The 126,470-nt window shown below is 43.4% G+C and overlaps 2 protein-coding genes across 2 annotated transcripts; both read left to right on the top strand.

The window, feature by feature from the left end:
* The first annotated feature begins 6,471 nt into the window (after nt 1-6,471).
* On the top strand, nt 6,472-23,267 carry guf1 (GTP binding elongation factor GUF1). The gene is made up of 17 exons (XM_083652414.1): nt 6,472-6,814; nt 11,233-11,344; nt 11,677-11,825; nt 12,865-12,945; nt 13,031-13,108; nt 13,201-13,284; nt 13,382-13,446; nt 13,537-13,740; nt 16,879-17,018; nt 17,541-17,664; nt 18,137-18,269; nt 19,575-19,718; nt 20,125-20,258; nt 20,632-20,733; nt 22,556-22,675; nt 22,903-22,939; nt 23,049-23,267. Exons 1-17 carry the CDS (start codon nt 6,629-6,631, stop codon nt 23,181-23,183), a joined length of 2,028 nt encoding a protein of 675 aa, XP_083508540.1. The 5' UTR covers nt 6,472-6,628; the 3' UTR covers nt 23,184-23,267.
* Nucleotides 23,268-25,435: 2,168 nt separating this feature from the next.
* pigg (phosphatidylinositol glycan anchor biosynthesis class G (EMM blood group)) lies at nt 25,436-122,726 on the top strand. The gene is made up of 13 exons (XM_083652451.1): nt 25,436-25,571; nt 26,035-26,240; nt 41,534-41,743; nt 47,351-47,539; nt 52,979-53,117; nt 57,368-57,580; nt 64,331-64,548; nt 67,184-67,468; nt 86,722-87,113; nt 91,157-91,348; nt 105,338-105,647; nt 114,655-114,818; nt 121,775-122,726. The coding sequence occupies exons 2-13, from the start codon at nt 26,091-26,093 to the stop codon at nt 121,998-122,000; spliced, it is 2,688 nt and encodes an 895-aa protein (XP_083508577.1). The 5' UTR covers nt 25,436-25,571; nt 26,035-26,090; the 3' UTR covers nt 122,001-122,726.
* The last annotated feature ends 3,744 nt before the right edge of the window (nt 122,727-126,470 follow it).

The raw sequence follows: 126,470 nt of genomic DNA, 5'->3' as shown, positions 1-126,470 counted from the left end.
TTCAACATTTTTCTTCAAAGAATCTTAAAACATTCCAGACAAAATGATTTTTTCAGAAAGTGTATGCTTGATTCAGTACACACTCTTTCTAATAAAACAGATCGTTCCAATTCTTCAGATCTAGTTTGTGCATCTTTTGGGTGGTAATGATGGCAACCACTTCCAGTTAATGCAATATTTGACTTTGATTATATATACATTTAAATGTCTGTATCATCACAAGAGTTCCTTCAACAGCAAGCACCACCATGGGCAACCCCAGTTGGCGAATCAGCAGTGGTGTCACTTGTTTTCCTTCGGTAGGCTCAGAAATCATTTTAATAACACATATATGCATGTAGACTGGAGAACTGAAGAAAAAAGTCAGTTTGATAGGTCCTTTTCACAATGGCTGTTCTCACCATCTCACCAAAAAGCCAACTTTCTCTCACCCATACAGTAACTCTGTCTGTGATGACTTTGTCTTGGTATAACACAATACAGATGTGTTTGTGTGTGTGTGTGTTGTCGTCACTGACTTTCTTCTGTTGTCAGATGATGACTGTGTTTGAGGGTCACAAAATACTAACTGGCTAACCAGGGCTAATACTAATTTCTGTACCGTTAGCATTTTGTGACCCTCGATCAAAACACTGTTTCAATTGTGCAGTCGTCTGACAACAGCAACAGAAAATGTGTTTTGTGACAATGTATTGTCTATACATTATGTTGAAACACAAATCACAGTTATGGACGGGCCGGCAGAAATGTCGGACCCTCCCACCAGCACATGAATGCGCCATGTGTGTACACTCCAATTTGTAAAATAGGGACCATGGGAGAGAGAGCCAGGCAGCAGCTCCTCTGCTGCTTCAGTGAGAGGATGTGCTTTTGAAGCTGACGGGTGATGTCCCTGTGCAGCTGGAGAGGCCTGTCATTATGAATGTCTTGGTGGATCCCACACACAGCCCCGTGGCACTGAGCAGCAACGCACAGCTCGCTCATGCTTCATTTTCTGGCCTGCCTTGCCCGCCAATCAAGGGCCGTGCGAAACCTGTGTGAGGTCTCCTCCCCCTCGGCTGCCTCTCCTGAATCCACACAGTTGACCCTGTTGTGCTGCTGAGAGACTGTGTGCTGACACAAATCAACAGGCCTATTGATGGATGTGAGGTGTCTGGATGAACAACATGACAGAGATGCTGTTTGACACATCGAGATATCTCTTCATAATTGATAATAATTTCAAATTGATTCTGAATTTCATATGGGGGCATTCAAATATGATTCTTGCATGTTTCGATCATGACTTAGTGCTCTGTGCAAAAAGCGTAACCCACAAAGGAGGTAGGCTACATGATTTGGACTCCAAACATAAGACTCGATGGCCTTAAAGATATCAAATAATATCAAGCATGCTGATGATTGGATTAAACCAAACAGTTTCAAAGCCTATCTGAGGTAATAGAGGCCTACAATCTCTGGTTGCAGAAAGAAGAGAAGCAATAATCTATTCTTGTACATGAGGCAGTTGTGTTGTCATAGCAACCGCTACCCATTTTTCTCCTTCATCTGACAGGTTGAGTAGGCGGGACTTCCGGCCGTCAATGTATTTCCAAAGATGATGTAAATAAGAGAAGAAGTCTACTCACCTACTACAGAATCTGCTTAATGACTTCATGCTCCTTGAGATTTTCAAATGCTGTTGTGTTTTCCTTTGACTTGTCTTCGACTGTTTTCATAAGCCTTGATCTCTATTCACCTTATGCAGAAGAGACCGTCTGGCTTGAGAGACTAACAGGAAGTGTAAATACAATCGGAAGTTCCGATTGTATTTACACTTCCTGTGACTCATAAACCTAGTCTGACTCACCTGGTCAAACTAGGTTTGACCAGGTGAGTCAGACTAGTTTGAGCAGGTAAAACAGCCTGCATTTTGAACAGGAAGTCATGATACAATGGGTCAAGTGGGCGGGGCTGCATAAGCTGAATAGGACGAATCAGCGTGACGTCACAACCACCCAGAAATGCAGAACCCCACAGCAGCAGGAAAAAGTGGAAAAAGTGTTGAGTATCTCTTTAACTAGTATGAGTTGTGGCAAATAAACTTTAATATCCCAAAAACTATAAATCACATCGCTTACATTTTGAGTGAGAGCAGAATTAGCTCGAGTTTGATGTATGTACAGTATGTAATATGCATGTCGTGTTAAAGTTAACTGTCCATTGAACTGTCGCAGTTTTTTAAATGTAAACAGGGTCAGTCGGATAGAGTCAGACACTCAAGCTCATGCTCCATAGGGTCCCATTGCCGTTTCTACCCAGTGACGTGGTTTGTTTACCAAAATGCTGCTCGGCTGATCCCTCATATTAACTAGCATTATTATTATTATATCTTTATGTAGCCTACTACTGAAAAATTAAATAAAAATAAGTGAAAGCGGAAGTTATCACAGGAATTAATCTCGTTTATCTTTTTTGCTTTGTGAAAGGGTGACATTTATTTACACTCAATACCATGTATGCTGAACAGCCTACTGTACCAAACAAGAGCATTTAATTAATTGCAGATACCACACCACACATTAAATGGCCAAACATCAGTGAGCTTTTCGTGCTTTTCTACATTGTGTCAAAATCTAAACATTCTCTGGTCAGTCAGCACAATTGATGCCTGGACTGTGATGGTCTGTCAAACAACAACAATCTCAAAGTAATTGAATCAATAAAATGCTTGGACACTACAGAAATCTGTTCTCTAATCTGCTCTTATTTAGTCCTTTATTACAAACATGTCTCAAAGGGCTTTACATATATCATATTATATAGTACATGTCATACACATACTACATCAAATAAACATACTATATACACATCCTATACTATTTCATATACATACTTCATATATTCATCATTAACTACATCATATACACTACTGCACAGTTCAGTTTCCTTTTTCAAATATGCCGACGACACCACCATAACCGGACTCATCACCAACAATAACGAGGATCATTACCGTAATCAAGTGGCCCAAGCGGTCACTTGGTGCCAGGACAATAATCTGCATCTCAACACATCCAAAACCAAAGAAATCATCACAGACTTCCGACGGAACCCACCCCTCTACATCTCCGGACAACCCATAACTACCACAGACACATACAAATTCCTGGGCACCCACATCAGCAACACACTCAAATGGGACAATAACACCAGTCACATAATCAAAAAGGCCAATCAAAGACTATTCCACCTCCGGCAGCTCAAAAAATTCAAAATCAAACGCAATCTGCTCCTCCAGTTCTACACAGCCATCCTCGAAAGCATCCTCACCTCTTCCGACCATAACAGTCTGGTACGGCAGTCTGGACAGTCATTCACGAAACAAACTACAACGCATAATCAAAAAAGCTTAAAAAATCATAGGCACCCCACTCCCATCACTAGACTCACTCTACCATAAACGCACAATCACAAGAGCACAAAAGATCATTTCTGACTCATCTCACCCAGCTAACCACCTGTTCCAACTGTTGCCCTCTGGCCGGCGCTATAGATCCATTTCCACCAAAACAACCTGGTTCAAAAACAGCTTTTTCCCCACTGCCATCAGGTCACTGAACTCCACCCACTCCTGAAGCAATACCCCATCCATAATTTCTGTTCATGTTGAATGTCCTGTATTTGTCTTTATATGCTACCTGTACTGTCTGTGTAGTTTTCATATCTGTACTGTCCATGTTTTTTCTGCTGACACAGCAGCTATTGTGCTATATGTTGTGCAGTCCTTAATAAATGAATCTGAATCTGAATCTACTAGGTTGGTTATATAGCCTACATATTTATAGCCTACCATACTACACACAAACACACTTGTGTCTTAGCTCCTAGGTTTTGGTTTCTCTTTCATGGCACGCGTGGTTTCGTTTTTGAGTAAAACTTTTACCACAAAGTGAACTATTAAATGGTTTATCTCCTGTGTGGATTATCATGTGTCTTATCAAGTTTCCTTCAAGACCAAAACCTTTACTACAGACTGAGCAAATAAATTGCTTATCTCCTGTGTGGACTATCATGTGTCTCTTCAAGTCTCCTTCACGAACAAAATCTTTACCACAGACTGAGCAAATATATGGTTTATCTCCTGTGTGTTTTATCATGTGTTCCTTCAATTGTCCTTTTCGACCAAAGCTTTTACCACAGACTGAGCAAATACATTGCTTATCTCCTGTGTGGACTATCATGTGTCTCTTCAAGTCTCCTTCACGAACAAAATCTTTACCACAGACTGAGCAAATATATGGTTTATCTCCTGTGTGGATTATCATGTGTCTTATCAAGTTTCCTTCAAGACCAAAACCTTTACTACAGACTGAGCAAATAAATTGCTTATCTCCTGTGTGGACTATCATGTGTCTCTTCAAGTCTCCTTCACGAACAAAATCTTTACCACAGACTGAGCAAATATATGGTTTATCTCCTGTGTGTTTTATCATGTGTTCCTTCAATTGTCCTTTTCGACCAAAGCTTTTACCACAGACTGAGCAAGTAAATTGTTTATCTCCTGTGTGGATTATCATGTGATTCTTCAAGTTTCGTTCATGAACAAATTTTTTACCACAGACTGAGCAAATATATGGTTTATCTTCTGTGTGGATTATCATGTGTCTTATCAAGTTTCCTTCAAGACCAAAACCTTTACTACAGACTGAGCAAATAAATTGCTTATCTCCTGTGTGGACTATCATGTGTCTCTTCAAGTCTCCTTCACGAACAAAATCTTTACCACAGACTGAGCAAATATATGGTTTATCTCCTGTGTGTTTTATCATGTGTTCCTTCAATTGTCCTTTTCGACCAAAGCTTTTACCACAGACTGAGCAAATAAATTGTTTGTCTCCTGTGTGGATTATCATGTGATTCTTCAAGTTTCGTTCATGAACAAATTTTTTACCACAGACTGAACAATTACATTGTTTATGTCCTGTGTGGACTATCCTGTGTGTCTTCAAGCTTGATCTATAACCAAAACCTTTACCACAGACTGAGCAAATATATGGTTTATCTCCTGTGTGTTTTATCATGTGAGTCTTCAAGTCTCCTTCATGACCAAAACCTTTACCACAGACTGAGCAATTAAATGGATTATCTCCTGTGTGGAATACCATGTGTTTCTTCAAGTTTCCTTTTTTACTAAAACTTTTACCACAGACTGAACAATTAAATGGTTTATCTCCTGTGTGGATTATCATGTGTTTCTTCAAGCGTCCCTTTTTACTAAAATGTTTACCACAAACTGTGCAACAGAAGTTTTTCTTCCTAAGAACTTCACTGTTTTTCTGTGAGTCTAAACCTGACTGAGCCTCACTAGTTTCCATCCATTCATGATCACTGTCTTCAGTTTCAGGTTCATAACCGTCTGAAGTCTTGCCATCACCAGATGGTTGTAAATCATTAGCTAGATCTAAGTTCCTGGATGGTTCTGATACTCCACAGTCCTCTCCATCAGATTCTGTTTTCATCTGTTCAGTTGAGCTGTTGTTTGTTGTCTGGAGGACAACATCCTCAGTTTGGCTTTGATGAAGCTGTGAGGACTGAGGTTTCTCTTCGTCATCTTCACTCTTCACAGGAACAGCAGTGAATGGGAATTTGGTTATATAAGCCTCCTCCAGCCCTTGAAGCTGCTCTCCCTGCTGACTGACCCAGAGTTCCGCTTTAATGTGTGGTGACTCTCGGTCCTCCTGGAGCTGCTCTCTCTCCTGACAGGTCCAGAGTTCCTCCTGTTCCTCTTTAATGTCTGGGGGCTCTGGGTCCAGACCATGTCGATGGTCCAGACTGGGGCTGCACTCTTGCCGCTCAGAGGGGACCCCCTCCCCAAAGACCAACATCTGCTGGAGGCGAAGGCAAGGCTTCTCTGTGTAACCGCACAGCGTCCAGCACTTTTCCTTGTCGGTCGATCTCCTCCTTTGAACGAGTTTCCTCTTCGTACTCTGCTATCCTTCTTCCAAACAGCCTAAATATCTCTTCAATAGACGCAGTTAGGCGCTGCTTCACCAACGCTCTCAGCTGGACTTTAGATATTTACACAGTGGCAATGTCAATGTTGATCATGAACTGTATCATTCAAAGCTCCAATAGCTTCACAGCTAACGTAACGTTAGCTTCACAGCTAACAGAGAGGAGCTTCTTCCTCTCGGAGTTAAACGCAGCCCCGGTTCCAGTTTATAATAATAGTCATACGATTCTTCCGTTTGTAAAATGAAAGTTCTAGAAGAATATAACCGGCAAATACGCTACTGCTACTCCTTTCAAGAAGGTTTGCATCATATGTACCGCCGGGCCGCCATATTGCGCTAACGCTCCATATGGCTTAAAAAAACTCACGTCAACAACATTTCCCAGAAATCTTTGCGGTGACCTGTCACCCCAAAATGGCAGCACACAAGCGGCTCATGCATTATCGCTAGGCTTTTATTTATTTATTTTGAAGATTCGTGTGTTTGTCGTCGTGACAGTCACTTTATGAAGCTGAACAAATCGTCCAGTAATGCGATAAGAGCGCATACTGTGTTGACGTCAGTCCAGGGAAATTCTACAGTAAACGTTTAGCTTGTTTCTAGTGCTGTTGCTAGCTAGAGCTAGAGAGAACATGTCATTTTCTCTTATCAAACGGTGGTGTGAAACACCAATTTTAAGACGTCTTTTAGAGTTCAAACTTTACAGAAGGAAGGTCCATAACTATAATATGACCCATGTAACGTTCAGGCACCGCTGGATGAAAAACCTGCCCGTCTTTTCCAGCAGCTGCAAGAATTTCAGCACGCAAACCGACAAGGTAACGAGTGACATAATGTTACTGTCCCAAGCAGCACTTATAACTGTTTCACTACTGTCACTTCGTGTTGTACTTCTTCCAAAACTCAACAGTATAAATCTGTCTTAAAGAGCTTCGTTATTCAAAGGCGACTTTGACAGTACCAATAAAGGCACCAGAACTGTTTTCATTTGTGTTGAATATCAGTCCAGCTCTCAAATCCAGTAACGTAATACTAATAATAATCATCATTTTATTTATAAAGCGCTTTTCAATTACCCACAGACGCTGACACAGTATGAGTACATAGAAAACAAGGTCACAACAGGCAACAGATACAAGTAACAATTAAGACATCGATCAGGGATATATGGAAACAGTGGGGAGGGAGGGAGAGTGTGGGAGGAACAGGAGCCAGACAGAAGAGAGGGAAGTGGAAAAAGGGGAGGAGGCGAGGTAGGAAGAGGTGGTTAACACTTTCAGTGCCACGGCCCTTGGGCAAAAGGTTGCTTGCTGTGCCACATAGGCCGCAATGCATTTTAAAACAGTCATATCATTTCTTTAATAATTACTATGTAAACACTGAACACGCACAAATAACGATGAGACTCTCTTCTATCACCTGCAAAAAAAAGTTTATTGATCCCATTTTCCGTTCTTTAGTTATGAGCCGGAGAAGATAGCTTGATCGAACGAAAAACAGAGCTTTTTTTCTACGAGCTGAGATAATGAGCCTTTTGTGAAATTAAACATTTCAAGCAGATCACTGACTCTGAAGCTAATTTTCTGATGTAGTCACACCTCAAAAATAATTTCCTTCAATAAAACAGTGAAGGCAAGGGAATTTTGTTTGGAAGAATAATATTTTTAGCTGAAACCAGCAGCGCTGGCCAGGGGCGGTTTTAGCATCAGAGCTTTGGGTGGGCTCAGCCCACCCAAAGGTCATGGACCACTGAACCCCTAGGGGGGTCCGGGGGCATGCCCCCCCGGAAGAAAATTTTGTGCAGTTTCAAGTAAAAATGGATCAAACTGGTGCACTTTAAGATCAAAATGAAGAGACTAGATCTATGAAGAACTACACACATCAATATCTTCTTTACCACTCTGTGGTTTTCCAGCGATGAAAAAATAATTGTTTCCCTATATATACTATATATATTCTGCATACAAGTTACTATATGGTAGAATTATGCTTGCATAAATAATACCAAAATCACTTCAGGGGAGTTTCAAGTAAAGTAACATTTTGCTCAAAAGGGAACTTCCTAACTTATTGGCTGGAATAATATTCCGACAAGATAATAATATACTGTAAGCACTAAAGCAGGAGTTTGCAGTCAACTAGTTGAAATTAATGTGGCAGTATTTGTGGGGGTCAAAATCTATGTAGGGTATACCACCACAAATAGATCAGTGTATGGGAAACACCGACTATTAAATTGTGTGACTAGAAAGACACCAATAAATCTGAGAAAATGTACTTTAATTTTGAACGGTGGCATTACAAATGGTATTATGAAATTATTGTGGGAAAAAATAAGAATGCCACTTTTTTTAACTTTAAGCAGAAAATTAAAAAATAGTTTTAAAGCAAAAATAATTAATAAATAAAGATCATTTTAACATTGGCTCAACCAGCCCATCTTACTGACCACCAGGGGTCCTGGTCCTTAATCCCTTTTTATTACTACCATGCCACTGGTACTGTACACAAACAAGGCTGTTTAAATATCTGCCTTGCACTCCCTTAGAGGGAAATAACAAGCCTGTAAGAACTTTTATTGAGATACTGAACTAACATCACAGCAAGACATAAGTGATGGCATGCACGCATGTTAAGCTATCGTCATCATCACATCAGACAGGCTGTGTAAAGCAGCCACTTGCGATTCTGAAGGGCTTAATTTCATTCAGATAACAAGGGACCCATTTGAAAATATGTTTGTCACTTATGCCCATATGTTTCTCAAAAAACATTGCATCCATTTACACCCGCTTTACTGCGAGCTAGCATGACATGGCTGGCTGGAGCCATGGTAGCCTACCTACCTTCCTCCAGTCCACCTGTTTGTCTGGCAGGCACAGCGACAAGTTCTTTTGTTTAGCCTACGAAACAACGTTACGCGCTAACTTGTATATCAATATGCGCTAATTAAGTAACTACTAACGACTCTGACTGCTCAATGCTCACCTCACAGTTTCATTGATCATGAGTGGGGAGAACGATTGTGTGGACTGTGGAGGACCACTTCGCTGCTGTAGCCTACTGTGTGTGTGACCTGTGTGAAGTGATGTGGGATTAGGCAGATAGATGGAGGAGGGAGCGCCTGCGCAGCCGCGGTTCTAGAAACTTTTCGGGTGGGCTGAACCCCCCTAAATTTTTGTCTCAGCCCACCCTAAGAACATAGAGGGGGGGGGGAACATGCACACAGCGCATAGAGTGTAGTCAGAAACTGCTACTAATGACCACCATGGATTTGGAGAGAAAAAAAAAAAAAAAAAAAAAAAAGTTTTTTTTGCCTCTATTTTTTTGGGTGGGCTGAGACTATTTTTGGGTGGGCTAAAGCCCACCCAAAAACGGCCTAGAACCGCCCCTGGCGCTGGCGCCTGCATGCGCTGCTGGTTGCAGCTTCTTGCTGATCTTTTGCTGCTGGTGGGCATCGGATATTCTGGCTTGCGTTTGCCAACCCTGTCCTGCTGTCTGGGTCTGTGTTGTGTACTTGGCTCTGCGTGCCCACCTCCCCCCCTCCTCCTCCCCCCCCCCCCCCCCGTTGTGGGCGGAGTGTCTCTCTGCTCTGCTGTTTTCTCGTTTTCTCTGCCTGTGCTCAGCACTGAAAAAGTCAGCTAGATCCTGCTTTTTTACAGCCGCGTGTACCAGCTCCCATGCTTCGAGTTGAGAATAATAACAAATCCACGGCTGATCATGTGTTGCAGCGGACACGGAGGCTGTTGCAGCGGACATCGAGGTGCTCAATTGTGATAGCAGATTGGCTGCTGCAGGGGCACAGCTAAACGTTGCTTCAATGAAGCCGCTGCATACGGACGGATGCGATGCGATTTCCTTCCCCCCAATGACTTCTTCTGTGTGTTTCACTCCACGTTCTCTCATCTGGAGAGCGCTGTCGCCACCTAAGGGTTCTGTAAAATAGGTTAGACACATTCAATACCTCTGAATATTGTAAGAGGCGATGTAAGAGGCATAGATCGACACCCCCCCGTCAAAAAAAAAAAATCGAGTTATGACGCCATTTGGCGTCGCTGGCACTGTACGGTAAATTTCTAATGACGCCATATGGCGTCGCTGGCACTGAATGTGTTAAGGGTATGGGAGGTTGTAAGCTTGGGAGAACAGGTAGGTTTTGAGTCCGGATTTAAAAGTGGGGAGTGAAGGTGAGTCTCTGATAGGCTGGGGGAGGGAATTCCAGAGTCGGGGTGCAGCTCTCGAGAATGCTCGATCTCCAAAGCTTTTCAGTTTGGATGGTGGAACGGTGAGGGGAACAGTAGATGAGGATCGGAGGGTACGGTTAGGGCGATGGGGGAGAAGGAGGTCAGTCAGATAAGGGGTGACAAGGCTATGGAGGGCTTTGAAGGTGAGGAGGAGTAGTTTGCGTTCTTTGATGGGGAGCCAGTGGAGGGAATGGAGGACAGGAGTGATGTGATCACGGGTGTTTGTGAGCAGGCGGGCAGCTGAGTTCTGAACCATCTGGAGTCTATGGAGGGAGCGGGAGGTGATGCCAGTGAGGAGGGAGTTGCAATAGTCCAGATGGGAGGAGATGAAGGCATGGATGAGGGATTCAGCAGCAGGGGGAGAGAGGCAGTGTCTGATTTTTGCAATGTTGCGGAGGTGGAAGTAAGAGGTCTTGATGATGGAGCTGACATGGGGATCAAATGAGAGGGTGGGGTCCAGGATGAAGCCAAGGTTGTGAGCCAGGGGGAAGGGGGTGATGGTTGTGTGTGTTGTCAATGGTGAGTGAGATGGGTCCGGTTTTGCTGTGTGGATTTGGTCCCGATGAGAAGAAGTTCTGTCTTGTCACTGTTGAGTTTGAGGACGTTGTGGGTGAGCCAGGTTTGTATTGCAGAAATGCAGGTTTCGATGTGGGTGAGGGGTGGGTTCCGAGTGGATTTTGTGCTGATGTAGATCTGGGTGTCGTCGGCGTAGCAGTGGAAGTCCATGTTGAATTTGCGGATGATGTGGCCGAGGACTGAGCCTTGGGGGGACCCCTTGCGTGACAGAGGAGAGGGTGGAGGTGTGACCGGAGAGGGAGATTAACTGTTGTCTGTTATCTCTTTGACATCAGTTGATCAAAGTTTAGGTTCTATAGTTTATTAACTGAGTTGGTCCATTCAGAAAAAGGCATAGAGATTGAACTCTGCAAAATATAAATATAGGCTATGTGAATTCTGTTTGAAGATGGATCACTATTTCCTTTGCTTTGAAGGACGCTGTGGACTTGTCCAAGTTCCCTGTGGAAAGAATCAGGAATTTTAGCATCATTGCCCATATTGACCACGGGAAAAGCACTTTGGCTGACAGGCTGCTGGAGATGACAGGTGTGTTTACTCACCACACAACATTGTTGCTCTTTTTCTGTCCATCATCATCAGTAAAATGGAAAGATTGTTGTTGAAGTTCCCATGACTTGTGGGGTCTCTCTCTGTACAGAATGAATCTCTCTCTCTGTCTCTGTCTCTCTCTCTCTCTGTACAGAATTAATCTCTCTCTGTCTCTGTCTCTCTCTCTCTCTGTACAGAATGACGGAGAAAGTCAGCCATTGGGTTTAAGTTGTAGTTCACCATGTCAGACTTTCATAGGTGGCTGAGAAAACAAGCAACGTCTGTGAAGATGAATAAGTGTAATATTTAATATCTTCATTGACAAACAGGAGCCATTGCAAAGACTGAGAAGAACAGACAGGTGTTGGACAAGCTGCAGGTGGAGCGAGAGAGAGGGATAACGGTGAAGGCCCAAACAGCCTCGTTGTTTTACAGCCACCAGGGGGAGCAGTATCTCCTGAACCTCATCGACACACCGGCAAGTCAGCTGCCTCAGCTAGACAGCTATACAGTCAATGGCTGGGTGGGATGTCTGGAAAGATGGACCCAAAGAAGTTTTACTGATTTACTGCACCAAGTATACAGGGTTTAGACCTGAATACACAGGGTCACAGACAGACACACATGAGATACATGAGCCTTTTTAACGTGAAAAAAGTTGGATAATGCAGCTTTAACTGTACAGCGTCAATATGTCGATGGTCAATCCTCTCTTACAAAATGCACCATCAAAGTGGGGTCCAGGGGTCCTTGAGGGGGTTCCAGGGGTTCCCTAGCAAAAAGGGCGATCATTTATTTTTTACTATAATTCCACCCGACGGCTTTAGCTCAGGAGGTAGAGCGGGTCGGCCAATGACGCAAGGGTTGGCGGTTCGATCCCTGCTCCCTCCCAGCTGCTGTCGTTGTGTCCTTGGGCAAGACACTTAACCCTCCTTGCTCCCGATGGTGTGTAGGCACCCTGCGTGGCAGCCTGCCGCCATCGGTGTATGAATGGGTGAATGTAGACTACCTACTGATTGTAAAGCGCTTTGGATAAAAGCGCTATATAAATGCAGGCCATTTACCATTTACCATTTACCACCCATAAGTAACACAATGACAGAATGTATGACTGCTTTGGTCATGGGTTCCATGACTGTTATAAAACATTTAAAAGCAAAAGATTGTATCAGAGGGGGGACCCTGGGAGGAAATCTTATCAGATCGGGGACCCTGGGACAAAATCTGATCAACTGGGGGTCTGTGGGCTAATTTGCATCAGTTAGGGGCCCTTGATGTGAAAACGTTTGAGAACCACAGCTCAATAAACTTCGACCATAAATTACCTCTTCCTGCAAAAGTGAATAATCGATCAATTGTCATAAGGAGAGAAACATGAAAAAGCTGCCTGCTGCACTTCTGACATTCAGAGTTATTAGAATCTTTTTTTTTACCGGTTACTTTTCTGTCAAGATGATTTATTTCTGTGCTGCACTACAGAATCTTTTTTTTACCTGAAATGTTCTCCCTCTTCCCAGGGTCACGTCGACTTCAGCTATGAGGTGTCCAGATCCATTTCTGCATGCCAAGGCGTTCTGTTGATTGTCGATGCCAACCAGGTGTGCAGCCAGATCCTTTGGTACCAGTTGTCCTTGTTGATTTATGCGGATCATGCAACCATTCATGTTTTGTCGACATGTGCAGGGGATTCAAGCACAGACGGTGGCCAACTTCTACCTGGCGTTCGAAGCTCAGCTGACCATCATTCCCGTCATCAACAAGGTAAATACAGACCTACCAATGTTTACTTTATGGACATGCAGTATTTTCCATTTGCCTGTATGTGACAAGTCAATCCATTCTGTCATTTTTAGATTGATTTAAAAAATGCCGACCCAGAGAGGGTGGAGTTACAGATTGAAAAGGTGTTTGATATTCCTCGTGAAGAGTGCATTAGGGTGAGTTGGAGCGCATGCAAGCTGCTTTTTTAATTACGCTTTTTGAATCAAAGTTTTGAGAAACGTCTCTTCATCTACAATCTCACTTTCTCTTAAGATTTCGGCTAAACTTGGAACGAATGTTGAGCGAGTTCTCCAAGAAGTCGTGAGCAGAATTCCCCCGTAAGTTGGCTCAGTTGGTTTCTTTTCTCATGTGAGAGGAGTTTGACACATTTGAAATACATTTTTGGACTTCTGTTTTTCCATCCTCAGACCCACGGCTCGTGTTGACGAGCCATTTAAAGCCCTGGTGTTCGACTCCACTTTCGACCACTACAGAGGAGTGGTGGCTAACATCGCCGTGTTTGGAGGCCAAGTCCGAAAAGGCAACAAAATCGTGTCGGCTCACTTCGGCAAAACGTACGAGGTCAATGAGCTGGGGCTCCTGCGACCAGACGAGTACCCAACTGACCGACTGTACGTCCACTTATCCTCACCTCATCTCAGCCGTCTCCTCTCTTAGGGTCCACGTTCAATTTTGTCAGTTTAACGATGCAAAATCCCATAGTGCCTCTGTTAGAGAGACGTGCTTAGTGCCTCTGTCAGAGAGACATGCTTAGTGTCTCTGTTAGAGAGACGTGCTTAGTGTCTCTGTCAGAGAGACGTGCTTAGTGCCTCTGTCAGAGAGACATGCTTAGTGTCTCTGTCAGAGAGACATGCTTAGTGTCTCTGTCAGAGAGACATGCTTAGTGCCTCTGTCAGAGAGACGTGCTTAGTGTCTCTGTTAGAGAGACGTGCTTAGTGTCTCTGTCAGAGAGACGTGCTTAGTGTCTCTGTCAGAGAGACATGCTTAGTGTCTCTGTCAATGAGACGTGCTTAGTGTCTCTGTCAGAGAGACGTGCTTAGTGTCTCTGTCAGAGAGACGTGCTTAGTGTCTCTGTCAGAGAGACGTGCTTAGTGTCTCTGTCAGAGAGACGTGCTTAGTGTCTCTGTCAAAGAGACGTGCTTAGTGTCTCTGTCAGATAGACATGCTTAGTGTCTCTGTCAGAGAGACGTGCTTAGTGTCTCTGTCAGAGAGACGTGCTTAGTGTCTCTGTCAAAGAGACGTGCTTAGTGTCTCTGTCAGAGAGACGTGCTTAGTGTCTCTGTCAGAGAGACGTGCTTAGTGTCTCTGTCAAAGAGACGTGCTTAGTGTCTCTGTCAGAGAGACGTGCTTAGTGCCTCTGTCAGAGAGACGTGCTTAGTGTCTCTGTCAGAGAGACGTGCTTAGTGTCTCTGTCAGAGAGACGTGCTTAGTGTCTCTGTCAGAGAGACGTGCTTAGTGTCTCTGTCAGAGAGACGTGCTTAGTGTCTCTGTCAGAGAGACGTGCTTAGTGCCTCTGTCAAAGAGACGTGCTGTGTCTCTGTCAGAGAGACGTGCTTAGTGTCTCTGTCAGAGAGACGTGCTGTGTCTCTGTCAGAGAGACGTGCTTAGTGTCTCTGTCAGAGAGACGTGCTTAGTGTCTCTGTCAGAGAGACGTGCTTAGTGTCTCTGTCAGAGAGACGTGCTTAGTGTCTCTGTCAAAGAGACGTGCTTAGTGCCTCTGTCAGAGAGACGTGCTTAGTGTCTCTGTCAGAGAGACGTGCTTAGTGTCTCTGTCCAAGAGACGTGCTGTGTCTCTGTCAGAGAGACGTGCTTAGTGTCTCTGTCAGAGAGACGTGCTGTGTCTCTGTCAAAGAGACGTGCTTAGTGTCTCTGTCAAAGAGACGTGCTGTGTCTCTGTCAGAGAGACGTGCTTAGTGTCTCTGTCAAAGAGACGTGCTGTGTCTCTGTCAGAGAGACGTGCTTAGTGCCTCTGTCAGAGAGACGTGCTTAGTGTCTCTGTCAGAGAGACATGCTTAGTGTCTCTGTCAGAGAGACGTGCTTAGTGCCTCTGTTAGAGAGACGTGCTTAGTGTCTCTGTCAGAGAGACGTGCTTAGTGCCTCTGTCAGAGAGATGTGCTTAGTGCCTCTGTCAGAGAGACGTGCCTAGTGTCTCTGTCAGAGAGACGTGCTTAGTGTCTCTGTCAGAGAGACGTGTTTAGTGTCTCTGTCAAAGAGACGTGCTGTGTCTCTGTCAGAGAGACGTGCTTAGTGTCTCTGTCAGAGAGACGTGCTTAGTGTCTCTGTCAAAGAGACGTGCTTAGTGTCTCTGTTAGAGAGACGTGCTTAGTGTCTCTGTCAGAGAGACGTGCTTAGTGTCTCTGTCAAAGAGACGTGCTTAGTGTCTCTGTCAGAGAGACGTGCTTAGTGTCTCTGTCAGAGAGACGTGCTTAGTGTCTCTGTCAGAGAGACGTGCTTAGTGTCTCTGTCAGAGAGACGTGCTTAGTGTCTCTGTCAGAGAGACGTGCTTAGTGTCTCTGTCAATGAGACGTGCTTAGTGCCTCTGTTAGAGAGACGTGCTTAGTGTCTCTGTCAGAGAGACGTGCTTAGTGTCTCTGTCAGAGAGACGTGCTTAGTGTCTCTGTCAGAGAGACGTGCTTAGTGCCTCTGTCAGAGAGACGTGCTTAGTGTCTCTGTCAGAGAGACGTGCTTAGTGTCTCTGTCAGAGAGACGTGCTTAGTGTCTCTGTCAGAGAGACGTGCTTAGTGTCTCTGTCAATGAGACGTGCTTAGTGTCTCTGTCAGAGAGACGTGCTTAGTGTCTCTGTCAGAGAGACGTGCTTAGTGTCTCTGTCAGAGAGACGTCTCTGTCAGAGAGACGTGCTTAGTGTCTCTGTCAGAGAGACGTCTCTGTCAGAGAGACGTGCTTAGTGTCTCTGTCAGAGAGACGTGCTTAGTGTCTCTGTCAGAGAGACGTGCTTAGTGTCTCTGTCAGAGAGACGTGCTTAGTGTCTCTGTCAGGGAGACGTGCTTAGTGCCTCTGTCAGAGAGACGTGCTTAGTGTCTCTGTCAGAGAGACGTGCTTAGTGTCTCTGTCAGAGAGACGTGCTTGCTTAGTGTCTCTGTCAGAGAGACGTGCTTGCTTAGTGTCTCTGTCAGAGAGACGTGCTTGCTTAGTGTCTCTGTTAGAGAGACGTGCTTAGTGTCTCTGTCAGAGAGACGTGCTTAGTGTCTCTGTCAGAGAGACGTGCTTAGTGTCTCAGAGCGACGTGCTTAGTGTCTCTGTTAGAGAGACGTGCTTAGTGCCTCTGTCAGAGAGACGTGCTTAGTGCCTCTGTCAGAGAGACATGCTTAGTGTCTCTGTCAGAGAGACATGCTTGCAGAATTAGATTCTCAGCGTGATTCAGCATAGCTGCAATTAAAATTCTGTCTGTATGACAAAGGAGATATGAAATATACTAACACTTATAATCTCATTTTGATTCTGACATTTTCCTGGGTGAAATACTTCTCCTAGTTTCCCTTTGAAATCTGAAAGCAATCTCAGTAGAGCTGCCTGGTTCTTAGCAATAAGCATATTTCTGCAGTTTTATTGCAGGGCCTCCACTGTAATAGCCACCGCTCCGTGCAGCCTATTAACACTGAGCTTTTTCCCCCTTCAGTACATAAATGTCATTGCCAAATAAAAAATTGCAGCAAGGGTGGGGCAAACTCAATTTGTAGAAAAAGGCGTCCATATAAACGTTCCCATTAAGTCTCTGGTCTGATGTGCAGGTGTGCCGGCCAAGTGGGCTACATGATAGCGGGGATGAAGGATGTGAAGGAGGCCCAGATCGGTGACACACTTTACCTCCAGCAGCAGCCGGTAGAATCTCTGCCCGGGTTCAAGCCCGCCAAAGCCATGGTGTTCGCTGGTAAGGACACTTCTGACCTGCAGTTGCCGTCTTTCTTTGCCGTCTGTAAAAAGCTTTTCAGAAATTCCGAGCTGGAGTTAAAAAACACTATTCCCGTTTTCCAAATGATGCGTGGAAATGATAGAATGACACGTTTTCTCTCTCTCCATTGCTACGGTCATTACACTTACGTTCAGCACATTATGTAAGCATGTAAACATTTTCATCCAAGTAAGAAACTGCAACACCACATAACGGCAGTGATATGGTACACAATGAGTTGTCATGCTGTAGTCACTAGCGGTTCAAGAGCATTAAGATTAAGGGTTGCCATGTGAATACTTTCCCTGTCATCAAATGTGCCATGGCTCACTAAATACACAGTACATAACATAACATACCAAACTTTGAATATGCTGGGGTGGAATAAATACTGGTATTGTGTTATCATGTCACATGTGTGACTCCAGTACGTAGTGGGTAGGATGTCTGTGCTGTGTGGAGTAATGCATGCTGCTGATATGACCCCTCTCCTCGTCTCAGGGATGTATCCGACGGACCAGTCAGAATACACTGGCCTTCGCAGCGCCATCGAGAGGCTGACCCTGAATGACTCAAGTGTCACAGTGCAGAGAGACAGCAGTCTGGCCCTGGGAGCAGGCTGGAGGTGAGGGCAGCTGCTCACTGCCTGGAATAAGAATACAAGTGGTCCTTTGCGGTATCCCATGGTCATATAGAAAGTGATGGAAAACATACAAAGGGGGGGTTCGGGTTGTAAGACATTGAGCAATGCTGCCACAATAACTTTGGACACTTTCAGGACTTAAAAAACATTGCCGGTTGATAGTTGAATGAACAGCTTTATTAGACCATATAGGAGTTTATTGACAGTTTGCTCGATGAGGTTGACTCAATTATCAATGCAGATGACTGCAGATTTGATTGTACTAGTGGTGGTACTGTGGGCTTAGGAGTGGGACATAGAAAATGGCTGTAGAATATAAATCAGCCTTGAGATGGGATTGCTGTTGAACTCTTTCCAAACAGGCTCTTGGTAATTAAAATCTGAGTATGAATTACAAAAACTAAAATTTAAATGAACCCATGACCCTCCCTGCCCCCCCCCCTCCCCCCTGCAGACTTGGCTTTCTGGGTCTTCTGCACATGGAGGTGTTCAATCAGAGGCTGGAGCAGGAGTACAATGCCTCCGTCATAGTCACCGCGCCCACCGTGCCCTACAAGGCTGTCCTCTCCTCGGCCAAACTCATTAAGGTAAGAGCCGTTTTCTGCTCATATATTTTCTGCTCGAGCGGGGGCGGACACTGTGTCATCTCAGCAGTAAGATCGTTTCCACCGACTCTGGAAATTACGACAAGATGGGGGCGTTCTGCCGGTGTCGTTGGCAGAACTTGGCATGCTTCCCCGTAAAATGACAGTGAGAGATCTGAGAGGACGGGCCTCGCATTTTGTCGCAATGGCAGAATTACAGCCAGTTTCAATGCTTTATACTGTACATGTTGAGTTGTGTTGGAAACAAAGTTTTCTCACCCCGTTAGCAGACTTTTTAAATGTACTTTATGAAAAAGAACATTTAAATCTAATTGTAAGGAGAAATAATTGAATTGTTTTTAGCAGTATGGTAAGACAGACTAGCAATGTAATAAATGTACTAAAGGATTCCCCCCCCTGTAAAACCTTAAAGTCGAACTGAACCCGTTCGTCATGTGCGTTGGGTTAGGGTTAACCCTATTTCAGACTGAAAACATAACTTGTCTGAGATCACAGGTTGAGAGGCGGGTCATAGTAGTAGGTCGATGATTTTATTTAACAATTCTGGGGACCGGATCCTGGCGTGTTCCGCCTCCAAATCGAGTGGGATTCAGCGTGCTGTGGCACTCTCCTCGGGAAGAGCCTGCTGACGCGAGGTTAGTGGCTGAGTGGAGCTCAGCGAGCCGCAGGCAGCCAGCTGCCTTCGTGTTGCTGAGCGGAGAGTGCAGCCCGTCGGCCTGGAATCTCCGAGGTGCGACCCCTGGCTCTCAAGCGCGCGCCATTATCGCTGCTGTAAATACGATATTCCTGGAATGCGCGTTTTAACGAGCCAGTTACATTTCTTTGCATTCTTAGACATTATCGTTTTTGTTTTTTGTTCATGTTTCATACAATTGGCCAAGTTAGTAGTTAGTTTATGGGATAGGAATTCTGCCAGATGACAGGCTAGTGCCTGGTGCCATTTTCTCTTTCTTTTGGAAGAGTTCTAGACGATTTTCACCAATTGTGTTGCTATGGGAACAGTTTGAAACCTAGCTTATTTCCTGTCAGTTATTGTATTAGCAAACTCTGCAGCAGACATGGCTGACACAGGTTAAGACGTGGCGATTCTGACATGGCTGACAGTGTAGGTTAACTTGACTTGTTTTGTATTTAAAGGTAAAATTGCATTGTAATGTCTGCTCTGCACAAGTCTTAAATTAAGTAAGTAAAAACTTAAAACAGGACAGCCTTAGACAACAGACTTTTGGAAAGCTCTTAACCTGTGTCAATTGCAATGGTAAAAATAAAGCCGGGTTGTCCTTGCAGGAGCATGGCAGCGAGGAGATCACCATAGTAAACCCTGCTCAGTTCCCAGACCGCTCGCTTGTGTCTGAGTATCTGGAGCCCCTGGTGTTGGGGACCATTCTTGCTCCAGACACTTACACTGGCAAGATTATGACTCTCTGCTTGGTAAGTCTCTAATATCACTGAATTAATACAGTAGCAACGCCAACATGCAGATACAATTTCACTTCATACAATTATCCAACGCATGTGTTTTGCCTGTTGACCGCCACAAGACAAGTGACAGAACTGCAGAAACTGCACATGATCATGAAGTGACTGTATTTTTTGGAATCTGTATATCGTTATCTGGAACTCCTTCTCTCTGCGTGTTTTCTATGTCTGCTTTCTAAACATGCATCTTTATATGCAAATGTAACAAGGAGAAGAGAGCCACGTTTTCTTTTTCACACCAAAGGGGATGCAGCTTGTGAATAATGTGAGGAAAACGGGCCTGATTCTAAAGCCTGTCAGAAAATGTACCAAAGTCTATCCTTGCTTAAAAAAAAAAATCTTATTTTTCTCCCCAAAGAATCGCAGAGGCATCCAGAAGAACATGCTGTACATTGATGACCATCGTGTAATGATGAAATACGTCTTCCCTTTAAATGAAATTGTTGTGGATTTCTATGACCTCCTCAAATCGCTGTCTTCTGGATATGCCAGGTAAAACAGTGTACTATGTAAATATTGTCTCAAATAATGTATATGAATTAATAGGCTTGTGTTTACCATGTTCAAAGTACCAATTTGAATTCATATAATGAAAATGTTACTACTCGGTAAAAAAAAAAGACTAGTTCCTACACACAGTACATTTGTAATAGTTGAGTCCTGAATGATTTGAAGAAAATCTTTTGCCTCAAATCCTCTTATTGTCATAGTTTTCCTTTTCCTGTACAGTACACGTTTCCCCCTCCTGCCTAGTTCTCAGTGTCAGATAAAGGTCTTGTGAATATGACGTATCACTCTGAAAGCACTCCCTGCTTCTATTAATGGTTGTCCTTCAGTCATTTTGATGTTCTCCTCCATAATGTAGCTTTGATTATGAGAATGCAGGCTACCAGTCTGCTGATCTGATCAAGATGGACATTCTGCTGAATGGGCAATCTGTAGAAGAACTCACCACAATAGTGCACAGGTAAGTTTCAAATAGTAGTGATTCAGATGTTGTTCAGCAAAAGTGACTGAGTTTGTTTTAGTTTTGCGTTAAATATTTTGGCTAAGAAGCTAAGCTCCTCCTCCTCTCACAAACCGCTAATGGTGCTAGAGAGGATCTGCTTATTATCTGTCTCACTGCAATATCTCCCAAAGCAACTCATTATTTACTTATTAACTTATTATTAGCATATTATCTGTCTCACTGCAATATCTCCCAAAGAAACGAATTATTTACTTATTAGCTTATTATTAACTTATTATCTGTCTTACTGCAATATCTCCCAAAGAAACTCATTATTTTGACTGCTATCACAGAAACAACCTTAGAACTCCTCTTTTACTGATTTTGGTGTTTTTACATGACTTCATTGTTTATATGGTGCTTTATTAGTAGGCCCTACAGACCATCAAATCTATTCAACACTCTGGGTTAAGTTGACTTAATAGATAAGTCAACTTATCTATTAAGTTGACTTTATACACCTGACAAGGACTTCATTCCATTTGTGACAAGGACAATAGAGTAAGTCACATGCAAAAAAAGTGATGACCCACAGCAGATCTGTGTTTAAAGTACTTAGCCAGCCAGCGCAGGCTTGGCCAATTGAAGGGCACTGTGCTTCACCAGCGTTGGCTGCTCTGACCGTGTACTGTGTTTACTGTAGGCCCTGGAGCCGAGCCAAGCACACGTGCTGCTGTTCTCTTAAGGGCATCACAGTGGTTCCTTCACGCCACAGCGCTATGAAAAATTACAATACGTGACCGGGGCACAAGCAGGAGAAGGATGCCCTGTCAAGCACAGGAAGCGTTAGTATCGCTCGTTTGGTGGATGTTTTTATCCAAAGCAGTTCACCGTACAGTACTACAAGGGTGTACACTTCTACAATGGGTGGTGCTGGTGGGAACGGAACCCTAAACACTGGCAGTGTTGCTGCATTGCTCTACCCATCGAGTGGTTTTCCCCCCGTCTTCCACGCCCACATGGTGAATTGTAACTTAAGAGGGATGAAACATCTTGGCACTGTGCTCAATGATTACACTCATTGACCGCTTTCATTTAAAGTCAACATTTCAAAGGCCTGAACTCCTCAACTGTTCATCTAAGTCCCCATTTCACATGAAACTAAACTGTTCATGTAAATCCAATTTCACGTGAAACTTGCTGCACACATCCACCTATCCTTACAAATTACACTGATTGGCCGCAAAATTTCAAATAGTTCAATTTTGACTCAACTTGGACAGATGATGCTTTTTACCGATTGGCCCAAGAGGTGCCTGCATCACCCATGTTGGACCACAAGTTTAGTTGTTTGCATTCTGCAATTTTATGCAGTAGAGTTTTTTCTGGATAACAGTGTAACCTGGAGTCCTTCCCTGTAACATAGTGCAAATGTGTGTGTCAACAGAGTTATTACAGTTTGCATGTCACCCCGGCCCATTCAACACTGTTGTAATGGAAGGGTTCACAATCTTTTCAGCCCCCGACCCCCAAAATAACGCTGCCAGAGGCTCGCGACGCCCACCATCCCCGCAGGTCGTTGAAGCATACAAATATTTGTGCGCACATGAGAATTTCGTAGACAAAACAAACAAAATGTAACAATTATGGTTAAAATATGCTCTTTTTCAATAGTTTTTAAATTATATTTCACAGTCTGTAGTTCACTCGTTCTTTCGGCCAATTTCACACTTTCTGGAAATCATCTCACGACCCACCCAGTGGTGTCAGGCGACCCCTCGGGGGCTCCCGACCCCCACTTTGGGAACCACTGTTGTAATGGTCTGTGTTTTCATTCCAGAGATCGGGCATACAGCACTGGGAAAGCCATGTGTGAGCGACTCCAAGACGCCATACCAAGGCAGATGTTTGAGATTGCTGTACAAGCAGCTATTGGGAGTAAGGTCATCGCAAGGGAAACGTAAGTACAAGATCAGGCATTGGCTAAAGGCCTTATTAGGGTCTACAATTACATGAAATAAAACTATAATCTAGAGTGAATACCTGGGTTTATCAGTCATATTTTGTGACCCCCCACCTTTTGTCTAATTGAATACATAATCTCTATTTCTGTAGCATAGGAGCAAATTAGATCTTCATAGAAAGTGTCTTTACCCTTAGATGTGACAATATGTTTCTCTCTTCCAGAATAAAGGCGTACAGAAAAAATGTTCTTGCAAAATGTGTAAGCAGAAATCTTCCTTTCTTCCTGACTCCAAAAGACACCACAAGCCCTCCCTATATACTGTACATTTCTGGTATGCTGCATGTCAACTCTCTTTGTGTCTTTGTAGTACGGGGGCGACATTACACGGAAGATGAAACTATTGAAGAAACAGGCAGAGGGCAAGAAGAAGATGCGGCGTATCGGCAATGTGGAAGTTCCCAAAGACGCCTTCATCAATGTTCTGAAGACGATAGACAAATAGGAAAGTCTGTTAACTTTATTTATGGCACACTATTGCTCAGGGGGTCTTTGTTATGAAAGGCTCTGCTGTAAGTATTTCTCAAAATAAAGCCTCAAACACAAGCAATGTCTTGGACTTGGTTTGGTCTTGTCTATTTTGACTTGAACTTGTCTTGCCCTTGGTTGTTGACTCAAGTTGGATGTTGAAGAGTCTAGTACTGAGCTCTTGCAGATCCTTATGAAACTGCTTAAGCATTTATTAATTTATTTGTGCTTTGTGGTAGGACGTGTATACTGCTTATTGCTCATTTTGGTCTTAGTCTTGGCCTTGACTTGGCATCAACCCTCTCTGGTCCTGGTCGTTTCTCAAACCGGTTTTGGAATTTACTTGAATTCCACTAAAGTAGTCGTGAGTTGACTGCAACCATGGCAGGTTAATGCACTGAGTGTATTTTACCCAGGATGTTTTTCACTATTACAAGGTCACATTTGATCCACTTTTTTGTGTTTTGCTTCTCCTTAAAGGAGAACTTCACTGAAAAACAATGCTGATTTATTTTGCACCCTCTCATGTCAAGATTATGTGCAAAATTTTCCTTCTGGGGTCAATAAAGCACCACATAATTATTAAAAGCATGTAAAAATGTATGTACCCAACATTGAGTTCACTTGCTAAAAGCGGTCCTTTCCTAAACCTCCCCAGTAGATGGCAGCAGCAGCAGCCAAAACGCACAGCAGAGCCAGAGCTAGGAGGGATTTCAGCTTCATCCTGGGCTAATGTCCAATCAGACCATTAGTCTCAGTCGAGTCCCCATAAATGTCAGGTCTTTAAATCACATAGAGCTGTAGAAAGTCCACTTATCTCCTACCTAACAGTTATAGTCGCTTAATGAATATTTCTCATCATCCCTGTGCGCTGCCCTTTGTGCTTGGCAAATTAAAGCAATTCTAACTCGATGACTAATTGATATTTAGCCCTGGTGGCTGGGAGGGAGGACAGAAGGGCAACATTTGGACAATTTCTCTGTTTTAGCAGCATAGCCTATACAGTCAAAGTCCAGTATTTTGACAAGAACACATTGATTTAATTTGGCTGAATATGCTTTAATTGTAAGGTATTTTTAACTATATGTCAGATAAACAGATTTACAGCCAGGTTTGCTCATGGTCTTCAATTTTAGGATTCCGCAAAGTATCTGGATACACTTCAGATTTGATGCTATTTTTAGTATGCAGTCAAATACATCTGTGCAATCACTTAGAGAAGTCTACAACCTGTAAAAAAAACACTAGACACTTCATATTTTACTGCCAATTTCTTGCCTGGCTTTTTGACATTTGTATAAATCAGATGACTCATCTTGGCCGTAAACCTTTATGAAACAGCATGGGCTACATGCTAGGAAAAAAATAAATAAGTGTGAGTTAAGACTAATGAATCACTTTGATGGGTAGGCAGGCCTATGTCTCACTGAACACTATGGGAATTCATAAGTAACCATTGATGATCTGAAACTGTTCTGCCAATGGGAACCATCACTTAAACATATATTGTCATTTTGTAATACTCTCAAAAGAGAGATAATTGTGTAGGATGTTTTAGTAGCTGTTACACAGTTATGGACTAAAATTTAGCCCATACCTGTGTAACAAAGTGTTTAAATTGTATCATTACATTACATTATGTAATGTAAAATTGTATCATTATTGTTGATGCTACTGCTGCTGTTTCTAATATTAATATTATAAATGTTTATTTTTATACATTAAATATGAAAAACTGTCAACATGCAGGCTGTTTAAGCAGCACCACACTTGCCGATGGATGCTCGGTTTCTATTTACTGAGACATAGGGACAGCAGGTGTTTAGACAGACTTCCATTCTCCATTGACCACATGGCATCCGTGAAAAGAGCGAATTGGCTATGTTTGATCTGACGTGATACCCGTAGCTCAAAACCAATCCGGAAGTCCCTCACAACAAATGCACAGTAGGCAAAGAACGCTCTTTGCTGTAGGCTCGCAAGCTAGTGTTTATATATTTATTCGCTGTCATACACCTGTATAACAAAAAGGCGGTCCCAACCGTGATATCTGGCTTTGTAATATGTCAGTTAACTGAAATGGGATATTATAGCATAGCTTTACGTTAGTTCTCTCTCCTCATACACTCCATTGACAATTCAGGAAGCGCTATGTTCCTCGCTAGCTAGCACGTCAACTCACTTCTCGCTCCCTAGCGACCGTCCACCAGCAAGATGAAAGTACGCTCATCAGTTTTTGCTTCGTTTATTCTAATATGTGAAGTTATTGGCGTTGCCCTCTTCCTACGGGGTTTTTTCCCTGCTCCTGTCAAGTCCTTCTCATCCAAGAACAAGCTGTCAGACGTGCCAGCAGAACCGTTGACAGGTGAGGGGAGTTCAGTGCAGCATCTCACTGGCCTCTGGAAAATAAATCTGCTCTGCTGCAGCAGTGTTGACAGTGGTTCTCAAAGTGGGGTCCAGGGACCACCAGGGGTCCTTTAGGGAGTTCCAGGGCCGGGTTCCCAGTAAATTAATGAATTGTTAATTTGAACATTATTTCATACAACACAATTAGAGAATGGAGAGGAATTACTATTTTGATTATACAGTACGGTAGTTTCACTGTTATCTCTCTCTATAATGTATAGTAATAGAATTCTGGACAAAATCATATCTGACATAATCTGACATTACAAATATTCTCAGATTTGGATTCAAGAGACAAAATCTCATCAAACGAGGGTCCGTACGCAGCTCTACTGTGTAGAGACTAAATTAGGGGTCCTTGAACCGAAAAAGGAGGGCTGTGATGAAATATGAAAATCTAACCTGTCTTTGTTGAATTGCAGGGACCTCCCACAACTCATCCGGTCCTCCCCAGCCGCTCTTTAAAAGAGTGGTTATCATGTTAGTAGATGCTCTGCGGGAGGACTTTGTGTTTGGACCCAATGGAAGGAAGAATATGCCATACACGAGGCATCTGGTCGAAAGGGGCTCAACGCAAAGCTTTGTGGCTAAGGCGAGAGCCCCAACAGTCACCATGCCTAGGATCAAGGTAAGATGCTCGTTCACTCAGTCCATCTATTGCCATTCAATCACGTGAACGTTCAAATAAGAATATCTGTTGCTGTTGCAGAATATAAGTGTGTAGTGTTGAGACAACTCCTCAAACTTGACACACCCATAGACCATAAAACATAAGCACACACTATTCACCTTATTCTTTGCCCACACATGGATGCTTCCGCATTACGTCATTTCGTAATAGTATTTCCGTTCTACACTTGCCAAAAACCCCACAGGCAAGATGGCCGCCCACACTCCCCTCCTAAACTGGCAGAATTACTCCCCCATAAACTAACATATCTTGGCCAATTAGTATGTAACATACAAAATAAAACAACCCGTAATATCTTAATTTTATGTAGAATGCAGAGGACATGTAACTGTTTAGTTAAACTTGCATTCCAGGAATATTGTGCTCTAAAGATGACGTTAGTGGCTCGAGACTGTTTCGTCCTGAAACCCACACGTTTTGCGCCAGCGTAACCTATGTGGGATTCGAAATAACGCATCCGATATAGAAAATGTTATGAATATAGCCACGTTATAAACAACAAACTAACACTGGTGATCCGTATGGAAACAGTGTTACTCGAAATGGTTAAAAGTTGGTCATCAATTTGGTCATTCAGTGGCATTTTACTGCCATATAACATAACTAACTAGCGGCTAATATTAGCCACAGTAGGCAACTAGCGCTGAACCGGAAGAACAAATATGTTTGCGTTGAATGCGGAAGAGAGAAAAAGTGGGCATGGTGAATAAGGTGAATACAACGTAGGGTTTGACTGATGTAGGTTTATGAAGGCTGATACAGATATTTTGAGTGCTATCCTACCAATAATCTGTTTCTTTACTGTAGGGATGCAGCGGTATACCGTTTGAAGGTATACCGCGGTTTGAAAACGTCACGGTATCAAAACCACTAAGATTTGCCGTCATACCTTCCACACGGTATCAGCTGTTTCCCCAAAACAAAGTGCCCAGGTCGCTTGCAGAGTGCAGCTTACGCGGCCCCTCCCCCTGGCTGCATGCCTACCTAGACTATCATACCGTCAAAAACTCATACCGCTGCATCCCTACTTTACTGTAAATCTGACCATTTTCATGCCAAAATTACAAGTCTTTAGACCATCATGGAACACTCTTGAAATCCAAGTATTTCAAAGTTAGCAGTTATTTATGGCAGGGTGACCCATCACACCTATTCAATGGTAGAAGAAACTATTAAACACTTCAATAATCAAATGTACACAGAAAATAAAACTTCATTGTAGGTTTTACAGAGCGTTTTATGTAGCTCTGGTCCCTAGTTCCTCATTGCGCGGCTCGCGAGACGAAGATTTTTTTTTTATAAAAAAAAAAAAAATCCCCCCTGCTCTCCCCAAAATTTCAATAAACCTTTATGGCATATTATTACAATACAACAATACTGGTGTTGACAGTAATAGACGGTGCCAAATCATTCAAAACAATAAGCATTTTGCTTTTAGGAGTATTGTGCCAGCGTGCAGCGCTGTTCCAAAACGTGTCAACATGTGTCGTTGCCTGGGAAACGCACATTCCATAATACAACTGTTCGCATTGCATCCCATAATAGTATGATGATACTTGGGATGCCATTGCGAACATAGATGTGAACAGGTTAGCTAAAACTTCAGCGTCGCCAGTGACGGCCCCCACCGTTGCGGTCGGGGTACGTTTCGTGTGTGTGTGTGTGTGTGTGTGTGTGTGGAAAACAATAAAACAAAAAAATGGTAGGCAGATGTGCTTGGTTGGGGTGGCTTTTGGTGTTTTGCGGTAAAAGTGGCTCTCCTATTGACTTTGTCCTGCCAGTGTGGCTCTCATCGAAGAAATAGTGAGGATCACTGCTCTGGTCAGAGAGTAACTTGGATTCAGAAATCAGGGTACTTAAGCCAAAAACGTTTGAGAACCACTGGTTTCTCATTTTCTCCCAATTGTACTTGGCCAATAATTAGTGGCTGGGCCAGCGAAGCGGCAGGGCCACTTATTGTATTTGCCATTATTATTATTATTCTCCCGGGAAGTTGGACTTCCCATACATGAAAATAAACCAAAGGTCTAGTCCCATGCCAAACTTCGTTGATGCGAATTTGGCGCCAATGGTCCTGATGGTGGTGCTACAGCGACCGTCTAAAGTTTAAAACTTATAAAGCTTGATTCTTCACGAAAAAAAGATTTTGCTGTCACAGTAGTTGAAGTGTGCAAAATCTCAGAATTGTATCTCAAACACAGAATTTTTGACGGTATTTTGAATTCCCCCCATGTATAGCCTAAAGAGCATCAATGCCTTCACCATTCTGGGGAAAGGAGGGACATGCCTTCACCATCCTGGGGAAAACACACACACACACACACACACACACACACACACACACACACACACTCTCTCTTATGATGATGTCATCAGTGATGTCACTTGAGCATTGTGCATTGTGACATCACCGATGATTTCATCAATGATGTCATCAGTGTTGTAACATCACTGATGATGTCATCAGTGCCCAGAGATGGGGACTTGGACATACTGACTTGACTTGAGACTTGACTTGGACTTGAGATTTGGGACTTGTGAACAATCTTTATTTTTGTGTGTATTAACACGTTGAGTGCCAATGACGAGATATCTCGGCTTACAGAATCCAACCGTTGAGTGCCAAAGACGAGATATCTCGGCTTAAATTTTTTTTTTTTTTTTTTGACGGTGGGACATCGATCAACCCCTTTTACGTCTCCTATACCAATATTGGAGGAAGAGAATGTGTATAATCTATTTTACCGACCAGCTAAGTGGCGACAGTGCTCTCCAGACAGAGAGAAAGCCAACCAAAAACAGCCGCGGGAGCAAGCCATTCTCAAGGAAATGGCATGGCGATTTTACAGTCATCAGTCACCAGACTCGCCCGAGAGCGGCCGCGCCAGCAGCAGCACACCGAGAGCGGAGAGCGGTGCTGGCGTGGGGGATTGCAAATTTGCATAATAGATTATGGGTGAAACACACTTTGAAACACCCGCAGAAAGGCCAGAATCGCACGCATTCCGAAAACCCAGAAACGAACGAGCGTCATTCTCATACTGTAGGCGAAAACGCTTTCACGCTGCTGCACACCGCCGCACAATGGTGGGGGGTTCCAAAAATAGGCTGGGTGGGCAGCATAAAGCCTAGAATCGCACAAAGCTTCATCAAAGCTCTCAACCGAAAATCCAAGAAACGATTGAGTCCCATCCACAGTCCACACTCGCCACACTCGCCGACGAGGGGCCGCCAGAGAGGGAGGCTGCTCACTGCTCAGACAGGCAGGAGAAACTGGCTTGTGACAAACGCCACCAGACACGCCCACGGAGGGAGGAGTTTAAAGGAGAGGGTGTTCAGAACTATATTGTTCAGATGTCTGATCTCTCACTGATGCCAAAAATAAATGGTTAAAGTGACTGTTCTGCCTGTTTGATTGAATTTCACAAAACTGCGATTATCTCAGCTTCCTGTCTCAGACGCTCAAACCATGCTGTACTCAACGGCTAATATCTACATAACTACTAACTCTACAAACTAACTCTTTTAGACAGAGAAAGCACACATTCTATTAGTACTTTTGTGAACTTCGTGTTCACAAAGTCCAAGCAGAAAATTATCCTCGGCTCTTGTAAAATGAGCCAGAATCCTCAAAAAACGGCTTGGCAGAAGCTACCTACAGTAAAAAAAAATGGCTGGCAGTGAATGTGTTAACATTAAAGTCCCTGGAAACCAAAAATAATTAATCAAAATTAAGCATTTTGAGTTCATCACACCACAGGAACCTATGTTAATAAACCACCAGCCAAATTTGATTGCCTATTCTGTGCTGCTTTTAAACTCTCTCAATCATGCTCTCAACACAACACATTTACTTGGTGAAATGACTAAAAATGAACAGTTGCAAATCAAAGTTTATAGCCTACCACATGGGTCAAGAAATGTGGGGAAAACACAGCTCAGTGTTCAGGGCTCAGTGGCTTGAAAGCGGCCATGTTTGGAGAGAAGCCGTGCAGAGGTCGCGCTGTGAGAAAAAAAATCAGGCACACAGTGGGTGCCCTACGGAGGTAGCGAATAACCACGCCCAACAAATTTACGTCATTTGACGCGCCCGGCCCTCGCTCCACCCCTCTCTCCCTCTCTCTCTCTCTCTCTCTCTCTCTCTCTCGACATGTCTGGATTTTGATAGGCTACGGTAGCGTACGCGTGTGTGAGAGAGGGGGAGAGAGACAGATTGCTGCCATGGCTGTCTTTAGAGTTTAGGCAACAGTCTCACACAGACAATTGTAAAATAGCAACGTTTTGGACCAACGAGTTTAGAGCCTCTCCGCAGCCAGCCTTTGTGTTGACGCAATGCGTAGTTAGCTAGCTGCAAAAAGGTGTGGGACGACTAGAACTCTGTAAGAGAGATGGAGGCAGAATGAGCGGGTTGCGCGCGTGTAAAGGTTTTATAGAACGGACCGAGCTTATGATGTGATAAGATTTTTAATTTGAGCACGTCGGGCACTGCTCTCTTCAATGCGGAAGTGGAAATCCAGCCCTTTATTATTTAAAGCGATTTTGGGGGTTTGGGTTGAAACTAATGTCTCCTACTTTCTGAGGCACCCAATTACTCACATAAGACCCCAAATAACATAGAAGGTTTTTGTGGATTTTGGTTTCCAGGGACTTTAAGGAAAGGTCTACTAATAATAATGTCAACTAACCAATGCTGATGCTGTATGCTAATAGATACGGTGTGGACAGTAGCCTACATGCTTTGAATCTCTTAGTTTTAGCTATGCAGTGTTCTATGCAGACTGGATGGCATGCAGCAGATGATAGAATGCTCATCCATAAGAGACTTGACTTGGACTTGTGACCAAAGACTTGAGACTTGACTTGGACTCTAGCTCAAAGACTTGAGACTTGACTTGGACTCTAGCTCAAAGACTTGAGACTTGACTTGGACTTGCAAAAAATGACGTGAGCATGTCAGTGCCCGGCCACGACCCATTGCTGCACAGCAGCTATAATTCCCCTTGCTGTCCCGGTCGTTGCTCCACCCCACTCTGCCGAGTTCCCCTCCCCCCCGGACCGGCATCCCAGCTGACCAGAGGAGGTACTGCTACCGGGAATTGAACCCGGGTCTCTGCTGTGGTACTAGTTGGTAAGGAGGACAGACATTTGAGGATGTCATCTTGGGCTTCGGGGTAAAAGTGATCAACATTTCGCACCATTTTGTGACATTGTATAGACCAAATGGCTAATGTATTAGTCAAGAAAATAATTGACAGATGATGAATTGATTCGATAATGAAAATAAACGTTAGTTGCAGCTCTAGTGTCAATAGCATTGGAGAGGTGTTGCAAAGAGCAAGGTTTTCCCAGGACAAAAAGAGTAACTCGGTCTTGGCCAGATGGGTGCTGGGCAGATGTCCAGCTGGAGATATCAGCTAGAGACAAGTGCAGTTGCCAACCTCAGAGGGCGGAAAAAAGGTAGCACTGAGTGTCATGCTGTCTATTGTATAGATAGAAGAGGAAAAAAGGTAGCACTGAGTGTCATGCTGTCTATTGTACAGATAGAAGAGGATGGGGGGCAAATCTCACCCCTGTAACCCAGCTGGAGAGGACACACCACGAGGAGGAATATGTAGGCCTGGGCGGTATTAAGGTATTACTGTATACCGGGGTATTTAGCAGGGATTACGTTTTTTTGTAGGCTTAGGCCTTGGCCACACTGATCCGTCAGAAAATGGACAGAATTATTGAACGGACAGATGTCTGTCCGATGCATGAGAACTGAGTCTACGTCAAACCCCTCGCCGAAAGCGCCGGGGCTGCTCCGCGGCCGGCGAGCCTGCCTGCGCAGCCTGCGTGCAGCTCCTTGGAAATGTGACTCGATGCAAATGACATGAACAGCGCGAGTATAATATAATGTAGTAGATCATGTGCAGATAACTGGAGAGAAGTACCGTATATGCACTACATTCTCCCCTTGGACTAACTTCTAGTCACTGAAATCCTAGTGAAATCACACAATTTTACTCATTTTGCTGGGGAATCCCTTATAGCCTCGTTCACCGCCTCGGCCATCTTCTTTGAAAAGTTGAAACAAATCTCGGAACGCCTCCTCTCGAGACCTCGACTCTGATTGGCTAAACGGACAGTGACTATCCGACCATCCGATACGTCCGTCCAGAAAAAGTTCATCCCTCTTCAACTTTCTGTCCATCAAAACGTATGCAAATTTTCTGGATACGTACGCTTCTGAGTGCTCCACGGACAGTCGGACAGTTGTCATTGAAAATGAATGGAAGTGAACAGAGAAATGAACGCACACGGACAGACACCACGGATCAGTGTGGCCAAGGCCTTAACCAGAAAACGCTGCCATGTTGGTTCTAAGGGGGAAAGGCTTGGTCCAAAGGCAGTGGAGAGCTTGTGGTTGACAGTATCAAAGGCAGTGGAGAGGTTGGTGGTTGACCAACCCTCTCCTCCAGGATTTCGAAATGTAACCCGACCGCAACGGTGGGGGCCCTCACTGGCGACTCTAAACTTTTAGCTAACCTGTTCGCATCTATGTTCGCAATGGCATCTCAAGTATCATCATACTATTATGGGATGCGATGCGAACAGTTGTATTATGGGATGTGCGTTTCCCAGGCAACGACACACGTTGACACTTTTTGGAACAGCGCTGCACGCTGGCTGGCACAATGCTCCTAAAAGCAAAATGCTTATTGTTTTGAATTATTTGGCATCTTCTATTACTGTCAACACTGTCAACAACAGTATTGTTGTATTCTAATAATATGCCATAAAGGTTTATTGAGATTTTGGGGGAAGCAGAAAAAAAAAAAAAAAAAAGGCCAGGCCTGTAGAATGGTAGGGGAAACACTGTGGGTTAATACTCCTGTCAGTTCCTAGAAGGTTCCTACAGTAGTAGAGGATGGGTCAAATGGCAGAGGATGAATTTCCCCATGGGGATAAATAAAGGATAACTTAACTTAACTGACAGTATCAAAGGCAGTGGAGAGCTTGTGGTTGACAGTACCAAAGGCAGTGGAGAGGTTGGGGAGGGGGAGAAGTGAGAACTGATGAGATTGGAGCAGCTCTTGTGGAATAAAGTGCTTCACAGTCTCATTAAAATGGACCATTTTGCAGCCAGACTGGGTAGAGTCCAACAGGCATTATGTGAGATATTAGAGGTGATTAGAGCCAGATTGTTCAAGTGTTTTGGAAAGAAAAGAAACAAGCTATTGCTGTCTGTAATTGGGTAAAGCAAAACTCTCATGATTTCAATGAAAATGGTGTGCAGTCAAATGTCAGGGAGGAGTCGCTGATGCTTCTCAGGGAAAGGGAGCAGATTGTCAGTGAAGGCCTAGAGGAAGGATGGTGGGATGTGTTTGAGAGGGCAGGAGGTAGGCCTACTGGTGGGTACGAGGTTTAGCACTGCATATGGAGAAAGAGGAGCAAGATTATGTTGGGATCAGAGGGTATAGAGAAGGATGTGGTGAATAGGGAGAGGGGGCTAGAGGGTAGCTTTGGATTGTCATCAACCTTCTCCTCAAAGTACGTATGAGAATCTGTGGTGGGAAAAGAAGAGGCAGGAGTCGGTAGAAGCGGATCGGTGAGAGGGCAGAAGAAAGAGACAAAGTTTACAGAGATTAAAGCACGGGGTGGAAAGGTGAAATACTGTAGCAGCAGAGATACTGGAGATGTAGAGGAGGAGAGGTGAAATACTGTAGCAGCAGAGATACTGGAGATGTAGAGGAGGAGAGGTGAAATAGCAGCAGAGATACTGGAGATGTAGAGGAGGAGAGGTGAGATTGAATGTGGGAAAAGGTCATCAGACAAGCTACTGTAGTCTTGTGCCACTTCCGCTCAGCTGTCCAAAGCCTTGTACATCAGTTTCCAAGGTTTCGTGCAGCTATGCCGGGTGGAGGTATACAAGGAGGTCGATAAGCCTGGCAGAAAGGCCAGTTGATCACTTTCAGAGAGTAGACTGGAGGGACACTTTGAATTATTTGCCTCTTTTACCTTAGTTGTTACCATTGAATGGAACTACAGTCGTCACCCTATACACAAGCATGGTGACACTGTAGTTTTCACAATGCATGCTCTCTGAAGGGTATTTATCCTGGGCAGTATTCAGCTCACTATAATCATGTTGTATTGATATTTTTGCTTTTGTCTGAGCAAAAAGTGTCAATCTGTCAGTTTAATGTAATCAGAACTTTTTTTCACATGCACCAAACACAGGAAACTGATATGGCTTTATCCTTGTGCTCATCTATTGACAAACCTCTCCGGCCTACAATCCTGCATGATGGTTAATGTAGTTTTAAGTGAGTTATTTCATCGAGGAACTGTCACAAACTTGACTACAGTAGCACAGCCGATCGTATTGATGTTCCGCACTACATCCATTGTGTTTTTTGGCACGTCGTCACACTGCGGCTGGTGCATTACAAAAACTGGCATGCGATCATAGCTTCAACACACACACACACACACAAACACACACACACACACACACAAACACACACACACACACTGCTCTCTCTCTCGCCTCCATACAGGCTACTTCAACCGTTCAGTGGTTTAGATCCTGTGCTTTCCAAAGAGCTTTAATCATATAAGCTTGAATTGTTCCATTGCAGAATTGAGATTCTGTGAGAAACCAGTAGGTGGCAGTGTAGACCAACTGTCATTTCACTGACCGCTATCACTGCATTGCACCCAATTAACTGGTATGACACAGCCAACTAACCTAAATCATAATCTCTCCGAGACATGGGCATTAACTCATGCACACATTGATCTATAGCTTCCTCCGCTGTATCTCAAAAGTGACAAGCTTATTACAGAGATAGTTGATTTAGAAGTTTATAGATATACAGTTGGTTTTAGTTATTGTATAGTTTACTATGATTGTCTTTTTAACGACCAGGCAGCAGATGGTTGCTATACTGGAATTGCTACCCGAGGTTCTTCCCACTAAATGTGATGGGTCCATTGTAGTTGGTCTTTGTCAGCGGAGATAAGAAGAGAAAAGAGGTCGGTGCTGCTGTATTCACATGCGGCCAGTTGAGTAGAGCTCTCACACTGGCACAGCAGGCAGTACAGGACACCTTTACTGAGGTACTGCTGGCTTCAGACAATGAGTTCAGTTCATCACAGTCATACCGGCAGCATCGCACCACGGGTGTTTAAGAGGACCCCAGGAAGACTTTCTGTCCTTATTATTTTTTGCCAACTAATGGGGATCCTACAGTAATAAAACAATATGAGAGGCTTGTATCTGCCTAGGTAATAATACGAACACCATAGACCAAGCTTATGAATTGTGATGCATTGTGTTTATATTCTTGGATGAATGTGCGCTCCCCCATCCCACAGGGCACAATTGAACACATGAGCAGTTGTTTGTTCAACAGAGGTAGCGCCTGGTAATCCGTTCAGACAAGATCGAAGATGCTTTCAGGGCAACGGCAGAAAGTCCATGTTTCAAAAGTCACCTTAAAAAATGTATGGAGAAGGAAATTCAAAGCAGGCTGGATGGGCTCCCTCCCTTCTCTCTGCATTTTGGCCCCCACTCAGGTTTTCATCACTGTGCCAGGGGGGCGTCTGTACACTTACACAGTGCTGCATGCATCACAATATACATGCATACTGTGTAGGGATGTCAACGGTTAACCGTTAATCGATTAACCGTCGCTAACGTCGTTGTTCGGTTATTGCTGTCGGTCTATCAGTTAATATTAATTTTTTTTTTTTTTTTTTTTTTTTTTTTTTTTTTTTTTTTTTTTTTTTTTTTTTTTTTGGTCTATTTACTCAATGAGCTCATGCCCAAACAAGGCGTGTCTATTTAGATGCTGAAATGTTAATGCTTTTTGTGTTAGAAATTCTAACACAAAAAGAATTTGTGTTGAAATGTTGATGCTTTTTGTTAATGCTTGTTAATGCTTTTTGTGTTAGAAATTCTAACACAAAAAGCATTAACATTTCAGCATCTAAATAGACACGCCTTGTTTGGGCATGAGTTCATTGAGTAAATAGAAAGAAAAATTTTTTTTTTTTTTTTTTTTTTTTTTTTTAATATTAAAAAATTATGAATTAACCGATAGGTTAATCGATTATTAGCGTCGGTTAATCGAAAGTGAAATTAACCGAAAATTGACATCCCTAATACTGTGGCCTAGGAATTAGTATGTTGATGAGTCCCTGATTCATGTGGGCAGTAGCTCACTGTTGGCTTTGGAGACATTTTAGGATTTGGCATTTTTAAACTGTGCAGATTCCATTCTCCATTGGAACTTTCTTTGAAGGGGGTGTGTGCATAAGACTGACATGACACTGTCATCACCATGACATGACACCTGTCATGAGCACGAAGCGACGAAGGAGGCTTTATCAGTGTTTATGACTGTTGTCATTAAGTGTCATTCGAGGTCAATTATGTCATTGTTAATGCAAAGTGGACACTATAACCTCTGTCAATGTCTTTGTTATGACAACTTGACATTAACCAAGACAGTGTAATTACACTTAATGCCATCTTAATTAAAAGCTCAAATTGTACCACTGTAGTCTTATGCACACCCCTTCAAAGAAAGTGTTACCGAACTTTTTTCTTGCTAGCGCAGAGCTTTTGTGTACATAGGACGGAGCCGTTTTAACGGTGCATTTGTCTATGTATACTTCCTCAGGTTGTGTTAATCAATATGTTTATTATTGTAGACTTATTCAGGTTGTGGTAGTCAATATGTTTATTATTAGGGGTGCACAGATCAATCGGCACGCAATCTGTATCGGCCGATTTTGACCTCAAATATGCGATCGGCTGGTTGCCGATATTTCGGCTGATTGCCGATATTTCTTTATATAATAAATAAATAAAAAACTAATCAGGCTTTCCAACGATATAAAATACAATAGCAATTGGTATTATTAAAGGGGAGAAATAATCGACCGAAATAACGTTTCCAAACTTTTTTTGAGGAGTTTATATATCGGTGATCGGTAATCGGTGATCGGTCGATGATCGGTTGGGCAGATATTTCCCATAGGCGATCGGCATTCGGTGATCGGTGGCAAAAAAACGTGATCGGTGCACCCCTATTTATTATTGTAGACTTATTCAGGTTGTGGTTGTCAATATGTTTATTATTGTAGACTTATTCAGGTTGTGGTTGTCAATATGTTTATTATTGTAGACTTATTCAGGTTGTGGTTGTCAATTATGTTTACTATTGTACAACAGAAAAGTAGTCTTCCCCGTTTGACAAAAGCCTACAGTATTTTCTTTCAAATGGGACTATCTCTCTAATAATATACTGGAGACATCACCTCACTGAGACTGAACAGGGGCTATCTCTCTAATAATAGACTGGAGACATCGCCTCACTGAGACTGAACAGGGGCTATCTCTCTAATAATAGACTGGAGACATCGCCTCACTGAGACTGAACAGGCAGGAAGAGAATAGTGCATGTGAAGCAGCACCAGGCAGGAAGAGAACAGTACATGTGAAGCAGCACCATCCATCTCCTCCTGAAACAGGCCTTTACAGTGGCAAGTGCAAAGCAGTTGCAAGGAGGAAATGGTGAATAATTGAGCTTAAGAACAAAGCTCACCACATTATGGTTTGAAATGTCCCTTTCCAGTTGGAGCATGTTGTCAATATCGGAGAGGCTGCGAATCAATTGACGAAAGCCCAACTAAAGGCTAGTGGCATTATCCAGGCTTAGGTTGTTTGTCATTGTCAGTCAGTCAGTTGGAGGAACAAAGCTTTCAAACTGGCAGAGGAGAACTTTCTTTAATGTTCCCAATGTTTTCAAGCGACACATTGGTGAATATACTGTAAATTGCAAAATGAGTTAGGAAATGAAGAAATTCAGAGTAAATCTTTGAGGCGAGCTTGTGGCTCGTGACAGCTGTTGAAGCATTTTCTACCCATTTCTTTGGGGGGTCTGACATTTTTAGCTTATTGCTGATTGTCTCTTGCGTCTGTGGAGAAAGCGAGAGAATAGCTGTGGAGCAGCCATTGCTCACAATAATCATACAATTATCGGCACAGACTTCTCAAAACAGAAACAGTTACAAAGTGCTTTGCGTGAAGCAGGGTTACGTCAGGACAAAACACGGGGAAAGCCACGATAGTAAACGGATCAATTTGTGTTTTAAGAAGTGATTTAGTGCCTGCTCAGTCTGGTCACCTCTGCTTTAGCCCAGACTCCTGCATGTCCTGCAGGTCTGAAGATCCCAGGCTGCACTCCAGCTCACAGGAGGTTTAGAAGGTTCACTAACTCTTTAGTGCACTTTATGTACCTGATTCCACTTTCAGTTCATATTTCTGCCAACAAGCATAATCCAGGGACGTGGGGTTGAGTTCGCCTCAACAGAGATTAATATTGATTCTGATATCTGCCACTGGTCGGCCTTGTCGGCGGCTTTTTCGGCTGATTCACCCATTTAGTGCAGTTTCTCCTTCTTTTTTGCCTCCGCCTCTTCCTTTCTTCTTCTACAAGCAAAAGACCAGGCAAGGGCTGACAACACCAGTGCAGTTTGCAACTTTTTATCAGACATATTCTCCATTAGAAGTAGTGATATTAGCAAACTGTTTTTTTTTTTCCAATATTTTATTTTAAATGTTTCTGAACAGTACACAAACAAAACACACAAACAGGCTCGGACACAGAGAGAAAAAAACCATCAACCTTCAATATTACAGCGTGGTGCTACAAGCCGCTTAAGGTGCTTATGAGATATTGTGCAAGGGATCCCACGCAAGGGGTCCACGAGCAACCAGCCAGGTGAGTCACCTGTCACCCCTAACCTCATCAAGGTAGGCCAGGAACAGGTGACAGGTCCCAGATGGCCGAGAATTTTTTTAAGTGAGTTGGTCCTCAGGAACTTAAGTCTCTCCATCCACATAACCGAGGTCATGTCCGTCAACCACATTTGAAAAGAAGGTGAAGAGGAGGACTTCCATTCCTTCAGGATGAGTTTCTTGGCAACAGTTGTCCCCTGCGTCAGAGACTGCTGCACAGCACAACTGTAGGAAAGTTCAGAGAGGACTCCGAGCAGCTGAAGATGGCGAGTTCTGCCTCTCGCTGAAGGGTTATAATATTTTGTATGCCATAGAGTACCAGTCAAATATTTTGGCCCAGAATCCCATTAGTGAAGGGTAGAACCAAAAGGCATGAGATAGTGTGCCTTCTGACACTTGACACCTGTCGCACAATGGTGAGACAGAGGGGAAATTAGGAAACTGTTTAAGTGGTGAGCGAAAATGGTAGGCAAACGCTGCTTTGTTTCATGGATCTGGTTTGTATGCAGGCCTCAGTCTTGCGCAGGTGTAGTCAGCTGTAGTCTTTTTGGCCCCACGAGGTGACGCAACAGTCAGTCTTCGTTGCCGCTAGTCCTCTGGGCTGAAACTGTTGTAAGCTCCCTTTGTAGCGACCCTAGTTCTCCATACATGTAACAATTAAACTTATACAGTACTGTATGAGGCCATTTACACCTGGCATTAACATGCGTTTTCTGCCATCAGATTGCAATCCGATTGTATTTTATCACTTGAAAGTACAGGTGTAAACACCCCCAAAACGCATTGAAGAAGGATTGCAATCTGATCGGCCAAACCACCTCCGGAGGTGGTCAGGGACGCATTATGACAACATTTAACACAAGTGTAAATGCAATGCGTCCTCTCAAAACGCATTCAGCAACTAAATGGTCTGGTAAATGGTCTGCATTTATATAGCGCTTTTATCCAAAGCGCTTTACAATGAGTAGATAGTCTACATTCACCCATTCATACACCGATGGCGGCAGGCTGCCACGCAGGGTGCCTACACACCATTGGGAGCAAGGAGGGTTAAGTGTCTTGCCCAAGGACACAACGACAGCAGCTGGGAGGGAGCGGGGATCGAACCGCCAACCCTTGCATCATTGGCCGACCCGCTCTACCTCCTGAGCTAAAGCCGCCCACAATCACTTGAAACTGAAAATCACTTGAAACTCAATCAACTCAATCAACTACCATACGGAAATACACCGCACCGGTGTGTGCCCTCATCTCGCCGCTGTGTCAAATGCGCACACACACAGGTAGCCTGTCACCATGCATGGACCGGCTAAAAATTCTCTTTCTCCCCCCCCCCCCCGCTCCGCTTTTTTTTTCTTTTAAGGAGAAGTGTTGATATAAAAGAGAAATTATGCTCTCAATTGTATAACATTGTAATTTAGGATGTTACCTGAACGCAACACAGGTGGTTACAGCGTATGTATGTGTGTGTGTCTCGGACCCAGTGTCTCCCAGCTCCATGGGAGAAGAACCTACAGAGAAAACTGCTATATCGACACGTCTGAAAAACTACCGCATGAGAGCGCAAAAGCTTTTTGCAATATTTGGGAGGTTTTTCGAAATTTACGTGTTTGCATTACCCGATTTTTATTGCGATATTTAGTAATGGAAACACGGCTTACAGACAGGCCAAGGACAAGAACAAGAAAAGTGGCAGGGGCAGAGCAACGTGTCCTTTTTATAAAGAAATAGATGCAGTGCTGCGTGATCGGCCATCGTTTTGTCCAGGTGAAGGGGACGTTCACTGTGCATTTGAGCTTAACAATAACCTCTATTTCCCTGTGCATGTATGCACATGCATGCACACGTTCAGGGGGCGCGCGCGTGATGACGTTCGAGCTGGAGAGCAATCGGATTGCAATCTGTTCACCCAAAACGCATGTTAGTGCCAGGTGTAAATGGAATCAGGCTGAAGTGATAAAATACAATCGGATTGCAATCTGATGGCAGAAAACGCATGTTAATGCCAGGTGTAAATGGCCTCGTGCAAATCTCTGTTTAAATGAAGTGTCAATACTAGTATAGGAATTGTCAAATGCAAATGACATGGAATTGTAGTTTTCATTTTGAGTCAAAAACGGCACACAAAAGTGGCAAATAGAAATAGAAATATAGGATTACATGGCCATTTTACATATTACATTTCCATTTGAATTATGCTTGTGATACGCTTCCATACTAATAAAAAGATATTGTTTAATTGGATATTCTCTTGTTTTTCTTACATGATCAGTTTCTAAAAATGAAAGAATGCTGTACTGCAACGCACGGCTTCATCAGCTGAATTTCTCTCTTAAGTGAACAACCCTAATATGATGAAAATGTAAGGTTGCATAAGACCATTAAAAAACAATTATTGTTCAAGGACAATGACAACAACATATCCCTCTCTCAGGCTCTTACCACTGGCAGTATCCCAGGCTTCATTGATGTGGTAATGAACCTGAATTCTCCCGCGCTGCTGGAAGACAACCTCATTTGGCAGGCCAAAACAGCCGGGAAGAAGATGCTCTTCTATGGAGATGACACCTGGGTGCGCCTCTTCCCCAAACATTTCATGGAGTACGACGGCACCACCTCCTTCTTCGTATCTGACTACACTGAGGTAGGGACTGTTATGGATGATGTTAGTGATACTACACTGAGGTAGGGCTGTATGAGTGATGTTAGTGATACTACACTGAGGTATGGCTGTATGAATGATGTTAGTGATTCTACACTGAGGTAGGGCAGTTATGAAGGATGTTAGTGATACTACACTGAGGTAGGGCAGTTATGAAGGATGTTAGTGATACTACACTGAGGTAGGGCTGTATGAGTGATGTTAGTGATACTACACTGAGGTAGGGCTGTATGAATGATGTTAGTGATACTACACTGAGGTAGGGCAGTTATGAAGGATGTTAGTGATACTACACTGAGGTAGGGCAGTTATGAATGATGTTAGTGATACTACACTGAGGTAGGGCTGTATGAGTGATGTTAGTGATACTACACTGAGGTAGGGCAGTTATGAAGGATGTTAGTGATACTACACTGAGGTAGGGCAGTTATGAAGGATGTTAGTGATACTACACTGAGGTAGGGCTGTATGAGTGATGTTGGTGATACTACACTGAGGTAGGGCTGTATGAGTGATGTTAGTGATACTACACTGAGGTAGGGCTGTATGAGCGATGTTAGTGATACTACACTGAGGTAGGTCTGTATGAGTGATGTTAGTGATACTACACTGAGGTAGGGTCTGTTATGAATGATGTTAGTGATACTACACTGAGGTAGGGTCTGTTATGAATGATGTTAGTGATACTACACTGAGGTAGGGCTGTATGAATGATGTTAGTGATACTACACTGAGGTAGGGCTGCATGAATGATGTTAGTGATACTACACTGAGGTAGGGCTGTATGAGCGATGTTAGTGATACTACACTGAGGTAGGTCTGTATGAGTGATGTTAGTGATACTACACTGAGGTAGGGTCTGTTATGAATGATGTTAGTGATACTACACTGAGGTAGGTCTGTATGAGTGATGTTAGTGATACTATACTGAGGTATGGCTGCATGAATGATGTTAGTGATACTACACTGAGGTAGGGCTGTATGAATGATGTTAGTGATACTACACTGAGGTAGGGCTGCATGAATGATGTTAGTGATACTACACTGAGGTAGGGCTGTATGAATGATGTTAGTGATACTACACTGAGGTAGGGCTGCATGAATGATGTTAGTGATACTACACTGAGGTAGGGCTGTATGAGTGATGTTAGTGATACTACACTGAGGTAGGGCTGTATGAATGATGTTAGTGATACTACACTGAGGTAGGGCTGTATGAATGATGTTAGTGATACTACACTGAGGTAGGGCTGCATGAATGATGTTAGTGATACTACACTGAGGTAGGGCTGTATGAGTGATGTTAGTGATACTACACTGAGGTATGGCTGCATGAATGATGTTAGTGATACTACACTGAGGTAGGGCTGTATGAATGATGTTAGTGATACTACACTGAGGTAGGGCTGCATGAATGATGTTAGTGATACTACACTGAGGTAGGGCTGTATGAGTGATGTTAGTGATACTACACTGAGGTAGGGCTGTATGAATGATGTTAGTGATACTACACTGAGGTAGGGCTGTATGAATGATGTTAGTGATACTACACTGAGGTAGGGCTGTATGAATGATGTTAGTGATACTACACTGAGGTAGGGCTGTATGAGTGATGTTAGTGATACTACACTGAGGTAGGGTCTGTTATGAATTATGTTAGTGATACTACAGAGGTAGGGCTGTATGAGTGATGTTAGTGATACTACACTGTGGTAGGGCTGTATGAATTATGTTAGTGATACTACACTGAGGTAGGGCTGTATGAATTATGTTAGTGATACAACACTGAGGTAGGGCTGTATGAGTGATGTTAGTGATACTACACTGAGGTAGGCATGTATGAATGATGTTTGTGATACTACACTGAGTTAGGGCTGTTATGAATGATGTTAGCGATACTACACTGAGGCATGGCTGTATAAATGATGTTAGTGATATTCTTCTTTCTGACAATACCGATACAGGATAAAGGCAACTGATGGCCGACACGATATTATGCTGATTTAAAAGAAAAGGAGGGGAGAAGATAGAACAACCCGGATAAACCTATTTCACGGTGTATCATCTTCCTTTTTTGTTATTGATCAAAAGGAAGTTTGAACTAAAGTGCTTAGGCAAGCACATTTGCAGATTGAATTGTCTCGGCGCAGCCTTATGAGTGTTTCATAAAGATGATGAATTCACTTAATAAAACACACACACAAACACAAACAAGAGAGTTACAGAGCAGAGTAACAGGAACACATCACAGATGTGTGTTTTTTTCACCACGGTGCCATGATTTTCAATAACCAAATTCAGGTTAGCCAGAGTGAGACACTTCACTCATCTAGCTGTGCATCATTATGCAGGGGTGGGACACTTCACCCCTCTATAGCTGTGCATCATTAAGCCTTGTCACGTCGGGGGAGTGAGACACTTCACTCCTCTATAGCTGTGCATCATTAAGCCTTGTCACGTCGGGGGAGTGAGACACTTCACTCCTCTATAGCTGTGCATCATTAAGCTTTGTCACGTCGGGGGAGTGAGACACTTCACTCCTCTATAGCTGTGCATCATTAAGCTTTGTCATGTCGGGGGAGTGAGACACTTCACTCCTCTATAGCTGTGCATCATTAAGCTTTGTCATGTCGGGGGAGTGAGACACTTCACTCCTCTATAGCTGTGCATCATTAAGCTTTGTCACGTCGGGGGAGTGAGACACTTCACTCCTCTATAGCTGTGCATCATTAAGCTTTGTCACGTCGGGGGGAAATCAGAGTGAGACACTTCACTCCTCTATAGCTGTGCATCATTAAGCTTTGTCACGTCGGGGGAGTGAGACACTTCACTCCTCTATAGCTGTGCATCATTAAGCTTTGTCACGTCGGGGGAGTGAGACACTTCACTCCTCTATAGCTGTGCATCATTAAGCTTTGTCATGTCGGGGGAGTGAGACACTTCACTCCTCTATAGCTGTGCATCATTAAGCTTTGTCATGTCGGGGGAGTGAGACACTTCACTCCTCTATAGCTGTGCATCATTAAGCTTTGTCACGTCGGGGGAGTGAGACACTTCACTCCTCTATAGCTGTGCATCATTAAGCTTTGTCATGTCGGGGGAGTGAGACACTTCACTCCTCTATAGCTGTGCATCATTAAGCTTTGTCACGTCGGGGGAGTGAGACACTTCACTCCTCTATAGCTGTGCATCATTAAGCTTTGTCACGTCGGGGGAGTGAGACACTTCACTCCTCTATAGCTGTGCATCATTAAGCTTTGTCACGTCGGGGGGAAATCAGAGTGAGACACTTCACTCCTCTATAGCTGTGCATCATTAAGCTTTGTCACGTCGGGGGAGTGAGACACTTCACTCCTCTATAGCTGTGCATCATTAAGCTTTGTCACGTCGGGGGAGTGAGACACTTCACTCCTCTATAGCTGTGCATCATTAAGCTTTGTCATGTCGGGGGAGTGAGACACTTCACTCCTCTATAGCTGTGCATCATTAAGCTTTGTCATGTCGGGGGAGTGAGACACTTCACTCCTCTATAGCTGTGCATCATTAAGCTTTGTCACGTCGGGGGAGTGAGACACTTCACTCCTCTATAGCTGTGCATCATTAAGCTTTGTCACGTCGGGGGAGTGAGACACTTCACTCCTCTATAGCTGTGCATCATTAAGCTTTGTCACGTCGGGGGAGTGAGACACTTCACTCCTCTATAGCTGTGCATCATTAAGCCTTGTCACGTCGGGGGAGTGAGACACTTCACTCCTCTATAGCTGTGCATCATTAAGCTTTGTCACGTCGGGGGGAAATCAGAGTGAGACACTTCACTCCTCTATAGCTGTGCGTCTCATCACGTCGGGGGGAAATCAGTCTGCCAATCATGTCAAATTAACAGAATGAAGTAAAAGAGGTATTACTGTGCATTCACACCAAGGCGAAAAAAGCTTCACTCGCTCGAGTTTGGCCGCGCAAATTATTTGCCAAAGTTGAACCATTTCAACTCAAGCGAATTGGCGACTGTCAGTTGATGCCCACCAAAAGCAATACATGGCGATCGTCTCGCCTTCGCCCTGTCAAGCCCTGCCCCCCTGCTGCAGCTTGGTTGGCTGCCTTGCTATATTTCCATCTTCAATTGGTCTATTTTGATTTTGGCCCCTCCTCACATCTTGTCGTTCGCGATGTCCTGATGCCAGGTATCCCAGCATGCTTTGCAAGGTGATGAGCGACGGACTGCAGCAACGAGAGGAAAGACCATTTTGAAATCAACCAATTGAAGACGGAAATACAGCAAGGCAGCCAACCAAGCTGCAGCAGCGGGGCAGGGCTGGCAGGGCGAAGGCGAGTACATCATCGCCCTCTATCGCTTTCGGTGGGCATAACCCTGAGGCGAATATCTCGTCATTTGCGCCGCCATGGGGCGAGGCGGCTTCTACTCGCATGTTTGCATTGACTTTGTATGTAATTTCGTCACGGGAATGGTGTGAATGCACAGTTAGTGTGGAAACTTTAGCTCTACTATAAATCCTCACATCTTAGCTGTAATTTTTCAGAGAACTCCCTAAATTGTCTCCCTTTATACAGATGAGTTTCAGTAACATCACATGACATGAGATCTTATTCAACACAAAACTCAGCCAGGCCTTCTATGTATGTATGAATTTGCTATACTATGAGCTTTGTTTGCTGGCAGTTCAGTCCCTAATGTTAACTAGCGAGCCAAGTAGCTTTACAACTGTATTCTCCATGGCAGAGATGAAGGCAGCTGATCAACTAGAGAGCTGAGATTGCATAAAAAATTGCTTATTAATTAGGTAAACAAACACAAATGCACTGTGTGTACTTGGCACTTGTTTATGTTGGAACAATTTTGTTGCTTATAATAAAACAATAATAAATACCGTAAATTCCGCACTATAAGCCGCACCGGAGTATAAGCCGCACCTGCAAAGTTGACTGTTTTTTACATATATATAAGCCGCACCGGACTATAAGCCGCGGGTGTTTTAATGTTTTTTTTGTTTTTTTTTATTGTGTTTTAATGTTTAATTACCATATGTAAAGGTTCATGCACAGAGGGGATTGTCGGGAAAGAGATGGCTGTTTGAGGAAGCTCCCATTTATTAATTTATAAATTTCAACAAAACAACATAACACAACACCACCTGTGTTTCTTTTTTACAGTGCACACAGTGTCATACAGTGTCATACAGTGTCATACAGTGTGGTGAAAAGAGGGCAAGAGAGGAAATTAAAACAGAAGTGGATTTATAGTTAGAAAGAGTGCTAAAGAAGAGAGAATTCATTTTTTTTTTTTTTTTTTCTCTGAAAAAATCCATAGATAAGCCGCACCGTTATATAAGCCGCAGGGGCCAAAAAAGCCCAAAAAACGGGAAAAAAGCCGCGGCTTATAGTCCGGAATTTAGGGTAGGTAAATATCTGCCAGAAAAAAGCTATTGGCCCAACAATTATCGGACATTCACCACATTTGATCATAGACTTTGGACCAAGGTTACTGTCACTTAGACTTCATTGATTAAAGGCAATCAAGGCCTATATGTATTTGTACCCATTCTCTATGCTTCTTGTCCCTACCGTGTCTAGGTGGACAACAATGTGACGCGTCACTTGGACAGCACCCTGAAGAGAGACGACTGGGACGTGTTGATCCTGCACTACCTGGGCCTGGACCACATCGGGCACATCAGCGGGCCGCACAGCTCGCTCATCCAGCCCAAACTGCTGGAGATGGACAACGTCCTGAAGAAGATCCACGCCTCCCTCATTTCAAAGGTGCCTTCTCCTCCTCCTCTCTGTTCATAAAGGCCATTGACTCAGAAACCATTGCATTTTGTAAGAGTGGAAAGTAAGTTGTTGAAATGTATGCAAAGGCTTAAAATCACTTTACTCACATAATTTACTTCCAAAGGGCTCCTTTACAGAACAGGACAGATAGGACTAGATACATACAATGCTTATTCGACATTTGCCTGACGGCTGTGTAATCTACTAGAAACATACATGTACTCATCATATTTGGCGATATGGGAGATCGGCTAGAAACATACTCATTGTATTTGGAGATGTGTGTGATCAGCTGTTGATCTTACATTCAAGTCTATTGAACCGGCCTGGCTCTGCCTGGCTGCGCAGCTCCTAATGACTCCTAATGGCTCTCCCCTGATTTAACCCTTTGCTTCTCAACATCTATACTCAACATGAGGTTAACATGAGGTTAATAAAATGGCAGAGAATCAAATACATGTGAGGAAAACATGCCTTCATATTCTGAAGCAGAGTCCACCAATCACAATGCCACTGAGATATATTGAATGTCCTAATATTGGCTTTGCTGTCAAGGAAGATAATTATAGCAACTTTGGAAGGAAAGCAGCAGCACTATTGTAAACACATATCTACACATAAAATGACCATCTATGTGGGTTGATCATGTGATCAAACATGTTAATGTAAGACATTATCAGATAATGCAATAACATCACATTGTTACATTAACTGTCAATGAAAGGGGTGTAACATTATATTTTAACTGATAATGTAATATTAAGTCACAACCATTGTAACAACTCAAATTATTACATTCTTCTAAGTCTTATTAAGTTATTTGTCTGTTAATGTTACATCATTCAGTTAAAAATGTTACACCCCTTACAGTTTTTACATTATCCAGCGGTGTATTATGTTAACGTTTGATCACATTTTTCACCCATTTAGATGGTAATTTTGTTACGTTATGACAAGTTAGTAGTGCATTCAGTAGCAACAAGCCAAGAGCTGAAATTGTTAAAAGGAAGCTTTTCTGTTGTTCAGTTTAATTTCACATACATTTCAAGAATGTAATACTGTCACTTTGATCGAACAGAGCATCTGTCTTAAGAGCACATCTACAGTACAGTATTGTCATCGTGCCGTGTTTTGTGTGCGTGCGCGTGTGTGTGCGCCTGTTTGTGTGTGTGTGTGTGTGTGTGTGCGTGCGTTTGTGTGTGTGTGTGTGTGTGTGTGTGTGTGTGTGTGTGTGTGTGCGTGCACACGCGCGACTGCACTCTTTCAGCGGTATAGCTTGCATTTAGATTGTCAGCTGACAGGTCATGTCTACATGATGGGCCTCTTCAGTTTGTCAAAGGCAGGGAGAGAGGAGAACGTCAGGATTCAGGGGAGTCGAGTGCAGCTTTGCTCATAAACACTCCCTCTGTGTGAAGCACACAGCACAGGACATTGACGGAAATGTTGTTGCAAGACATTTCACCACGTCCCCTAAGTTGTTCATTCCTGCCTGGCTGCGTGGCTGCGTGGCTAACAGCTGTGTTTTGTGGGCAGTGGCAGCCTCATCGCCGTGCTCTCTCTCTCTCTTTGAATGAAACGTGTTTGAAAGTGTCGCTCCTGTCACAAGGAAAGCGGCGGCTGTTCTTTTGTACGCCGCCCGCGTGACCTAAATATAGACACAGCCCGGTGGGGTCCCGCAGGATGTCTTAGAAGCTTCCACACAAACCATGTTTTCTCTGATGAGCACATGCTCTCAGTGTATTTGGGGGCTGGTGGTGAGTGTCATAAATCTGGATGTTTCACGGTGTTGCACTGCGCACCTAAATTAGCTGATGTTTGATGCCGCATCCTCTAAAGGGAATGATGGCTCCTGCCAGCAGAGTGGCAGAGGAGAGGAGAGGAGAGGCGGCATTCAAGTGACAGCTCTCCAGGTTCCCTTTGTCAAATGATACCAGTCGCCTATTTCAGCGAGTTCTCATTAAGAGCCCAGAATTAGCTCTCCCTGCCTGCAGGAGCAACACTCTGTTAAAACGTGGTTTGAAAGCAGGACCCTTCTGTCATCAAGACGCTGGTCAGAGTGACCTCCGTGTTATTGGAGAGGGTATGGCCCCAATTTTCTCTCCTGGATATCTCCAATTTGAAGGTAGAGGGCCTCCGTTTCTGCTGTACAAACCTGCTTAAACTTGGCCTGCAATCAGAGCACGCATGTAATATGACCCATTTATTTCATAAGGGAGATAATAGAATGGAATTTCATTGTTACAAATATAGGACCGTTAATATAGTGTATATATTTTATATTGTACAGAGGAGCTGAGTGCTTTCCTCTTATGCTTTCCATCCGCCTCACATACAACAAAATGTACAATTCTGGGATAGAAGGGCAATAATATAGGGTAAAACAATATGCAGTCGCTGGCTTATTCTTCGCTGATTTACAGGCGTGCACACAGAGAGCCATAAAGCTACCGCCTGAATCAGCATTGTACCTTGTGTATTGCATAAAAAAAATGTTTCTTATGAAGTTACAAAAGGTCTCCCAAAAGAGTCGTCCTCAGCGCTTTCATCCTCCAGAATAGGAGTAAACTCTGACGGATCACAAACAAAAGGGAGGCTCTGCAAGTGTGGAGTCAGCCCGCTGACGTTTACAGCTGCTTGTGAGCTTCTCTCGCGTCCCTCGTGTCCAGTGCCATTTATAACAAAGGACCAAGAGTTAGATGGAGGACGGACGCCAGTCCTTGCTCCTTCTATGCTGAATGAAGAACTGATAATGTGGGTCAGCTCAGCACAAAATGTTATCATTAAATAGGGGTTGGGCTACTTTTTACTTCTTATGCCCCAACTAATACTAGCAAAAAAGCACGACTGATGCTTTACTGTTCTCCAGCTACAAGAATATATTATGCCAACATTGGCCTTTTCCATTTAATGTCATCTTAAAGCAATATTTCATGGAGATTAATTGGCCACCATGAAAACCAGAATATAAACTAGGGTTCCCACGTTATTATGGATGGATCCCACTGCAGTTGTGGGCAGAACGCGCCCTGCGCCTGCCTGCCTACGCAACAGTCAATCGCTGGGATTGGTCTCGAGCAAGCCAATACGCCCCATTCACATTTTAGACAGCTCAGGCTCACACTAATCTCATGTCACCACCAGGCTCTCTCTCAAAAGAGAAGGCTCACAAGTCACAACACAGCGCAAATCTCCTACAGACTCTGCATCCAGGCGTCATAATAAATAAATGATGGTCACGTACGTTCCTTAAAGGAGAATTTCATTTTTTTTAACCTGCAGGCCTCTCCTCACATTAATTATGATCTGACGACTCACCCAGTGCTCTCCGCAGCGTTTTTGTCCGTCCTAGGCGTTGTTTTGAGATCAATAGCGTCCAAGCCAGTCCTAGAATGGAGCTCCGTGGGGGCCAAGTGGCAGCATGCTTTTCCTCCATTTAAATAGACAGTTTTATTCCCGTTTTCGACGCATATCGTCATAAACTGTTCCCTAAGGAACGATCAGACTGCAAAGTCTCGCGGGACTTTCCTGACGAGAGTTGTGTCTCACTGACCCGACAGGCAAAAATGGGATGCCTGTAACTAGTGAAAAGAGCCCGGGGGAGAAATGCAGTCTGATCGTTCCTTAGGGAACAGTTTATGACGATATGCGTTGAAAAGGGGAATAAAACTGTCTTTTTAAATGGAGGAAAAGCATGCTGCCACTTGGCCCCCACGGAGCTCCATTCTAGGACTGGCTTGGACGCTATTGATCTCAAAACAACGCCTAGGACGGACAAAAACGCTGCGGAGAGCACTGGGTGAGTCGTCGGATCATAATTAATGTGAGGAGAAAAAAAAACGAAATTCTCCTTTAATGTAACATGCGAACGCTAACGTGGCTTCACTGGATCAATATCGCTCGACTGTAGCCCACCTGAAGCCACCATTCCTTTGTTCAATAATGCAAGCAAACCATGTGAGCTTTATCAATGCAACCATATTACAACACTAACGTTAACGCGAGTTATACATTAATTGTAGTAGAAACTGCATTGGGATCCCCACACACCCCTGTAATCAAGCATTCAGTAACATCACATGACAGGAGATCCTACTCAACACAAACCGCAGCCAGGGCTTCTAGTTCTATGTATGTATGAATTTGCTATATAAGCTATGTTTGCTGACAGTTCAGTCCCTAATGTTAACTAGCAAGCCAAGTAGCTTTACAACTGTATTCTCCATAGAAGAGATGAAGGCATCTAGAGAGCTGAGCGGAGCTGTTGAGTTCACACGTTCAAGCTTCATGACATTTAACACTGGTGAACTGATCCCGCTACTGGGCTTTTCAACTGATGTTTGGTGTTTAAATTTCAGTTTTCAGGCTATTTATCAATCTGTTGAGCTATGGTTGGTGAAATTTAATCTGTTGAGCAGCTATGGTTGGTGAAATTTAATCTGTTGAGCTATGGTTGGTGACATTTTTGAAAGTGTTAAACTAGTCTAGGCTGCCAATTAATTACTTTTTCTTTACATATGATAACGCTGTGAAACCACAAGTCTTTTGAGAGCCTCATAATGTGCGTTAGACATTTGGTTTTGTTTAACATCTGTAGTTGTGTTTTCTAAATCAGCCCCACAGGTGTCCCTCTGGAATTCGTCGTCAGTGGCAGTTCCTCATTCCTCCACAGGTGCACTCTGGAATTCGTCGTCACTGGCAGTTCCTCATTCCTCCACAGGTGTCCCTCTGGAATTCGTTGCCAGTGGCAGTTCCTCATGTGTTAGTTGAAAGGAAATCATGCCAAGTACACCAGCTAGATCAAAGCATGCCATGTCCCATAAAGCATTTCTCCTGTTTGTTGCCGTCACTGAATTTACTCAGTGCGAAGCACCGAAAAGCATGCCAGGTTGTCACGACTTGTGTTTTCACAGGTAATTGTATAATAGCCTTCTTTTCTCATGGTAGTACGTCAAAACAGCCAGTGAAGCAATCAATTATGAATATCAATTTATGTCTAGGGCTGGCCTAAATAAAATAGAAATTGGCTCAGAATATTCTGTAGTAATCAATCAACAGCGAATATTGGGATATTCTGTGGTGGCGCTATAAAAAAAAAGTGATGACGAATCCATCCATCCAGAAAACATTAATGTGCCCGGCCCCATCCCCTCCTGTGGCCGTGGTGTTGGGCGTTTCAGCAGGCTACTGTCTCTGCACAGCTTACTGTAGGTTCAGCTGGTGCACCTGGCTGCTGGCTCTCATGGCCTTTGCTGTCCACTGTGTCTCCTACACATAGTTGGCTGGGGGCAAAGCTACTACTGTATCTTCACACATGTCAGTTCATGGACCACAGTGTTTCTGTCTGCCAAAACATTTCATGCCTACATAAAAACAATAATAACCGAATCCCAATGACGGCATGTCATTAACCTGGTGTGCTTCCCTCAGGAGGCGGAAGGAGCCCTGCCCTACCTGCTGGTGCTGTGCGGAGACCACGGCATGTCGGAGACCGGCAGCCACGGGGGCTCGTCGGAGCCGGAAGTCAACACCCCTCTGGTGCTCATCAGCCCCGCCTTCAAGAGGAAAGGTGAGCTCACTTCTGCCTGATTTCAACAGACTGACCCTGACACATGACATCACGCCTGTAACCTGTAATCACATGTGCCCTATTTAGAATTCCAAAACCTGGGTTGCGATAAGACACCCTGCTCAGCCCTTCACATCCCAATTACATAAAAAAATATATATTATTGCTCTTATGACATCACTGATGACATCATCAGTGGGACTCTTATGACATCACTGATGATGTCACAACTGACTAACCTTGAAGATATATTCTGATTTGTAACTGCTTGTACACAGATATATTACTTCGTATTAAATATTGCCTTAAAAAACTCCAAGTAGCTCCACCTTTTTTCATTTTGAATACTTTTGCCTTTGAGCTGCTTTGGTCCACACTTTCTGTGATTTCCTATGACATAACTGACATCACAACCTCTTATGACATCACTGATGATGTCATAATGTATCTGACATCACTGATGATGTCACAATTCATGACATCACTGATGACATCACTGGGCTGTGTGTATGTGATGTCAAAATGCCTCTGACATCACTAATGATGTCACCATTTATGACATCACTGATGACATTAGTGTCTCGTGTGTGTGTGTGTGTGTGTGTGTGTGTGTGTGTGTGTGTGTGAGTATTTATGACATCACTGACACTGACGATGTCATCAGTGTGATGTGGGATAGACAGACAGAGCCCTAGCTCCCTTTATATACTGTGTATATATATATATATATATATATATATATATATAGAGAGAGAGAGAGAGAGAGAGAGAGAGAGATAAATAGATAGAATAGATACAGTAGATAGATAGATATTGGCCATGCCCCGTTATGCTAATTTTATTAGGAGCGCTATTCAGATTTTCTTTCATGCAAATCAGAAATCTGTCTTGAGAGATTAATCACCATCACTTATCTTGTCTTATTACTAGCTGTGACAGTTAACAGTTTTTCTGAGTCTATTGGGAATCGCCCCCCAAACCACATCAAAGTCACCAAATTAAGTTTTGGGGAAAATGAATGGAAACAGTGTAACAAAAAAGATGGCACATCCTGGGATACTTATTATTTTTGTGATACCTTATTGATACCTGTAGGGAAATCCCTCAGCCCTCCTCAGGGAGGTCAGGGTCAGGTTCAGCTATAGAGCCACAGCCCTGCCACTGGTAGGGTTTCAGTGCCACTGGTAGGGTTTCAGTGCCACTGGGTGGATACTTGCCAACACAGGGGCTTGAAACCTTGAAGTCGGTCTCTCTGTACCTGCTAGTCCACAATGAAACAATATTATGCTGTTTCATTATTAATTAATTTAACTACAGGGGAAAACATTCTGTCCCATGCTTGTACTCCGCACACTCACATCCATCAACTTTATTGTGACGAAAAGTGTCATGGCAGAGTACAATATCCGTCTGAAAGTGTGGATGTGATAATTGCTTCTTTCTCAGTAAGGTCTATTTTTGAGATCATTCCGTGCATAGATTTATTCTTGGAGCATTCATGACAATTAATCATTTACACTTCAGCGAGTTGTTGCTACAGAATTCATGGGTTTCAGAAACCCCCTGAGGTACCGACAACTTGAATGACTTGCCTACCGCTAGGACTGTCATTTTTGTTTTCTGAAATCTGAACTTTTTGCAACAACACAGAGAAACTAATTTCCAAAATAGGAACTCAGACTGCGTACAAATTACTCTCTTATCCAAATTCCTCCATACTTCATATCACAGGTTCCTCTTGTAGAGGAGGAGATGATCGGATTACATTTTGTTGCATCTTGTTGTATACATTTGAATATTAATGAGGGAAAACTGATTTTCTTTTATTCATTCATTCGTTCAGTACCTGAGTTGCACTTTGAATCTTGAATGCAGTGTGGAGACAATGTCCATCTTCCCTCAGATTGGTTTTTGTCGACATTGCCTGTAGGACCCTGAAAGGCAATGACACTTTAATGAAACTGTGCCATTCTAAGACTCTATACAGTTAGTGCTTTCAAGCAGAGATGCATACGGCTTGTCCTAATATCTATTCTTGTGCTTTCTTCAAGGATTTATGATGTATAATAACCAAAATAATGATAATAACAGAGAATGGAAAGACCGTTGACTTCCAAGCCCCCAAGGGCTTTGCAAGAATGATGCAAGAAGGTTTTAATGCAATGGTGGACAACCTTTAAGTCTCTTGAGAGACAGACAATAATAATTATTTGAAAAAATATACTACCCATAAGCACATTTACATGCATTTGCCAGGATCCATTTAAACCCTATCTTACCAGTAATAATAAAAGTAGTTGTAGCTGTACATGTAGTTTCTGAAACAGCATCTGTTGTTTGTCGCCGCCAGGCAGCCTGCTCATACAAACTTAACTAACTGAGCAAATGCAACAAAATAGCAATGAAAATGATCAGTTAGCATTTAACATTAGCTAGCTACTGTAGATACTGTAATAGAGTGTACGCATATGGCTGCATCACTCACCTGGTAGAAACCATCCTCCTGATAACATGACCTCACATTCTGTTTCACTCTACATATCAGGATTTCCAGCGGCCCACATCGACATGTGGGCTGGCCTAACCTGGGAGTACTTGCCTTGACAGACAACTCCTTCAGCCAATAAGCATCACCAAATTCAGTCCAAATCCACTTGGAACAGCAAAAAGTATTTTCCGCCGAGAAACTGCTGTTACATACTTTTGTTCTGGTTTAATTGTTGTTATTGAGTCTATTTCTGCAATAACTGCACTTATAACGTTAATATTACCACTCATTGCTTCGGGAGACCCCTTACTGTTTTGCCAGCTGCGGCCCGGTTACAGTACAGTACGTCATCAACTACGACACAGTCCCTCCCTGATTGGCCCGGTTAACTTACATTGTCATTTGAGGATCGATGTGGACTGCTGGAAGTCCAGGCACGAGTGAGTCCACTCTATTACGCATGGAGAGAATTACAGCATATTGCATGCCTTGCGCAAACAGCGATCGCGAGATGGGAATCTGATTGGTTTTGATTGACGTAATGCCCAGGTATTGCCTGGCCACACCTGTGAATAATTCTGGTACTTAAGACCACCCAAATCCTGTTTGCGCTGGCATTTTGGGGGCACAGATGATTTGGCATGGCTCTAATTTGCGCCTGTGGCAGGTGAAGTGAATATTTCCGCATCCCTGCCGAGAATTGCATCCCCACCATATTTCGGGGCTGTTTTAACTTAGAAAACAGGGAGGTCACGTCTACCCAGACAATTATATCACTTTTAAGCAGTTACATTTCTGTATAAATCATTACAATATTGCTCCCGTGAGGTGGGGATGCGTTTAGCTTCTGCCGGGCGGGGGTGCAAAACTCGGCATAACACCTGGACACTGGCGCAAGGCTGACTGCTATCTTCCCTGCCTTAAGGCACGTGCAAACAGGTGCACAAGCGCAAATATGGCATATCGCCTGTACCAAGATAGGGCCCCTCCTATTTCATTGAGTCCAATTTCAAAATAATTAGCCCATTGCTCTGAGGTTTGCTCCTCTGAAGTCTACGGCTGTCACAATTCCCCACACGTTCTCATTGTATTATTCCACAAAAAACTGCTTGCAAGTTTCTATTCATTTTTGGCTGTATTATGCATCAGAATAGCCTATAATCAATCCTAACCTGATTTATTCACACACACACATGTACTTGTGGAAAATGATGCCTTGCTTATGAGGGAATTGTATGCTACCAGTAGTGAATGTCAAACAGATATTAGTGGTTTACTCTCTGCTTGTATTCTTGTTAAGTTATTATAAGTAATTCCCAAGCAAACCTTGGGAAAACATTCTCCACAGGAATGCAAATATCAACATGCGCCACCTGTTGGCATTTGACAGCAGGCATTTTTATTTATTGTTTTTATAAAAAGTAGCAGCCCTCCCCCAGGCATACCCACAGGCACTGATACAAGGGTAATTACGATAATGATTTACGATGCCTTTGTGTTCAGACAAAGGCTCTCAATCTAGATTAAAATTCAGCACAAATATTGTCCTGATTACATAACACAAATCAGTCAGTAATGCAAACAAGACTTAACAAAATATTGATTGCCTCTTTAAATTCATCATACTAATGAATGAATCAATAATTCAATCAATACTAAAACTGTACTGAATCTACTTGCCTCATGTCATAATTCACCACCATGTCTTGCAAGTACAGTAGATGCTTATTGTTGTGCGTGTGTTTGTGCTCTGATTTGAAAGAGGGTCTGGAGCAGCCTGCAGTGGTGGAGCAGGTGGACCTGACTCCGACCCTGGCCCTGGGGCTCGGCCTGCCCATCTCTCAGAACAGCGTGGGGCGCGTCATCCCAGGCGTCCTGGACCAAGCCTCGCTCAGGGACCGGCTACGCTTCCTGCACGTCAACGGCCATCAGCTCAGCTGCCTGCTCAAACACAGCATGTCCGAGTACGAGAAAGGTAGCTTACAAATTCACTGTGTCAACAAGCCTACAGACGAGTTACTACAGCCTAGGAAGATAGGACCCACTCTGACAGGAAGTCTCATCATCATGTCTCTTCCAGGCTGGTGTAGGTATGGTAGTGTCACCATCACCTGCCTTTATAGTCTCATCATTATATCATGTCTCTTCCAGGCTGGTGTAGGTATGGTAGTGTCACCACCACCTGCCTTTATAGTCTCATCATTATATCATGTCTCTTCCAGGCTGGTGTAGGTAGGGTAGTGTCACCACCACCTGCCTTTATAGTCTCATCATTATATCATGTCTCTTCCAGGCTGGTGTAGGTAGGGTAGTGTCACCACCACCTGCCTTTATAGTCTCATCATTATATCATGTCTCTTCCAGGCTGGTGTAGGTAGGGTAGTGTCACCACCACCTGCCTTTATAGTCTCATCATTATATCATGTCTCTTCCAGGCTGGTGTAGGTATGGTAGTGTCACCACCACCTGCCTTTATGTATAGTAGTTTCTTCATTATATCATGTCTCTTCCAGGCTGGTGTAGGTATGGTAGTGTCACCACCACCTGCCTTTATGTATAGTAGTTTCTTCATTATATCATGTCTCTTCCAGGCTGGTGTAGGTATGGTAGTGTCACCACCACCTGCCTTTATAGTCTCATCATTATATCATGTCTCTTCCAGGCTGGTGTAGGTAGGGTAGTGTCACCACCACCTGCCTTTATAGTCTCATCATTATATCATGTCTCTTCCAGGCTGGTGTAGGTATGGTAGTGTCACCACCACCTGCCTTTATAGTCTCATCATTATATCATGTCTCTTCCAGGCTGGTGTAGGTATGGTAGTGTCACCACCACCTGCCTTTATAGTCTCATCATTATATCATGTATCTTCCAGGCTGGGGTATGGTAGTGTCACCACCTGCCTTTATGTATAGTAGTTGGAGTAAGAAAATGGTGAAATTAAAAGAACGGTTCATCACTACCCTTGTCAGTCGACACACCATTGAAGTTGATAGAACCACCAATCACACAAATTAGCTACTATTGTTCAATCTCAGCCAAGTTGTGAAGGCCATCTTTTTACAGCTCCAAAGAAAAAAGCCATAAAATGTCCATCAAGCTTCTCCAAACAGCTCATGCAGCAAGTGTTTTGTAGCCAAACGATTGCACTATGGGTAAAAATTCTCCTAAGTCTCCTGTGTTTTCCTCACAACTTGACTGATGATTTCATGGAGTGACACCTAGAAAGAAAAAAGAAATATTAATGTGTGTAGATGTTCTGACTGGTCACTATTAATGCCAGTAAAACCACACTTGATAGAATCTTAATCACGATATAATTGCGTTTTTGTGTGCAAATGTGATCACTGATGGTTTTTGCACGTGGCCTGAAAGCAAATATTGTCTGCTTGGCAAATAGTGTCTGCTCAGTGGGAGGAGTTAGTGTCTGCTCAATGGGAGTAGTCACCCAGATGAACAATGTTAACAAAATCACTTGCGATGGCTCCACTTCAAAACGCTGTGATCCAAGTGGAACAGAGTCAAGCCTGTCATAGTTCACGTGATGTGACTGACTACATCCAGGCAGCTTTCAAGACTATTTCACTTGAGCAGAGTAGAATACCTTCATATACAGTACAAGATCAAAGATGTATCCATACCAAAGCTTGAAATTGAATGCAGTCTTTTTCTGTTTGGTCAAAACAGTTGTATTTGGTTATTTGCTAATTGTTATTTAAACTGAGGACATCCCAGATACTCCTCCTCTAACAGCAGTTAGATAATCCTCCAAATGTCTCAGCATACGTTTGTAGTTTATGGTCGGCCCAGATTCATCAGTTGTGCATGGAGATGAATTGGGGGGCCAAGTGATGCATCAGGTCAGAGATAGAGATTCTGCGGTGCAACAGCTGTTTATTGGTTCTGATTTCTATCACTGCTAACTAGGCTATAATTTATTGGTTATGATTCTTATCACTGATAACTAGGCTACAATTTATTGGTTATGATTCTTATCACTGATAACTAGGCTACAGTTTATTGGTTATGATTACTATCTTTGATAAATAGGCTACAGTTTAATGAGAGAGGTTCCAGCAGTGGACTGCTCACTGACTACATCTACTGTACAGTAAGCTCACTTTGATGCAGAATGACTGGACACAAACCTGACCTAAACAGAGCAATTTAGTGAGAAATGTAGGCAAACCTCTCCTCAACACATCCGGTCTATAGTCACATCCAGGTGTAATTGTCAAACTTGATACCGCAAACCTGTCCAACCCTTTATAAGTCCATGAACAAATGGACTTAGAACTGTGATAACTCAACATGGGGGAATGGGACGTAGTCTCTGGTCTGTTTTCTCCTAGAGATTCATGCAGTGATACCATTCTCTGAGCAAATTCATGCACATACTCGACTCATACAGGTTTGCTTCATACTACCTATCATGTCACGTGGTCAGGGGTCACTCACCGTGTTTGTCAGAGTTAGCCCCTCCCCCTCCCCTTCATTCTTAAAGCCCAGACACACCAAGCCGATAGTCGCCCGTCGGCATACTGGGGAATGTCTGGGCTGTCGGTGAGTGTCTGTCACCCTCGTCTTTGCAGTGTGTCCTGTTGGCTCTAGTCCAGTGGTTATCAGCTGTTGTTATCGCCACCCAAATTTCAGATTTTTTTTAGGTCAATATGCTTTAAACTGGTGATGCTCATCAAGTTTCAAGAATCTAAATGTATCTCTGTATGAAATGAAAAGGCAGACTTTTCTTTAATTAAACAGACAGCCTTATCTTGAATTACAGGTGTATATACTATATGCTTTTCAAAAAACTGCATGTTTTTCCAAAAACAGAAGGGAGACAGAGACCTCTTTGATAGGCAGCTTGTACTTTGGATTTAATAGATTTCTTGATTTTTCACAGGATCTTTTATTTATTTTTATCCCAGAAAAGAATTTACTTTCTGCACCAGTTTTACCGTGAACATTGGATGTGTTTGTCTTTTGACATGATAAGCAAAATGAGCACAGGAAAAGAGGGACAGTTAATCCAGATTAGATGAACCATCACAACTGAAACGAGCACAGGAAAAGAAGCACAGTTAATCCAGATTAGATGAACCATCACAACTGGAAAGAAAAATGAAAGGCCTCACGTTAGAAATCCAGAGCAAGCTTTTCAGAGCTCAAATTAGAAACATTACACTGCATCTGTGAGAAGACAACTATCTAGACTCATAGTCCACTGCACACATACATATTTTAATTTATAAAGAGTAAATTGAATATCTATACTCATAGTCCACTGCACACATACATATTTTAATTTATAAAGAGTAAATTGAATATCTATACTCATAGTCCACTGCACACATATATATTTTTTCAGAGAGGTCAGACTCCCCATAAATGAATGGTATGATGGATGGAGGGATGGATGGATGGATGGATGGAATTGAGTCTGAAGGAGCCTTCTAATAAGAATACATACATACTCATTTTCAAAACATTGCTTAATTTGCCCAATTATCATTTTGCCATTTTTGTAATGAATAAACTTTCATTATCAAATAGAGCAAAAACTTTATTTGACACAATAAACTACTTGATTACACGTTACAAGTTACCGCTTTTGCAGCCCATTTTCAACTCTATTTTGGTCTCTAGTTTCCATAGTGATGGGGTGAAATGGAAATTATTCCAGCAGACCTACATTTGGTTGTGTTTTTTTGAATCTGTCCACTTGGGTAATCATGAAACCGGTGTGCAGTACAATGTAATAGTTGTCGCCGTTGCCTTGTTGTGGCGGCAATTTGGGAAATACGCCTGGGAGGCTATTTTGAGCGGTGCGCTCGCTGGGCACCTGTTGAGGTCATCTCTTGCTTGATGGGAAACATGTCTGAAAACAAGTCACTGAGCAGAGATTTATATTCACAAGCCACTCTCAGCTTGTGTGCAATGCCTGATGTGTTAATGCTGATGATTTTGTTTGTTATTTTTGTCCATGTCCACACGGAGACGAGTTTAGGTGTAGCCGCTAAAGTTTTTTCTCGCATAGACGTTTCGTCCAGACGGAACCAGCGTTCTGGGAGTATACGCTAATTTTTGAAACCGGATCCCGGAGTGAATAAATCTGAAGACGCCACCCTTGTATTTCCGTGTTTACAACCCATACCACCTCTCTCCGCCAGCAACAATAACAATCATGGCGTCTTACAGTGCACTAGCGTTCGTGCTACAGCAGCTACTGAGCCTGTTAGGGCTCTTGCAGCAAAATATAATGCTCCTCTATTACCACCGTCAGCAACAAGTGGACACGGAGAACAGCGTGTACAACATCCTCAGGGCTCCACACAGCTGACTCTTCCCATCCACCCCTCCCCTCCCTTCATCGGATATTTCCCAGAAGGCTTAGCAGCGGCTACGTTTTTACAATAACACAAACAAAATCAGGCTAAACGTGTTAGATAGAAATAATATTTATTTTTAATACAACATGCAATTCTGGAATATTTTAATATTGGACAAAATGAAATGAAATGAAATGTAAACCCTGAGTGTAACTGACATACTCGGGATGCTGTATATATAGCCCTCGCAAATACAACGTGAATAGTGAAGTGAGAGGGTGACGACCACACGGTTGCACTGCGATGTCCACTCGTGTCCACTCCAACAAGACTTTAGCTTACTTGACGCCACTTTTTCAATATAAACACATTTATGCCATGAGTTTATATAATGTATATTTATGTTGCATCATTTAGCCTGTGCTGTGATGTGCAGGAGCGGCCAATACGCTGGGATGTGTTTGCAACATATGTCTAAAGATCATGGAAGTGGATGATATCAGGAACGTTACCGATAGTTAACGTTATATATTGTAGGCTACAGGGAGACCATCAGCCCTGCTGAACAGCTCTGCATTTGCCTGTATAGGTTTATTCATTTTATTCATCGACATGGCAAACCTCCCCGCAAAGCCAAGGGTTTAAGCTGCTTGCTACAGTGAGATACACATTATAGACTGTGCGCCCCTAGTGGTTGAATGCCATTATTGACGAGATTGACCAGCTCAGTGGCCTTGTGGTCTGAGTGTCCGCCCTGAGACTGGGAGGTCGTGAGTTCGATCCCCGGCCGAGTCATACCAAAGACTATAAAATGGGACCCATTGCCTCCCTGCTTGGCACTCAGCATCAAAGGGTTGGAATTGGGGGGTTAAATCACCATGTGATTCCCGAGCGCGGCGCACGCTGCTGCTCACCGCTCCCCCAGGGGATGGGTCAAATGCGGAGAACAAATTTCACACATTGTGTGACAATCAGTGGGACTTTACTTTACCTTTACCTTACCGGCCTGGCATATATACTACAGCGGTTTCAGTGGTATTCAGTGGTTTCATGTGGATACACACATTTCTTGAAACGAGTCCGTGTTTACTTTTCTTAAACGAAAAAAAAAAAAGATCGCTTCCGTCTCCGTGTGCACATGGCCTGAGGTGGGAAGAAGAACACGTAACTTATTAACGGTTTCCCAAATAAAGAATAACGTGATACAAAAGAATAACATATTTGAAAGCCGAACTCCAGTGATATTCTCGTTTAAATAACATTGCCCCCCATCTCTCTCTCTTTCTCTCTCTCTCCCTCTCTCATATCTCTCTCCACCTGTTTCAATCGTCATCCTCTGCTTTTCTTGTGCTTCTAACCTCAGGCATCTTGGAGGGCCATTAACCAATCCCTGTTCTTTCAGACAGATGAAACATGGTCAGGGCCATCGATGTTGTATGATTCATGCCTGTGGCTAAAGGTTCTCATATTTTCACCACTCCTTCTGTCTGGCAAAGACACTCACTATTTATCACATCTCTGCCTATGCCACTAGAGAGATACAGGGGTATGCGTTATACTGCAATGTTGTTTTTATAAGCGTGTGTGTGTGTGTGTGTGTGTGCGTGCGAGCATGCATCACTGAAGTGCACAGTCACAAATCAAAGCTCAACGCGGCTTTGTCCTTGCACAGGCTTCTCAAGTACTGAAGTAAAATGAAAACCATGATTATTTCAGCTACTTTGAGTAAACATGTGAATCAATCATAGTCAGGCGTATGAGATTTGCCTAAACTCAAACCAGTCCAGTTGCGGTGTTAACACTGCAAACCTAGATCCTGTTTCTCACTGAGGTTGTTGACCACTTTTTGTTCAGACTTGTACTATATTTATGCCTGAGCTCATCACAAATAATGTCAATTAAATATGTGGGAAACAAAGAAGCTGTTGTTATTCTTCAGGATCTCATTGATAAACAATTCTGAAAGATTTGCCCCACACTTTGGTATTGACTTCCATCGTCCTTTCCCACTTGTACTTGATTACCCTTTGCTAAAGAAGACTTGGTCTTGGTTTTTCTTGGACTCAACGGAGGTGTTTTCTTGGCAGCCGCACCTCTTAGCCAGTGTCGATGCCATCTGTCTAGTCAGAACAATGGCCACAAATGGCAATTTAATAAACATCATGCTACAAATAGGTATCCCTCCTTTTGGGAAATACACTTGAATGTGATAGCTAGAGTTCCAACAAGAAAGTTATAACAAAGTATTCTCCAAGTCTTTTAGGTATTTGCTAATCACGTGAATCTTAAGTCATCGCTGAGGGATTTTCACTAAAACAGCTTCACCCTGTTATTACATGCAAGTTCATGATACCCGCCATCTTACCTCCCTCCCCTCCTCTCTCCAATCCTTCCAGAGGTGGGCTTTGAGCAGTTCCGCATAGCGGAGAAGTCTCACGGGAATTGGATGAAGCTGTACGTGGAGGGCAACACCTCGGAGGTGTTGACCAACATGGGCAAGAAGGTGCTGAAGCAGTACCTGGAAGCCCTGGCCGCCATGAGCTCCGCCCTCAGCAAGCAGCTGGGCAAGTACGACATGTACTCCATGATCGCAGGCATGGTCTTTGTGTTTCAGGTGAGCCGAGTACAATGTTGGGGATATTGGGGGTGTTGGGGATATTGGGGGGTGTAGCGACAAACTGAAAACCATCAAGAACCCTGTCCACATCTTGGATGCCTAATTATACCCACGTAGGTCTACTATACTATACTGTACGTTTAGACTATTTTTGTGTGCAATGCCTTCAGAAAGTACTAGGACTTTTTACTGGATCTTGTGGTTTTGCACATTGAATACTAAATGGATGAAATTTAGATTTTTTATTCTTTTTATTATTCTTTTTTTTTGGGGGGGGGGGGTCAACAGTCTACACAAGATTAACAACAAGTACGTAGGTATTCTCTGAATGTTGCTTTTCTTTAGTACGAACATTCAAATAAGCATATCTTCTTCAACTTTTCAGATTTCAATGTGTGACACATCATTTGAAAGCTTAAAATCTGCACTTTCATCATCTGTAAAAACAAACAAACAAACAAACAAACAAACATAAGTGATCACCCCAATCTAAGATCTTTGCTACTGTAAAGCAAGGGTTCCCTAACAATGTGCCTGTATTTGACTATCTGTTCCCTCAATCCTTGCAAGCCTCCCAATCCCTACCGCTGAAGATGTGCTGACATGTGCTGTTTTAATGACGTGCTGTTTTAATGACATGTACTGTTTTAATGGGGACTGGCTTCCTGACCAAGGTCCTCCTCACCTTTGGTACGAGCAGCTCTATGAACAGAGTTCCTGCTGTGACGTACATTTTAATCTCTTGAAACTCTTATATAGACATATGAGTTTTATTCTGAATCACGCCTAATCAATTTAATTGGGCACAGTTGGAGTCAAACCAAGTTGTAGAGACATCTCAAGGACATTCACATGAGTTCACATGCACCTTAACTCAATCGGAAGAGCCACTGCACTTTGTCATTTGTGATATTGAGAGGAAAATCTGAGCTACACCATGCCAATAAAACAAAAGTCAAAAAAAGACAAAAACTGGACTGATCTTTTCTCTATAATTGTCTGTGCACTGTTCTTAGCAGTGTTTTCACCTGCCCAAACAAACGGAACTAAAGCAGTAAACACTCCAAGTTCAAATAAATTGCTTCAAACATGCTGTGTGAACGTGCCCTTCATTTGTAAATGGTTTTACTACAGATGAAGAAAGAAGGTAATCATTCATCTTCTGTGCTATAAGCCTGTTGAACTCAAACAGCTCCGTCAGATAGTGTGGCAGTTCTCATTACTGATATTGACGATGCTGGTGATTTGATGGACATGATTGATGTGCATTGATATGTGTCATTGTGAGACTGAATTGTCTGCCTTTGCACATTATGTTGATTGAAGGATGACCATGACTGATGCTGACGGATGGGTGATGATGTTGCACTAGGTTCCCTTTCAATTGTGGTTGGTTTAATGTGTCTTCACCATGTAGGTGCTAGATCATAGTCTAGCAGCTAGACTATGATTTAAAGTGATGATCAACTTTGCTAGTAGCGCCTTGGGTTATGTCGCTTCCTGGATATGATACCACCCCCAAAATAGGCAATTCTCGGTTATCTGTTGCTCTGGTAGGAGCTCTGTTTTTGTTTTTGTTTTTTACCACGGTGCAGCCGGGGGGATCAGAGACAAATTCAGGTCAGTCAGTCAGGAACGCTTAAGCCCAATTTATACTTTGTCAGTCAACACTTTTGAAAAAGTCGCAGACAGAAATTAGGTCTTTGGTCGACACTTTCAAGTGTTGCCGGGTAGTGTCTCCTACCAAGTGAAAATTCTAATGTTGCTGACTACGTCACATACAGTAGTGTCGCACAAGTGTGTGATTGTTGTGATTGGCTAGATAGAAGAGCACGCGCAGTTGACTTCCTTGTTTTGATTTTCGCTGTATTGAAATTAATATGAAAACGTGTCCCTGCTATCTTTATCACCCTGTCCTGGATGTATGACTTTGTGAAAATCACAAAGAACACTGTGCCCTTCCCAGAGAGAGAGAGAGGAGGTGAGTTCTTGCAGGGACAGCGCGGTAGTTTGTTAACCGTTTCCATTATGTTGTAATCTGCCTGTTTAAATGTCCGACGTGGTTTCACTGTAGAGATTGTATTACTGCCTGGGAACTTGACAAATCTGTGAGCTCATGTTTAATTTGCTTTGACAGTTGGGAATTGGTCTGGTGATGTCAGGCTAGACATAACAAACCAGCATACAGCATTCCCTCTCTTGTCTGTCTGCACTAGTTCTCTATACATGTAGCATCTATAGTGTCACGTGACCGTTGAGCTTAGGAGAGTGTTCACCGAAGCATTAATGCAGCGACATGAGCGACACTTTATTTATTGTCGGTGACCATGTGTTGAGCGACACTTTCCAATAAGTATAAATTAGGCTTTAGTGAGGCCTTGGAGTGAGCGCCACAGGTCTGCACAGGATCTGGGCTTGTTCTCTCGCCATTCGCTGCAATTTATATGGCAGAACATGTTCTCCCAATCATCTCTGCCAGAGCCTCGGAGCGATGGATAACAGACAATCGCTGATTTTGGGGTGAAATCATGTCCAGAACACAACCCAAGGTACCACCAAAGGTCAGCATCAAATCACACTTCAAATCACTTTCCAAATTGACCCTGACCTGTCTCTCCTTCTCTCTCTGTAGCTCCTGGTGATCTTACTTCTGGCCATGCCAGAAGCCCTGAGCAGTTCGGGCGAGGTGGAGGTCCCGGTCCTCTCCGCCCTGCTCTCCCTGCCTTTCTACCTGCTGTGCCTGCTCCTGGCCTCGGTGCACGTCCTTGTGTGCACGTCTGCCAAGAGCTCCTGCTACTTCTGCAGCCTCTCCTGGGCGCTCGTGTTTGCTGCTGTCGCCTTCTCCTCTGCAATGTTCTGCATTCTGGTCTCCATGGCAACAAGGCGACTCCCCTTGGGACCCAAGATCCCCGGGAAGGTGAGTTGTGCACCCAGCATATACCACCCCAGACACAGGAGCAGATAGTTGGGCTCATAGATATATTCACATGCGTGCGTTAGTGACTGTAAGTTGCACCTATAGCTGCAATACTTAACATGTTGGCAGCTAGTGGTAATACCCAGCAATCTTCTCAGGTGACATCAGTAAACTCCACACAGCACGCTCATGTTTACCAACTTGGCCTCTCTGTGATGCTTTATAGAGACACTGTGTGTGGAGTGCATCATCCTTCTAAAGCCACACCCACCGTGGGGAAAACAATATCGCTAACAAAGCGCCAATCAGGAGGGAATCTCGTCAGATTTGGACATCCTGACAAGGTTTTTCCTGTTTTCAACTAGAGAAGTCTGTCAAAGAATTCTTTCTGCACACTGCCTCCAACAAAGAGGGTAATGTACATTGGAAAAATGTACTTAAATGGCCTCCGTCCTATTTCATTACTCCAATTAAGCTGGATAAATGATCCCACATAAGTCAAGTTAATTTGTATAGCCCTAATTCACAAGCATCTCTCAGAGGACTTCACAGAGAATATGTATAGCTAAATCTAGCTGACACAACAATAACAATTACAGTAGTAATAATAACAACATGATTGAACAATAATATGATAGAGAGACACAGAGAGAAAGGGAGAAAGGGGGAGGGAATGTGGGGGAGGAGAGAACAGTGACCTTCAAGATTTACCACTACTTAAATTGATCGCCAGGTAAAATAATAAATTGACCTTGAATAATTTCAATTAATATTTAAAAATCTGAAATACAGCTATGCCTTTCAGACTTTAAGTTTGCGCGACGCTAACGTGACATTGGTTGTTAAAGTGGATTGTTGCTAAATGCTAATCCTAAGTTAACTACCGTATCTTACGTTAGCTAACAACTCAGGGAGATTTCTCAATACTATTACACCCTGGCAGTCAATACAGAGCAAAATAGACCACACATGAACAGAACTCATCTGTTTTATAGTGAGGGATTGGCTCAGTAAATGTTAGCTTAGTCACAACCTAATTAGGACAGCATGGTAGCTTTTAAACACATTTTAAACACATCTTACAAGAATATAACTAGATAATTACTGATGATAACTTGCTTGCTAGTGACAAAATACTGGCCACATTCTAAGTGTATTTACTCTCAGGGTCCTCTTCTACCAAGAGCCACTGTCAGCGCCTCTCTCCTTACAGTCTGGATCGACATTTCTCTTCTTAACGGCCTGCTCCTTGTTTTAGAGCACTAAAAACTCATTTGTGCTTTATACGTTTGTTGGCTGTGAGTCCAACCACATAACAGCTTTTAGCCATCTTTAATTTGGGCAATAATGACAATGATACATTAAGTCACACAAAGTGAATGGAGAATGGTGCCATGATTTCTCTACAGTACCAAAGGATTGAGAGAGGCAAAAGATCTAATGTTGTGCTTAAGTGTGATGTGTCCCTTCCTGTGGGTGGAGAAGTATACCTGATGGCTTAAGGTGTGATGTCACTTCCTGTGAGTGGAGAAGTGTACCTGATGGCTTAAGGTGTGATGTCACTTCCTGTGGGTGGAGAAGTATACCTGATGGCTTAACACGTTCACTGCCATTGACGTATTAATACGTCAAAAATAATCCAACGGTTGACTGCCAATGACGTATTAACTCATTCACTGCCAACAACGTATGAACACGTTTTCAGAATCCAGCTGTTCCCTGCCAACAACGTGTTTACACGTTTTTGGCATCGATTTTTTTTTTTTGACGGTGGGTTGTGCATCTAAGCCTTTTACATCTCTTATATAATCATTGGAGCCACCGAACGTTTACAACCCATTCCACCGACCCACTAAGTGGCAACAGTGCTCTCCTTGCTAGAGAAAGGAAAGCATTTTTTTAACTTGTCAAGCCATTCTCAGCCCAGCCATTCTCCTTTTCGCGCTGATTGCTGGCGATGCGGGATTGCAAATTTACATAATAGATTCAGCCGATCTACTATGATCGGGTGATAGATTACAGTTGGAGGAACACACTTTGAAACACGCAGCATAAATATGACCAGAATCGCAAAAACTTCTCTCAACCAAAACTCCAAACGAGCGAGTCCTTCCCGACTTCCTCAAACAGCGGCCGTGCAGACATGCAGGCACAAGAGAGCAGCAAAGCACTGACTGGTGACAAGCTTGTCCGCCCACGGAGGGCGGAGTTGAAGCAACTCGAGAGGGAGGGAGAGAGAGAGAGAGAGAGAGAGAGAGAGAGAGAGAGGGAGGGAGAGCGAGAGGGAGGGAGAGAGAGAGAGAGAGCGAGAGGGGGAGGGAGAGAGAGAGAGAGAGAGCCAAAAATGAATGGTTAAAGTGACAGTTCCATCCAATTTCACAAAAAGCCGTTTATCTCTGAATATTCTTTTTCACGCTAAAACCATGCTGTATTCAACTGCTAATGCTTACATAACTACTAACTCTACAAACTAACTCTTTTAGACAGAGAAAGTACACATTCTATTAGTACTTTTGAGATATTGTATGTTTACAAACTCCAAGCTGAAACGAATCCTCGGCTCTTATAAAATGAGCCATAATCCTCAAAAAACGGCTTGGCAGAAGCTACCTACAGCAAAAAAAAACGTCTGGCAGTCAATGTGTTAATACGTCAAAAAAATGAATTTTTTTTTTTTGACCGTGGGATGTGCATCTAACCCTTTTACATCTCTTATATAATTATTGGAGCCACCGAACGTTTACAACCCATTCCACCGAGCCACTAAGTGGCGACAGTGCCCTCCTGACTAGAGGAAGGCAAGCAAAAAGCAGCCATTCTCATGAAAATGGATGGGGGAAAACGCTTTCGTTTTCGCGCTGATTGCTGGCGATGCGGGATTGCAAATTTGCATAATAGATTACAGGTGGAACACACTTTGAAACACGCAGCATAAATATGACCAGAATCGCAAAAGCTTCTCTCAACCAAAACTCCAAGAAGCGAGCGAGTGCATCCAGACTTCCTCAAACAGCGGCCGCGCAGACAGGCACAGGACAGCAGCAAAGCAGTGAGACTGGTGACAAGCTTGTGACGGCCGCTGCAGCCAAGAAGAACGCCCACGGAGGGAGGAGTTGGAAGCAACTCTCCCTCTCGCTCTCTCTCTCTCTCTCTCTCTCTCTCTCTCTCTCTCTCTCGCTCTCTCTCTCTCCCTCCCTCCCTCCCTCTCTCTCTCTCTCTCTCTCTCCCTCTCCCCCTCTCACTAGGATTAAACCTAGTGCATCTCCGGGAGAGAGAGAGAGAGGGAGGGAGAGCGAGAGGGAGGGAGAGAGAGAGAGAGAGAGAGAGAGAGGGAGGGAGAGCGAGAGGGAGGGAGAGAGAGAGAGCGAGAGGGGGAGGGAGAGAGAGAGAGAGAGAGCCAAAAATGAATGGTTAAAGTGACTGTTCTATCGAATTTCACAAAAAGCCGTTTATCTCTGAATAATTTTTCTGACGCTGAAACCATGCTGTATTCAACTGCTAATGCTTACATAACTACTAACTCTACAAACTAACTATTTTAGACAGAGAAAGCACACATTCTATTAGTTCTTTTGAGATATTGTGTGTTCACAAAATCTTAGCAGAAAAGAATCCTCGGGTCTTGAAAGATGAGCCAGAATCCTCAAAAAACCCCTCTGGCAGAAGCTAACTACAGTAAAAAAAAAAAACGTCTGGCAGTGAATGTGTTAAGGTGTGATGTCACTTCCTGTGAGTGGAGAAGTGTACCTGATGGCTTAAGGTGTGATGTCACTTCCTGTGGGTGGAGAAGTATACCTGATGGCTTAAGGTGTGATGTCACTTCCTGTGAGTGGAGAAGCGTACCTGATGGCTTAAGGTGTGATGTCACTTCCTGTGGGAGGAGAAGTGTACCTGATGGCTTAAGGTGTGATGTCACTTCCTGTGGGAGGAGAAGTGTACCTGATGGCTTAAGGTGTGATGTCACTTCCTGTGGGTGGAGAAGTGTACCTGATGGCTTAGGTGTGATGTCACTTCCTGTGAGTGGAGAAGTGTACCTGATGGCTTAAGGTGTGATGTCACTTCCTGTGGGTGGAGAAGTGTACCTGATGGCTTAAGGTGTGATGTCACTTCCTGTGGGTGGAGAAGTGTACCTGATGGCTTAAGGTGTGATGTGTCACTTCCTGTGGGTGGAGAAGTGTACCTGATGGCTTAACTCATTGAGTGCCAGCCACTTTTGGAAGACGGATGCTCCCAGTGCCAGCCCTTTCAGAGCGTTTTCAGTGATTTCTCGAGGCCCACAGAATATTGTGTGATATTACTATGTAAACACCGAACACGCACAAAGAACGATGAGACTCTATTGTATCATCAGCAAAAAAAAGTTTATTGATATCATTTTCCGTTCTTTAGTTATCAGCCGGAGAAGATAGGTTGTTTTCAGCAAAAACAGACGTTTCAAACTAGAAGCTGAGATAATCAGCCTTTTGTGAAATGAAGCATTTCAAGCACATCACTGACTCTGAAGCTAATATTTTCTGATGTAGTGACACCTCAAAAATAATTTCCTTCAATAAAACAGCGAAAACAAAGGAATTTTGTTTGGCAAAAAAAAAAATTTTTAGCTGCAACCAGCAGCGCTGGCCCTTGCGTGCGCAGACCCTACACTTTCTTGCTGGTCTTGATTTACTGCTGGTGGGCATCAGATATTCTAGCTTGCCAATCTGTCCATCGAGCCTGCTGTCTGGGTCTGTCTGGGTCGGTGTTGTATGCTGCCCTGCGTGCCCCACCCCTCTCAACTGCAAACCCCTCCTCCGTGGGTGTGTCTCTGGTGGCTCTGGTGGCTCTCTGCTGCGTTTGCTCTGCACTGAAAACCCAGCTTTTTCACAGCGTTCCGCGTGTATTTGTGACCGGCTCCCAGCGCTTCCAGTTGAGAATAATAACAACTCCACAACTAATCATGTGGAGGGGCTATCGCAGCGGACACGGAGGGGCTCAATTGTGGGAGCAGATTGGCTGCTGCAGGCACAGCTAACGTTATGCTTCATGCATATCGATGCATACCGATGCGATTTCCGTTTCATCACGGGGCTTCTTCTGCTGTTTTTCCTCACCTTTCTCTAATCTGGAGAGCACTGTCGCCACCTAATGGGTCCGTAAAATAGGTTATACACATTCAACATGCCCCAAATTTTTACAGGAGATGTATCAGGCTTTGATCCACGTCCCACCGTCAAAAAACGCATTTGACGTCGTTCGACGTCATTGGCACTCTACGTTACTATTTGATTTGATGCCGATCGACGTCATTGGCACTCAATGAGTTAAGGTGTGATGTCACTTCCTGTGGGTGGAGAAGTGTACCTGATGGCTTAAGGTGTGATGTCACTTCCTGTGGGTGGAGAAGTGTACCTGATGGCTTAAGGTGTGATGTCACTTCCTGTGGGTGGAGAAGTGTACCTGATGGCTTAAGGTGTGATGTCACTTCCTGTGGGTGGAGAAGCGTACAGTACCTGATGTCTGACACCAGAATTTAATTTGGACAAATAGGGTGAAACTACCGGCTGTCAATAAGGGAGGATGGGACAGTCTGCTCTGCTTCAGCCTCACTTTGGGATTTAGGTTGACAAGACGGGCAGATTTTTACCTACAAATCTCACCTAATGCACCTTTAAATCAGACGAATGTTCCTATGCTGTGAAGCAAACGTCTGAGAAAAAGCCAAAGTTGTACTAGATGTTTCTGGCTCTAATGACAATTGAAAAATCACCAGTGTTGGCTGAGTGCCTCTCGGTCAATCTGAGACTTGGGCACCATTCATTTTAATCACACAGCGCTTGGCTGGATTAATTCTCCATGCAATGTAGGCTAATCATTTTTTAATGATGAAATAATTAATGCTGTAATAAAAGTTTGTCTATGTGAAATTGCATCCCCTTGCAATAATTGTTTGTTGAAACATTTAGAAATTATATGTAAATGTTTTGAGAATCTTTTGGTCAATGCAATGGTTGTGAGATTCATAGTTGATTAACACAAAGAGGAATCCCAAAATCCTGAACCTACCTGTTAAAAAAGGCCAGCAGCACAAATGGAACCAGCACACCATATTGTAAAAAAAAAAAGATATTGACTTGAAGATGGATGAAAAGGACATAACAGCTATGTTAAAATGAACATCAACAAATCAAAGTATTGCCAACTATATTAGGATTGACCTTCAAAGTGTGAGCAGGCGGTTGGGGTTACTGTACTGGGAGCTGCAAACTATTCAGATCGTGGAAACTTGAGGTCTTTTGTGTTTGTTTAAAGTGTGAGCCGTCATTATGACGGCACCTCTTCACTCATTATAATTTAGCAGTAAAGGTTACATCTCGTCTCCCTCCTGGGAACTTGGAGAAAGTGCCGATGCAGCAGAAAAGGGGGGAAAAGACACCCTCTCGGGCCATTAGGTTGGGTGACATCATCAACTCCAGAACCCAGACCCTGGAGCATTTGGAGGAACTGTAGATGTTTCCCTGAGTCAGGTTTCCTTTGGGGGAACTCTGGAATACTTATCTTTAAGTTAGGTTGCCAGACAAATGCCAAAAAAATACTAGAAGTGCACTCAGAGAGCGCACACCTCCGCCAAGGCCAATAGTCCAGTCTGCTATGATGTGCACATTTCACGAGTCAGATCGGATCCGCTCCCAAATTTAATGGCTTCTTCCTTGGCCCATGCTACACCCTTCCACAAAGTTTCATGAAAGTCAACTCAGTAGTTTTTCCGTAATCCTGTTCACAGACAGAGGGCACCGAAAACATAACCTCCTTGGTGGAGGTGAAAAGTAATATGAAGAATAAGAAAAAAGTTCAATTGACGGGTAATGATTTGGCTTTTAATGAGAGAATGTCTCTCCTCATGTTATAGCAGATTCTTGGGGCATTGTGACAGACTGGTGGTATCAGTGGGGTGCTTTGGTTGGAAACCCAAACAGTCTGTGTGGCTAGTCTAATGCGGGAGACGGTCCTCTTGACTGTAATTACTACTACCAAAGGAAAACTTCACCAATGAATGAATTCACTATATACCCTATAAGTAATTAGACTTTTTCTTCTTTGAATGGGAAATGACACAATGACTATGAAATTGAAGGGGTAACATTATTGAATTTTTGTATGTGTGCTATCAAATGATTGTCTCCATATAATTCATAATATTTCGTTAAAAGAAAAGTATGGCTATATACTGAATCCCTAAATCTCACCTACAGAAGTGTCACAATACTGGATCCTGATTGTCAGACAGCACCAGCCCCACAATTAAAATGATACAAAAATACAGTGTTTGCTGGGCAGAGTGTGTCTCCCTTCAGTGCTGCAAACCTGCCTGGTAGGACTGATTTAAAGTTGTTTAGGGTGGAGTGCCACTGAGATGGCATGGCAATAACAAGTTATCTAACTTCTACTTCAGAATGTGTTTTTCAGTTGTAACTTACAAGAGGATATAGATTTCACTAATTCTATTTCCTCCTCAAATGCTCCATCATTTTTGGAGCAAGAAAAATATGTCCTGTTGTGACGCATTGCCTGTAGATAGTCTGAAACTACCTGAAGAAACAATGGATTTTTGAAAGTCTATATAAAAGGCCCGATCACTAAGTGTACAGGGAATATTACAGCCCCATAACAATAGATGTATTGACAAAATAACTAATTATTATTATTATTAATAAACTGTAAAGCTATTTCTTGTGCACAACTATTTCCAAATGCAGCAGCTCGGCTTTTAGCTAGAGCTAAGAAGAGCGATCATATCTTGGCTTCCTTACATCGGCTTCCAGTTGGAATACATTTTAAAATCGTATTGATTACTTGGAAGGCAAGAAATGGCTTGGCCCCATGTTCCATTAGAGAGCTTTTAACTGCCTACATACAGAAGGATCGTCTTAGGGGACATTCAGACTTCTTACGCTGATACACTACATTACTGCATGCCAATCAGTAACGACTTTGGGGAGGCGCAGCCCATTTTTTTCGAACTGCTCTCTCATCGGTGCTACGACCTGTCACTCATTCAATTTCAACCCGCCTTCAAAAACCAGCAGTGGCTGTGAAGTGGCACAGACTCACTTATGTAGTATGCAGAGCGCAGCAATTCAACGTAATATTTGAGTCTGGGGAGAGACTAGTATAAGATTGACTGCAAGAACTTAATCTTTGTATTATCTCTTAAAGCTCCACTTAACAGCTTTATCTGCTGTAATTGCCAGTGAGCGGTAATAGAGGCTTTCTTTGGCCAGAGCGCTTACTGGATTTGCCAATTACAATTTACATGCACCACACCAGAATCTCATTTAGGGGCAATCTATGGCTTCTCAATTAGGAGGGACAAGACGCTCTTCTCTATTCAAGCAACGTTTGATTGCAGCTGATAAGATGGTGTATTTTCACATTAACGTGTTGCCTGGTGTCGCTATCCATTTCAGACACCATGCTACTGTATAGTTGCAAATGGAGATGCAGGGGGAGCCAGTCGGAGGGTGGAGAGACGGAGCTTGAATGTGCAGCTATTATAGATTGAATATTTTAAGGCCTCTCTGGGGAGAGAGAGATGTACAGTTTTTATGACGAAAATATAGGAAGAACCGAAAAATGACTGCATTATGGGAGGCATCCAGTGCTTTTGTTAGTGTTAGAATGATTGGTTTCTCTGTGAGACGGAGTGAAAACCTGGAAGATTGAATATACTTACTAAAAAGGGAATTTGTTAGAAAGGACTCCAACTCACTGCTCAAACAAATGTGATTAGAATTTCAATTGGGTGAATTTTATTAAACTAATGGTGTTTTATTTAGAATGAGAAGTGCTTTCTGTGAAGAAGGCAACAAAGTGGGATTATGTTTGGCAAGAGAAGTAGAGGCGGTGGGGGGGGGGGGGGGGGGGGGCAGGTTGAGAAAAGCCAGTCTTATACAGTATACGAGGGATCAGCCGAGCAGCATTTTGGTAAACAAACCGCGTCACTGGGTGGCAAATGCAATGGAAGCCTATGGAGCCCAAGTGGCACAAGGCTTGATTGTCTGACTCTAGCCAGCTAACTATGTTTACATTTTAAAAACTGCGACAGTTCACACAACTTTAACATGACATGCATATATTATACATCAAACTCTTGAGCGACTTCTGCTCTCACTCAGAATGTCAAAATATAAGCGATGTCATGTATAGTTTTTGAGATATTAACGTTTGTTTGGCACAACTCATACTATTAACTGCCACATTGTTCCGCATTTCTGGGTGTCAATACAGTTAGTATACTGTATACCGTATACAGTATACGGTATACAGCACACATGGGCAAAATACGGCCCCTCGGGGCGCCACCTGTGTGGCCCGCGATGGAATTGCAAAAAAAATATATATATACATGTATATATTTTTTTTTACAGTGCACCTGAACGCAACATGCAAGATACCCGCTGAATAAGTGTCCAAATGTTCATGTCATTCTGGCCAATACTCCACTTCTGTTATTGCATTTCAGTCTGGTATATGGAATATCTTTCAATAATCTTTATGACTAAAAGGCTACATTGAAGTAGAAATTTAAATAATTAACTCATTGGTTTTGGATTTATTTAGCTTCAAGAGTGCATTTTTGTTCGTGTGACCCTCAACACAGGCTTTGATCATCCCGGGCCACTTACTGATACTTATGCTTAAATTAACCCACTCATATTCTGGTTTATTTCAAGAAAAACATTTCGGCTAGTGGAAATTCTAATTGGCTGGTAACTTTAAAATCTAGCAGCCATATTGGTAGGTGGTCAAAAAAGTTCATTTCAAGCCCTGAGAGCAGGTGGTGACATAAGAGTGAGTGAGAAAAGGATCAAATATTGGTGGTTAAGACTGAATAATCACAACTGTTACCGGTAATTTAAAATGAAATGTTATTCCTCTAAACCTGCCTTCAAATGCCCCAAATGTTTCACGCTGGCGCCGTTCGGCCCTCAGCAAAACCTGGTAGCGAGGACATTTTTTGTGGCCCTCTCTATCATCAAAGTTGCCCATCCATGGGTTACGGCATGACAATATTTGTTCGGCCCCCGGCAACAATCAGGGTTTCTCATGTGGCCCCCCATGAAAAATAGTTGCCCATCCCTGGTATACACTATACTAGCAATATTTAAAAAGGGACAAAGAACTACCGGTACTTAAAAGTGTATTAATGGAGTTTCTCATGACTTCTATGAAACATTTACTTAGGTCTGAGAACAAAGCCGGACAGAAAGATGGATATGCTTCTCTCTTTTTTTGCCCCGCTGAAAATATGTAATATTTCAAAAATAATGAGCAAGCATGAAAGTACAGAGTTTCCTATTACAGAGGGGTAAGTTATGCCATTTCATAACTGCATGATGGAAAGCCACCAGGGTCAGATGGCCTGCAACTAGAATATGATAAATCATATATAGACAAGAATGGCATTGGCTCAAGTATTTTCAGGGACATAATTATTTGCAACTGATAAGTCCATTTCTCGTAACTCTTTTCCCCACAAAAAAACTATAAGAATCTATCCATTTGAGCGGTGCAGGGACGATGGTATCAAAGATCTTCTCTTGCTACAAAGTTGGTGAAAAGTTTGACCTTAAATCACTCATGGCCATCATGGAAACAGGAGCTTAAGTAATAATTTCAGGTGGGCTATTGCACTTTATTTGGGTGAAAAGGTCACCATCCTGCCATTTCACCGCTCTTTGTCTTGATACAAAGAGGGCCTGTAACAGGGCAGAAGGGCAATATCTTCTATCCATCCTCAGCACTTCTGGCCACGGCCCAGGTTTTCACAGTACGATCACCGATCTACTACAGTATGAATCACCTCATTCAATGGAAAGGAATTGCTTCAAATTGTCCCCATTCTCTGGGGTGGAGTTGTACAATCTCTACAACCCAGTTTCTCTGGGGTCGTATAGATTACTTGCAAAACCCCATTTAATGTCCAGCTTGCACAGGTTACCTTAAAAACCCAATTCAATGGACAGCTTGCACAGTTTACCAGAAAAAGCCCATTTAATGGATAAACTTGGGGTCTCCGAGGCCTGGGTGGGCCCCAGGACCCTGTGGAGATCCTGGGGTTGCTTCGGGGGGTCTGCGGGCCGAAGAGGGGTCGGAGACCACTTTGGGGGGGTCTCGGGGGTCATCTCATCCACAAACCCCCCCGCTCATCCTTCTCACTCGCGTCCATCCCTCCTGCCCCGTCTCATACCTCCCACTGTGCTGATAATCGGCGACTCCATAACCCGGAATCTCCGCTTCATTAACACAGTCACACATTGTTTTCCCGGTGCCACCACGACGGACATCATCAATAGACTCCCAGCAATCATAGTCACAATGCCGCCAACAATAAAGAAAATAATAGTCCACATTGGGTCCAACGATGTCAATAAGCAACAGTCTGAACTGACGAAAAAACATTTTGTCACTCTTTTCGGCCTGCTCAACAACACTGGAAAATCCATTTTCCTCTCTGGTCCCATTCCAACGTTCCGTCGCGGCGACATGTACTTCAGTCGCCTGCTCGCTCTCCACACCTGGCTCCACTCCGTCTGCATCACTCACAGCATCACTTTCATCCACAATTTCACTCTGTTTTGGGAGCGCTCCTCTTTCTATTCTCCCGACGGACTTCATCCGAGCATGCTAGGCTTACAAATGCTTGCTGCCAATCTCCATCGTGCCCTGGCCGTCAAAGCGTCCGCTACCCCTCGCGCTTGACTTTCAGGTCCATCTCCCCTATTGGTCACTTCCGGCCAGTTTCAACAAAACACTCCAGCCCCCCCCTCCCCCGCTACCCCCCCCATATCCACAGTCAACAACCATCTCAACCTGATCTCAGCAAATCTCCCCCGCCCTACTCCCCCCTCCCCATTATTGCACTGTTTATCTCAACTTCGCTCCCCCCCCCCACCCCCGCCCTCCCCCTTCACCTTTAGCCAACATCTACCTGAACACAGAAAAACTCCCCTGTCCTGCTCCCCCTCCCCCATTACTGCTCTACCTATCCCTACTCTGCTCCGCCCTCGCCCCCCTCCCACTTACCTTCACCCTGCCGAAATTTTTTCTAAAAAAGGCATTAATATTAATAACCTCATATCCATCCCCTCCTCCCCCTCCCCCCCCTCCACTCTGTAACAACCTTTTTAATATTGAGGGAGGTCTCTGGAACTGCCAGTCTGCTGTCAATAAACCGGACATCATATCTGCCCACGCCCTTTCTCTGTCACTTCACTTTCTTGCACTCACTGAAACCTGGATCACCCCCGAAAATACTGCCACTCCTGCCGCCCTCTCATCTGCATTCTCCTTCTCCCATACCCCCAGACCCTCCGGACGCGGGGGTGGCACGGGCATTCTTATCTCCTCCAACTGGTCTTATTCTGTCTCACCTCTTTCCCACCTTTCTATTTCCTCCTTCGAATCCCACTCCGTCACTATTACCCTTCCCACCAAACTTATCATAATCATCATCTACCGCCCACCTGGACCCCTCTGCACATTCCTTGAAGATCTACACACCCTCCTCTCCCTCTTTTCTGAAGACACCCCACTGACCCTCATGGGAGATTTTAACATCCCACACTTAACTCTTCTCTCTACCCCCTTTCTCAACTTCTTTTCATCTTTAGATCTGTCACTATCTTCCTCCCCTCCCACCCATAAAGCCGGTAACCTCCTTGACCTCATCTTCACCCGTTCCTGCTGCATCTCCAACCTCTCAGTCACCCCTCTCCATGTTTCCGATCACTTCTTCATTTCCTTCTCCCTCCCAATCTCCCCTCCCACCTCTCACCCTCCCCCTTCTCTCCCCATTTCCTCCCGGCGCAACCTCAAATCTCTCTCACCCTCATCCCTATCCTCCGCCACCCTCTCCCTCCTCCCCCCCGCCGATCAATTCTCTCTCCTATCCCCTGATGAAGCCTCACTCACCCTCATATCCTCTCTCTCCTCTGCCCTTGACTCCCTCTGCCCACTCTCTACCAAACCTGCCCGCCCCTCTCCCCCTGCACCCTGGCTCACCGAACCTCTCCGCACCAACCGCTCCCGACTCCGCACCTCAGAAAGGACATGGAAAAAATCTCGCAACCCCAATGACCTCGCCGCTTATCACCTCTCCCTCTCCAACTTCACCTCCTCCATTTCTTCTGCCAAATCCTCCTTCTACATTTCCACTATTCAATCCTCTGCTTCTAATCCCCGCAAACTCTTCCAGACATTCACGTCCCTCCTCAATCCGCCTCCTCCGCCCCCTCCCTCTTCCCTTTCTGCCAATGATTTCTCCTCCTTCTTCATCAATAAGGTCGCTGCCATTAGCTCATCATTTCCCTCACCATCCCTCCTCACCCCTTCTCTCACCTCCTCTTCTTCACAACCTCCTGCCTCCATGTCATTCTTCTCTCCCCTCTCCTCAGATGATCTCCTCAAAATCATTCTTTCAGCCCGTGCCACCTCCTGCCCCCTCGATCCTATCCCCTCACCCCTCCTTCAGTCCATCTCCCCTGACATTGCTCCCTATCTCACCTCCCTCATCAACTCCTCCCTCTCCTCTGGTATTTTCCCCTCTGCCCTAAAAACAGCCATAATCAAACCACTCCTCAAGAAACCGTCCCTCGACCCCTCCGCCATCAACAACTACCGCCCCGTCTCCCTCCTTTCCTTCATCTCCAAATCACTCGAACGCACAGTATCTGGTCAATTATCCTCCTATCTCTCCCTTCACAACCTCTCTGACCCCCTTCAATCTGGCTTCAAACCTGCACATTCCACTGAAACAGCTCTTCTTTCTGTCACCTCCGCCCTTCACTCCGCCAAAGCTTCATCACTCTCCTCCGTTCTCATACTTCTCGATCTGTCTGCCGCTTTTGACACCATCAACCACCAAATTCTACTTTCCACCCTATCCGACCTTGGTATCACCGGCTCTGCACTTTCATGGTTTTCCTCCTACCTATCTACTCGCTCTTTTCAGGTCCTCTGGAGAGGAACTCTTTCGGACCCCTGCACTCTCACCACGGGTGTTCCCCAGGGTTCTGTCTTAGGTCCTTTCCTCTTCCTTCTCTACATGAGATCTTTGGGTCACGTCATTTCCTCTCACGGGTTCTCCTATCACTCCTACGCAGACGACACACAACTCTATCTCTCCTTCCCCCCCTCGGACTCTAATATCTCTTCCCGTATCTCTTCCTGCCTCAAAGATATTAGCAACTGGATGTCATCTCACCATCTCAAACTCAACCCCGACAAAACCGAACTTCTCTTCTTCCCCTGCAACGACTCCCCCCTATCCGATCTGTCCCTATCCATCGACAACACCACCGTCCTCCCCTCCCAATCTGCCAAAAATCTCGGAATCACCATCGACAACCAACTATCTTTCTCTGCCCACATTACAGCACTGGCACGTTCCTGTAGATTCTCCCTCTTTAACATTAGAAAAATCCGCCCTTTTTTAACCTCAGAAGCAACCCAAATTTTAGTCCAGGCCATGGTTTTATCTAGACTTGATTATTGCAATGTTCTTCTAGCCGGTCTCCCCTCCTCTGCAATCCAACCCCTTCAACTCATCCAAAATTCTGCTGCCCGCCTTGTTTTCAACCAACCCAAATTCTCTCACGTCACCCCCCTCCTCCGTGACCTCCACTGGCTCCCCATCCTGTCACGCATCAAATTCAAAACCCTTGTCCTCACATACAGAGCTGTCCACTCAACTGCCCCCCAATACCTTCAAACCTTGGTCACGTTCCAACCCTCCCACCGCTCCCTCCGCCCCTCCACTAGCGCAAGCCGTCTCGCCCCCCCCTTGCTTCGCGGGCTTAGGGGCCGCTCTCAATCTCGCCTCTTTTCCTGTCTCGCCCCCAAATGGTGGAACGAGCTCCCCCCCCTAGTCAGGACATCCGAATCTCTCCCCATCTTCCGCAATCGGTTAAAAACCCATCTCTTTTCCCTCCATTTCACCTCCCCCTAACCTTCCCTTTCCATCACCCTTAACATGCTGCCCACGTACCTTCAACTGTCTGTTTATTTGTTTGTTGGCTTTTATTGTATTTATCTTTTTCCCTTATCTCTGTTTCCACTATGTATGTTACATGATTTTATGGTTGTTATTTTCTGTATGTACGTCGCTTTGGAGAAAGGCGTCTGCCAAATGAAATAAAGAAAAAAGAAAGAAATCTCCGGAGACCCCTCCAAGCCTCTCCCACGCCCCACGCCTAATCCTGACGCAGACCCTAACCTCTCCCACCCCCCATGCCTAAACCTAACCTATCCCACCCCCTAACCCTAACCTCTCCCACGCCTAACGCTAACCTCTCCCACCCCCTATCCCTAAACCTAACCTATCCCACCCCCCATGCCTAATCCTAAGGACACAGGGGTCCAAGCAGACCCTCCCCATGCCTGCAGAGGTGGGCAGGGTGGTCGAGAGAAGAGCCAATGGAGAATCCTATCCATTAAATTAGGTTTTGGAAGTAATGTGTACAACCCCCGAATGCTATCCATTAAATGGGGTTTTGCAAGTCATCTCTACAACCCCAGGGAAACTGGGTTGTAGAGATTGTATAACTCCATCCCAGAGAATGGGGACATTTTGAAACAATTCCTTTCCATTGAATGACAGGCTGACAGAATATGTCCTGTTTTTCACTCTATCAAAGTCGACAGAGTGAGGGAGATCCTATATGTCCTGTTTTTCACTCTATCCAAGTCGACAGAGTGAGGGAGATCCTATATGTCCTGTTTTTCACTCTATCCAAGTCGACAGAGTGAGGGGCATCCTATACAGTATGTCCTGTTTTTCACTCTATCCAAGTCGACAGAGTGAGGGAGATCCTATATGTCCTGTTTTTCACTCTATCCAAGTCGACAGAGTGAGGGAGATCCTATATGCCCTGTTTTTCACTCTATCCAAGTCGACAGAGTGAGGGGCATCCTATACAGTATGTCCTGTTTTTCACTCTATCCAAGTCGACAGAGTGAGGGAGATCCTATATGTCCTGTTTTTCACTCTATCCAAGTCGACAGAGTGAGGGAGATCCTATATGTCCTGTTTTTCACTCTATCCAAGTCGACAGAGTGAGGGAGATCCTATATGTCCTGTTTTTCACTCTATCCAAGTCGACAGAGTGAGGGGCATCCTATATGCCCTGTTTTTCACTCTATCCAAGTCGACAGAGTGAGGGGCATCCTATACAGTATGTCCTGTTTTTCACTCTATCCAAGTCGACAGAGTGAGGGGCATCCTATATGTCCTGTTTTTCACTCTATCCAAGTCGACAGAGTGAGGGAGATCCTATATGCCCTGTTTTTCACTCTATCCAAGTCGACAGAGTGAGGGGCATCCTATACAGTATGTCCTATTTTTCACTCTATCCAAGTCGACAGAGTGAGGGGCATCCTATATGTCCTGTTTTTCACTCTATCCAAGTCGACAGAGCGAGGGAGATCCTATATGTCCTGTTTTTCACTCTATCCAAGTTGACAGAGCGAGGGAGATCCTATATGTCCTGTTTTTCACTCTATCCAAGTCGACAGAGTGAGGGGCATCCTATATGTCCTGTTTTTCACTCTATCCAAGTCGACAGAGTGAGGGGCATCCTATATGTCCTGTTTTTCACTCTATCCAAGTCGACAGAGTGAGGGGCATCCTATATGTCCTGTTTTTCACTCTATCCAAGTCGACAGAGTGAGGGGCATCCTATATGTCCTGTTTTTCACTCTATCCAAGTCGACAGAGCGAGGGGGATCCTATCTATTTTTTTCTTTTTTGATAGCTCGACAACTTTGTTGAATTTCTGAAGGGAAAGAATTGAGGGAGCGAGGGAGCTGTTGCTGTTTTTATATGCAGATGATACTTTGCTGTATACCAATTATCCTGCGTTCTGCCACTGCTTGAAACTGTTTTTGAAAATACTAGGGAGATGAAGATGTGTTGAGTCATTCACATGGTCATTCCCTTTCACTTTAAATGAATGTCAACATGTTCATAGCAGTTTGATCCAACAAGAGGCATTCCATGACTGCTGTGAGTGTGATGTCACCCACTGCTTTGTGGACTCCCGTTTTGAAGCATTTTGGCCACTGCCATTTTGCTTCGCCCGCAGCTCGCACGAGATGAGGGCTTTCCCACAAAGCCACAGCGGGGCCTGCTATTGGTCCATGATCAGAGAGCTGCACCATCACTGGACAGGCGACTTGTCAATCACGCCCTAAAACATAATATTTTTTTTATCGTCTATTTTACTCTAAACGGGTTTACCCCCCCATACAATCATGAAAGGTAAGCTTAGCTAGAGACCAAAAAACGTTTTTTGAACCAGTCTGTAAACATGTTTATTTATGCTGTAAAGTCCGACATTTTAACACAGCACTTGCACCGAGTAGGGACAGCAATATGGATACATTTGACCTTAATTACGAAGGGTACGCTGAAATCGTCTGTGCTAACCTCAAAGTAGCCAATGTTAGCTTAGCTAGCTTGGAGTCAGGAAACTGCACGGAGAAAGTTTACCTGTTGCTTGGCCGACAAATCCGACAAATCTAGCTCACACCGCTCACACAGGGACGCACATCGCACTTGATAACTGCACGGGTATTCCTCGAGTGTATGAAAATATATGCAACCTAGAAGGTGTATTCTAAATTTGCCTCACTTGACTCACAGATGTTTTTTTTCTGCTCCATGATTGAAACACAGCATTTTAATGTCACAGAATGTCATGGAAAGTCAACATGGATACCTGTAATGTTTGTGATGAAAACATACTCATATAGTAAGAATTTTGCCCCACTACAAAAAAATAACCTTTCAAAGGAAGCATAATGAAGAACAAGTCTAGATGATGCTTCTTTGAATTGTGAATTTGAATGTGTTCTGTATGCGCATCACTAGACAGGTGCATTTCAAAGCCTTTCTGCACTTCACTGTCTCTCTGAAAAATTGCAGCAGCTATACTGTGCTCTAAATTAGACTGTTTCAGTATGAAGTGCATGTTTGACTAACTAACCAAGGCACTCTGGCATTTTGAAAATGCCAGAGAAATGAATCATATTGATTGCTGAGCAGTGGACACTCCAAAGTTTCACAAAATGAGCTACTTTGTGGCAAAAGTCATCACAAGACCAAGTACCAAATTGAAGAACATAATAGGATTGTACAGTACATAGCACAGCCAGGCAAACCAATGTTATGAACAAAACGTGATAAATCAGGCAGTTTACTTCATCTCCACAATTTCTTTATTTTGTTTATTTGGATGCCCATCGACCCTATGCAAAAAGCACACATCAAAGAGCAGAAAAATTAAAATAATGTACATGCATTGTTACATACAAGACCGAAAGTCAAAAACATACCACATAAAGACATCATTCTTATCACCTGCATTGCAAGTTAAATTGATTTCTTGACCGCGCAAACAACATCCCCTTAGGATTTGGAACCAAATCTCTTATGTTAGTTTCATAGTAATTGCTAGAAAAAAGAGGAAAAAAACACTTATCATGTAATGGCGGAAATCGGCTGTTTCTTGACGCAAGGCTTATCTGTCCACCAGATTTCATGGAAATATGTTCATAAATTTGAGATATCCTGCTGACAGACAAGCAGACAGAAAATCATAACCTCTTAGCTCTGGCAGAGGTAATGGTTGGATGAATAGGAACATTTTAGGGGGGTACGGTGGTGCAGTGGTAAGCGCTGTCGCCTCACAGCTCGAAGGTCCTGGGTTCGATTCTCACCTGGGGCGCTGGAGTTGTGACCCCCCCATATCTTCAGTGCCTACTGCCCAGGTGGGCTATCTCGTCGAAATTGGCCTTTCTGTGTGGAGTTTGCATGTTCTCCCCGTACCCCCCAGGGGGTTCCTCCGTACATAACCCCCCACTAAAAACATGCAGAAGATCGTCATCCGACCAGTGACGACAACATCTGAAGTTGGTCCAATGATGGTCCAATGAAGGTCCCCGGGCGCTGGAAAGAAATAGCGACCACTGCTCCTGGAGGAAAGGACAAGCCTGGATGGGTCAAATGCAGAGGACATATTTCACCGGCCACCGTCAGCATGAGTGTGTGTTGTGGCTGCATGCATGTGTTGTAGTGTGTTTGTGTGACAATAAAGACGGGCTGCCGTCTGAAATCATGTTTTTATTTTATTTTATTCTATAACTACGCACAACACATTTCAGACTATACTATTTGTGTAAACGCTCCATTCTTGACGCACTCTCCTCTCTCACAGTCTCCGTCGAGGGGCAGCGAGTGGTCCCTATCCGAGTTGGACACGCTGCTGCTGGCGGGCACGGTGAGCCACACCCTCAGCCTGTCGGCCAGCAGCTTCGTGGAGGAGGAGCACCAGACCTGGTACTTCCTGCTCAGCACCCTCTGCCTCGCCGTCTTCCAAGATGTCTGCCGCAAGTACTTCAGAGAGGGACGAGGGGACGAGGACCACCGCTTCCTCCCCACCAAAGATGGCCACCCCTCGCCCGCCCCCCAGGCAGAGGAGCAGTCGGAGAGATGGCTGGCGCTCGCCACCCCGCCCTTCACACTGGTCTGCTGCCGGATACTGCGCTCCCTCAACCAGACCGGGGTGCAGTGGGCCCATCTTCCCGACGTGGGACACTGGCTCAACAGGTGGGCCAGTTGTCTAAAATTAGATATATGAAGTGCTAAAAAGAAAAAGAAAGATGCATACACTTCTGCAAAACTTACACAATAGTATTGTACAGTTATAATAGCTATAGAACAGGGGTGCCCAACTTTTTTACACTTCAGATTTTCAACAGCAACTTGTCCACCCACCCTCCATAAATAAATCTTGCCATGTGCCGCACAAATACGCCATTCACTGAAAGGTTGGCGGGAGTGCTGTTGGCTATGCATTCACATGTGTATCCGTTTGGAGCGTCAGTCGTGCACGTCCCAAACGGACACAGGAAAAGTATGTCAGGGCCTGCAGACAACGCCTAGTTAAAAACAAGTACGTCCAGCAAGGATGTCAGGCGGTTTCTGTGAACGTTATGACAGGCAGTAGCCTATGTGAAAACAGAATAAACATGCATGGACGGACTGGTTGAATGTGAGACACTGACACTACAAAGTTACACTCATTAGCCAAAAGTTATTGTGGGATCTACCGGTAAGAACCCTGAGGGCAGCACTGCTATAGAATATGCCTTATACAAGCAGAAGCTGATCATTATAACTGCAGCCTGGTGCCATATCCCTCAGTAGTTGTAATTGCTTAAACTCTCGTTTTCAGTTTTATATCACTGTAATGAGCCTTTTAAACAACTTTGCGTACATGCTGTAGGCGTAAATTGTTAGTGTTGTTTCCTCTTGCACCGCAGAGATCACAAGCCCTTCAGACCTTTGCACTGAAGCACCTGTAAGCTATTTCCAAGCAGCTGTGGCATGGAGATTCAGAGTCACACAACGGTCTTGGAGACAAAGACAGAGACATAGTTCCATAGCAGACACTTCAGAATGATTTGAACCCTTGAGAGAAAGAACAGTAGAGAGAATGAAAGAAAAACAAGAAAGGACCAATCCACTCGGTGTGTGACGCGAAACCAAAGAGACGAGAGGAAAAGGTCTAAAGTTGATCCAGCTTTCCCTGGAAGCGGTTTCCAGAGAGTTTGTATTTTATTCTTACATTTTGTTTGGCCACTTCCTGTCTTAGACCGTATAACAAATATGGACGTAGCTACCGTGACATCACCCATTAGTTTGTGGACTCCTGTTTTGAAGCCTTGAGTTTGGTGTTTTGACCGTCTTCATCATGGTTTTTTGTTCCCAGAAGCAGCCAGCGGAAGACCAGGGGTTCCCACAGAACCACCTACTACTGGACAGGCAACCTGTCAATCACACACCAAAGAATAGTGTACTTTATCATCTATTTTACTCTAAATGGGACCATAATTTACTAAATGAATATCATGCTGTATTGAAGAAGACTTGAACCTAGTGATTGAGCCCATAAACTCAATAGGAAAGTGTTTACTGAGGTCATAAATCAAGTGAGAAGTAGGGTCATTTCCCATTGACTTCCATACAATAGAACTTATTTTTGCAACCAGTGGAGTCACCCCCTGCTGGCCATTAGAAAGAATGCAGGTTTAAGGCAGTTCTGCATTGGCTGCATTTTTCACGAACAGAGCTCCCCCTTGCTTACCGTGGGTAGAGAAAGGTTCAATCCTGACTGCATGGGAAGCTCTTCTCTAGTGTAGAATGTCAGTTAGGAGGGATGGGACGCTCTTCTCTAGTGTAGAATGTCAGTTAGGAGGGATGGGACGCTCTTCTCTAGTGCAGCAAGTCAGTTAGGAGGGATGGGACGCTCTTCTCTAGTGCAGCAAGTCAGTTAGGAGGGATGGGACGCTCTTCTCTAGTGCAGCAAGTCAGTCAGGAGGGATGGGACGCTCTTCTCTAGTGCAGGCGCTGCTTTAAGGCAAGAGCTATCTTTTATTGAGCTAAATAAAGTGACATGAAAACACACACTGTTCTCTCCAAAGAACACGCAGATTGCAGTGCAGTGTATTGTTTCTACAGCTCAGTGCAGCTCAATAGCAGAGGGCTCCTCACTGACTCTCTGTTGCCCCTCATCCTTAAAGGAAGGCTTTCCCGTGGGGAATATGAAGATATATTAAATCTCACGCCCCTAAGGAGTTTGAATCCGTTGAAATCTTTGAAATTGGTTGTTCACAGCCTGAGCAATCAACCAAAATCCACTCTGTGTGGGAGGGGTGCGGGGAGCCGAAATCCTACAGTTCCCACAATGCACTGGGCTCGCGTGGCCTTCGATTCCACGCCCACCCCTCAGGCATTTGGCTGATATCAAACTCCAGTAGGTGGCGGTAATGCACATATATGTTTGCCAACCGCCATAAAACTCAAAGAAGAAGAAGAAGAAGGCTTCGACATAAAAACATTAGGAGAAGAATAATAATAAAAAAAAAAAATTGCCTCCAAATTGCACCAAATGTCGGGAGATGTCTTCATAAAAAAGTTTTCATGCATTTTAAGGCATTTTCCTAGGAGTTAGGAGCATCTGATGTTGTAACTATTTCATGTAAAAATGTGTAAAAAAGGGTACATTGCTCAGCATTGATTTCGTAACTTCAACGCACCTTCTACTAGATGTAAAATTTGACGAGCTTTCCAATGCCGCCAGTCCCGTGTCTGTAGGTGCTTCCGTTCCCGAGATATGGTTCTTTGCAAGGAGCTATGGGAAGCTAACATTAGCTAGCCTAGGCTAGGCGGTGAAAAAATATGGCTGCCTTTTGTTTTTCTTCAGGACCTCTGAAGGGGCGTGGAGGACCTCTAGAGGCGGAACCATGGTGGCACACCCCCACAACACTTGTAGTTCATAGGTGCTCGACTTCCGCAAGGCGGACTTGGCCTCTCTGACGTAAAAACGCGTCGGCGAGGCCAAAAAATATGTGAGAGATGGTTGATTGCTCAGGCTGTGAACAACCAATTTCAAAAATTTCAACGGATTCGAAAACCTTAGGGGCGTGAGATTTAATATATATTCATATTCCCCACGGGAAAGCCGTCCTTTAAAGGGAAGCAGAGGGCTCCTCACTGACTTCTCCTTAAAGGGAAGGTTTAGGATTTTTAGAAGCCAGACCAGTTGAACACTAAACAAGTTCCAAAGCATTTGAATGCTAGTGTTTTTCTTTCTGAGAATCTGGCAACACAGGGCTTCAGAGTGCGACCATTTTATTCGCACTACAGTATGCGCTCAAAAATCTTTCCAGTACGAATAAACATTTTCATTGGTCGCACCTGACATTTAGCAAGTCTGTCTCTGTGTCTGTGTGTGTGCTCTCTCCACAGCGCGCTGTGTGTCAATCCCATCATACACACAGAAAGACAGGGAAATACAAAAATAAAACCTTTTCAATGGCTTCTGTGTGCTTAGACTTGTGCAGAATAGTTTTATTTTGAAGATATCTGACCAGAAGTCCTATTGTTGTTAGCGCTAGTGGAACACAGGAGTTACTTCCTGAACACCTTCTAGTTAAGATTTGTTAAAAGAAAGATGTGAGACTGTAGAAAACAGTCTCACATTTATTGGTGAAGCTGTGGCCGTTTCAAGGTCATTAATATTCTGTGGGCAGCACAGGTCAGGAGATTATATTTTGTTCTTTAACATGCAATGCATTATGCAATAGAGACGTGGATAACTGACCTTTTCCCTGTCCAGTGCTGCCCCTCTCTCCCCACCTTCGCCGCCTGTTGCTTGGATAATGAGATGTAGGTATCGTTGTTCCTCATCTTGTCTCAAAGTACAGTACCTACCTCCTCTGACCCAGCTAACTGCTAAATGCAAGTGGTACTGGTCCTCTTTGATATGTCCTTTGAGGTCTTATTTCCTGTCTGCGCTTGATGTTGTGTAATTTCAAACCATGCCGCCTCCAATTTTTTGCTTGATAAAGCTTAAACTGGTGCTGGAGATATGAGATTGTTGACATTGTTTCATCCAAAAATTGAAATCTCCTCTTTGGCTCCGGTACATAAAGTTCACACATCAACCTGACTTCAGTAGAAATTGAAACTCCAACTTAGTAACTTAATAGATTTTTGCTCTCATTTTTCAGTTCTGGGCAGAAAAGTATAGGACAGCATGTATCAGCAGTTACTGGAGCTCCTTTCTGTCTGTCGTCTCTTGCCAGCTCTGAACATAAGACGGTCCTCTCCCTGCTGGCTGCCTTCTCACTGATCCTCATCTACTGCCTGATTCAAAGACGATGCTCATGGGTGTCCAAGATCGCCCTGGGTCTCGGACTTTTGGGTGTCTACAGCTACCGGGCGGCAGTCGGCAACGTCCTGTTTCCCTGGCAACACGCCGGTACAAATGTGTCCAAGTAAGTTTTTCCATGACCCACCCCTCCCCTGGACCACCCACCCCTCCCCTGGACCACCCACCCCTCCCCTGGACCACGCTTTCATTGACTGTATCACGTGGCAAATGTCTCTTCTTTGTTAGCGGTGTGATTTATTGTACGATGGTGATGAGTTGCGCTCCGATGCAGCTGAGCTTGCCGTCTGCAGTACTGTAGGGGACAAAGATTCAGACCCGCATCCCTTCAGCTGCCATGATGAACTGCTTGTACTCCGCAGCTTCTCCTGGCCTGCATTCACCTAAATCCTCCCTAACTGCTCAAAGTCTTAAATTACATTCAACTAGTGCAGTGGTGTTTCCCCTAGTCGGGGGTTACCAACAAAATAAAATATATGATCATATTTCATATTTTGGGGCAATTCACTCTTAAAATAAAATAAAAACTTTTTGCTAGTCTTATCTCCGTTTTAGTCTAGCCGCAGATAGATATCCACGTCTGGTCGACTCTGGTGCACAACTCTTGAAAAGTGATTAAGGACCACTCCCTAAGACCAAAACAAAATGCGTGACAGGCATATGAATTGACCAACCATGGACCTCCTTATTTGTGTGCCGCAACTCCTGGGTGGTACATTTTGAACGATGCACCAGTGCACACATCCACCATTGCAGCGGGTCGGTGCATAGTCGAGGTCGATCAGATGAACGGTTCTCGAGATATGTGAAGGAAACACAGACAGACATACAGAGATCCCTGCCTTTATAGTACAGTATGATTTAACAGCAAGTCATCTTTCTGTGACCTTTATTGATTGAGAAATTGGCAACCAGTAAGAATTGAACCAACTTTGATAGAACTTGTCTCCTCCTACACAAGTCCTGTGCCCCTCACCCCTCCTGTCCCCATGGGCTGTGGTGGCCTGTAATGGAGATAAACAATAAAGTCAGATTTCCACAGTAGAGAGGATTAAGCTAGCGGGTATCCCACAGAAATTTCAAGTGAAGAGGTAAATACATCACAATGCAAAATACTGGGATAATGATACTATTTTGTCATTTGATTATTTTTTATTTTTTGCTTGAGAACAAGGCAAAAAAGATCCTCCATCACTGACAGTTGAAAATGTGAGTAACTGGGGGGGATTTCATTATCAGGATGATGAAATGTGTGTGGGGAGTTTGTGTTCCAGAACAGAGTGCAGGATGGAAAGTGAGTTTTTAAATGCAGAAATCTCAGGATGTGGCCAAGTAATGGTGGAGGTCCGGGGTCATTCCCAATGCGTCCTACATTTTGTTAGGAACCTTTGCGACGCTTTCACGTCAGAAATCGACGTTGCGGGCGAATGTAGTCACATGACGGCACATAACAACAGTGCACTGTTGCGTGTTAAACCTACGTTGTGGTCTTTAACGTAACGGCAGTCTCATGCTGAAGAAGTAGGTTGCTGGCGCCTGACGGTGATGGGGTGGGATTGATGAACATGTGGCGTTTCCGTCTTGCCAGCGAGAGAGCGTGTGTTTGACTCCCGAGCGAGACACGTTATGTTTTTACTTTCGGTTTTAACCCAAACCCGAACCTTAACCAAGTTGCTTTAGTTGCCTAAACCCAACCAAGTTGCTGTGTTGCCGCCTAAACCTAACCAAGTTGCTGTAGTTATCTAAACCTAAACCCAGCTGTCAGTGCGACTGCTTCTAAAGAAGACGAGAGTTGACTCGTCGAAACTGTCAAGGTAAATAAAAAACATCTATAAACCTATGTCTGATCACAAGAAAACATAAACGTCTAGTTCTCTAAACCTAACGGTGGCGGAACATAACCAGGCGCATTGGGATAGTGTCCTGACAAAACGTCAACATAGGAGGCGATGGGAATGAGAACGCATTGGGTCGAGTCATCGATATTCAATATCAAACCCTGCTGTTATGTTATGGGTACTGTATTTAGTGCTATGGAAGAGCAGAAATCTTACATACTACACCTTTAAATACAGTTATCACTATCAGCTTTTACATGGTTACATGGCAAATTATGCAAAACAGCATGTTAAAAAAGGTCTGGAAAATAATTAAATTTGGCATTTTAAAACCTACAGACACTGCTGACACTGATACACCTGAAACCCATAATCTCCTCTCCTAGATCTCGATAAATCAAGAATCACACTGGGTTCATATTGATGTTCAGTTGAGATATATTTTATTACAGCAAAGATGTAGCAGAGATAGTTTTGGATGCATTAAATCCTTTTCGTTGTAACTGGGGATTACCGTTTCCATGCTTTTTCCTGCTTTGCTATTGCTATCACATCCTTTCTATCAAATTATTAATGTACCATTTCAATTGCCAATGACATTCAATATCTTTCCATTTGGGATAGCAGCACACTGTCTACAGCCCTTGACTCAGGACATACAAACCCAATAATATTCACTTAATCAGGTTGGTAAATGATGGGAACAACACCAGCAAACCAACAAACTTGAAGTGTCAAGAGACAAAGCTTTCAAAAGCAGCTGCCAGTGTATTTTCCACATACTGTAATTCATCAAAGTCAAGCCGAATGATGAAAAGAGAGGTGTAATGAATAGCGTAAAAGGATACATCAACGTGCCGGCCAGTAAGCTCTTTGATAAATGTATTTGTTATGCGACAAAGACTATTGATGCCGCTTCCTGGTGTATATATTTAATCCTTTAACACAATGTGTATTTATGTATATAAACTGTAGTTAGCCTTGTCTAAAAGGAGAGGAAATCAACCGGCTTGCAACTCGTAAATGTGGTAATTCTTCATTCAGCAGCCTGGCTTGGCACCCCCGTCAGAAAATAATGAGTGTGCAGGGCTGCACACAGTTCCCCTGTCTAGTGTTCCTGACCTCCCCTCATCTACCACCAGCACCCGGCCTTCCCTAACCCTGCCTGTTCTCCCTGGCAGTCTCTGCTCCTTGCTCACCTAATTAAAAGCGTAACCTCTCACCCTCACAGTGCACCAGGCACCTAACCAAAGCCACACGGCGACTCGGCTGCTTTTGACGAATGCCATGATTGACAAGGTGGACAGTTGACCCGCCGATTTCTTCAGACCCGGCGAAGTCGATCATCGCGGTCCCCGGACTCGAGCGTTTATTTTGGATTGAGTCCACGCTGTGGATTCTTTGACCACGCTCTTTTAGCCCAGCCAAACTTTTGTCTCGGGCCTTACAGCTACTAGACATCTGAATATTGAGTTGAGAGTTTGTTCAAAGATGCTGCAATGGAAGCAGCTTGGTTGATGAATACATATTGATGTCAAACAGTGATTGCATATAATGTGGGATTTTATTTATTTATTTATTTGTTTGTTTATTTATTTAGATACAATATCAGTGCTTTTGATTCCACTTCTCTGAATGAAAGCCAAACATTCCACTTCTTAATACGTTTCATATTGTGAATGTAGGAAGGAATAACTTTGTCTAATGACCCTTTCTATAGTCCAGCCCTCTTGGGTTAGTCTTGCAGTCTGCAGAGCCCACTGACAGCTTTCTATAGTCCGGCCCTCTTGGGTTAGTCTTGCAGTCTGCAGAGCCCCCTGACAGCTTTCTATAGTCCGGCCCTCTTGGGTTAGTCTTGCAGTCTGCAGAGCCCCCTGACAGCTTTCTATAGTCCAGCCCTCTTGGGTTAGTCTTGCAGTCTGCAGAGCCCACTGACAGCTTTCTATAGTCCAGCCCTCTTGGGTTAGTCTTGCAGTCTGCAGAGCCCACTGACAGCTTTCTATAGTCCAGCCCTCTTGGGTTAGTCTTGCAGTCTGCAGAGCCCACTGACAGCTTTCTATAGTCCGGCCCTCTTGGGTTAGTCTTGCAGTCTGCAGAGCCCCCTGACAGCTTTCTATAGTCCGGCCCTCTTGGGTTAGTCTTGCAGTCTGCAGAGCCCCCTGACAGCTTTCTATAGTCCAGCCCTCTTGGGTTAGTCTTGCAGTCTGCAGAGCCCCCTGACAGCTTTCTAGAGTCCGGCCCTCTTGGGTTAGTGTTGCAGTCTGCAGAGCCCCTTGACAGCTCCCTGGTTCCCTCCTTCGCCTTCCCTTTGTGCCAGCCACCTAATTGCTTCATTGCATCTTTCAAAATGGTTAATAGGGCTGAGAACAGCCAACATTGTTGCCTTTAAACAGTTCAAAGAGGTACTTAGATTGATGTCACCCTGTGGGTGTCTCTCTCTCTTTCTCTCTCTCTCTACACACAAACACAAACACAAACACACCTTTCCAGACGGAGTCATCACAAATGAGCCTAAAAATAGCGAAGCAATATCAGACGGGGTCAGCTCGTGCAAAAAACAAAAAACTTTTTTTTTTTTTTTTACCAGGTGCTGTAGTCCCACTGAGATTAAGAATCAACGTTTTTCCCTGGCCAAGAGAAGCAGCATCATGACAAATATGCAGACAAGCAACATAAGATATGCACCACAGCAAGATACAATCAAAGTCAGGTCAAATGTAGAGCAAATCATATTTTCTGTATAAGCGTTCCAATAGGAAGTAATGCAACATCAAAACAGCCGGCTCAATGGCCAAGCCTGTCTAAGCCTGTATGGATCACAGACAACATTAGTATGTGTTCTCCTTCATGCTATTTATGGCACATTTTACTCAACTCGCCAACCATGGAAGGCATTTAGAATGTTTATGTTTGTATTTGTATTTGGGTCTGTGTGTGCTTTACTTACACCTGCACAAACATGACCAGTTTATTCATTTACTGCTTCATCCAGAGAGCTTCCCTGTACAGGTCCCCAATTGACAAAATATTTATGCATACCGATCCCTCTTAAAAATGGAAATGTATTCAAACTCCTTTTCAAAACACCTGTGAACCCCCACCCCCACCCCCACTACACACACACACACACACACACACACACACACACACACACACACACACACACACACACACACACACACACACACACACACACACACACACACACACACACACACACACACACACACACACACACACAGATAATTCAGTTTTCAGGTTTATTACCCAGGAGGGGGTAAAGCATTATAACCTATTTCAAAGGCAAACCTGTGATGCTGCAATCGATCAGTGGTAAAATTCAACAGTTTATTATCCGCCAATGACTTCTAATAAGCATTATTCACAAACACGCACAAAAGCCTTGTCTCCATTTCATCTTTCCACCCAAATCATTTGAAGTATTATGGGCAATCTGTACTGTAACCGATGTGAAGCCACGGAGAAAGAGAGCTTTAACTCAATCAGGCCTCCAACACACGTTGCCAGCACAGCAGAGTGATCTGGTGGCTTACACATGATGCCAGCACAGCAGAGTGATCTGGTGGCTTACACATGATGCCAGCACAGCAGAGTGATCTGGTGGCTTACACATGATGCCGGCACAGCAGAGTGATCTAGTGGCTTACACATGATGCCGGCACAGCAGAGTGATCTAGTGGCTTACACACGCTGCCAGCACAGCAGAGTGATCTAGTGGCTTACATTAGATGGATGCTTTGTCTGTATCCATTGTCTCCCAGTTAGTTAAAATAGAGTAGGCTGGCCTTCCTCCTCCTCCTCCTCCTCCTCCAAGCTTTTCCCCAGCAATGAATAGTTGTTTTGGCTGATGTAAGTGGCTGGGCCTGAAGCAGGTGATTGATGGCGGTGATATAGCCAACATGTTCCTGAGGATTGGACGTCTTAGTCTTACCTTTCTTCCTTACTCTTTCTCAGCGCCTGTTTCCAAGGTAACATTAGTGAAATCCAGGCGGCGTAACTGTACTACAGTCTGACAAGCTACCACTTTCTGTCCACGGCGGCTACCGCTAACATTAGCGAAAGCCAGCAAATAAGATGAGATGGATTCAGCCGGCCGTGCTTCATCATGCCGGGGGGGGGGGGGGGGGGGGGGGCTAAGGCTTGGACAGAAGGTATTGACTATCTTCCCCAAAGAACTTATTATTACGTGATTGGTATCAAGGAGAGGAATAATATTTTGATCTCATCTGCATTGGACGGATTTCATAGTAGAGCCGTTTGTAGACTTACTTGAATAAATAAATGGTGATTTGATTACTTGATGATTGATCCTTTTTGGGGGGCAACAGTATAATGAATATTTAATAAGCTGCTTTGCTTCGTCATTATGCAGTCTCATTAATGTGATTACCGCAGTATCTGGGAAAACAAAGAATTTCTGTTCTACTCCGGGGCTGCGCTTCTTGTTCTGGAGTCCCCCCTTGAGATGGCATGTTTTGGCACTCTGCCAGAGTTCAAAAGTAATCAAGCAATCGGAAAAGTGATGCTAAAACGTCACAAAAAGCACGCTTTCCACTGTTATCTGTGATTAATGTGCTGTGCAATGTGGAATGTGCGGAGTATGTTGGACTGTAAAGCGCCTTCGATCTCAAGCCAAAAAAGCAACTGGCAAAGAAGTGGTATTATTCCAGTATTTAGCATTGTGAAATATTACCTCTTCACTTGACATGACTGTTGCATCTGTGCTCTAATTAGTTAGTGTCCTCTTCTGTTTTGTGAAAATGTGACTTTATTTTTTTGTGTGCATTACAGGCCACCGTAGTTCTAGGGGACATGAGGGGTGATGTTGTTGCAATTCCTACTGGTTGCCTCTAGAGGGCGATATAAGTCATAGGTTACGTAATACCCCTTCCACAAGTCCTGACCACGTCCTGACTAGTCTAATCCAGTGATTTTCAACCCTTTTTCATATCAAGGACCCCTAATTTAGTGCACATTATAGCCAAGGACCCCCACTTGATGAGATTCTGCCACTGAGAACATATATATATAATCTTAGAATATATATATGTTGTTGTTGGCGATTAGTGCCAGGCAGCCTGAATGAAATTGAATGTAACGTTCCCAATTCTATGTATTAAATTCTAAAAAACGACCCTCAACATTTGGGAAGGCTAAGCCACACAACTAGTTTGTTATAATCGAACGTCATGCTTCGAAGGCGACTTTACGACGATGAGGACGGTGAGGACTCAATCACAGCAGATATCCGCTGATAGCCTACCACGGAGATCTCACAGGCACAGGCAGCTTCCTCAGCTCCGACTGTGCTGGTGCCCGACGCGCTGATAGAAAAATCTCCATGGACGCGCCGCGTCACACTCAGGCCTCGCCCCCCGACACGCCCCGTGCGATGACGTCAAAATCGCCGCGCGCCCTATGCGCTTGGCTGGGCGCGAAGACTATGCCAAAGGCTTTAGTCTTTTACCCACAACAGTCACCCACTAGTCTGAAGCAGGAGACACTTGAGCAACTGCAGCCACTTATTCGGAGCCTTCAAATATATAGAGCAATTGGGGAAAATGACATAAACTGCAAATAGCTTCTTCTGCTCTGACATGGAGGAAATCTTGTGCTTTTTTTTTTTTAAGTTTATTTAGCACATAAAAAAAGAAAACAATCAAATCCAGAGAACAGTGGCTAGTGCTGCCTGGGAGAGAAGGGAAACCCAGAGGGCTTATACAGTCCTCTCCCATCATGAGCAGATCATACAAGAGAAAAGGATCAAAATTGCCCCAAACCAATAGAGAATAAAAAATTAAAAGTAAGTCCATCAACGGATAAGAGCGATATCAGCCCAAGGCTCATGCCACAATCAGCACCTTCTTTAGCTGCACCCTGAAAGCTGTCAGAGAAGTTGAAGACTTCAACGACGGAGACTGGGAATTCCAAAATTTGGGACATTTAAATTTAATACAGAATTGGTTTTTGGATGTTCGACAGTAAGGTAGATGGAAATCCTGTTTTTGACTGTGGGTATGAATGAAAGTCCAAATTGAACATGTCAAAGTGGTCTCAGTCCCTTTTTCATCCGATCTGTCACGAGTTTACATGCCCGAGGGAAAACTGTTATTGTTTCACAATGATATCCATTAGTCGTGCTGCAATTTGACAACGTTTAGTATGTCAAACTCATTTTAGTTCACGGGCCACATGCGACCCAATTTGGTCTCAAGTGGGCCAGACAAAGAAAATCAATGCATAATAACCTATAAATTAATAACACCTCAAAATGTTCCTGTGTATTATAGTGTAAAGAATTGCAGATACATTTTAAGAACACATTTCCACATAGGCCTATCAAACAAATATCAAATCTGCTGTCTGTAACTGTGCATTCCAATTGACGGCAACTGTGCAATTCTCTATAGTCAAGGGTACTGAAAATAGTTGACCATTTAGTGGCGAATACAGAAATATGAATAGGCTACTTGCTATTGAACTTCCTCCTGAAACCTGCCTTAGCCTTCACAAGTGCATCAAAGTGGTTTGAAGGACTTCTCAGTGCAATTTTCACACTTTGCAAAGTCATCCTTGTGGGCCGGATTGGACTCTCTGGCAGGCTGGTTCTGGCCCCCGGGCCGTATGTTTGACACCCCTGGTATATGGTGTTCTGTGGGAATGGCCTCTTTTAATGTGTCTTATCTAAAGCTCACATTGCTTTGGTTTGCTCCTTCCTCTCTTGGTAAGAAGATTGTGCTTTTGAGTCAGATCATCTACAAGATGCCACGCCGCTTGTGTTAAACATAAACACGTACATCGCACAGAAAGATGAGTTTGTAATGCCCTCTGCTTTTCCACCTCGCACACCAGCGAGCATGAAAGCCATCCCAAAGCCACAAATGTGCTTCGCATAAAATCAGATCCAGGCTGGGATTTTCAGCTCTTCCTTTCGCATAAAACAATGATGAATGTCATCCGTGCCATATTGTTAAGGGAGTTGTGAATATTAAAGAATAGTGCTGTATGGAGCATATTACTGCTCTGCTCTTCTGTTGGAACAGGTTCCCATAAAACACTCTGATTAATAATACATGCTCCCTACCTGCTCAACTCCTTCAGGGTCAGCTATTATCTGTCATAACCCTTCTTTAACTGACGACTCGTGAGTTTTTACTGCTACGCTTGTCAGCAGAAGATATTCTAATATAACACAGAATAGTTGAGCATATGAAAAAGCACTATAATGGTCATTACTGGGCTAGTAGTCTTCACATGACTGCAGAGAAGATCATTTACAAGGCCTTCTCCTCCTGCCTCCCTAAACTTCATGACTTCATTGTGCTCCTCATTGATCCTCCCATTCTGAAACAAGCCCTTCTCTTCCTCCTAGTCCTTACAAAGATTTTCTCGTCCTTGTTTATCTTTTTATGAAGGATAATCAGTATCAGCGGCTGCCTGGCGGAGCTTAATTATTTATGTACAGCAGGTGCTAACTTTCTTCTAAATAATATAGAAAATCATATTAACAACATCAATAAACGAGGGTGTGAATTAGGCTATACTGCAACACAAGGAGGGCCACTGTTTTTCCATTGGGAGCCAAATCCCCAACATTATATCTATATGCATAATGCTTCAATGAGCTCAAGACTGACTGTGTAGTGTGTACCGGTATTTACGCCTATCTAGACTGTATATTGCTGTATGATATAACACCGAGTTAGACACAAGGCTATGCAGCTATGTGCACAATTTTAAAACGGCAAATCAAGTGTTTATATAGTCAGAACTTACACAAAAGATTTAAAAATGTACTATTAAAACAGATGAATTACTGTGTTAGTCATGTAAACATACAGTAGCCCCTACAGTACCCTATTGAAGGCTGGAATGTTGCAGCGTTATTCCGCCTCACATCCTGTGTAAAAGGTACGAATATGGAATAGGGGTCAGTTTATTCCGCCTTTCGTTCTGGTAGTAACCGCGTCGGGACCTACATCTCTGTAAAAGGGTGAATGAACCCAGCAAGATGGGACAGGTGTGTGTCGGGAAGCTTTCATTCGTAAAAATGACAAGAGGACTAAGAAGTCTACCAGCTCTGAGATTGAAGTCCGGCTATCAGAAATAAGTCAACCAAAGCCTATACTATAGTATGTATCCTTCACCTTGACTTAAATCCACGGGGTCAGTGGTGGGATTGTTTGCAGGGCTAGCGTACAGGTTTCCCCCACACTTTCAGTTTTGGGTCCCTCTTCAACCATCATCCCACTGCACGGGCTTGGCCGCCCTGGACCTCGCTGAGCTGGCCCTGCAGCTCACATACGCAGCTCGCCCGCTACGCAGCCTCGCCCTGGCTGCTCCTTGATGGCATACTTCAGGGATGCTGGATCACCTGTCCTGGAGCTGGCAACATACAGCTGTCCATGGCTGAAGACGGGGGTCTCAAGCCAGACTCCCACTTCTTTCAGTCTCTGCCTCTGGGACTTGATTTTGCTCTTATGACATCACTGATGACATCATCAGTGGGACTCTTATGACATCGCTGATGATGTCACAACTGTTTTTATGATATCACTGATGTCACAATTTATGACATCACTGAAGACATCATCACTGGGACTTTGTATGTCTCTGCGCGTGTGTGTGTGTGTGTGTGTCTGTCTCGTGTGTGTGTGTGTGTGTGTGTGAGAGAGTGAATTTATGACATCACTGATGATATCATCAGTGGGACAGACAGACAAACAAGTCAAACAGACAGAGCCCTAGCTCCCGATAGATAGATAGATAGATAGATAGATAGATAGATAGATGACAAAACGGTCTCTTGACACACCACAGTCCACAGCTAAGCAACTTAATTGAGCACCTATAGCTAAATTATCCTAATATCTTTGACTCTCACAACAAAATTATCTCCCGATACGTAATCAACAGAGCAACCAATCACACCACACTTTAGCAGAGGTCAGTGGGATCTCTGTTTTCTTTTTTGCAAATAATAAACTTATTATATTTTCATATAGAAATTAGCCTTGTTATAGTCATTCTGTATCCTTCAGTAAGTTTTATTGTTATTTTTTTCTCCAAAGAAAATTGCAGCAGGTCTTTAGCGGGAGCGTGGCTCATTCCATGGGTAGATCAAGCACCCCCTTGCCACCGCACTGGACTTATTCTGCTTCTTACCGCTAACACTAATCACTCAGCGCAAGTTAATCAAAGAGCATATTTGCCCAAAAGTTGATAATGTTCTTTTACTGTACTGTAAGTTACGCTAAATGTCTAAAATGGAAAATTATAGGCTAAATGTAATTCCCTTTGCAATTGAAAAGCACTTTTCCTTTAAAGATTCAATTTGGGACTTTTTGAGCATATAAATTATTGATAGAATAGATAGAAAATATTCTTCCAGAGTAATGGAAAATAGGCTTTTGGAAACGTGCTTAACCTATAGTGGCTGCATACTTTTCAGCCACTTCATCATGCAGGCACATGCTTTTTGCACCTGGATAGGTAAGCACATCTAATCCTGTGTGAGCAGGTCCTACTGTGGACCTGCTTGATGACGTCATTAAAGGAGAACACTGATGTAATTTAGGTTTGTTCGTATCACCATTAATGCACATGAGACAAACTGCTGCCTTGACTAATGTAATCAATCATGAACAGCAGCTGTATTCTACTTTCTCCTAATATGAGAATAATGCAGACTATTTTCACTTTTTCCATGATTGCATGCATACTGTTACTTACTGTACTTTTGGTAACACTGAAGAGGCAAAACAAAACTTTAAGGCAGAATCTGAGGAAAACCCGCAAAAAACCGATCTCTTCACATTCAATTCTGCCAGAGTGCAACAATTTTTCATATGATTGCAACTGCGGCCTTAGAAATTCACGTTAGGAAAAGAAATACAGTGCACTGTTCAACATTACGATAGTCAGTGCAGCAGCCTTTTTGAAAACAATGGGAGCCTATGCCTTGTGGGAGGTTGAGCAAGCCTGCAGTGGAGCAGACAGCAGCAGCTTGTGACTGGAAAACACATCGCTGGCTTTAGACTTTTCATGGGCAGTAATGACTGTGGAAAACACATCGCTGGCTTTAGACTTTTCATGGGCAGTAATGACTGTGGAAAACACATCGGTGGCTTTAGACTTTTCATGGGCAGTGATGACGATAGGAAAAAACTACAATGACAGCAGGGTTTTGTAACTGTTAAGAGTTTGTTGTTGTCTGGCTTCCAGAATGATTCACTGCCCCTGTCTATATATAACCTGTGCTACTCCTTTCAAAAAAGAGATTTCTGATATTAACAGCAGCAGGGAATCGTATGCTTCAAAATATACTTAAAACGTGTTAATCCAGTGTTTTCCAAAGTAACCACTGAACGATGCACATGGTCTCACACCTTAAATATGAATGCTACACTGACATGCTGCATAATGAATGAAAGAAGGGTTAATGAGTTACCACAAATGCAAGTTGAAGGGGTTAAATCCATTACATTCATTAAACTATGTGTCTTGCAGTAAGGGTGCAGGGCAGGCTCTACCTTTTTCATGTTTACCAGAAATGTAAGCCATTCTGTCTAAGGAATTGGGATATGAAATGAATTAATATTAGTGACCTTTGTTTTTGTTTTGTTTCTGGCCCATGGAAAGTGTAATAGCATTAGATAGATCAACAGAAAGAGGAGCTTGAACTGTGAAATGAGGCATTCTTCACTAGAGGACATGGCTTCTGGGTTCTCTAAGAGTAGAAATAACAATGTTTTGTATATACATATACATTTGTTGTTATATGTAAGGATTACAGACATAAAAAACACATACAAACAACAAGAAGAAAAGGGGGGGGGGGTTTACATTTGACTGAAAATGTAAAATAAAATAAATGTGAGTACAAATGAAAGTTAAGTTGTTGAAAAGTCCAGTTTATAAATGTGTTTTTGGAGAGACAAACATCATTAAAAATATATAATCCTGAAAAACAAGATTGTGGGCTGAAAATGTCCAGGGACCCTTGTGTTAGGTTGAGATATACTAACCCATCATTACCTCTATCATTTGCTGTCAGTCATATTAGAAAATGTCTCTACAATGTGGGTTGAAAGGATGGAACCTCAAAAGCAAAAATGCGATGTGAAAAATGCATGTCCTGCTTAGATCTTTGACAGTTGAATCATTATCTGTCAACATGAACACCCACAGCTGTAGATGCTCTATTGTCAAATTTCAAATTGAACGTGAACCATGTGTTTGAGCTTTTACACACATATCAGCTTTTACTTGTACTCAATCAGTGCCCATATCCCATAAAATGAGTGAATAATGTGAAAGCCTGTCTAACATACTAGGATACTCTAACATAGGAGCTACGTATATGCTTTCTGTTGTTTTTGATTTATTGAGGTTTTTGTTTTTGTCCTCTTTAGTGGTTTGATATGATATGAGAGAGCTATAAGGCAACAGTGGGCACACAGCTTATTGGCTTGCTCTTAGCTTTTCTTAATTTTTGTTTAGAATTGTTTTATTGGTACACAAATATATACAGTATAGTGCAAAGGTACAGTTATAGAATAATGTGTACCAGTATTTTCTTTTCTTTTTCCCTTCCAAGACTTATCGTAGACTTTCAGAGTATTTCAGGCAACAATACAGTACTAATGGTATGAAACAAAGAAAACAAAACCTTTACAAATCTTGCATAAACCCACCCCTGACCCACCCATCCTCATCAAACTCATGTTGTGAAAAACAAAAACAAACAACCACTAAAAAGGGGGGGGGGGTCAGAAGAATAGATGTGGGGTTAGGAAAAAGGTCACTGGGGGGTGTGTGTGGGGGGGGGGGGGTTCACTCCTCTTCCGCATCTGGGGAGATGTCAAGTAGATCAACATGTTCTAGGAAGCGGTTCCAAGTCTTTTTAAATGTTTTTATCAAGCCTCTGAGAGAAAATCTAAGTTTCCATAGTACCTCCTTGACCTTTTCTTCATTTGATAACAAGCATTGTTGACTGTATATTTATTATTCAACATGTAAATCCTGGGTTCAATCATTTTCCTGAACGTTGGGTTCCTCAATGCATGGGCATTGGGCAGCTACAGGCACATTGCCAGAATGCTGATCCCACAATCAGTCAACACAATTACTTGAATATTGAATGGGGAGTTTCTTTGTGAGGAAAAGTCAATACCGGTTTGCTGCAAATGCAGAAAAAAATGACACAGTCTCCCGATCGTCTTTCTTTTTGATAGGGGCACAGTGGAGGCACGCTTTGTTTATGTCTTCGTCCTGGGGATCCTCTTCACGGGCACCAAGGACCTGTTGCGCTCCCAAATCATCACGGCCGACGCCCAGCTGAAAAGCAAAGGCCTATGGGAGATTTACAGCGGCCTGGTGCTGCTGGTAGCCCTGCTGTTTCGCGCTCACAACCTGCCCGTCCTGTGCGGCTGCCTGCTGATCCAAACGCTCATGGCCCAGTTCATCTGGAAGAAACTCCACTACGATGCCGCCCAGACCACCATCATGCATTACTGGTTTGGCCAAGCCTTCTTCTACTTCCAGGTAAGGAACAATAATCTTTGATATTAAAGGAGAATGTTGTTGTTTCTTTACATTAAACTAGTCACCAGTCCCCATAACAGAAACTTCTGAAATTGATGCAGTACTGAGCTAGAATGTGCCGGCGCTGCGTAACGGCCTGGAACAGAGGCCGATAGGGCATGTGGGAACCATGCATGTACATCCTGTAAAGAGCTTACTTTCTGCCACGCACTGGCTCATATCCCCTTATTATATCATAGAAACAGAACTGTTGACCTGAGAATATGGACGATGCATTTGAATTCGATGGCCGCCCATATTTAGGAGCTTCTATCTCAACCAATGTGACAGACAGTAGGAACATGCTGCTGCAAGGTAAATACAGTGTTCATTTTCTCTCTCTCTCTTTTACAATAACAATCTGAGCGTGTGTCCGTTGCAAAAACAAGCTTGTTTAGTGGACGTACTGCAGTACTGCACGTGCTGGTTGTGAGGCACGAGGGGCATGTGGGCTGAAGTGACTGAAGCGGTCTTGGTGAATACTGCACCAATTTCAAACATTTCTGCTAACATGACATAGTTATACATAAACATATATGAAAATAGGGTCCAGGATAATGATGATTGGTTGCAACATTATTGGCAAGACTTTGTTTTGCATTTTATTTTATTTTTTTACTTTTTCTCCCCAATTGTACTTGGCCAATTCCCCCTGCTCCACCCCCTCTGCCGATCTGGGGAGAGTTGTAGACTAGCACATGCTCCCTCCGATACACTATTCACCTGACAGCGAGGAGTTTCACTGGCAGGATGTAGCACGTGGGAGGATCAGTTCCCCCGCCCTGAACAGGCGCCCCGACCAACCAGAGGAGGCACTAGTGCAGCGACCAGGACACATACCCTTGTCCAGCTTCCGACCCGCAGGCACGGCCAATTGTGTCTGTAGGGATGCCCAACCAAGCCGGTGCTAACAACGGGGACACAAACGTGTTGGTAGGCGAGGGAATCGACCCGGGTGGCCGATAAATACCCTTATTGCCAGCCCAGCCCACTGTACCTCCCAGGAGTCTCAGCTGCTCTAGTTAGACTTTTATTGTGATGTTGGTCATCTGACATTGATATCATATGTTGATGGATCTGAAATCACATTCTAATTGTTTGGCTTAGGGATGCACAGATTGCAAAATTCTGGGCTCATCCCGATGTTTAAAATAACCATTTGGCCGATACCGGTAGCGATATTTTTTTTATTACCCCTTTTGTGACAGAGAAACAAAGAAATCTTCATTATAAACTACCGTAATAACTGAACTGTTTTAAACTCTTTTACCAATACCTACCTACTCAACAAGAATAATGTTTTAGTACTTAATAGGTGCGCAAGTACGTAGCCAGGAAGAAATTGTGTGACCCAACTGATCTGTGAACGCAGCCTTTTTTGCTGATAGGGCGATTGCAGTCAACAAGACTAATACTGTATATATCGGTGCATCCCTGGCTACAGGTCTTAATCTGATGGCCCGTGCCAGTCCACTTATTCACTCAAAGGGGTGAATCATCTGAACCATAGAAGTTTGCCTTGCTAACTCGGTAACCAAATGTATCATATTAAAAGAACAAATAACCACAGACATGAGAGGGCACCAGCAAGAGAAACAGTCTGAGGAATTACAGAAAATGCCTGAAATGGCCTCATATCTACTGAAAATGCTGTTTTTTCTCATTCATTATTAACAAGAGTCTCAAGGTGACCTACTGTAATGTGAAGTTCCGTGATTGAGGAGGAAATTAACGAGAGGTGGTAATTTATGTTGCAGTGATTGAAAGATAACCGCAGTGTTTTCTTTATAGAGGTATATACAGTACCTGTAGTTCTCCTGGAAGGCTGAAACCCACAGCTAGAAAATTTAGATGTGATGAAAAGTCTGGCAATTACAGAACATGTCAATACATTGTTATATAAAGCATCCAAATTAGAACCATTCTGAAACTGCAACACCTACTGGAATTGATCCCTGAAATGGGCCAGGATATGAACCTGGGCCAGAATCAATTCCCCACCCACCACATCTCCAAAAGGAAGGTCAGAAGGTGATGAAACAGTATGGGAGTTCTTCCTGTCTGATTGGTAGAGACGATGAGATGATCAGATGAGATGATGAGATGAACTTTATTGTCCCCGAGGGGAAATTTGTCTTGGGCAAATAGTGCCATACACAGCCACATATCGCAAGTACATATAGGTTTTGACACGATACATACAACAGACAGAAAAGAAAAACACACAGAACGTACAGTGTAATCCCTTGCTGACATGCACACTAAACTTCCACTGGGAAGTTATGCAAGCGCTGTAGTAAAAAAATAAAGACAACGAATGTACCGGTAGTTGGTTCAACACTTCAAGACATCTAACTTTATGTTCTGACACGTCGTAGTATTAGCGATAAAGTGAACTGTGCTGTCATAGGGGCCAGTTCAGGGCAGAGGAAGCTGTTTGTGCATCAGTACTATAGCTGATTGATTGATTGATTGATTGATTGATTGATTGATCGATCGATCGATTGGTTTTATTTATGGATATACTGTAGAAGACGTCATAGAAGAAGATGACATGTAAAAGTGTGAACACGTATTTCCAACATGGTCCCTGGTCTTATAAAAACAGGACATACAGTAACACATAACATCATATAAACAATCATCTAAAACAAGTAGCAAAAACTAAGACAGTCCTAGGATAAAAATAGATCATATTAGACATAGCTAAACGGCATAAAAACCGTAGGCACCATCGGCTAAAAACTGGGGGCATTTACCAAATTTGAGGGTCACTTTAAAAGCTTTTTGTGTGAGTGTGTTCTTCATCTTCTTCTGGCAACCAGCTTGCAGGTGCTGAGAGTGTGTTAGAGATGGAAATGGAAATTAAATGTATCGATTGAAAATAAAATTGACAAAATCGAGGGGGACAATTTTTGCCCCTCGATCATGGTTTTTAGGGGCATTCTGAGATTTCTTGGGGCATTTTTGCCCTTGCCCCTGGCTAAATTCCTACACTGTAGTCTGCATAACAACTAAAACAGACAAGATGGTATTTAAGACCTACTGTCACTCACTATATTTAGGTCCAGCTACTACTCAGTCAGCTCTTTAGAGAGGCCTTAAAGGTTCCAAAAGAGCGAATGGACTTCAGGCTTGCAGGTAACCCATTCCACATAACTGCTGCCGAGTATCAAAACCACTCTTTTCCCATACAGCTTTTGAATCTGCATGGCACAAAATCAGTGGAGCTCCTTCTAGTGGGATAACTGTACATCACTGACACCAGAAAAATAATTACATCAATATTTGGGCACCACATTATCGACAACCCTGTGAACAATACACATTTTAATAAGTGATACCCTCTCCTCCACTCTGAGCCACTTCAGGTTGATAAAGTCAGCAGGGAGAAGATGTGTTCGGGCATGGAGTTTAAGAATCAACCTAACTAATTTGTTTTGAGAGGTCTGTAGCTTCTTTTTCAGGATCTTAGGGAGGCTAGAATATCACCAAGTACAGGCGTAATCAAAATGGCATTGTACAAGTTCCCCTGGCAATATTCCAACAGCATTTCTATCTATAAAATTGAATATTCTAGCAAGAAATTCGATTCTTTTTTGATTGACCTTTGAGAGAACTTTTAGTGCCATACTCTCTCCAGATAGTGTATTGTCTAATACCCTAAGTAAGTAACTGATTCCTTGGCTGTAACTTCAAAGTCACCTACAACCACTCTGAACCCAGGAGACTTTTTTAGTTTTGCATTTGATCCAAAGACTATTGATTCTGTTTTGTGAAAGATGGAGGGACAACTTATTTTCAGCTAACCAGACGCTGACATTGTGAATCTCTGAACTGAGTAGTTTCTCAACTTCTAATTTATCAGGATGGGAGACTAGGAGAGCTAAATCATCTGCATACAGGAACAGATTAGAATCACAGGCTGACTTCATATCGTTGACATGAAGTAGGAAGAGAAGTGGACCTAAAATGCTCCCGTCTAGACCTGCAACAATTAGTCGACCGACCGACAAGACAATTAATCACCAACTATTTTTTATAATCAATTACTCATTTAGACAAATTTTTGAGAAACAAATAATACAATTATCTTGTTCCAGCTTCTTAGGAGGCTGAGGAAGCACACAAAATCCTCAGCCTTACTGAAAGCCTTTTACTTTGCCACAGTGGAGTCAGTGCTGACGGGCAGCATCACTGCCTGGTATGGCAACTGCAGCGGCAAGGACAGGAAGAGGCTGACTCGGGTCATAAAGGCCGCGGAGCGCACCACCCGCTCCACCTTGCCCCGCCTGGAGGACATTTACCTTAAACGTTGCAGAGCCAAGGCAACGAAAATAATGAAGGACAGCTCCCATCCAGGCCACCACTTGTTCAAGAGGTTGCGATCTGGGAGGAGAATGAAACATCTAGCAGCTAAGACTGAGAGGATGAAGAATAGCTTCTTCCCTCAGGCCATTAGGGCCCTCGACAACTACAAATAGATTATATATATATACGGTATATATATATATATCTATTATAATAATAGTGGTAATAATGATATATATAGTTAGATCTATGCACTTTACATTAATCTATAGCACTATATTGTATTGCACTATAATTATTATTGCTGCTTATTACTGGTGAACTCTTGGCTTTTTACCTAATTTTACCTAATTTAAATTTTATATTTTTTACTTTTTTACTTAGCATTTGGTTCTTACTCTATTTGACTGCACTATGTTTTTAACTAATTTGACTGTACTGTTGTCTTGTCTGTCTCTACATGTGCACAGTCTTGGAGTGGCTGCGGCCCTAATTTCACTGCTCATTACAACTGTGATGCTGTATGTGACAATAAAAACCTTGAACCTTGAACCTTGAACCTTGAAATGTGAATATTTTCTGGTTTCGTTAGTCTTCTTTGACAGTAAACTGATTATCTTTGGATTGTGGACTTTTGATCAGGACAAAATAAGGATGATTTGAGGATCTTGAGTCATCTTGAGCTTTGCGGAAAAAGCCATCAACATGTTTCACCATTTTGTGACATTTTATAGACCAAATGACTAATTGATTAGTCGTGAAAATGATCGACAGATTAATCGATAAGGAAAATAATCTTTAATTGCAGATCTACTGTTATCCAGCGCTGGCACAAAGGCTAACTGGACTGCTTGTTTCCTATGGTTGTGTCACGGTGCAGTGTGTTATGGACGTACGCCATCGGCACAAATGATAATTGGCTGGAATGTCCAAACTTCGACCGAGGACAGATATTTGTTTGGCAACTGTATTGTTGTCAACACTCTAAATCCACATCACTTACAATTTAATAACTGTCAGCACCCTTGAGTCATTAATACTGTGATGGGCTCGGGAATAAGCGACCACCAGACAATTTCCAGTCTAGGACTCCCAGGCATGTAATTATAGACCTTCGAGTAATAACGTTCTCATCAAAGCTGTAACCATAATAGATCTCTAAAGCATCAACATAAATATGATTTACATTTGCTGCACTCAAACAAACACCAGTCACATCACTGACATGCCAAACACAAACAATTATGTCAAATTAGAAGAACCACTTTCATCGGCAAGTAATACTATTTTGTGTAATGCTTCACATAGTTGAGTGATGAGCTCTGTAATGCAAATTGATCAGCCAGTGTTGTAAGGTATTACTGTTTTTTCCCCAGAATGCCCTGGCTTTTTCCTGCCACTTTTTATTTTTTGGCAGAAAAAGAAACGGAGGCTGAAACAAAATGTACAAAACATGAGTAGGCCTACAGGCATCGGTCCAACTAACAGGGGTGTCAAAGTCATTTGAGTTCATGGGCCACATGCAACCCAATTTGGTCTCAAGCGATCAAAACAAAGAAAATGTAATCAATAATAACCTATAAATGAGAAAACCTCCAAATGTTCCCATTTCTTTAGTGTAAAAAATTACAGGTACATTTTAAGAACACGTTTTCACGTAGGGTTATCAGAATCAGAATCACTTTTATTGTCACAATATGTAAAGATTACATACAACTCAAGGAATTTGTCTTCGAGTAAGTATGCAGCGTATGCAATGCAAATAACTGTGCCAGTAGAGCATGTCTGCAGACGGCTAGTGTCCCTAGAAGTTACATTGTATCACATGTTAAATAACTGTGCCAGTAGAGCATGTCTGCAGACGGCTAGTGTCCCTAGAAGTTACATTGTATCACATGGTAAATATCTGTGCCAGTAGAGCATGTCTACAGATGGCTAGTGTCCCTAGAAGTTACATTGTATCACATGGTAAATAACTGTGCCAGTAGACCATGTCTGCAGACGGCTAGTGTCCCTAGAAGTTACATTGTATCACATGGTAAATAACTGTGCCAGTAGAGCATGTCTGCAGACGGCTAGTGTCCCTAGAAGTTACATTGTATCACATGGTAAATAACTGTGCCAGTAGGGCATGTCTGCAGACGGCTAGTGTCCCTAGAAGTTACATTGTATCACATGGTAAATAACTGTGCCAGTAGAGCATGTCTGCAGATGGCTAGTGTCCCTAGAAGTTACATTGTATCACATGTTAAATAACTGTGCCAGTAGAGCATGTCTGCAGACGGCTAGTGTCCCTAGAAGTTACATTGTATCACATGGTAAATAACTGTGCCAGTAGAGCATGTCTGCAGACGGCTAGTGTCCCTAGAAGTTACATTGTATCACATGGTAAATAACTGTGCCAGTAGAGCATGTCTGCAGACGGCTAGTGTCCCTAGAGGTTACATTGTATCACATGTTAAATAACTGTGCCAGTAGAGCATGTCTGCAGACGGCTAGTGTCCCTAGAAGTTACATTGTATCACATGTTAAATAACTGTGCCAGTAGAGCATGTCTGCAGACGGCTAGTGTCCCTAGAAGTTACATTGTATCACATGTTAAATAACTGTGCCAGTAGGGCATGTCTGCAGACGGCTAGTGTCCCTAGAAGTTACATTGTATCACATGGTAAATAACTGTGCCAGTAGAGCATGTCTGCAGACGGCTAGTGTCCCTAGAAGTTACATTGTATCACATGTTAAATAACTGTGCCAGTAGAGCATGTCTGCAGACGGCTAGTGTCCCTAGAAGTTACATTGTATCACATGTTAAATAACTGTGCCAGTAGGGCATGTCTGCAGACGGCTAGTGTCCCTAGAAGTTACATTGTATCACATGGTAAATAACTGTGCCAGTAGGGCATGTCTGCAGACGGCTAGTGTCCCTAGAAGTTACATTGTATCACATGGTAAATAACTGTGCCAGTAGAGCATGTCTGCAGACGGCTAGTGTCCCTAGAGGTTACATTGTATCACATGTTAAATAACTGTGCCAGTAGAGCATGTCTGCAGACGGCTAGTGTCCCTAGAAGTTACATTGTATCACATGTTAAATAACTGTGCCAGTAGAGCATGTCTGCAGACGGCTAGTGTCCTTAGAAGTTACATTGTATCACATGGTAAATAACTGTGCCAGTAGAGCATTGTTTGCTGTCATCTGGAGCTCGGCTTTGCAGTCGATCTTCTGCGGATTGATTCTCGTCCCAAAAGCAGATGGTCAATAAAGAAGCAAAGCATCAGATATGAGCCAGTCTGTGCAAATATTGCCACATGGGGAGGGCTTTTTTTTAAGCATCATCCAATGATTTGAATTCAACACGCAGCTTAGCAACTTAGCAACTAGCTGTAGGAAATATTAATCAGCACAATGATGCTTTTAGAACTCCGCATTGAAAGGTTTCATTTGACAGAAGTGAGTTGGACTGACTAGATTGTCCAAAACTCCAAAAGTTGGTTCAGTAATGTGTTTGGATTCATTGACCTGAGTTACAGTGGATTACAGAATAAAAATAAATAAATTATTATTTTCCATGCACAAGCCAAACTCTTAAAAGACCTACTGATTATAACTAAAATTGACATGGCCACATACTGTACATCTTATCAATCAATACATTTTATATTTATATAGCGCCAAATAACAAGAACTATCTCAAGGCACTTTACAAATAGAACAGGTTGAAGACCAGGCTCTTTATTTGAGACCCAAAAATTGAAACAATTCTCACATACAACATTGATTTTACTGCAAGGTCATGTGGCAATTGAAACAATTTCCCAACAAGAGCATGCACTTTGTAACGGCGGCAAGGAAAAATACCCCTTTAACGGGGAAGAAAACCTTGAGCAGAAAACCTTGAGCAGACCTGGCTCTTGGTCGGCGTTCATCTGCCATGAGCGGTTGGGTGGAGAGAGAAAGAGATGTACAGTAATGGCAGTAATAAGGATACCATTAACAATAACAACTATAATAAGTAAGAGCATAAGTAGTAATAGTAATGCACAGTTACAACAGTAGTAACGCGTGTAATGGTAGCAACCCTAATGAAAAACAGGACTAATAATAGTAATAGTAGTAGCGGTGTGTCTCTTCCCACTGGAATCAGGATGAGGTCATAGAGGATCCATTCTGTGTCCGCGTACATAGCCCCTGCAGGAATGGGAGACACGAAGACTCTGGGAAGAAGGCAAGTCAGTAACATGCACGAATGCGACACAAATGTGAACAGATAGGGCTCAGTGTCTTATGGAAAATACTTCACTTTAACAGGACGAGCTCAAACTCCGAACTGACCAGTGTGTGCATTCACACCTATGTACGCACTCGCATGCACCCACACACGCTTACAGAGTTTAGTGGTTCTAATCAGTCCGGCTGGCAGAACGGTGTGTGTCCTCACTGTCCTGCCCCGGCCTGGGAATGGAAAGAATAAACCACTGGGAAGTTGCCACAAGCTCTGAATAATGATGATAAAGCAAAAGACCACTTACCAGCAATGAAATGCTTACAAAGCTCCACATTGAGATCTTTGTTTACTCATTTTTGCCTATATACTGGGTATGTTGTTGTTCCTACGCCCTTGGCTATGCTAAAAATAATGTCTTTCTGTTCCTGCAGGGCAACTCCAACAATATTGGCACCGTCGACATTTCAGTTGGCTTCATTGGAATGGAAAGTTACGTGGAAGCGCCCGCCATCTTCTTAACGGCCCTCAGCACCTATGCAGGGCCCCTGCTCTGGGCGTGTCACCTCGTCTGCTACCTCAGTTCGGAGAGGGACAGGTTAGTTACAGAGTCACTGTTGGGTTTGCCTCGGTGTTACAGGTGTCATTCATAATATCGATGGCTATGTTTACGTGCACAGAGAATTATGTTAATTCATCATAACCAGTGTTGGAAAAAAGGACTCAAATCCATTACTCAAGTAAAAGTAGCAATACCATAATGGAAAATTACTCCAGTAAAAGTAAAACCCTGAATTCAAAAGTTTACTTAAAGGCCCTTTTTGCCCACTAGATGTCACGCTGGAGCCGTAACGTCAGACGTAAACACAGGCTATAAAACACACAGGCACGGCTTCCCATGCCACCGTAAACACTCACATTGTCCTGCTATAGCGTCTGTATCTACACTATGCAACCCAGACACTCCTGTGCCATCAAGGCATGCAGAGCAAGCGACACAGCCGACCTCCCGCACTGTAAACAAAGACCAGGTAACACACAGTCCCAAACCGCGATGCAAACAGAGACTTACCGTATTTTCACAGTCATGGCCGCTTTATTTTCCCAATCACAGTCACGGTCAACAAGCTGTGTTTTCACAACACAGAGAGGGGGCGTGGCTTCTTTCACTGCTCAGAACATTATAACTCGCCTGTCTCGCTACATAATAGAATAGTGTTTTGCGGGCATCTAGTGCTGAATATCACATTTAGTGCCTTTAATTAAACATATAGAAATGTTGGCAGTGGAATGTACTCCAGTATCACATGTATAGACACAAGTACTCATTCAGAAGAGCGACCTCAGAGTGTTAGATTATTGGTGCCTGTAAGAAGTATTTTAATGTTGTAGGTCTAGCTACTCCATATACTATGCATCATATTTTATTAACTTATCATATGTTTTGCATGTAAAACTTCATTCTCCAAAGTAACTAGTGACTCTCCAGCCATAAGCTAAATGTAGTGAAGTAGAACGTATAATATTTCCCTCTGATATTAAGGTCTCAAAATTGCACTTAAGTACAGAACTTGAGTAAATGTACTTTGTTACATTCCACCTCTAGTAACTCGTTTCAGCTTAGATTTTTCTTTTTTTCTGCCTGCCTGCACTAATTCTTTCCCCTGTATGAGAGATAACCTACGGCTCAGTCAAATATCTTTTTCTTACTTTTGTTGTACAGTTCTGTCTGTGGGTGGGACACCACAGGTGGACAGGAACATTCAGCAAACTGGTTTATTCCTGGCATTGGGGATACTCTGTTGCAGGGTATCAAAGATGCATGTGACCAGTTTAACATGAATAAGAGTGAAGTGTACAGTATGGCCAATAACCAGGTTACTGTGTGCATGTAAACGGAGCCAATGACTTACAGCTTTTCCCTTTTCCCTGCCTAGGCATCGAGCGCTGCCTAGTAATATAATGTCTGATCCCATGTTTGAATGTGATGTATACTATGTATTGAACATTTCAGTTGACACTGAACTTTTGAACACTGAACATTTTTATGCCCTTCTAACTAACTAGGCTCGCTAGCTCGGCCGCTATGCGGCCTCGCCCGCCCTGCAGCTTGCATACGCAGTTTGGCCGCTATGCGGCCAATTGCCCGAGTGTAACCAAAAACCAAAAAAAGTCATAAGATGATTTTGGTCAATAATGATGTCACTGATGACATCACTAATGATGTCATAGACATTGTGACAACATCAAGTGGGACAAAAATTGAAACAAACAGTGCCCCCTTGAAACAACTTGACACTTGACAGTCTTCCCTTGCTTAAAGGAAAGAACTGGTCTTTAGTGTGTAATAGTCTTTAGTGTGATAGGTGCCGACCCAAAAGCGTATGCGTTTCAGCCCTGGGGTTTGCGCTGAACGCTGAGGAAAGCCTAGGGCTGAACCGCATTTGTCTTTTGCTGTTGTGCATCATTAAAAAAGTGATATACACTTATGTATGAGTGCTGACGACTTTGTTATTTTCATCTTCCCTTTGCTCTCATCATTCTTAACATGGTGCAATCCCCCAATAATGCTTCCCGGAGAAAGCCCACCTGCAGAATGCACTTAGAGACGCTGTGATCAAGGAAAGTCTAAAACAGTCTGACACAATGCAACTCATTTAGCATGCACTTTGCTCCATCAGCACCTCAGCCACTGAGCAGCTACTGGAAATGGACTTTGATCAATACCTCCTGGTCTGGCCTGGTCCCTGTAGACACTGTCAGACTCCACTTTAAGTGATATTGTAATCTGGTAAAACACTTTAATTTTTTTTAGTGCACATATCACCATAGAGCAACGTGAATGGAAACCCCCACCAACGTTGCCCGTTCTGAGGAGCCATCGTCAGCACCTTTTTATACTTTTATTAGGAAAACCTACTCTAGAAAATCAGCTGTTTGAACGTATCTACAAACTGCAAAAGGCAGATCCAGGTAATACTATTTCACTCTGTTCCCCAGATTAGACCTTTTTGTGTGTAATTACCTCTTTTCAGAGCCGTGGGGGGAAAAGTGCCGACGGTGACAGGGAGTCCCCCATGCAGCTTAAGGTGGAGGTTGACTGCTCCTGTACTTCTATGTCAGCTGAGCAGTGGAAATGTTTAACCAAAGCAAATAGAATGTTTAGACGCTGTTAAATAGCTGGTGACTTCCATCAGTCTCGTATTGTTGAGTATTTATTGATTGATTTGATGATTGTTTGAAAAGAGTACCGTAAATTCCGGACTATAAGCCGCACCGGTGTATAAGCCGCACCTGCAAAGTTGACTATTTTTTTCTTATATAAGCCGCACCGGACTATAAGCCGCGGGTGTTTTAATGTTTTTTTTTTTTTTTTTTTTTTATTGTGTTTTAATGTTTAATTACCATAAGGGTTCATGCACAGAGGGGATTGTCGGGAAAGAGATGGCTGTTTGAGGAAGCTCCCATTTATTAACATTTCAACAAAACAACATAACACAACACCACCTGTGTTGTTTTTTACAGTGCACACAGTGTCATACAGTGTCATACAGTGTGGTGAAAAGAGGGCAAGAGAGGAAATTAAAACAGAAGTGGATTTATAGTTAGAAAGAGTGCTAAAAAAGAGAGATTTTTTTTTTTTTTTTTTTTTTTGTGGAAAAAATCCATAGATAAGCCGCACCGTTATATAAGCCGCAGGGGCCAAAAAAGGCCAAAAAACGGGGAAAAAGGTGCGGCTTATAGTCCGGAATTTACGGTACATGAACAAAAGATATGCATCTCAGACAACAACATCAGAGATAAAAACACAAAGTCCGAGGACTTGTTTCCATTGTGGTCCTTGGTCTCAGACAGACAGCTCAAAACAACAAAGAACAAACATTGATACATAAAAAGTACAAACCTATAGGAACTACAAACTGTTTAAAATACAAAAAAAAACATAAAAATTAGATAAAATTAGATAAAAGAACCAAACCTAAAAGAACTATAACGCATTTTAAAATACTTAAAAACCGTAAGAGCTGTCTAAAATTAAATAAAATGTAAACTAAAAACACATGAAAATTCCTACCAAGTACTGTTTTCCATAAGCCAGTTTTTTAGCGTGGACTTAAATTTAATGATGGTACAGTAACTCTGTGGAAACAACTCGCAATTAGTTTCAGGGGTATTGTGATAGCAAATGCCATCACAGTATCTATTCACAGACCGTTGTCTGTGAATAGCATTAGCATTAGCAGCGCGTTTCACTCATTTTAAGCTTGTTTCTCAAATTAGTAATATCGTTAAATCCAATGTTATCAATTCAATTGTGTCTCCCCGGCTAAAGATGGCTTACCAACATAATGCATCCTCAGAAGTGTTCCTGTTTCTGTGTGCCACAATATTAAATTATTGGATTTGGAAGGAGTGACGCAATGAATTATGGAGCCAAAAATGTCATCAAAATGGTCCATCTGATGCGATTAACCCTGCCTCGTCCTTGCCCGCACTGTTACTCACTATAATTGTACTTAAACTTCAATAAACTGGTTCAGCTGGTTCAGCTGCTTTTAGCCAGCCTCGGCCACACATAGTGTTTTGGTCCAAATTTGACACACACCTCACCAAAGGAGAATGGAAATCAAGAGTGTTCGCTAGAGCTGTCGGCTGAATTCCCACCTCCGGACTGGACTACTTCCCATGTCTCCTACTTCATAAGTGTGTCTTTTATCGTCTTGGACTGGACTACTTCCCATGTCTCCTACTTCATAAGTGTGTCTTTTATCGTCTTGGACTGGACTACTTCCCATGTCTCCTACTTCATAAGTGTGTTTTTATGCCTCCGCCGGCGACAGCCAGGCATTAAGGATCTGGGTTGTCCGTACGTACGTCCGTCCGTACGTCCGTCCGATGTTCGTTAGCGCGATATCTGAGGAACGCCTTGACGGAATTTCATCAAATTTGCCTTGAACATCGACCTAGACTCAAGAATGATCTGATTAGATTTTGGTGGTCAAAGGTCAAAGGTCAAGGTCACTGTGACCTCTCGAACTCCATTTTCCAGCTTGTTAACACGATATCTCAGGAATGCCTTGACGGAGTTTCATCAAATTTGCCTCAAACATTAATTTGGACTCAAGGATGAACTGATTAGATTTTGATGGTCAAAGGTCAAGGTCACTGTTACCTCACACACCCAATTTCCAAGCTCTTTAACGCAACATCTCCGGAGCGCTTTGACGGAATTTCTTCCAATTTGCCTCAAATGGCGATTCGGACTTAAGAATGAATTAATGGTGGAGGCATAAATCTGTGGTGCGGTCGTTCTAGTTTATCGTCTTGGACTGGACTACTTCCCATGTCTCCTACTTCATACGTGTCTCTTTTATCGTCTTGGACTGGACTACTTCCCATGTCTCCTACTTCATACGTGTCTCTTTTATCGTCTTGGACTGGACTATTTCCCATGTCTCCTACTTCATAAGTGTCTCTTTTATCGTCTTGGACTGGACTACTTCCCATGTCTCCTACTTCAAAAGACATCAACAGACTTCAGCGCATCATCCACTGCGCTGAGAGGATAATCGGATGCAACCTGCCATCCCTCCAGGACCTGCACGCAGCCAGGACACTGAAGCGGTCTCGCAAGATCATGGCTGACCCCTCCCACCCTGGCCACAAACTCTTTAAGACACTCCCCCACGGCAAGAGACTGAGGTGTGCCAAAACCAGAACCACCTGCCACAAGACCAGCTTCTTCCCAACCGCCATCAGCCTCAGCAACAAGGCCCGGAAACCCCTTCCGCCAAGGGCCTCACCAACAATCCCCCCCACACACAAACTCACTACCTCCTCCTAAACTCAACTGAACTCCCCCCCTCCCCCATAAAACTGGAACTCATACTGTATCTAATTTAATGCCTGTCTAACTGGGACTGGTAAATTGATGTAAATTCCCTGCACATTAATGCCTATTTAACTTAGCCTGTAAATTTCATGCACATTCAATGTAAACTCTTATCTAACTCTGACTGTAAATTCATGTAAATCCACTGCCTATTTAACGTATATTTAACTCAGTCTGTAAATCTCATGTAAATCCAACGTAAATTCATATTTATCATCCACAGAACACTTCACCACTCATGTACATATTGTATATATTGACTCGATTTGATTTGATTTGATTGCACTTGCAACCTTGCGATTGCCGTTAGTTATCTTTCTACTTCTTATCCCTGTATATTGATGTAACCGCTATGCTGCATACAGACAGTGACAAATTCCTTGTATGTAACTTGCATACTGTGGCAATAAAAGTGATTCTGATTCTGATTCTGATTTTGATTCTGATTCTGATTCAGATTCATAAGTGTGTCTTTTATCATCTTGGGAGAAGATCAGTTCTCCAGGCTTCTAATTCCTCCCCCACTGCTTGCATGCTGCCCGTTTGAATGAACGAGAGCCCTGCGCTAATTTACTTATGTGTTTAAATGGGTCAGAGATTGCTTTATTCAAGCCAGGAGATATACTGTGTGTGTGTGTGTGTGTGTGTGTGTGTGTGTGTGTGTGTGTGTGTGTGTGTGTGTGTGTGTGTGTGTGTGTGTGTGCGTGTGTGTGCGCGCGCGTGTGTGTGTGTGGTTGGATCTTCATCTTCATTTTCAAATCTCTGCACTGCATCCCTCATGCCATCGCACGGGCTGCATTAAAGCGCTGTTTTTTAAGGTCACTTCTTTATCAGAATTTGCCTGCAATCCAGACTATTGTGGGTAGAAAATGAGATCAGACTCTTCTTATGGGCAGATAGGCGAGGAGATCGTGTTGCAGGCGGATCTCGGGCTGAGACAGCAGTGAACTTTGAGCCTGTAGTGAAATAAATCTTCAGCCAGGAGATTCACATCGTCCCATCGAAAATGCGCAGCAACTTAGGACGTCCATGGTTTTACACTCCAACTTTTCTGTCAGTTGTCTCGCTCTTTGTTGAGTTTGTTGCAGTACAGATTCCTCTGCATTGCTGTCTGCCGTAGGACTGGGCAATACAGCATATCGATATTATATTGATATTGTGATATGAGACTAGATATCGTCTTAGATTTTGGATATCTTAATATCACAATATGGAAAAAGTGTTGTCTTTTCCTGGTTTTAAAGGCTACATTACCCATAAAGCAGGCTAATTCTCTGAACTTACCAGACTGTTCTACTGTAGCTATTACGGTATTTGCTTTTACCCACTTAGTAATTATGTCCACATCACTTGTTTATCAAAAAATCTCATTGTGCAAATATTTTGTGAAAGCACAATCGTATAATAAAAATAATAATAATGCCTACAATATTGTCGTAATATCAATATTTAGTCTACTCTAGAAAATACAGAGACCTACTGTATATTGTGTATCGCCATTCACCCTAAAAAATAGCGGCATATGATTTTTGCTCCGTATCACCCGGTCCCTAGTGTGCGGCTCTCCTTCAAGCCCTCCTCTCAGCTGTGCTGCTCTCCCTCTCTCCCAAAGGAGCTTCAAGCCCTCCTCTCAGCTGTGCTGCTCTCCCTCTCTCCCACAGGAGCGTGGTGGCGGTGGGTCACGGCTGCTACTGCCTGGCCCTGCTGCGGTCGGTGCCGGCGGCGGCCTACATTGTGCTGGTGACCGCCCTGCGGTACCACCTCTTCATCTGGAGCGTGTTCTCGCCCAAGCTGCTGTACGAGGCCATGCACCTGCTGCTGACCGCCGGGGTCTGCCTTGTCTTCAGCGCCATGGAGCAAAGTCACGGCTCCAGCAAGTCAAACTGAGGAGCTGCTAACAGGCAAGGGTCCCGACGCAACCTGGTGATTACATGTGTACTTACCATGTGTAATTACCATGTTTAATTTAACATGTGTAATTAACATGTGTAAGAAATGCTCTCTTTCAGACTGATGTACAATGGTTACACTCTTTCTACAGTGTGCTTATCTCTGCACAGTATGCAAACATACTTCAGAAAGTGGGTTCTCTGTACGTTTGCAAATAATAACTTGCACTTATATTGTATTTTTGCGCGTTGTCTATGAATATTTGCTTCTTTCCAAGAAGAAAATTAATTTTGTGGATGAATAAAGAGTGAAATGACACAAAGAGGATTTTTGACAAAGGATAACTTTTTTTTACACATGGATAAATGACCTCAGGGACTAATGACCGATGAGCTGCATAAGTGTTTGGACAACAGTGTTTTGTTTCTGTTCTCATATTGCTGTAGATTAGACAAGATCAATTGACTATGAGGTTCAAGTACAGACTGGATATGTTCTGGCCCTTCTTCACAGTGTCCTCATTTCATTTAAGTCATTTTAGTATGTAGTCATATTCATTTTTACTGTACAATAAGTTTAAGAGGTCTGCATCCCATAAACATCTCCAGACATTTTCTGCCTTAAGTTTTCTTTCTTTCTTTTTTTTTCCTTTCTTTTTTCCATTTCAGGGCATCAGCGAGGATTTAGCTGCTGCTATTCTGAGGCAGTATGTAGTAAACGCTTAGCGCGATTAATACAAAGCAAACAAGCTTCAATTAGTACAAGTCAACAAGGTTCAATTAGTACAAGTAAACAACGTTCGTTATCACGTCGGACCTTAAATCAATTAGTACAAGTAAACAAGGTTCACTTATCACGTTGGCCTTATTGTAAATCATCCTGCTCCTGCTACAGAGCTTAAAGCATGCCATAAATAAGTTTAATGCCCCCCCCCCCGCCCCGCCCCCTCCCTGCTATATTTCTTATTGAATTCTGCTGAGGCGGGTTGGTAAAAAGATTCATTAAAATAAAGCTCAGTTCTGAAAAACACTTTCAAATCATCGTGCTGCTGTTTGAAGTTAGACAGGAACGGCTTAAATAGGTTTCCCCCATCTCTGTTGTTCTTACTTTTCCCATATAGCTCAATAAGGAGAAACACTGGCCTGATAATTCAATGCTTATTTGACTCCTCAGACCGTTGTTTGCTTGTTCTCATTTACCCGGCTCAACCCTCATAAATATACATTGAAATTTTGAAAAATACAAGTTACACAATTTCAAGATGTTTACGGGTTGCAGACTTCTAGAAGTCAATCTGCTCGTTCGATATCACTGAAAATCATTTAAAGTAGAGCTGGCAAGTGAGCTGGCAATCACCCAAAGTAATAAGAGCATGGAGCCAAAACGACAAACAATGCGTTGCTGTCCAAGTGCTTACGGAGCTCACTGCATTATTTGACTATCTGCCTGATTGCTTTGAGTCCGGCCCTTTTGAAAGCGGAATCAGGAAATGCAAATGTCCATGCAGCAGTCACATCAGGGATCGGTGTCCAAGTCCCATCAAACTGGCTGTATCTCATAATCATAATAGCATAAAAGTATGGATTTCCACGTGCACAACATAGGACCGCAATATGTAAATTGAATGGTGACAGTACCAAGTAAGAGCAAAGACATTCATTCACGTTGTCATTTTGCTGAGTTATGGTCAATACCTTAATGAAAAGCGACCAAAAGCCACAAGCCGATGCAGGGATCCTCGTGCGTTATTAGCTGATGGTGTTCTGTCAGTTCTTACATCATTACGCTTTGGAGATTCATCCAGGAAAATGGAAGAGAGGAGATTTGTTAAAGTTCAAATATGCAGGGATAAAGACCTCCGGCTAGTTTCCTTACTTTCGGCATATGGAGGTTTTAGATTCGCAAACTATATATTTTAGACCCCCCCCCCTCTCCCCCAAAACAAAAACAAACATTCCACGTGTTTTTGTTGTCTTTTTTTAAATATAGATGAATAATGCTGTGTTGAATATTCATTCATTCAGCACAGAAATGTGTCAGTTGTTTTTGTTGTTCTTGGACTAGTTTGATAGAGAAATAAACTGTGCGATGTGTGATGGTGCTGACTACCACTCCCACTCCAATCAATCAGGAACATTTGAGGCTCAGAATGTGTTTTTGCTTTAAGCCCTGAATAAGTAACTTCTCACCTTGAGGCGGTGTGTGAATTGTAAGTGCCCACCCCCCACCACCACTTGTCACTCCCCTCAGGCTGCGGTAACTGACATCTGTAAAGCCACCAGAGGCTTTGAAGGAGCAGGTGATATGCAGTAAAAAAAGAAGAAGAAATTCTGATGTTCACGGTGGTTTTGAACAGGTCTTGACTGATGCAAGACAAGCTTCTTTCTTTTCTTATTTTCCTTCATTGTTATCGTCGCTGTGACTTCTTTACTCGGTGGCTGCTAGCCTCAGCTTGGTAGCCACAACCAGCTCACTGCTGGCCACACCCACAGAGTATGGTACACGCCACAAAACGTAATTGAAAAGCCAATTTCATTCGAACTGGGAGGTGCAGGCATGTCACACAGTCACAGTGAAACGGACTCTGGTAATTCAGAGAAAAAAATCCTGTTTGTTGATTGTTATTTTGATGAGAAAAAGGTTGCATATCGCAGCTTTTAACACCTCCACAGGCTCAGAGTGTTTACCTCTCATTTGTAGCGCAGCTCCGTCGTACTTAGCATCGCAGCCTCCAGGCCAGGCTTTCTATTGTAGAATTAGCATAAACTGTCAGGTACTGTACCTTCTGAAGTAAACAAGGGCTCTTGCATAGACTTCAAAGGAAACTGTGGAAATAGTTAATTGGCTACTTAGCAGAGTCTTCATCCCTCATTATGTCCGTGTTGTCCGCATGTTTCTTCCATGATTGTAGTTCTTCAAATGGCTTCTGGCACTTTGAGAAAATGTAGATGGAGCAGTCTCTATTTTCTGAGCGATAATAATGAATGTCTGCGTTGTGGAGTGCCCAGTAGGGTTTTTTGCGGTGCTGAAGACAAATGATGTTTGATAGATAGTTGCATCTCTCATCAGCTTCCAAATGAAAGCCAGGCTGTCAGGCTACATAGGAGAGCACTAGCAAAATCCAACAAGTTGCTGGAAAAATCACTTCTCTTCCTTGTATATGGATCATATCCTATTATGTTTTGCAATCTTCTGGCGATACCTGCAGCATGGAGCGGCATCCAACCCTCTTGCATAGTCGCTTTCCTGCATTCTCCATAGTAGCTCCATAGTAGCATAGGAGCTGCCCCCCAGCGACGACATCGGAATCACGTGGTTGCAAACAAGCTATTGGGGCTGAGAAGCTGCCATAATACTTTGGTACACAACAAAGTTGATGATATCATTAAAGTGGTCATCTATGAGATTTTCTTTTTGTACTGTAGTCTCCATGTTTGTTGCTCAGCCTCATTGCTCTGATGTTTCTGCACTGCTCTTCCCAGAGAACGCCTGTCAATCAAACTGTGTGGGCGGAGCTTGTATTTTCTGTTGATGCAGTTCGACTTTCTCTTTTCTCTGTCTGTTCAGCTATGGTGGCTAATGCTAACTAGCCAGCTCTTCTACCAGGCTCCAGCACAACACATCGGCTGTTTAGAATGACAAATGTAACAGCTGTCATGAAGTGGCTACATGTTGAATCACTGTTGTGTTGTATCAATCAGAGAGTAGCAAAACAGACTCATATGGAAATGTGTGGATCTGAATACAGAAATAATACTCGTGTCCATCTGGTTGAAAGAATGTCAGCATACTTACAGTAAGGCCCATGTCCACCTGACCAAAGACCTGTGGAAAAAGCACTGCATGTATTCTGTCATTAATTCTAATGGAAAAGCTGCATTTTCAGCACCTACGACCCAAAACCAGGTACCTCACCTCTTTTTTTTTTTCTTTTTTTTTTTTATATTTTATTTAGCAATTAAAAAATTTTAGAACACAGAAAAACAAAAAAACAAACAAACTCAGATACAGGTCCTCACCTCTTTTTAATGCTCAGCGCTGAACCTGTTCTCTCGAGGTGAAACTATTTTAACTTGTTGTAAGCGCACCGCTTGTCAATATCACTTCAGAGTTCGCTAGGCTAACGTTTAGCCTAGCAACAACGAGACTAGTGCTACAGCGCTCAACAGGTCTTTACACACCAAGAGCGATTTATTTGTGCGATTTATGATTCACACGTCAATAATATTTCTCAAACCAGTATGTCCAGTCAATGCAACCGTGCATATCAATGGCAAGAGTCCACTCAGCGAACACATGGGCACATATTCTTTCGGATCAAGGTAGATTCTTGCGAGTGTGTAAAGGCCATCACACACCAAGAGCGACGTCAATAAACAGCACGAAATTGCAAGGTGAATTTTGACCCACCTGTCAATCACAAAAACACATGTGTAAATGTCGGAAGCAAATTTCTGAAAAATCGAC

Source organism: Poromitra crassiceps, assembly GCF_964638095.1.
Source record: "Poromitra crassiceps genome assembly, chromosome: 15".
NCBI classification, from domain to species: domain Eukaryota; kingdom Metazoa; phylum Chordata; class Actinopteri; order Beryciformes; family Melamphaidae; genus Poromitra; species Poromitra crassiceps.
The sequence above is the reverse complement of the archived record's forward strand: the minus strand, read 5'-3'. Positions and strand labels throughout refer to the sequence as shown.

Excerpts from the sequence above, each read along its gene's own strand:
- pigg (XM_083652451.1), top strand. The coding sequence starts at position 26,091 with ATGTTAGTAGATGCTCTGCGGGAGGACTTTGTGTTTGGACCCAATGGA. Across the intron at positions 53,118-57,367 it reads CCCCGCCTTCAAGAGGAAAG|AGGGTCTGGAGCAGCCTGCA; the intron begins GTGAGCTCACTT and ends CTGATTTGAAAG. Across the intron at positions 114,819-121,774 it reads CTCAGTTCGGAGAGGGACAG|GAGCGTGGTGGCGGTGGGTC; the intron begins GTTAGTTACAGA and ends TCTCTCCCACAG.
- guf1 (XM_083652414.1), top strand. The coding sequence starts at position 6,629 with ATGTCATTTTCTCTTATCAAACGGTGGTGTGAAACACCAATTTTAAGA. Across the intron at positions 11,826-12,864 it reads TGAACCTCATCGACACACCG|GGTCACGTCGACTTCAGCTA; the intron begins GCAAGTCAGCTG and ends CCCTCTTCCCAG. Across the intron at positions 17,665-18,136 it reads GCCCTGGGAGCAGGCTGGAG|ACTTGGCTTTCTGGGTCTTC; the intron begins GTGAGGGCAGCT and ends TCCCCCCTGCAG.